This window comes from Triturus cristatus, chromosome 4_2, assembly GCF_964204655.1.
Source record: "Triturus cristatus chromosome 4_2, aTriCri1.1, whole genome shotgun sequence".
Lineage (NCBI taxonomy): Eukaryota > Metazoa > Chordata > Amphibia > Caudata > Salamandridae > Triturus > Triturus cristatus.
This window is the reverse complement of record NC_140586.1, coordinates 244,642,184-244,786,362: the sequence shown is the minus strand read 5'-3', so window position 1 is coordinate 244,786,362 and position 144,179 is coordinate 244,642,184. Positions and strand designations below refer to the sequence as shown.

General features: G+C 47.6%; 1 protein-coding gene across 2 annotated transcripts; it reads right to left on the bottom strand.

The window, feature by feature from the left end:
• Positions 1–30,890: 30,890 nt before the first annotated feature.
• On the bottom strand, positions 30,891–126,587 carry EIF3D (eukaryotic translation initiation factor 3 subunit D). Of its 2 annotated transcripts, none has more exons than XM_085601412.1 (16): positions 126,449–126,587; positions 102,719–102,852; positions 102,003–102,048; positions 101,613–101,749; positions 101,181–101,266; positions 99,612–99,684; positions 96,142–96,257; positions 93,216–93,348; positions 87,072–87,219; positions 59,623–59,753; positions 58,900–58,985; positions 48,650–48,779; positions 48,121–48,263; positions 47,508–47,700; positions 38,123–38,213; positions 30,891–31,010 (listed from the first exon to the last, which is right to left on the bottom strand). In XM_085601412.1, the coding sequence occupies exons 2-16, from the start codon at positions 102,842–102,844 to the stop codon at positions 30,997–30,999; spliced, it is 1,653 nt and encodes a 550-aa protein (XP_085457538.1). In that variant the 5' UTR covers positions 102,845–102,852; positions 126,449–126,587; the 3' UTR covers positions 30,891–30,996. The 2 variants fall into 2 exon arrangements, with proteins under 2 accessions (XP_085457538.1, XP_085457539.1); XM_085601413.1 differs by having other exon boundaries at positions 96,142–96,254.
• Between the last annotated feature and the right edge of the window lie 17,592 nt (positions 126,588–144,179).

The window sequence follows — 144,179 nt, the reverse complement described above, 5'->3', positions numbered from 1 at the left end:
TGTTTGGTTCATATCTATATTCGTTCCCAGATTGTTCTTCCTCGGAGAGGAACTTGTACTTCTTCCTCGGGCATTCTGCAGGACCCAGTAGACCAGAGTCTTTTCATGCGATTTTGTTGGATGTTGCTTTAATAGATGGCGAGTTTTTGCCATTAAAGGTTGGGGTAGCATGTCTTTGTTTGTTTGGTTAGTTTTATACCCCATGCTTCAAATTGTTGCATGTGGTTCAGTAGAAGTTGTGCTGTTTCTTCAGACTGGCATGTAGTGAGAGTATGTTCGGTGCGTTTAAAATCCTAGTTTGGAAGAAATTCCACTGATAAATAAACGTAGGATTTTATGTGCTTCACTTCTGGAATTTTGGCAGTCAGTTTTAATATATTCCCCATTAAGAACGTTGTGTCGACCTTGCGAGTCATATAGTGGGGTGGGGATGATTTGTAGCATGTCCTTTTTGCTCAGGGGAAAAATGTTATGGGTCGGATGAGGATACCAGGCATTTTTTTGACGGACTCAACTTCGTGTGTTTGTACTGCATCCCTTAAGCCTGGTTGGGGATGGTCATGTCCATTTTATGCATAATCTGTTAGCGTACTCTCTTCTGGAGTAGTGTAAGGGAGGTCCACTTTCTTACTCTCCTGCAGATCTTCTTTCTTGTTCGATACCTAGTGTAGGAAAGTGCCTCATTTTGCATGGTTACCCCCCCCCTAACATTTTGCCACATACCTGATGCCAACTTGACTGTGTGTGTGCAGGGATCCTGATAACCAGGCCCAGGCACCCGTGTTCTTTCCCTAAACTGTACCTTTGTACCCACAGTTGGCACACCTCTGGGCCACATGCACGTCCCATATAAAATTACCCCTGGTACCAAGGGCCTTGAGATCAGAGAGGGCATCTGAGGGCTGTAGCATGTTGTTAGACCTGGCACATTGGCGTGGGTCTCCCTTTCATTTTTCAGTGTTGCCTCATGTATTTTTGCTGGTGTTAGTTGCTCAGGGCACTGTGCCACTGCTGTCCAGTGCCACAGTGCAAGTGCTCCCTATTGTAAATTGATGTATGATTTGTGATTCCATGATTGGTTGGCTTGGTTTACTTGTTAGACCCTAGTACAGTGCACCATGAGAGCCCAGGGCTTGTAAATCCAAATACTGCTGGTGGGCTTGTAGCACTGGTTGTGCCACCCACAGAAGCAGCCTGTAAACATGTGTCTAAGGTCTGCCATAGCAGAGCCTGCGTGCAGTCTGTTACTGTCTTGCTGACTGGGCAAGTGCACCCACTTGCCAGTCCCTAAACCTTCCCTTCACATCAGACACCCCTATGGTAGGCCCAAGGGCAGTGTGCATTTTAAGGATAAGGTAGGACATGCCCTGGTGTGTGTGGCATGTTCTAATAGTGAATTACAGCCATTTTCGTTTTTCACTGTTGCAAGGCTACCTGTTTTCCATAGGCCAGATCGGGCAGTTTGGTTATTACATTTTATAATCTTAACTGACTCAGGGAACATGGTAGAAATTCGAATTTAGTATGCCTGAACTCAGAATGATAAAATACATCTTTTAGTGAAGTTGGTTTTAACATTCTGTGTTTGAAAATGCCACTTTTAGAAAGTAGGCATTTTCTTGTCTAACCATTCAAACCTGCCTCTGCTAGGCTGTGTATTCCTTTGTCTGGAGTTTGATTGACAGGGCTGGGGAATTCCAAGAGACAGGATGAGTCAAGCCCAGTGGTGAATAGAGAGATCTGCATCTAGATGGGTGGGAGGAGTTGCACCTGGGACCTGAATAGGGTTGTGCCTGCCTTCCACAATGCTGGCTCCACCTCCTGGGGAGCGGCTGATGTCTCTGCCCTGCACAGTGAATGAAGAGAAGGAATCCTGTCAACAAAGTGCTCCAGGGCTGTACTTGCCTTCCACAATGCTGGCTCCACCTCCTGTGTGGCGTCTAATGTTTCTGCCCTACCCTGTGAAAGGAAAGGAGAAGTCTGGTAAACAGAGTGCTCAGGAACTGGTTTGGACTGGGCAAAGGCCCCTCTGCCCTCAAAGGACAAAGGATTTGGGGGTTTTAGTATTGGGACCCTGATCCCAAGAATTTAGATCACTTTGGGAAAACAAGAAGAACCTCTGCCGAGGGAGGAACCAGAAGAAGCTGAGGAGGAAACTATCCCTGAACCTGGGGGATTGGCCTGCAGTGGTTGCCTTACTACCAAAGAGAGGAGAAAGAAACTTTGTGTGTACTTTTGCTCAACTTGTGACGGATCTCCAAGGGCTTGGAAGAGCTCGCCTCCTGCTGAAGTCTCAGGAACAACAGACTTCACCCCCCAGCTCCCTAGAGTTCTTTGGAAGTGCCTGCTGCTGTTGTTGGGCCTTCTGAGGGACTGCGTATCTCAAGGAGCTGAAAGCGCGACTCAAAAAAGGAGAAGCGTGCCGCCGTCAGAGCTGTTGTCGTCGCATCTCGTAAAGTGTGTCGCCGCTGGAGCATTGCATCGAGCGGAAGCGTCTGGCATCATCCAGGAAGTGTCTCGCAACGCCGAAGAAGCGTGTCGCCATCGTAGCTGACGCATTGCACTGCATCAAGAGAACAGTCTCGCATTGAGGAAGAAGAATGGCGCCATCATAGTTGTCGCATTGCACCGCATCAAGAAAAGCGCCTCGCATCCACGGAGAAGCGTGCCGCCGTCGGAGCTGTTGTCGTCCCATTGTGAAAAGGGGTGTCACCGCTGCAGCATCGCATCCAGCGGAAGCGTCTCGCAACGTCGGAGAAGAGTGCCGCTGCCAAGGCCGCTGTCGTCGCATCGCGTAAAGGGTGTCGCCGCTGCAGCTGAAGCATCAACTCGAGTCTTCTCGCAACATCGGAGAAGTGTGCCGCATCTGGAAGATCTTCACATCTTTATTTCTTTGCACCAAAAACGTCATCGCATCAACATCGTTGCAACACTTTCGTTGCCCGTCGTGTCGCATCTAAAAGGTACCTTGACTTAAAGTGTCGCATTTAAGAACTTAAGAGAACTAAGCAAAATTCTACCATCTAAAGCAGACGTCTTCAAACTGTGGGGTGCGTCCCCCTGGGGGGCGTCGATGGGTTCCCAGGGGGGTGCAAATGCCTCTACAAGTACATGTAAATAAAGATGGCCTGGGAGTGCAGTGATGTTTATATGCTGCATTTCCAGGCTATCTTAATTTACTCCGAGCTCCCAGGAGTGTGAACTGTGATCAGAGTGGCATGGATCAGTGAGTGTGCTGGCAGGGTCAAAGAGGTTGCTAAAAAAAAATGTAAAGCCAGAGCTAGCCTCCAAACTGTAGCAGTGTAGGCTATTTTTGTATCACTACTTGTTGGCACGCTCTGGAAAAGAATGCTAGCTTGCTGTGTTCTCTGTTTCCCTATTGACTGTAATGTAGTAGAAGTTAAAAGGGGTCTAAGATAAGGTGTCATGGAGGTGAAGTCTGTTCAGTGGGTGCTCCCCAAACCAGGTATTTAGCGCCCAATAGTCTTCATAGGCCCCCTTAATGTGGTGCAGCTTTTTAGAGAAGATTTGTCCTCTGCATGTTGTGAGAGGAGCACTCACCAGCAAGCTGCCTTGCCTGTGCACGTCATCAGGCGATGGTCTTGAAGACTCAGTGGGATGGCAGCACAGAGAGGTCAAGTCCCAAGGCCACTGCGAGGCCTTGTCTGCAGGTCCCGTCTCACTCCAGCCTGCACTGGAGGGCACGAGCAGGCCCACAGTCAGTGGTTGTATGTGAATAACACATTTTGTAAACTTCTGAAAAACTGTGTTTCTTTCAACAAATGTGTCTATGGTTATTTGGCGAGAGTCTGGAAGATTGTTATTCCATAAGAAGAATATTCTAGCCATTTTGCTTCGTTTGGAATCTCATTGCCCTAATTTGTAAGCGTTGTTTAGGCTCTTCAAAATAAAAGAAATATTATTTTCTGATTATTGGCAAGCATAATGAAACGTGTGCCAGAGGTTTTTCATTTGTGACAGAAAACATTTGACCCGTGGAATAATTGGAGTGTAATTAAACTAACCTGGAAAATGACTGACTTGAGTAAATTGAGCTGCATCCATCACACTAATTTGCTGGTGGATAACTATTATCACATATTTACCCCCTTTCTTCTTTCTTCAAACACCAAAGCTTCCATCTTCTTGCTGCTTGTATCACCAGTGTCTGTACCATGTCAAATTTTTTCTTTCTCTTTTTTATGTCCGAAATTGAGCAATATTATATTCAATGTTCTATAAAATTGAATCCTGCCTTTCCTAGGTGCTCTTCTTCAACTGTTAATAACACTAGACCTTTCACAGTGCTCCACATCTGAATGCAAGGTAAGCAAGTGTGAATTTTCCTTGGTTTAACACAATCACCAGTGTATTTCATTGGAACTGGCAGAGCTTGCGCACATTGGGTGCTGACCAGGGTAATTTCTGCTTGTTTCCTGCCGCGAGCAAGGTAGCAAGGGGGGGGGAGGGGGAAATCAGTGGGTTTAGAAATGTGTGAAATGCAAATTGATCCCTCCTGAAAGCAATGCTGGGTCTGATGGGGAAACATCCATTACAAAGTGGTCATTACAACGCACTACCTTTACAACGCAGCTGTTACAATGCGACTGCATTTACATCACATGCCATTACAATGCAGACATTTCAACGCATGTCACTACAACGCATGCCATTACAACGCATACCCTTACAACGCATTATAAGGCAAGTAATTATTTTTTTTTTAGTTGTAGGGTGGGTATGGGTTTTAGGGTAGATGGGAATAGTATTTTTTACCCCTACACTATCCAACACTTACCCTACTGTTGCACTCACTAGAGTGGGAATAGTAATTTTTACCCCTACCCTATCCAACCCCTACCCTATCCAACACTTACCCTACTGTTACCCTAAAAGTATTATGCGTTGTAATGGTATGCATTGTAATGGAATGCATTGTAAAGGTAGTTTCCAAAAATGTGTTGTAATGGCATGCGTTGTAAAATAATGCAATCTAATGGTTGTTGCGATGTAAAAACCGTGTTGTAAAAGCATGCGTTTTAATTGTTTTCGTTGTAACGAGATATATTCGGTCTGGTGGCTTGGTGTACTAGTGAGTTCGCAGTGGGGCCATGTGTTTGCCCTCATCCCCCTCCACCTCCCTTTTACTCATCCAAAGCCTCCTCCTACTGCGATGAGCTCCAAAACAAACAAGAAAATTAAAATTCTAAATCCTTCCCTCTTCATCCCTCCACTAGCCTTTTCAATCCAAATAACAGACTAACATGTCCACCACTAAAATTAATTTCATGTTTCACTATACTACTTCACCACTAATCCTTTATGGGTTCCAGATTAGCGTGCTACTGCCGAAAAAGCACTAAAACACCTCATGAGGGGTAGCAAGCGCTATATAAATGCAAACCTTTTTACCTCTTCTACCCCTTCACTATCCTTCTCAATCCAAATCACTAACTAACATATCCACCACTCAAATTACTTTCATATTTCACTATACTAATTCACTACTAACACTATATGGGTTCCAGAGTAGCATGCTACTCACCGAAAAAGCACTTCAACACCCCATCAGGGGTAGCAAGCGCTATATAAATGCAATTACAATATAATACAAAGTGTTTTGTATTTTCACAGTCATTTAAGTGAGTATAAAATAAACAGCTTAATTTACAAATAAATGCAAGTTAAATTAACTGGTGATAAATGCACTCTTTTAGGTTATAAAACCTCAGTTAGCAACTACCATCACTTCAGATGTGTGTATGTTAAAGCTGAGAGACACAGAACCCTAGTTGACACAGAAGAATAGTGACCTTTGTATTTATAGTCAGTGCCACTGGAATTATGCAATTGTGCGGAGTTGGCATTTTGCGCATAGTTATGGATTTGCCGCATTTGCCACATAATCCATCATCTGCTGCATAATTTTCAGATTTTAACAAAAAAAATAGTTTCTAGCTCAAACGGTTCAAAAGTTACTAAAAATGCAGCAACACATTACCTTACAGCAGAAGGCCCATTCTAAAGGTTGACATTTTTCTGTTGCTTATTGCTATATGTGAGTGTTAAAGTGGTACTTATGAGGGGAAATATATGCCAGGACAGTGTTAGCAAGTGTAAAAATGGCAAAATAGTGTAGTAATGCGATCACAAAATATGCAGCATAATTCGCCTTTGCTTGCAGCATAATTTAGTCAATCCTGCTGCATAATTTGGCCTTCTCCTGCCACATAATTCCAGTGGCCTTGATTATAGTGCTATGTCCCAACCTGTGGCAGAAAGCTTTGTAAATATGTAAGTCATTATTTTAAAATAGTATTTACATAGTCTAAACTAGGCTGCTGCAGCAAAATGATGCAGTGATTGAGATAAAACAAGTTCTTACAAAATATACTTTTTAGTAATAAGTAATCAAATTGTATCTAATGCAGATATTTTCGTAAGTGTCTCAACTATTCCACATCTCAGCTGATAACACCCCTACATTACATCTCAAAAAGAATAAATCTTTGCCACCATGAAGTTTTAAGCAGAGCCGCTGGAATAATTCAGCAGGAGAGGACCAGATTATGCCGCAGGTTTGACTAAATCATGCAACAAGAACAGGTAGATTATGCAGCACAATGCAGTACATTTTGTGGTTAGCATTACTTCATTATTTTGTCATTTTAATTCATGGTAACACAGTTAGGGGAAATATTTCACCTCATTAGTACCAATTTAAAGTAAGCAACTACAAGGTTACCAGTCAACCTTTGCAAATGGCCTCCCACTGCTCCGGGACACTCTGCCACGTTTTAAGTAACTTTTGTTCTGTCTGAGCTAGAATCAAGTTTTTTGTTGGAATCTGCAGATTATGGATTATGTAGCAAACTCATAATTATGTGGAAAACCCTGCTGCTGCAGAAACCCATAATTCCAGTGGCCCTGACTTTAAGGGACTTAATCAATTAACGGCTGGTAAGAAAGTTGGTTTCTTCATTAACTTTCTGCACTACCACCACACCTCACTTTCAGGCATAGGCTCCTCAAAGTCAGCATTAACCATTCAGGGGTAGTTTTTTGTGTGAAAGCTGAGTCCATGGGGTGATAGGTAGAAGGCCAGCAGGGTTTCATTCAGATGCAGAGCCCTAATCCTCTTGATCCCCTGGGGCCTCGCAGTAATGGTCTCGGAGACAGAGGAATGGATTTAGATTTATAGATATTGTCAAAGAGAAGGCCCAGAATAGGGAGCACTGTATGGGGACTCATTTTTAGGTCTCGCGAGCCAAAGACTCGAAAGAGACATTTTATATGTGGGAATTTCAAAGTGCTACCCACACTTTTGGCTGGCCTAAACCTTGAGTGCACGAGATCACATGCACGTGCACAGCTGCTCCTCTGCTCATTGCATTTCCCCCCTCCCTTCTCACCCAGCCCTTTGATGCTCTGCTGGAGTACTTTCACTTTCGCCGCGTTGACCCTTGCATTCCCCCCTCCCTTCTCACCCAGCCCTTTGATGCTCTGCTCGCATCTCCCTCCTCCCTGGGCGTGAAGGGAGACAGAGCCATCCTGCTTGATTAATGGCATTCTTATGTGTTCTCGTAAGCGCTCGCTTTAGGTCTTGCTCTATAACCTGTAACCCCACCCACTCTTTTCGCCCTCTCCATGTGTCCTGTTCTCCTCATGGGGGTCGCGCTCTTTGCTCTCCATGTACCTCCCTTGCACCCTCCTTTTGCCCCCTCTTTCCCCCTTTCTCCCTCTCCTTGCTTCCTTTTCACCTTCCGTACTTTTTCTCCGTTCTCCCACTTCACAAGCTCCTCCCGCTCTCACTCGCACGTACTGCTCCATCAGTGCCAGAAGCTTCCCAAAGGAGTGAGTCACGGCTGCCAGGTGGCCCCGGGCCATGCGTGGCACTTTCAATCCGAGCAGAACTCCCACCCCGCGTGCACACGCCTCGAGGCGCACTACAAACACTGTTCAGTTTTGCGTGTAGTCACAGTTCTACCACAGAAATGTACACATTCTATTGCTTACAGACTTCAAGCCCATTGCACTCTAGCCTGTGGGCCCCGTGAACTGTGGAGAATACAAAGTCGCATGTTCAGCACAAACTCCCCCATCCTCCCCCACCCTCCCAAAAAATGGAAAGGCACAAGTTTAAAACTTTAAAGGGCTCCGCTTATTATCGGAATGGCACCAACATCGTATTTCTGGCTATGGCTCCTCACACTGTCTCATTAAGCAAGCCCCCCCTCAGCCGCTGCCAAACCGATCCATTCATGTGAGTGTTTTACTACAACGCGCACACAGCGTACTTTCAGTTCAGTGCCGGTGCTCATTACAGCGCGCCATGGGTATACACAGGCACTGCCCAAGGTGGCTATTAACAAACGCTGTATAGGTTTCACGCTGCCAAACACATCCATTCATGTGAGTGTTTTAGTACAACGCGCACACAGCGCGCTTTCAGTTCTGTGCCGGTGCTCATTACAGCGCGCCATGGGTATACACAGGCACTGCCCAAGGTGGCTATTGACAAACGCTGTATAGGTTTCACGCTGCCAAACCGATCCATTCATGTGAGTGTTTTAGTACAACGCGCACACAGCACGCTTTCAGTTCTGTGCCGGTGCTGATTACAGCGCGCCATAGGTATACAGAGACACTGCCCAACATGGCTATTAACAAACGCTGTATAGGTTTGACGCTGCCAAACCGATCCATTCATGTGAGTGTTTTAGTACAACGCGCACACAGCGCGCTTTCAGATCTGTGCCGGTGCTCAGTACAGCGCGCCATGGGTATACACAAGCTCTGCCCAAGGTGGCTATTGACAAACGCTGTTTAGGTTTCACGCTGCAAAACCGATCCATTCATGTGAGTGTTTTACTACAACGCGCACACAGCGCACTTTCAGTTCTGTGCCGGTGCAAATTACAGCGCGCCATGGGTATACACAGACGTTGCCCAAGGTGGCTATTGATGAACACTGAATGGGTTTCAAGCCGCTACCCAAAAAACAGTAAATTGATATACAGAGCACGCGCACAGTTTTGCGTGTAGCCACAGTTCTAACACAGAAATGTACACATTCTATTGCTTACAGACTTACAGCCCATTGCACTCTAGCCTGTGGGCCCCGTGAACTGTGGAGAATACAAAGTCGGACTCGCATGTTCAGCACAAACTCCCCCATCCTCCCCCACCCTCCCAAAAAATGGAAAGGCACAAGTTTAAAACTTTAAAGGGCTCCGTTTATTATCGGAATGGCACCAACATCGTATTTCTGGCTATGGCTCCTCACACTGTCTCATTAAGCAAGCCCCCCCCTCAGCCGCTGCCAAACCGATACATTCATGTGAGTGTTTGAGTACAACGCGCACACAGCGCACTTTCAGTTCTGTGCCGGTGCTCATTAGAGCGCGCCATGGGTATACACAAGCACTGCCCAAGGTGGCTATTGACAAACGCTGTATAGGTTTCACGCTGCCAAACCGATCCATTTATGTAGTGTTTTAGTACAACGCGCACACAGCGCACTTTCAGTTCTGTGCCGGTGCTCATTATAGCGCGCCATGGGTATACACAGGCACTGCCCAAGGTGGCTATTAACAAACGCTGTATAGGTTTCACGCTGCCAAACACATCCATTCATGGGAGTGTTTTAGTACAACGCGCACACAGCGTGCTTTCAAATCTGTGCCGGTGCTCATTACAGCGCGCCATCGGTATACACAAGCACTGCCCAAGGTGGCTATTGACAAACGCTGTATAGGTTTCACGCTGCAAAACCGATCCATTCATGTGAGTGTTTTACTACAACGCGCACACAGCGCACTTTCAGTTCTGTGCCGGTGCAAATTACAGCGCGCCATGGGTATACACAGGCACTGCCCAGGTGGCTATTGACAAACGCTGTATAGGTTTCACGCTGCCAAACCGATCCATTCATGTGAGTGTTTTAGTACAACGACAACCACACACACTCAACCACACACACACTCAACCACACACACTAACAGAACAAAAAACCACACAGACACACACACACAACCAAACACACACACACAACCAAACACACACTCAACCACACACACAACTACACACACACACAACCACAAACAATTTTTGGGCTGACAGCATAAATACGCTGTCAACAAACCCGATGAACACTCTGGAAAATTTAGAAAGTCACCCCCAACTTTCAAACCATCTTGCTGTTGCAAAGTGTGTGCTGTACACATGGCAACACCGTGCCACAGCGCACTGTTGCAAGGAATGCTTTGATCCTCGGAGGCTAACAGACCTCACTCTCTGCATTAGTTAACCCCGTCTTGGCACTGCATGAAAACAGGGTACACACTGTCCACCATGAAGTGAGACATTGTCCTCGGGGCTGGAGATCCTATTTAGCAATCTGCTTTAAACATTGTGATTCATTTAGGCAATTAAACATAAAGGAGCACTGGGAACGCTGATAACATGGATTCCATTTTGAGTATTGACTACAACTTTTAAAAAGCATGCAGTACTGAAACAAGCATTTACACTGCAATAGGTCTCGCATTTAAAAACAGGCATTTGCAATGCACTAGATCTCGCATTGACACGAGTTTGAGATATTGGCATTGCACATAACAATGCATTTTTTTTGGGATTACTTTTTGAATACTTAAATAGAAAGGATTTGTTATTTACAATACCAATAGCTCCAACTCCAATAAATGCGAGACCTATTGCATTGCAAATGCTTGTTGTGTTTACACATGGCCAGAGACAGCTTCTTCAGGGAGATACCCCAAAGAAGGGGACAATATAAGTGTTTTTCTTTTTAAAGGGCCATTCATTTAGTGATGCTGGCACTGCTGCCAAGTGTGTAAGTGGCCACTGCTGGTTATCATTAAGGAAGCATATGAAGCAGGAATGGGGCCCAGGGTTTTCAGGGGCACACTGCATAACAATTATGACTGTGTACCTTTAATAAAAAAAAAAGGGCATGGCAGCTTATTTTCCTTTTTAGCATTAGGACCGAGGTGATGGTTCATCATGATGGGGAAGAAGTGAAAGATGCAGAGGAGATTGCCTGCTACTCAGGATTGCAGTTATGATTAGTGCAGCAGGTGTAGTTGCATTGGGTGTCCCAGAGTGTGAGGGGCTTATTACAGCCCAATTACGGGGATAAGTCTGTTTGGGATAATACATGATTTTGTTTGATGCATTTGCTCTTTTATAAATCTCATAGGTATTGCGGTTTATAAGCTATAGAAAAAGTACTCCTGAAATCATCTCATAAGCCCCGCCCCCTGCACGCAGCCATGTCCCTCCTGCTCCCCCAAACCTTGTCATAAATTTTGGCAGGGGGGCTCAACCTCAAAACATTTTGCTTAGGGGGGGGGGGGGCTCTGAGCAAAACAGTTTGAAGACCTCTGATCTAAAGTAACAGTATTGTGTGGTTTTGTCGTTTAATGGTCTTGTGGTAAATCTATATAAAGAATACTTATTTTTGGATATAAAACCTGTGTGGTGTCCATCTGTAGTGTTGTCACTTGGTTACTGTATGTGTTCACAAGTGCTTTAAACACACTGCCTCTGAGATAAGCCTGTCTGCTCGTGTCAAGCTACCAAGGGGGTGAGCAGGGGTTATTTCAGGAGTGTACCCCCTGACTAGAGGAGAGGGTCCCTATTTTTCACAAGTGCATACCTGTGCCAACTAGAGACACCCAAGTCTAACATTGGTGGTCAGCGGTGGGGATTCTGGACTTGCATTTGTGACTCATGTACAGTGATTGGTGAACACTACTTAGTGAGTGCAGACCATAACGCAACCAATACTTGTTGGTAGATTTCTTTTTGGGACTTTCTATTTTTTTAGTACTGCCAAGCTTAACCATGGTGGAGAAAGCAGCATCCATAGTCTCTGTTAATACTGAATTTTAGTGGGAAGAAGAGAAAATGGACAGCTACACTACAAGGCAGGTAACGTTCTTCTGCAAGCAATTTAATGTTTCTACTACTGGATGTAAAAATAAGGCAGAGTTCTACAAGGTGCTGAGGGCCTGGGTAGAAGCAAGGAATGCCACTGATGATGATAATGCAGAGGAGCAGCTGGAAGGGCCAGTAGGCCCAAGAGGAAGGAGAACCCCTTCCCCTGCCGGTAGCAGTGTTTCTGGTAAAAGTCTATCTCCAGAGGAGTTGGCAGATAGAAAAGAGTCTAGGATGCACAAATTGGAGCGGACCAAGCTCAAGTTAAGTGGGCAGTTAGAATTTGAAATGCAAAGTAGAAAGTTAGCCCTAGAAGAAAAGAAGCTACAGTTTGAACATGAAAGTTTTGAGGGAGTTGGAGTTGAAAGCCCAGAGCTTAGGGAGTACTCCCTCTGGTGGCAGCACACCGTCAATGCCTGTGGAATCTAGAGTATATATCCCTAAAGATGTAGTAAAGGAATTTTTTTTAAATGATGATATTGGGCAGTGGTTCAAGGCCTATGTGGTAGCCATGTCTTCCACCGGGTCCCTGAGAAGGATTGGGGAGCGGGGTTATGGGGGCGGTTCCTTAGTGAGGGGCGGGACATACTGCTAGACTTGCCTTCTGAGGTCTATAATTCCTATCCCCACATGAAAGATGCATTGATGTCTAGATATGGGTTGATCCCTGAGATGTACAGACAGAGGTTCGGGGGTTGCACAAAGATAGTAAACAGCACCTAGGTTGAATATGTCACTTTTTTCTGCAGAGCATTGGATGGTTGGGTGAAGGGTAGCAAAGTCAATGATTTTCAGGGACTGCTTGATTTGATTGCATGGGAGCACTTGTCAAGTAACTGTATTCCTGAGCTACGCCAGCACCTGATTGATAGTAGGCTGACTAATACTAGGAAGCTTGCTGAGGAGGCGGACCGCTGGGTCAGTACCAGGGTCCACAAGAGTCACGTGGGAGACTCAGCCAAGAGTGGTCCCCAGCAGAAGAGTGGGGGTGACAAGGGTAAACAGAGGGAGTTCCATAAGAGGCCCCAAAGTAATCACCAAGGGAAAGGTTCTCAGCCTCCCCCCCAGAAACCGTCAGGGGCCCAGACAGGTCCACCTGTTCAAAGAGGGCCCCCGAGATGCTACAAATGTGGAGAACGGGGTCATTGTGCCAATGATACCAAGTGTCGCCTGTTTGGAAAACCAGCACCCACTGGTGCAGTCCCCCAGCAGATGGCTAGTGTAGCCCTGGGTGAGAAGATGGGTGCCCAAGGTGGGTGGGTTCCTGCAGAGATGTCCCTTGTCTAATTAGGAGACTGTGAGGTGGTCCCCCAGGACCCAGCTGCCTGATAACACAAAAAAAATACAGGTATTGGGTGACCATCAATGGCCATAGAGTGGAGGCTCTGAGAGATACAGGAGCCAGTGTGACAGCTGTCAAGTGTCACCTGGTGTCTCAAGAGCAGGTTGTCCCTGGAGCATTCTACCCCGTTGTTGCCACTGACAACACAAGAGTCACTGCAAGGAGGCTCAGGTTCCCTTTGAGTGGGGGGGTGGGGGGGGGGATGGGGAGTGTTTCTGGTACTCTTCAGGTAGCTGTGAGGCCCACCATGCCTGTTGACTGTTGGTTAGGAAACGACTTGGAGAGCTCACCTTGGGCGAAGGTGGAGCAAAATGCACATTTAGAAATGTTGGGTTTGCCTGATTGGGTGTGTGAGACCACTTGGTCAATGGCAGCGAGTAAAGGTGCTCAAGAGGACCTGGAGCCTGAGAGGGAGGCCCAGGTACCTGCCGTCAAGAGTAGAGGCAGGGGGCGTGGGAAACCGCCCCCGAAGTTCCCACGGTCCAGGAGGGAGCAGACCCTGAGGGGGATGCCCTGGAGCCTACAGGGGAACAGGTAGCTGAACTGGGGCACCTGCCTGAGCTGACCCATTGGCAGCAAGGAGGAGGACCCTCCAGGGAGGAATCTGCAAGGAGCAGAATGAATGCCTTTCTCTTGTGGATCTGCGGCAACAGGCTGCAGACCAGGCAGCAGGTGATCAGTCTGATTGACATTGGATCTACTGGGAGAATGATCTCCTGTATACAGAGCCTAAGGTTGCTGAGTCTGGGTCAGCCCGTGTGCTGGTGGTGGTACCCCAGCGCTTCAGAGCCTTCCTACTGGGGCTGGCTCATGATGTTCCCTTGACAGGACATTTGGGGCAGGACAAGACCTTTGAAAGGCTGGTCACCCATTTTTATTGGCCCCAAATGCGCAGGAGTTCAGCCACTCACTGCAGGACAAGTCAGACTTGCCAGGCAAGTGGAAAGAGTGGGAGGAAGCACAAGGATCCTCTCCAGCCCTTTCCTGTAGTCAGCACCCCCTTTAAACGGGTGGGTATTGACATTGTGGGGCCAATTGACACCAAGACAGCCATGGGCAACAGGTTCATCCTGGTCTTAGTGGACCATGCCACCCGGTACCTGGAAGCCATACCTCGGAGGACAGTGACGGCCCCCGTGGTGGGACGAGCACTGATGGGAATTTTCTCCAGAGTGGGATTCCCTCGCGAGTTAGTGTCAGAACGGTGAACCAACTTCATATCCAAGTATATGAAGTCCCTGTAGCAGGAGTGTGGTGTAACCTATAAGTTCACCACTCCTTACCACACCCAAGGAAACTGGTTGGTTGAGAGATTCAACGGAACCCTTAAAGGCATGATAATGGGTCTTGAGGAAACTATGAGGCATAAGTGGGACGTCCTCTTACCATGCCTACTCTTTGCTTACCGTGAGGTGCCACAGAAATCTCTAGGGTTCAGTCCCTTTGAGCTTCTCTATGGACACCCAGTGAGAGGACCTCTAAATCTGGTCAAAGAAGGCTGGGAGCAATCTCCCAGGATGTATATAGCTACATGCTGGCCTTTAGGAACCAGACTAGGCGTTTCAGACAACTCGCTGAGGCGAATCTGGAAGCCAGCCAGGAGGAGATGAAGCTGTGGTACGACCAGAATGCCACTCTGGTTGAGCTTCAGCCTAGACAGAAGGTGTGGGTCATGGCCCTAGTGGAGCCCTGTGCGTTCCAGGATAAGTGTACCGGCCCCTTTGAGGTTGTGGAGCGCAAGAGTCCGGTTACCTACTTGGCGGACTTGCGGTCTCCCAGGAACCCCTTGAGGGTCCTGCATGTCAACCGCTTGAAGCCCCACTTGGAGCGGTCCCAAGTGGGCATGCTCTTGGCAACAGATGCTGGGATGGAGGAGACAGAGCCTCTTCCTGATCTCCTGACAGCCAGAGAGCAAGATGGGTCAGTGGATGGTGTCAACCTCTCTTCCACCCTGACCCCTGAGCAACAGAATGGCTGCCACCAGTTGCTGGGACAGTTTTCTGATCTGTTCTCCCTGGTGTCACTGATTGGTGCGTCCATGAGGTGGACACTGGGGATAGTACACCTGTGAGGCACAAGGCCTACAGAGTGACTGACAGGGTGAGAGCTTGCATCAAGGAGGAGGTCTCCAAGATGCTTGCGCTAGGGGTAATTGAGTCCTCTAGCAGTCCTTGGGCCAGCCCAGTGGTCTTGGTCCCAAAGGCTGCCGCGCCGGGAGACACACCCAAACTCCAGTTCTGTGTGGACTACCGAGGGCTCAATGCAGTCACCAGGACTGATGCACACCCCATCCCCAGAGCTGATGAGCTCATAGATCGGCTAGGGGCTGCACAGTACCTCAGCACGTTTGACTTAACGTCTGGGTACTGGCAGATCGCCTTGACCTATGGGGCAAAGGAGAGGTCAGCATTATCCACACCAGATGGGCACTACCAGTTCTGGGTGATGCCCTTTGGGATAAAGAATGCCCCTGTCACCTTTCAGAGGTTGGTCAACAGGTGTTGGCTGGACTGGACTCGTTCAGTGCCGCCTACCTGGATGACATCGCAGTGTTCAGTGCCAGTTGGGAAGAACACCTGCACCACCTCTGGGAAGTGTTGATGGAGGGCAGGCCTCATGATCAAGGCGAGTAAGTGCCAGATCGGGCAGGGTTCCGTTGTGCACTTGGGACACCAGGTAGGGAGCGGCCAGGTGGCGCCCCTGCAGCCCAAGATCGAAACCATCCTGGCTTGGGAGCCGCCCAAAACCCAGACAGAGGCGAGAGCCTTCTTAGGACTCTCAGGTTACTACAGGAGGTTTAGATATAAAACCTGTGTGGTGTCCAGCTGTAGTGTTGTCACTTGGTTACTGTATGTGTTCACAAGTGCCTTACACACTGCCTCTGAGATAAGCCTGTCTGCTCATGCCAAGCTACCAAGGGGGTGAGCAGGGGTTATTTTAGGAGTGTACCCCCTTACCCTGACTAGGGGAGAGGGTCCCTATTTGTCACAAGTGCATACCTGTACCAACTAGAGACCCCCTAAGTCTAACACATGTTTTATGCCACCATAAGAGACCCTTCACCTTAACACCCCCACCCTCCCATTACAGACTGGGTGTTTTGGTGCAGACCTACCTGAAGAGTCGACATGGCACACAGCCCTGTGTGCCATGCCCAGCAGCACGGCCTGTGGCATAGGTAAGTCACCCCTCTAGCAGGCCTTGGAGCCCAAAAGACAGGGTGCACCATACCACAGGTGGGGGCATAGCTGCATGAGCAATATGCCCCTACAGTTCCTGTGCCATTCACAGACATTGCAAGTGCAGTGCGGCCATTTTGAGTACATGGGCTGGGAGTTTGTCAACAAACTCCACAGCTCCAGGATGGCTTTACTGGAGCCTGGGAAGTTTGGAAGCAAACTTCCCAACACATTAAACCCACAATGATGCCAGTGTTAGATTTAATGGAAAATACACAGCAAGCATCTATGAGATGCCCCCTGAAAAGTGACCAACTCTAGTGTGGTTTCTGTAGGAAAGTAGGATCTGCTTCTTATGGTTATGGTTCTGGTTACCCCCGACTTTTTGCTTAATGTTACACTGTTTTTGACTAGTCTGGCTGGGATCCTGCTAATCATGACCCCAGTCTATCTAATTTCTCCCTAAAAGGTTATGACATGTACTTAGGTACACTCCAGTTTGGATACGGGGTACCCTTGTCACTCCCTAGTATATGGTACACATGTACCCAGGGCATAGGTAGCCCAGAGGCCTCCCATGGGGTGAAGCATCTATTATGCCACCCATGAGAGGCCATGCAAAATGGAACTACAGGCCTGCCATTGCAGCCTGTGGATCATGGTGCGTGCACCACTTACTTTAACTATAGGTTTACTATATCTATGGGTCACTACACTTAAAACACATCAGTCACCCCTCTAGCAGGCCTTGACAATCCTGAAGGCAGGGTGCTGGGTTTTATGTGAGAGCGTGCTCCTGCATGAGCAGAGCACCCCTGCAGCCATTCTCCTGGGTTGTCGGTGACGCAGCCAGACATCTAGGTAGAGGTGCATTATATGCTCGCGTAAAGTGCTCTCTCAAACGGCTGCAACAAAACATGTTGTGTTTTGTATCATACACCCTGGAATCATACCTCCACCCCGGTAACCGTTGTGGGAGGTATGATTCCACCCTTCTGAAGTGAGCTTTGTGGGGTCCCTGGTCTTCCCGGTACCAGCCTTCTCGACCCAGGCAGCACAAAACGGTTGCTGCCGACCCGAGACACATTTCTGCCCTCCTGCTGAGCCAAGTTCGAGCAGGGGAAGCAGCACAATAGGCATCCTGTCACAGGGAGGTGTGACCACCTCCAGACAGGATTTAGTGTATTGGGTGGGTGCAATTCTAAAGTGCCTGAAAGTCTACACAAGGGGCACATTTGGTGTACCTGTGCATAGTCCAGTTCAAACCAGTCCTGGGAGCCGGTGGCTCCTGCTCTGGCGCAAAAACTGGACAAAGGACATGGGAGTAACATCCCCACTGTCCTTACCCTCCCCTGGGAGAGTCCCCTGAATATGTCCAAACCTCTCCCCTGTGTACAAAGGGGCTTACCTGGCTGTAGGACCCTAGATTTGACGTGGACAAGATTCTGATAATAAAAAAACACTGACCTTTGACCGTCTGGACACTCTGGACTTTGACTGGGCCCGACTTGGTCTCCCTCTCCGTCCAAAGCATCGTCTGTGCCCGTGTACCATACAGGTTCCATGCAGGACCTGTGGAGCATCAAGGACAAGGAATATGCTACTTACCAGTGTGCATCTGTTCTTGGCATGTAGAGCTGCAGAGCCACACACTTAGGATAAGATCGCCATCTGGTGTTGGGCTCGGATGATTGCAGGTTGTTGTCTTCGGAAGAAGCCGTTTGGTCACGAGATAGGTGACTCCTCCTCTGGACAACAGTGCGCATGGGCATCCACTCCATCCTCAGATTGTTTTTCGCCATGATGAGAAAAGATGGAGTGTGTCAGAATAAAGAAAAGGATGTCCATGTGTAATGTCTAAGTAAGACAAAACTGGAACGGATACAGGTCCCGGGGAGGCGGGTGGGCGTGTGTGGCTCTGCAGCTCTACATGCCAAAAACAGATGCATACTGGTAAGTAGCATATTGAGCTGCAGATCACACACAGGATAGATTATACAGCAGTATCTCCCCTAGCGGTGGTCGCCTGTATCCGTTGCAGCAGTTTGGAATAAGGTTTTAAGGACAGCCTGACCCACAGAAGCTTGTTGCTTTGCTTGCACGTCAACACAGTAGTGTATAGTGAAGGTGTGTGGTGTAGACCATGTGGCTGCCTTACAAATAGCTTCTAAGGGAATGTTTCCTAAGAATGCCATGGAAGCCCCTATTTTGCGTGTGGAGTGCGCTCTAGGGGGAACTGTAAGAGTGCGTTTAGCCTTTTGGTAACAAATTTGGATACATTTAACTATCCACCTGGCTATCCCTGCTTTGGAAATGGGGTTGCCTTTATGTGGTGGGGAAAATGCCACAAACAATTGTTTGGTTTTGCGGAAGGATTTGGTTCTGTCAATGTAATAAAGAAGGGCTCTTTTAACGTCCAAGGTATGAAGAGCCCGTTCAGCTACAGTGTCTGGATTTGGGAAGAACACTGGTAGCTCAACTGATTGGTTAAGATGGAATGGAGAAATGACTTTTGGCAGGAACTTTGGATTTGTTCGAAGAACTACTTTGTTAAGATGTAACTGTAGGAATGGTTCTTGTATGGTTAATGCTTGTAATTCACTTACCCGTCTAAGGGATGTGATAGCAATAAGGAAAGCCACTTTCCATGTAAGAAATTGTAGCTCGCATTTATGTAGAGGCTCAAATGGAGGACCCATTAGCCTAGTGAGCACAATATTTAGATTCCACACTGGAGAGGGTGGTAGTCTTGGAGGAATGATTCTTTTAAGACCTTCCATGAAGGCTTTGATCGCGGGCACTTTAAATAGTGACAAGTGTTGGCGATTTTGCAAGTAGGCTGCTAATGCTGCTAGGTGGAGGCGTATGGAAGAATACGCTAGATTACATCTTTGCAAGTGTAGTAGGTAGCAAATGATGTTTTGGATGGATGCGTCTAGTGGGCGTATATCATTGTTAGCGCAGTAAATGGCAAATCTTTTCCATTTAGCCGCATAGCACGCTCTGGTAGTAGGCCTTCTAGCCTCTAATAATATTCATGCAGTCCGGTGGTAGGTTGAGGTAACCGAACTCTAGGACTTCAGGAGCCAGATCGCTAGGTTGAGTTGTTGGGGATCTGGGTGTCTGATTTCTCCATGGTTCTGGGTTAGCAAGGACGGGGAGAGGTTCAGCTTTTGATGGGGAACTGAGGAGAGTTCCAGTAGTGTTGTGAACTAGGGTTGACGTGCCCAAGTAGGAGCCACTAGTATCAGCTTGAGGGACTGTTGCCTGAGCTTGCATACTACGAATGGAATGAGCGGGAGAGGCAGAAAAGTGTACGCAAATCTGCCTGACCAGTTCATCCATATCGCATTGCCCTTTGACTGTGGATGGGGATACCTGGCGGCGAAGGTTGGGCATTTTGCGTTTTCGTGTGTGGCGAACAGGTCTATGCCTGGTTGACCCCACTTGTGGAAGAATGGTAGTAGGACTTGTGGGTGTAATTCCCATTCGTGGATTTGCTGTGTCTGTCGACTCAACAAATCGGCAATTTGGTTGTGAACCCCTGGAAGGTGTTCTGCAAGCAGGTAGATGTTCTGGGGAATTGCCCATCTCCAAATGCTCTGTGCTAGGTGTGAGAGCTGGAGAGAGTGTCCCCCCCCCTGTTTTTGTATGTAATACATGGCTGTCATGTTGTCCGTCCGGATTAGGACAGCCTTGTTCTTTAGATGGGGTTGGAATGACTTAAACGCCAGCAACACTGCTAGAAGTTCTAGGTAATTCATATGGAGCAGTTTTTGTTGTGTGGTCCATTTGCCCTGAGTGGTGTGCCCTAGGAGATGGGCTCCCCATCCTGTAAGAGATGCGTCAGTTGTCAGCACTATCTGTGGAAGAGGCTCTTGGAACGTTCTTCCTTTGGACAGGTTCATGGTTTTCCACCATGTTAGTGAGCGATGGGAGCGGCTGTCCACCAACACCAGATCGGAGAGTTGTTTGTGAGCCTGATTCCACTGACGTGCTAGACACTCTTGTAAGGGACGCATTTGAAGTCGTGCGTAAGGCACAATGAAGACGCATGAGGCCATCATGCCTAATAGTTGCATGAACACTCTGGCTGGAAGAGAGTGTTGGGGTTTGAATTTTAAGATGAGAGCTTGCAGGTTGGCTATCCTGGTTGGGCTGGGGTAAGCTATGGCTTTGGAGGTATTTATGGTAGCTCCCAGATATTGATGTATGTGGGAGGGATGTAGTTGAGATTTGGGATAATTGATGGTAAATCCCAGGTTGTGTAAGATTTGGATAGTTTGGTGAGTATGTAGAACGCATTTGCTGGATGAATTGGTTTTTATGAGCCAATTGTCGAGATAAGGAAAGACATGAATTTGTTGTCTCCTGAGATGTGCTGCTACTACTGCTAGGCATTTTGTAAAGACTCTGGGTGCAGTAGTCACTCCGAATGGGAGAACAGTAAACTGATCGTGCTGTCCGTCCACCACAAATCTTAGGTACTTCCTGTGCACAGGGTGCATGAGAATGTGAAAATAGGCGTCCTTGAGGTCTAGTGTGGCAAGGAAATCGCCTTGTTGTAGTAGTGGGAGCACTTGCTGAAGAGTGATCATATGGAAATGATCCGAGTGAATATACTGATTGAGTAGTCGGAGGTAGAGTATGGGTCTTAATGTCTCGTCCTTTTTGGGGATTAGGAAGTATAGAGAGTATACTCCTGTGCCCTGATGTTGGAGTGGAACTGGCTCTATTGCACGTTTTTGAAGTAAGGAAAGAACTTCTTGCTTGAGGAGTGTAAGATGTTCTTGTGACATTGGACGATGTCTGGGGGGTATGTTGGGTGGGGTATTTGTGAGTGGTAGGCAATAGCCAGATTGGATAATTTGTCTTACCCACTTGTCTGTAGTAATGGAGTTCCCGACATGTAGGAATTGTGTGAGTCTTCCCCCGACTGGAGTGGAATGGTCTGGGGGGAGTGGAGGGAAGTCATTGTTTAGTGGTGGAGGAGGTACTAGTGTTGGCATTACCTTGACCTCTTCCTTTAGTATTGTTTCCCCTATATCCTCCTCGAAAATATCCTCTATTGGAGGATGTTTGCGTAGAGGTTTTGAAATTGGAGGTGGTGTCTGTTCCAGTATTTTTGGAGGCTCCTCTATAGAAGGAGCGTCGAAAGGAACCACGTGTTTGTGGAGACTGCAATGCTCCCATTGACTTAGCAGTCTCTGTATCCTTCTTCATTTTTTCTAATGCAGTATCTACTGCTGGCCCAAATAACTGTTCTTGCTTGAATGGGTGATTTAATATTGTAGTTTGTACTTCTGGCTTAAAGCCTGAAATACGTAGCCATGCATGGCGTCTAAGAAGGACACTGGTGTTGATTGCCCTAGAGGCAGTGTCCGCAGCGTCTAGTGCACATTTAATTGATGCATTGGATATGAGCTTTCCTTCTTGGATGAGGTCATTGGCCTGGGACTTATACTGATCTGGTAAGTGTTGTAAAAGGCCTTCCAGTTGATCATAATGAGCCCTGTCATAGCGTGCCAGCAGGGCTTGTGTGTTGGCAATACGCCAATGGTTAGCGGCTTGTGTTGCGACCCTTTTACCTGAGGCCTCTAATAGCTTAGACTCTTTGTCTGTGGGCGGTGTGTCTCCAGTTGTTTGGGAGTTAGCCCGCTTTCTGGCATTGGAAACCACTAAAGAGTCTAGAGGGAGCCGTCCTTTAATGTAAGCAGGGTCTTCTGGGGCAGGTCTATACTTTTCAATTCTGGGGTTAAGTTCCCTGGTGCGTACGGGGTCTTTGAAGACCTCTGGTGCGTGCTTTATAACCCCTTTGATCATAGGTAAGATTTGATCTGTTTTTTGAGACTGTTCAAATGTGTCAAGTAAGAAATCTTCTTCAGGCGCATCTGAATGTAAGGTGACGCCATGATAAAGTGCTGCCCTGTGGATGAGTTGCCCAAACCCTAGGTGGTCATCAGGGGGTGAGGGCTTTGAAGGGTATGTAGAATTATCAGAAACATCAAGTGGTGTGTATGCCCAGTCGTCTAAGGGTACTGTGTCCGGATCTGTGAAAGGATCATTAGGATCATAAAGATCATCCGGATTACCCCCTCCCCCTAAGATATCATCATGAGGTGGTGTATGTGCAGGAGATGGTAGAGGTAAAGGAGGTGGAGAGAGGGGGGGTGGGGTAGGAGGTGGTACAGGAGAAGAAGGACAAATGGGTGAAGTGGCCAAGTCCTTTGTGTCCTTAGGAGCTGGAGAAGGTGTTGAATCCAGCTTTCTTTTTTTAAGTGACACAGCCGTGACATGTCCGGTTTTAGGATTAATATAAATCTTCCTTTGTGTGGGATCAGGGTGGAAAAGTTCATGATCCTCAGTAGTTGGCTTTGGTGTCGATTTTTTGGGTTCTGATCTATGCTTTGGGTGATTGGGAGTCTCTTTTCCAGCATGGCCCTTAGCTGGTTGTGCCGGTACCGATGAAGTTTTCGGTACTGGTAAATTTTTCGGTGCCGATGGTGTTTTCGGTGCCGATGATGGTTTCGGAGCCGATGATGGTTTCGGAGCCGATGATGGCTTCGGAGCCGATGATGGCTTCGGAGCCGATGATGGCTTCGGAGCCGAAGCGGGATCTTTAAGCTTGGGAGCTTTTGACGCCGGTTTGGCAATGGGCCTCGATGTTTGCTTCGGTGCCGAGAGGTCTTGCGTCTTCGGTGCCGAAGGTGGTGGGGGTATAGCAATATGTGGTTTACTCGGGCCCGAACCACTGGAAGGCTTGTATTTCTTCAGAGCCGGGCTGGAAGGCGGGGCTTCTGAAGATTGCTTTCGGTCTCGACTGGGGCCAGCTGGCGAAGTCTTGACCGGTGCCCTTTTTGGAGGGGTGAGGGTAGGGGTCAAGGTACTCACACGCTGCCCAGGAGTGATTGGGTCGTCTGAGTCCTCTGCTTCAGATATAATCTGGAGTCCCTCGGAATCTTCTTCCAGGACATCGGGGCCCTCGTCAAAGATGTCCTCTGGTTCCGGAGCTAGTCTGGCCATGATATGGCGTTGAGCTCTTCGATCCCGGATAGTTTTCTTGGATCTGAATGCGGCGCAGGCAGGACAGCTGGACTCGTCGTGTTCCGGCGAGAGCCACAGGTTGCAAACCTGGTGGTGGTCACTGTGCGGGAACTTTGCTCCACATTGGGGGCATTTTTTAAAAGGCGTCCTTTCCATGAGCCGTGTCCGGAACCGGTCCGATGAGTGGTCGATGTAGAGTAAAATGTAAATTTCGCTTCGAGAAGCTTGTTTTTAAAGTTTTCAGCCGGAGCGGAAAAGTTCATCCGAACCCAATGGCGGAAAAAAACAATCTGAGGATGGAGTGGATGCCCATGCGCACTGTTGTCCAGAGGAGGAGTCACCTATCTCGTGACCAAACGGCTTCTTCCAAAGACAACAACAACCTGCAATCATCCGAGCCCAACACCAGATTTCGATCTTATCCTAAGTGTGTGATCTGCAGCTTATATGCCTCGAACCTGAAGTTATCTCCCTTGGGGTGAAGGAATCCCTCCCCTGCATTTCCAGTCACTTTAACGCAACGGTCCGGTCAGCTGATCCTGAGCTCCGAAGGCCCCAGTAACACAGGGGGTGGGTTCCTACGTTCCTTGAGGTTGAGCTGCCCTCTCACCAAGTCGGAGGCCAGTATATCTCGTGGGGACTGCATAACCCGAACCACTGTGCACCCCGTACTTTTGCAAGTGCATATGCTTGTTGACGTCCCCCAACTAAGTGCATTGATCTATCGATAGCCTCAACCTCTGCACACATTTCATACAAAGGACTTTGGCCTCCTCGCACTCTGTGCCCTGCAAGCTGTTACTTTGTGAAACTGCTAGAGGTCCCCTTGCGACTCCTGTGGGTACATTTGAGGGACAACACTGGTGTTCTTGGGCTTCCCTGGTTGCTCCAGGCCTGCCCTGACTCCCCTTGTTGTGGTGAGTCCCCTGGTCCTTGCTGGGCCAGACCATACCCTTACTCGACCTTCTTCATGGGTTCCCGCCAGACACCGACCCCTCAATCCCCTCTGCTTTCAGGTACTCTTCAACATGAATCCACTTTTAGATTTCGACGGACACTTTTCTTCTATCCCGCAGTGGTATTTCCTTGAAGTCCTGCATTGAGATAGACGGCGGTCTCCGACACCACTTAAGCCCTATGCACCTGGCTTCCCTGGGATAGTTAAAACTGGTACTACGGTATCCACGGGTGGGGTGGCTCTCGTACCTCCTATGATCCAAAGGGTTTCTTCGTAATCCATGTGGAAGGGTCCCTAAACTTTAAAACTGCAACCGCGACTCTTCCTTTGAATCGTACGTAGCACGCGGTCGTGTTCGCATACTGCACCCGTCTAACGTTAGGTCCCTCCTTACTCACCTTGGGTGGTTCCATGGGGTCCCAGCGATTCTACAACCTCTAGACACGGTCTTGACTCGAGTCGTGGTTCGTATACCACTATTTTAGTATATGATTTATTCTGGAGCCCGCTGTGCATTAGTGCTACTAACGATTGTTGCTGTGCTACTGTATTGTTTGCTTTGTGTTTATCTGGGTGTAGCAGATACTGTGAGGTATTTAAGGTGTGTTAGAATAATAAATACATATTTTAATAACTACTGTGTGGTTCTCCTTTCATTCAACCAATACAATAAGGTTGCATTCTGGTAAAACAAGCTGCTTAACATTCCTTCAAGCCCAAGCCTGAAGGCTGCTCTCCACAGCTACCACTTGGATAGCTTTCTAGAGTTATCTTTGACCTCCTAAATCACCATAAGCGTTGTTTGGACTGGTGCAAGGTGTACACTTGAATTAGAGCACATCATATACGAGGCCAACTTCTCTCAGTTTCTGACTGGCTCCAAGCCAGCTGCTACCACCAGACGGTTTCTGGACCCCAGGGTAGCGAGCCCTCCGCTCTCTAGGTCTAGATATAAAGCGCATCCTGGGCAGAGAGGTCATGCCTCCTCCACCAGGATGGGGAGGGTCCTCAAAGAGGGAGCTTCAAAGGCCTGCCTCACCTGCTCCCAGCAAACTGGCTCCCACCTATTTGGGTGCGAGAACGGACAGGAAAACTTTGCTAGGAAGGGAGGTGTACCATCTGTGCCAACCACGCCACTCAGGTGGAGGCGAGGCAAAGCCCACATCTCAGTCTCTGCCATCTTGTAGATGAGGGGACCCCTCCAATCAGGAAGAGGCGTATGCCCCCCTCCCACTGGAGGGAGGCATTCCAGGGGGTGTAGACACACCAGGGAATGGACCCATTTGTCCCAACCTGCACACCCCTGTAACACCACCAAATCTAGTATTTAGGGACACCCCTGAACCTTGCCTCTTCAGATTCGACGTGACCAGGACAGAAGAGCCGTGCTGATAAAGTGGACAACAACTCCTTTGGCCCCAGCCCTATCAGCCGGTCTCCTGCTCTGAAACCCCTTCGAGCTGAACCCAAGGCGTGTCCTGCAGCCAGCAGCCTCAAAGAACCCCGGAGACCTGCCCTGCCTTTCCAAAGAATTCTGAACTCCCATGGACACCGGATGTGTCCAACACAAACCCAAGCACGGACTCAAGGTACAACTGGATTCGCGAGTTCTCATCACTCTGCACCGGACACCCAGAGTAAGAGTGGCCCAATACCCTAGCGAGGTCCCCCCCGGTGACCCTGACCTGTGATCCAGCATTGGATGGCCTCCACCACCCTTTCCCTCGACACCTGCAGCCTCATCCCGAAGGGTCCTCTTCCCCCCCCCCACCCCTTATGAGCGACTGGAACCAGTGAGAAGAACCTGAAACAAAAGGACACCCCTGCACCTGCTGCTACGGAGTCCTGAGGTGCGTGACTGACTGTGTCCAGCAACTCTTCATGATCATTCTCCAGTTGTTGGTTTCTCTTCGTCCCATTTTCTGGGTCCAGCCTGCTGTCCATTTCCACGACCAACATCCTCCATTGAAAAGCCTTAGGCTCTCGACACTGTCTGAGCAGCCGACCGCACCAGCGCCACTGGTGGTGTGGACATGGTGCCAACTTGGAACCCCTTTGTCCTGATCTTAACCCTAGGAGCTTGGCGCCTAAGACTGAGTGGCCTGCCCGTGAGCAGTCTCCAACCAAGGTGCCCCCTAGCCCTATTGGCTAACATTGGCACTCTGCACCCGGGTGTCCTAGTGCTGCTAGTGGTGCCCCTTGAATGCCAACTTGAACCTTGGTTCTACCCCCAAAAACTCCAATCCTAAAACAGTGTTGCCCACCTGTAAACTTGACACTTTGTTTTCTCCACAGGACTGAATGGTGGGGTTTCTCTGCAAATTCTTTTGAGTGTTGAACTGTCCTGTACTGCAACAGAGTAACTTAGGCCCTCACCAGAGTTAACCTGTTTAATCGATGTCCTGTGTTTAGACTGTTTTTCATGCCAAACTAGAAATGTAATCAAGAAGTAATCAAAGGGTAAATGCAAGCAATTTTGAACAGTTTACAAAGTTTTCTTAACTGTAAAAGTAATCTGAAAATTCCTACAGACCCAGTACTCACTATATTACTGAATGTATCATTGTATGAAGAGTTTAACTTAACGGCTACTAAGTAAATCTTGGTTCTAGAAATAAAGCAAAATAATAACTTTTTATACGAACAATTGTTCTGGATTTAGTCTTTGAGTGCGTGACATTCCTTGCCTGAGTGTGTACAGCAAGTAGTTAACACTACCCTCCTGATAAGCCCGACTGCTCAACCACTCTACCACAAAAGACATCTACTTTAGTCTCTGCTATACCTCTGAGGATCCACTGGACTCTTTACACACTATACCTTACTTTGGGATAGTTTATACAGAGCCAGTTTCACACACCTGGTCTCTCAGAGCGATCTCCTGTGCACCAATCATTGAAGGTTTTGTGGACATGGCATGTTGGATGGGACCAGCGTCCTTAGTGGTTCTTTATTGTGGACCCTTTGGTCTGGTTTGTATAGTTGACTTGGTTGTTGCTTAATGCCATATTGTCCCTATTTCAGGGCCTGTGCCCTGGACCATAGCCATCATTGTCCCAGATTTGTGGGTTATGCCGCATGGTTTCTTTTGTGTTTTGTATGACGTTTATGTTGATGTTGCGTTTTTAATATCTGTGTTCCACTGCTGATTTCCTTTATAATTTGTGTTCATATTTCTTTCACTGCCACTATAAGGTAGTCATTAATAATATTTGTTATCATGCTGTCCAGCGCTCTTATTTACAGATTGTGGTTTGGATTTATTTGGGCTTAACTTTTCAGATTCAGCTGCCTCTTCCACATCCCACTTAATTTGGCTTGCTTCTTCGTCTGTACTGACATTCGGAGCGTTGAGACACTAGATTCCGCAATATTGTCTTGTTTTTAATACAGGACATACTCTGGATTCTTGTTGACTGGTCATGGTTTTTTTTCTCTTGCTTTTGTCGCTTTTTTTTGCCTCCTCGATTGCCTCACTGTTTTTGTGTCGTTTATACTTATACCTACTGTTGGGGTCTCATCCTCATTCAGGGTTACTGTACCCAATTGCTTCTTTTTCAGAAGCTCCGTTTCTTTCCCTGTGGGTTCACAAAATTCCTTAGGTTTCCTTTCCCCTGTTCACAGGGTTCCTGAGATTTCTTTTCGTGGTTTTTGTTATATTCAATGTTTTCTTGTGGTTGACAACAATTGGTGTTGGGTTGTTGGCTAAATTGGCTTTTTTAATACTTATCTCCTCCAGGATTGTGGGAAGGGTACTTAACTTGTCGATAATCGGCCCACATAGGCATGTTGCTTGAAGTAGGAAGTGAATTGCTTATACTCTTACTATTAAATCACTGAGGTTTCCAAATTTGGTACTAATACCCGAGATGTACGTGGCGACTATATTCATTAAGTCTATTTGGATATCTAATTTGTCTGACTGCATTACCAGTGCCTTAGTTGAGGCTTGTAAAGTATGTAGTAACGAAATGTAGAGGCCAAGCAGACATCATAATTCTCCACCTGAATGCCCTTTTGCTTTTTCTGTACTGCACTTTGATTTTGGTTCTCTTACATCTGTGCCTAAATGCGGAATGTCCAAGGCAGTATCAAGTAATATTGGAGCGAATTTACTACTAATGGCACTATTGTTGTTTGGTTCCATGTCGTCCTTTATTACTGCTTAATACTCATTTGATAAGATATGATCGTATTTTTGTTTTCCAGATCCTTTAATTATACACTCCTAATTGATCATTTTTTCTTCCATAGCTTGTAGGAGTTCCCCATTGCCAGCAAGAGATAGATCTCAACCAGGAGTTCTCTATGCCATCCGATTGTACAGTAACATCTGCATTTAACCCCTGGGGAATCTTCTGGTATATGGTTATTCTTGGCGTGGAATGTGCGTTTTATATCCTGTGAAATTGAGATCTGGTTTTTAAATTTCTCAATCTCTGTGTTTGCCATTTTCCACTTCAAATAGGTTTTATGGGTGTATCTTTTCTCGCTTCAGCAGTAATTCTATCTACAATGGCTAGCGGGGATCATGCAGTGTGCAATTGTGCCTTTTTGGATGTTGATATATTGTCCCCTTTCTTTTTTAATAGGGTGTCTGATCCCTCTGTCTTCTCTGCCCCGTGGCTGGTTACTTTACCCTCTTGATCTTTTTATGTGACCTGTGTTATATCTGATGATAACTGTTTTGCTTGAAGATGTACTTTCTGTGGGGCCAGGGATGGCAAGAGTCCTGATACATTTCCTGGCGTTGAATAAATTACGGCCCCTGGATCTTTTGGGAAACTGAACTTTGAACATGTGTTCGGTTTCCTAAACATAGTTAATATTGGCGATATGAGAGGGCTCCTTTGGGTATCACTTGGCTTTATTGCATTTGTAATCTTATTCATTTTTATTTTTCTGCGTGCCTGCTGCCGATTAGAAATTCTGCCTAGGTGTCTTATTCTTCCCGATCTCATTCGTTGGTGGATCTCTTGGAATCTCTCCTATGATGTTTCTGGAGGTTTCTAGTTGGACCTTTGCTCCTTGTGCTTGGTCCTTTTGGTATTTACCTGCTGCAGGGGGTTTTCAGGCTGGAGCACAGCTCACCAGAGCGCTCACAAGCAACACCCAATCCTGGTTGAGTCTCTTCCGTATTTGCCCCGGTGTCCTGCCAGGGGCCGATACTGCTGCAGCGCTCCTCCTTTTTGTATATGTTGAGCCCCCGTTAAACCCCTCTTTGGTTAGTGGCCTTGGGGGTTTGTAATGCAGACTGGTTTGAAGAGGCGCGAGAGGTGCGGTGAGTAGGCCTCCTCTTCCGCAGACAAGTCGCACCAGCCTAATACCGGCCGCTTCTGCACCCGTGGGGAGCCAGCGACTCATGACACTGCCCTAGTAGTCACTTCTCTCCTCACACCACTGGGCGGCCACAGGTGTAATCCTGAGGTAATGGTGTTACCGCCACCGGGATTGGGGTAAACAGAGACCCTGTTTTGTCACAGGTTTTTGAAGGGGGGGGGGGGGGGGGGGGGGGTGGCAGGGAGCCAGGAGCTGGATGCGGCAGTCTGATAATTCTGGGACATCAGTACACTCAGTCAAGGAGTTTTAACACTGCATTCGCGTCAACTTTCTACACCACATCACTTCCACACCAGGAAGTTTGCACTGCTTTGTGTCACAAAGCCCTGCAACTCTGTGGAGTGGGGTTCCCAAAGTCTTCTGCCATACATCTTCCTTAAGATACAGAACTGTTAAATCTGTCTAGGATTCAGCTCTGGATATTTAGTATTTCTATGTGCTCCCCAAGAGCCTGTGGTTGTAGAACCTATTACGCTGCGAGAGGACGGAGCATAACAGTTTTAAAGAACAGATGTGCACTTTTGTCACTACAGAGAGTAGGGTACAGGGTTGCCAGCCAAGACTACAGAAACACGAGGTGCAAACTGTAAGCAAATCACGGAACTAAACCATGAAAAAGGCAACTGGTAAAAATCTACAGAGTAAGCAGACAACTAAAGCCTTCTGATGAACTAAAGAGCTGAAAAACAAGAATAAAAGGCGGCTAACCGTCGATGCAGACATTTGAGGATTTCCCTTCAGAGTGGCTACTCAAAGTATAGCTGAGCTGGGGCAGCGTCACATGTGCTTTACGCTGCAGCATATGGGACACTTTTTTACTTTTGTTTAGATACTGTGATATTGCGACTGTTCACACTGGATACACAAGTAAGGCCTAACTTCACTTCATCAATGTCCCTAAAAATGGGGGTAAACATTTTTAAGATAAGGTGGGAGTTGCGTTTTGCAGAGCAGGACTGAGGCTTTTCCTAAATGCATAGAGTAGACCATATACAACTATTACCCATACCTGAAGCTTAAACAGCAAGTTCCAACCAGACAAGGAAGAAATACAGATCAAACAGTCAGCTCAAATAATCTTTATTTTTGTGCTATTAAGAGTCATGGTTTTGGAGTTGTCGCCAGTAAAAATATAGTGGCTGCTTCTCCGTGTCGGTGGCATTGGACGCTCAGCTCTCCTCTTCTGAAAGAAAAATAGACAATGTTCCATAAAACAAAATGCGCAGAGAACAGCTACGGCGAGTTGGGTAGAACTTCGGTGACCCTGAAAGTTCTGGGAAGGGGGTAATGACAAGCTCCTGGAGTCTGTAAACTTAGCGGGAACCGACAGTGAGATATTCCAGTTTAAAGGGTTCACAGATTAAGAAACGCGTTACTTACCTGTAACAGCAGTTATCCAGTATTGGTGTCTTTCATAGATTCACATGCCTGAATCATTCCCCAACGTCGAGACGGGAGCCTCCGGTACATAAAAAAGTAATGTCCTATAGACATACATAGAGAAAAATAGGCCTAAGGGCCTCCCCTTAGCAGCCTATCCTAGTCCTTATGTAAAAAGGACCAAACTCTTAGAGTCAGCCAATCAGCTATCACCTCCCTCTAGAACCTTCCTGGCAGGAGCCTCAGTCCCTCAGATTTTCGTACGCACCAAGCTAGGTAGGCGTAATATAGTTAGAGAGAGACGCGAGTCCTTCCAGGGGAGGCGGGAGGGTTGCATGTGAATCTATGAAAGACACCAATACTGGATAACTGCGGTTACAGGTAAGTAACGCGTTTCTTATCCAGTATTAGGGGTGTCTTTCATAGATTCACATGCCTGAATCAGAGTAGTTAGCAATACATTATGCACATTTCTAATGTAGCATGCCATATAGATATTTGAGATAATACACATATTACCATATCAGTTTGAAACATTGGCATACGTCAAAACAGTAAATCAGTAAAGAATGTGCATACCAGGATGGCGGGATGTTGGAAGGCTCACCTCACTGGAATAGATGGCGAAGCACCGCCTGGCCCACTGCCGCATCCTTCATAAGTTCGGCATCTAGGCAGTAGTGTCTGGAGAAGGTGTGCGGTGACTTCCACGTCGCTGCTCTACAGATGTCCAAAATCGGCACTCCAGCGAACAGCGCTGCTGATGTGGACATCGTTCTGGTGGAGTGCGCTTCCACCCTGTCTCTCAAAGGCCGTCCGGCCCCGTCATGGCAGAATGCTATTGCTGAGGAGATCCACCTTGAGATGCTCTGTTTTGTTAGAGGCATACCCAACCTTGGCCTACTGTAGGCCACAAATAGCTGTGATGACTTCCTGAAGCTCTTTGTTTTGTCTATGTAAAACTTAAGACACCTTTTGAGATCCAGAGAGTGGAGTGTCCTTTCTGCTGCCGTGGTAGGGTTCGCAAAGAAGGAACGTAGAACCACCGGCTCGTTGAGGTGAAAGTCTGAAGGCACTTTCGGTATGAACTTGGGATTTGTCCTCAGCACCACCCTGTCCTGTTTGAACTGCATGAAGGGTTCTGAATGGAGAGAGCTTGCAGCTCGCTGACTCTCCTGGCAGATGTTAGAGCGAGCAACAGAGCCGTTTTCCATGAGATGTACTTGATGGAAGCTCGATGAATGGGCTCAAAAGGGTGCTTCATGAGTTGGTTAAGGACCAAGTTGAGGTGCCACGTCGGTGGGACCCGTCGAGGTCTTGGGAAGGACCTATATAGCCCCTTGAGGAACTGTTTGATAAGCCTACTGGACCAGAGAGACGGGCCTTTGTAAGTCCTGGTAAAATGTGAAATTGCCGCTAGATGCACCTTTATGGATGCATGCGCCAATCCCGACTGTGCCAAGTGTAGTAGATATGGCAATATCTGTTCAGGTGTGATATGGAGTGGTCTCAGGCCTTTCTCTAAACACCATACGCAGAAGCGCTTCCATTTGAGAGAGTAGGTTTTGTTGGTACTGTCCGCCCTCGCTTTTGCTAGCACGTCCCTGCAGTCCTGCGGGATGTTTAAATGGCAGAACTCTCTGTGCTCAGGAGCCAGGCCGATAACCTGAGCGATTGCAGGTTCGGGAATTGCACCTGCCCCTTGGACATCGTCAGCAGGTTCGGGTGCTGTTTTAGACGAATCGGTGTCCTGATGGAGGCGATGAAGGTCCGAGAACCAGTGCTGCCTCGGCCAGAACGGGGCAATTAGGATCAGGGTACAAGGCTCCGCCTTCTTCCTGAGGACCCTGGAAATCATCGGGACCGGCGGAATAGCGTACGCAAATACGCTGAACCAGCCTATGGAAAAGGCATTTCCGAGCGACCTTGGTTGGGGATGCCAGCTTGCGTAGCTTGGGCATTTGGCGTTCTCCCTGGTGGCGAACAGGTAGATTCCTGGGACTCCCCATTCTGAGAATACGTGTGTTAGCGAATTTGCGTCGAGTTCCCACTCGTGGGAGAGGGATTTTTGCCTGCTTAGGGCGTCTGCAATGGTGTTATCCTTGCCCGGGACATAGTCCGCTCTGAGAGTGATCCCATGGAGAACAAGCCAGTTCCAGATCTTTTGCGATTCGCGTGATAGAGGGAGCGAACGCGTTCCTCCCTGTTTGTTTAGATAGTGCATCGTCGTGGTGTCCGTTCTGACGAGCACCTGGGAGTTCTGGATGCGTGGTAAAAAGGCTTGCAGCGCTAGATACACAGCCCTCAACTCCAGAAGATTAATATGGAGATGTTGCTCCTGATCTGACCATTTGCCACTCACTCTGAGGTCCTGAAGGACAGCTCCCCAGCCCGCCAGAGATGCATCGGTGGTGATCACAAGTGGCGCTGCTGGAAGCAGGAACGGCAGTCCCATAGACAGATTCCTGTAATCTTTCCACCATTCGAGGCTTTTGGATATTCGCGGTGTTATCCTCACAATGTCTTCGAACGAACCCGTACTCTGAGTCCACTGGTTCGTGAGGGCTTCTTGCAATGGACGCATCCGAAGCCTGCAGTGAGGGATGAGGACTATACAAGAAGACATCATTCCCAGGAGTGATTTGAAGGTGCGAACTCTTAGGGACTTCCTTGATGCCACCGCCGTGGCCAGCGATATTATCTTGTTTTTTCTTTCTTCTGAAGGAAATGCCCTCGTGCATTCCGTATTCAAGGTCGCCCCGAGGAAGGTGATGCTTCTTGTTGGGGACATATAGGATTTCTGAAGATTGCGAGTCAATCCTAGATGTTGGAAAAGATTGGTACAGGCGTTGGAGGATTTGGTTGCGCCTGCAGCTGTGGGTGCCTTTACCAGCCAGTCGTCGAGGTAGGGGAAGACTTGGTGACCCATTTGACGCAGGAAAGCTGCCACAGGAGAAAGGCACTTGGTGAAAATCCGCGGAGCGGATTTGAGGCCAAACGGCAGGACCTTGAATTGGTAGTGCTGTCCTGCCACCTCGAAACGTAGAAACTTCCTGTGCCCCCTGAGTATCGGGATGTGATAGTAGGCATCCGGAAGATCCAAGGATGTCATGAAATCTCCTTTTTCTAGAATGCCTAGAATTTCTTGGAGAGTTACCATCCTGAACGACTGACTCTTCAGGAAAGAGTTGAGTGCCCTGAGATCTAGAATGGGCCTCCACTTCTTTTCTTTCTTGCGTATCAGAAAGAAGCGGGAATAGAATCCTTTCTCCCTCTGAGCCGATGGAACCCGCTCGATCGCTCCTTTCTTCAACATCTCCGATATTTCGCGGAGTAGCAGTCACAGATGTTTGTGTGGGAACCTGCGGGGAGGGGTTGCAGGTGGGATGGTGTTAAATTCTAGGGAATGGCCGAATCTTAGGAGTTGGAGTACCCAGCAATCTGTGGTGATGAGGCGCCAATTTTCCAGGAAATGGGTCAATTTTCCTCCAATTTGTAATGAGGGAGATGGTATCTGGACTGGCTGGAGTAACTGGTCACTGGCGTCCGCCGGTGCCCCTCTTTTGGTTCTTACCCCTGAAGTTAGATCTTCCATACGAAGACTGCCGACCTTGTTGCTGCTTCTGCTGGTACTGGGTCTTATTCTGGAAGGAATACGAAGACCTATTCTGGTAGGATCCTCTGTAGGAGGATTGGCCTCTAGATTTGTTGCCCCGAAAGGACTGATTCCTTGCCTGCAAGGTTCCAAGCGCTCTAGCCGTGTCAGTGTCCTTCTTGATAGCTTGGAGCGCCTCATCAATTTTATCCCCGAAAAGATGTTGTCCGTCGAAGGGCATGTCCAGTACCTTCGTCTGCACTTCCTGCCTGAATGATGTTGCCTTCAGCCATCCCTGCCGGCGTAGGACTGCAGCCCCAGCCAGTTGACGAAAGCCTGTCATGGCCACGTCTATGGCACAGTCAATGATCTCGGCCGCCGAGGTTTGGCCCTCCGAAAGTAGTGCCTTGACCTCCTCCTGAACTGCGCTTGGCAGCTCTGCTAAATATGGGGCTATATCCTCCCAAAGTTGGCGGTTATAACGCCCTAACAGGGCTATGGAGTTGGCCACCTTGATGGTCATTGCCGAAGTGGTCGAAAACCTTTTGCCAATTGTGTCCAATTTTCTGCCTTCCTTGTCCGGTGGGGCTGACAGAGGAGAGGAAGGATTACGAGAATTTTTCTGGGCCGCTTGGGTCACGACCGAATCCGGTTTCGGGTGTCCATTAAGGCAAGCTGGTGCCGTGGATGGAGCTTTGTACTTTTTATCCAGGCATGGAACAACCGCCGGTACGGAAGCCGGCGTCAGCATTAATTTCTTTCCCTGGTCCCAGAGAAAGTCAATGATAGGGATTGACTTCGTCGTCTTCTTCGTCTGCTCCTTAAAGTCATGCAAGAAGCACTCAGTCTCCGTCGATTCCATGACCATATGAAACCGCGTCGCTGCTCGTTCAACTATCTTATGAAAACCGCCAATATCCACTGGCGGTGAATCAGCTTGGCGCGGTTGTGGGGAAGGTGGGGAGGATGCCACATACTCCTCCTCCTCATCCTGGTCCGTGTGGTCTTCCTGGACCTCCCCCTCTTCCATCTCCTCAGGCTCCTCATCCGATGACTATCACCTGAGGTGGCGGTTTCACGTGGCAGACCTGAGTCGCTGGTCGTGATTGCTTTGGGGCTGTCGTTGGTGGAATTGTAGTAGGCACTGGGCCCCCTGTGTCCAGTGCTGGCGATTCCGGGAAACGTTGCTTGTAGTCCCGGATAAGGTATTTGAGGTCATTAACGATCAACAGGGGAAGGCATACCATCGGGGTGACCTCCGTGCGAACCTGTTCCTGGACGGGGCGTTCCTGCCCGCTCATCTCCTCCTGCTCAACGTCCGTGCTTTGACATTTGACGTACAGCTCAGAAGGGGAAGTAGCCTGATCAAAGAGCTCTTCTTCCGACTCCTCACTCTGAAGAATCTCCATAGGCAAATTGGTTTGCACCTTACTTGGAGACGTCGTTTCCGGTGTAATCTGTGGTCTGGTCAGTTTGCCAGATGCCGATACCTCTACAGGAACCGGCATGGTTTTCGCCGACGGCATCTCCGTCGACGATATTCTCCTCGTCGACGATGTCTTCGTCGACGATGCGCTCGTCGTCGACGCCTCCGCCGTCGACTCTTCCGTCGACGGTGGACTCCTCCTCATCGACGATGTCGTCGACGGGACAATCTTCGTCGTCGACGATGACTTAGACGCCGGTTTTAGCAGTATAATAGACGAAATAGGAGTACCTGCTGACGACGATGAAGGGGTGGTCGTCGTCGACGAGAAAACGGACGACGCTGTCGTTGTGGACACGGTCGTCGTCGCTGTGGAGACATGACCTGGCGCCCTTTTTTGCGCTGAGGAAGGTGTCGCAATTTTGCTGGCCGACAGGGTAGGCTTCTTAAAAGTCAGAGAGTCCTTGTCAGACACTGAAGATTTCGAAGATCTTGCCTCTGAAGACTTCTTGTGTGTCTTCATAGGAGGAGCGGCTGAGGGGCCAGGAGACGTCACTCTCGGCATCTTCAGGGAGACTTCAGAGGTTCCGGAAAAGCTCGCCTCTGAGAATACCACACTCTCCCTGTCCTTGAGCCTGTCCAGCCAGATAAGCAGACGACCCTCTCTGTCTCTCAAGGTCTTGTGAGGGAAAGACCTACATATTTTACAGTCCTTAGGGACGTGGTCCGGATAAAGGCAATACAGGCAGAGGTCATGCTTGTCGTCCACATGAAGCCTCTTCTTCCCACATGAAGAGCAAGCCCTGAAAAGGGCTTTCTTCTGGGATTCAGACATGCCAGGAGTTTTAGAAGAAATAAACACTCACTGCAGTAATAAGAGGCCTGAAGTGGTCTGCGTTCAATCCTTGAAGTAGAAAGCCACCAAAAAAGTGAACAATCTGGTTTGAAAGAAATCCTGAGGAGAACTCAGGCTGGAGACTCCCTAGCACAACGTGCGGTAGAAAATCTGAGGGACTGAGGCTCCTGCCAGGAAGGTTCTAGAGGGAGGTGATAGCTGATTGGCTGACTAAGAGTTTGGTCCTTTTTACATAAGGACTAGGATAGGCTGCTAAGGGGAGGCCCTTAGGCCTATTTTTCTCAATGTATGTCTATAGGACATTACTTTTTTATGTACCGGAGGCTCCCGTCTCGACGACGGGGAATGATTCAGGCATGTGAATCTATGAAAGACACCCCTAATACTGGATAACGCTGGGTTACCATATGCTTTCAAGTAATGCCAAACTTTCCACACAAATGAACTTTTCAATTCAAATGAACTACAATTCCCAGCATGCAACAGTGAGATGAATTAAAGTGTCCAATTGAAAAGCAACATCATTGTAGCAGTACTATGATAACCATAATTCAAGATACAAATTCAGGGCCCTGAACACTGGCTAAAAGCTACAGCACCTTATTTCTGTGCTGCTTCAGAACATGGACAATGGATCACAAAAGAATGGATATAAACTGGCGTAATATGGGGGGTTAGCTAATAGGTAGGTTCAAATCTGGCCAAGATGAGTGTCCACTGAGAGAGCAAGAGTGAGAAGGTTGGACAGCAAGAGGGTGAAGAGTAAGTGAGAGGGAGGGAGGGCAACAGAAAAAGGGCAAGGGCGGCCACTGCAATGTCTGGGAATTTGTGGTTGGGTTCCAAGTCTCCCCATTATTGGGAACAGGGAAGCTCACTTGTGCTCTATTGTATGTTGTATACAGGACCACCACTGTTTCAAACTATGGCCTAGGTGTGCTTAGCAGTGTACTTTTAAGGTGGGAAGGGATAGAGGGAACAAACTGCAGCTAGGAGTTGTCCACCGATACCCACCGATAAGGTCCTTTACTATCTACATACCTTCTGCTTCTTCCTCCTCCTCCTCATCATCATCATCTTCCTCATCTGAGCTGAAGGTGCCCTCTGGCAAGCTGTAGATTCTGATTACTTGCTGAAAAGAAGAAGCAAAGTTTTCCTGAGTAAAATAATTTCTTACACATGCATTTTTTTCTTTTATTTCCACATATTATGACATTTGAAGGCATTTCTACATTGTATTCTAAGAGACGTAGTCGCCACCTACTGTAGATTTTGGATCTAAAGAAAACACCAGAAACGTGGGTGGAGCAGCAAAACTGATCTCCCTCTTACTGGCTATCACAGTGGACACACATGAACAGAGCACTCCAGTGTTACTACTCAAACATCACTGCCAGGAGCACCATCCAACCTCTTGGACAATCACCCCCGAAGACCTAATCCACAACACACTTATAGAGCATCACTTGAACATTATAACGCAGCCAGTCAACAAAACCAGAGTCCAAAATCCAAACTTTCCAACGTCACTCCTTTCACTCAAGACTCAGACGCTGTGAGGCCTTTTACAAAATGAATTCAAGATCAGTGAGGTGGCCGAAGTTGGAGGGAAAAATAAATTTAATCATTTAAGGGACCGGTCTACAAGGGTGCCAATATGTTACACTTACCTGGTAATTCTGAGACTTTAGACAAGAACTGTGTGCCAGTTATTAATCCTCGTCAAAAAGCTAAAATCCTTATGAATCCAGAGGTTGTCCTCGTAAATTAAAAAAAAATAGAGGCTCTGGATGGAATTCTAGAGTCTGGGGAATGGACTATATGGAGGTTGGATGGTACCTGCATCTGAGGCCCAGTTGGTGGGGTGATGACACAGGATCTGATACTTGGGGAGGCGGCGATCTATGCACAGATATGAATTCAGCAGCCCACATGCCTCGAACAGAATAAATACTATAAATAGATTACATAAGCAAATAAACTCATGCCCGGTTTCACCAGCCCTAGAGGTTTATCGTGCGAAAGAGCACAGAGTGCGGTGCTTTATGGTGCGGACATCTGGGGCTATACAGATGTCTATCCTTTATCTATTGCTGAAAATAAATTAGTAAGAAAGCTAGTTTCTGTCCCAATGAGCACCCCTTTAACTCTACTATATTTTGATTTAGGACTGAAGAGAATTAATGACCTGGCAGCATCTAAAACCCTAATGTATTAGGTTTGTCTCTAGTCTACAACAGAGTTAAGTGATTACAGAGATGCGCTCAAATATTTGTTAAATATAATCGGCTCAAAATAAGTTCCCCCCTGGCTTAAATGTGTGTCAAATTGATTCAAGAGGCTGGATCTTAACGAGTTCTGGGAAGCGCCAAATGCTAGATATTGAGTCGACATGAACTTGAAAACTTGCTACAGGGCACATATACATGAACGTTACATAAGAAAATGATCATTGACTAATGTGTACCTTGATTTTAAATTGGTCCCGCTCTTAGAGACATTTTTAGACTCAATATCTCTGCCCTTAGCCAAAAGCCTGTATGTTCGTTAAGTTATTCTACCATTGAGATATTTTACCAACAAATGGAATAAGGATCTGGTCACAAGCCTTTGTCCAGCATGTGGTTTGGACCGCGAGTCACATTTAATATTTTTCTGTTTAGAATACCTTGGGTCTCGCTGTAAATTGATTCATCCAATATGTTGGTCCTTGGCTTGACAAGATATCTAGTAGCCCATAGAATCCTAAAAAGTTACATATCTCCGGTTATTGTCTTTGCTATCAGCAAATTCTTACAGGCTGTTTGGTACAGGTGCAGAACATTTTTGAAAGAAATAGTATGCTGATACATGTTCTGTGCCAAATATAAATGCAATCTTTGCACTACAAATTAATGTACAATTACAATGCTTGTAAGATTTCTTGCGGTTTTAAATCTTTGATTAATTGCTCATTTGAACTCAACCATAAGCTGTTTATGTATTGATTGATTACTCAAATGAATGAAATGTGTATTCATAAAAAATATAAAATGATTCGGGCATGTGCCATTTTTTGCTTATTTATAAAGATGTATATTATTGCATGCATACTTAGATGGTTCGTGGCAACCAAAATAAAGTATTTCTTCCTCTATAGCCAGCTCTTTTTTTTGTCAGAACCTCACCATTGTTCAGGTATTTTATCAGGTAACCTAAATCCTCCTGAGAGCGATAAACTTGAAGATGGCTCCTTGTGTTATCAGCTAATCACTAGAACCCCCATCAGAGGGTTTCTAATGAGGTCTAGTAGCGGTCTGATAAAAGTATTATTTACCCCTTGCATGCTCATGACGAGCTGGACTCATGGCATGTCATGGCACACAGTGCTCGTGTGCTCATGACGAGTCCAGCTCGTCATGAAACATCGCAATGGAAGAGCTTACCAAGGCCCCCCACCCCCCCCCCCGGTTTCCCTGAAATGACGATCGGCGCGGACGTCGCTTCAGTGAAGCCGAAACTGAAATGAGCCAAGATTAAAGGGGAAAATCTCCCCTTTCCAATGGTACCCCTCTCCAGTGGATCCCTGCTTGGGGATCGCCACAGGAGGGCGATCCCCAAGCAGGGATCCACCCACTAGACACCAGGGAGGGGGGAGTGGCCCCTTGGGCAAGGGCCTTTGCTCCCCCAATTTATTTTGGCATACTTTAGTCTTTTTGCAAAAAGCCCACTAGACACCAGGGAAATTAAAACAAGCATTTACAATGCAATGGTCTCGGCAATATTATAGGTAGAGCTATTGGTATTGCTCATTTTTTTTATTTTTTTTGTATCCCTAACTAAATGGCATTGTCATTTCTATTGGCATTAGCTTTTTTTTGCATATGTGATACCTATCGCATTAGCAGAGAGAGAGTGAGGTAGTGAGATAGAGAGTGAGGTATTTAAATAGAGAGTGAGGTAGTGAGAGAGAGTGAGGTAGTTAGAGAGTGAGGTAGTGAGATAGAGAGTGAGGTAGATAGTGAGGTAGTGAGATAGAGAGTGAGGTAGATAGAGAGTGAGGTAGTGAGAGAGTGAGGTAGTGAGAGAGTGAGGTAGTGAGAGAGTGAGGTAGTGAGATAGAGAGAGAGAGTGAGGTATTTAAATAGAGAGTGAGGTAGTGAGAGAGAGTGAGGTAGTGAGATAGAGAGTGAGGTAGTGAGAGAGTGAGGTAGTGAGAGAGTGAGGTAGTGAGAGAGTGAGGTAGTGAGAGAGTGAGGTAGTGAGAGAGTGATATATAAGCATAGAGTGATGTGATGTAGTGAGCTAGAGAGAGGTAGTGAAAGAGAGAGTGAAAGTGAGTTAGTGAGATAGAAAGAGTGAGGTAGTGAGATAGAGAGTGAAGTTGTGAGCTAGAGAGTGAGGTAGTGATGTTTTGAGAGAGAGAAGTTGTGGGGTAGTGAGATAGAGTGGAGTAGTGAGGTAGAGAGAGTTATGTAGTGAGAAAGAGTGAGGTAGTGAAACAGTGATGTAGTGAGGGAGAGGGATGTTGTGAGGTAGTGAGATGTAAGCAGAGTGGTGTTGTGATGTAGTGAGATAGAGAGAGGTAGTGAAAGAGACAGTGAAAGTGAGTTAGTGAGATGTTGCAGAGTTCTGATCCCGTGATGAGGAGCACACACGCTGCTGAACTTGGCTCCGGTGGGAGTATAACTTTTGCTTGTTTTCGTGTGAAGTGTTTGTGCAAGTTAAGTTTGCACATTCACGCTGGAGCAGTTTAGGGCAGCAGGCATGAACCTTGGATACTTTGTGTTTCTGACACTTTAAGCTTCACATTTCGAGCCAGGTGGAGAGGATTGGTATTTAAAGCAACAAGTAAGGAGTTATTAGAAAGAATTAACACAGTGAGTTCAAACTGCGGGACAGCCCTGCACATTTCGAAAAGCCTGGCACAGAAGTAAATAGATGACATACAGTAAGCACATTTCGAGCCAGGTGGAGAGGATTGTTCAAATTTAGAAGGACACCTAAAAATTCTAAAATGTACAGACCTGCAAGAGCTGGTATCCATTTGCAAGAGAGGAGAAAAGTCGAGCAATGGCCTACGATTGGATTTTCGCTAAAAACTGAAGTATCATAAACGAAAATAATAAAAAGTAAAAGAAATGTGGTCAGCAGAGAGGAGCTGGAATGGCATACGTCAGTATGATAGCTGAGCTCTTGAATACCATTGATTTAGGTTTTAGAGCAATACGAATCAAAAATACAAGCCTGATAAATGACACAACGATTCTGAAAGTTTAAATGTCCGCACTCCAATTAAACTGAAGGGCAATCTTGGAAAAGAAGATATCGGTGTAAGTTATTTTTAAAACTACATTGATTTACTCGCTCGAAACGGACACGCTGCCAACATAACATGGATGGCACACTGGGTTAAGTTCGCTGCTAAAACACTAGTTTCTTTGGGTCACAAGTTCCAGCCACATCAAGGACCACCCATCCGTCTTAGTTTGGTAAATAGGAGAACAAATGCATTGGGTAATAGCACTCCATTATTTACAGCGCTCAAACGGTAATAAAGCAGTATGGAGCGCTATATGAAAAACAAGTTCACATTAGATATAGCTTACACCACGCAGGAGCCAGCGTGGGAGTCTGTAACCAACACCATCTCTCCGGCGGGATCACTGCGAGTCCGGGGAAATGCCAGCTCCGGAGGCACAAGGGGGAAAGGCGTCCAAAGCACGGTGCGGATCCCTGCTCGTCGAACTGGAGCCTGCCCCGGCAGCGCCGCCACCAGCACAACAACACGGCGCCGGACGGATGGATCCTCACGGCCAGACGACAGCCAAAAAATGGCGGATGGAAGCTTCGAAATTTTCGGATTCGGGGGCGTGTTCCTGCTGTTCGAAAAAGGGCGTGGCTAAAAAGTGGAAAGAACAGCACGGAACACGCCCCCGAATCTGAAAAAGACGGAGCCTATTTGGAGGGACGGCTCTCTCTTCCAATGGCTGGCCTCCGTTTAGGAAGCCAGCCAATGGAGGAGAACCAAAAAGAGAGGCGGGCTAATAAGCCACTCTCAGAAACATAAGATCTCCGGACTTCCGGTTCTGCCTTCGGCAGACCAGATGGTCCCTCGACCTAAAAACCACACCGTGGATCCCGCCGCCACGCTCACTGACCCCGCCCCCATTGCACGCAGCATCACAGTTCCCATACTTTACCACTGCTCATAAGTAAGAATATTTTGCATATAATTTTCGTAAAACCAATAGATCTTGACTAATGACAGACTTTAAAACATAGCCCTGTCAAAGGCTTCAGATCTTCGCTCTCCGGCTCCCTGGGTGGGATTTTCTATCAACACATTTCTAAAGCACCCAGCTTTGGGTTCTTCCAACTTGCTCCGCCCCCTTTCAGTGACGTGAACCCTCAGCGAGGACACCCACGCCTCTATTACAGCAAGACCTTCCTTCTAGTGAGTCTGGTGACAGCTGTGCCCATGTCTCGGAAGAGGCAGAGATGGAATGTACTGAGGCCGGTGTGGGCATCGGGGGGCAGGACAAGGGAGACATGACGCGGGTTGTGCACTTCAAGCGCCGTCTTGGAGAAAGGGCCAAGTGCCACGCACACACTATCGCGCTCTCTCTTAAGCAGCACACACAGTCAAACAACACACAAGCAGACACACATCGACAGGCAGGGAGATGGACGACCACTCAAAGAGATGGGTGCAAGCAATCACGTATGCATCACACACCGGCAGGAATCTGTGCACGCACAACCTCACACACACAGACCACAAACTCACAGGCACAAACACGCACAGCTCAAAATACACAAATCCTCACCCACACAGGCGGTGCTTTAAATGGGAAAATAAGGGCGGCCCTCACCCAAACGAGGCACGGAGTTTGGAGTTAAGGTGCAAGCACTTCTCTTCCATGCCGGAGGTTGGGAAATTGAGTACCAACAAAACTGTAACAGCATCATCGGTTATTTACAGTGCTTAAGCAATGAAGCATGAATCTAAGCGCTAAAAATAAAGTTTATCCTGCCAGTGAGGATTAGGCCACAATTGTCTGATAGCACACGTTTTGTGACCTGCCATTTATTTTGTAATAGAATAAATGCATTGTTAATGCGGAATGCTTGTCGACATATTTCGTTAAAAGTGACTTCATCTATTTCCATTCTTTAAAAGTGCACATGATAATGTGTCAGTTTGGAAACTGCCTTTTGTGAAAGATTGGTGTCTGCCGACAGCAGGGTTTGAGGGGTGCGAGGAAGTGCTGGCAGCGTTTTGATAACGGTGAGAGCTGGCCACAGAAGCACACACAGTGCAGGCACACACACTCGCGCCCAACGCTAGTGACGTCAGATGAACACGCACGTCGTTTGAAAGGTAATGTAGGACAGAATACTTAAGGCTGCACAGACCCCCGTTCTCCTTGCTACAGGGCTCTCTCTCCGTGTGCCCAGGGTCACACACAGTCAAGCGCCGTCTTGGAGAAAGGGCCAAGTGCCACACACACACACGGACACGCACACACTATCGCGCTCTCTCTTAAGCAGCACACACAGTCAAACAACACACAAGCAGACACACATCGACAGGCAGGGAGATGGACGACCACTCAAAGAGATGGGTGCAAGCAATCTCGTATGTATCACACACCGGCAGGAATCTGTGCACGCACAACCTCACACTTTCACACACACAGACCACAAACTCACAGGCACAAACACGCACAGCTCTCCGTGTGCCCAGGGTCACACACACAGCTGAAGAGCCCTGAACTCCCCTGATCCGTTGGGGTCTGAGCGTTCTCATCCAGTTCAGGTCACACAGACTGTTCCTCACTCACGTCTTGTGAAACCCGCGAAGCGGGTCATGCGCCGACCTTGGCCGACAAGACACGGCACTTCACCTGCACCGCTTGGAAGGTAGGTCGGGGCGCCTTGTGCTGATCTTCGCAGGGCTAGATTAGACCCTGCTGTCGGCCACGGTGTGACGCGGGCCCTCTCCACCCCTGGCAGGCCGAGGCAGCCCTGGTGAACTTCAGAGGAGCGCTGCTGGATTCTCAGCAGTAACTACGCATTGGGGTACACAGAGGCTCTATGTGCCTAGAAACCCCTCGGGAGCAGAGAGGCGCCTGCGCTGGTAGTCATACGTACCTAACCCGATCCTACCAAGCCCACCGGGCTAGTTATTTTTACAAGCTGGCTGTACTTAAATGTGACGCTGCGCGAGCCCTGACACCGATAATCGCTTTGCTCTGGCGCGGCCAAACGACAGCAAAAAAATGGCGGATGGAAGCTCCGAAACTTTTTCGGATTCGAGGGCGTGTTCCTGCTGTTCTAAAAGGGTGTGGCTAAAAAGTGGAAAGAACAGCAAGGAACACGCCCCCGAATCTGAAAAAGACGGAGCCTATTTGGAGGGACGGCTCTCTCCTCCAATGGCTGGCCTCTGTTTAGGAAGCCAGCCAATGGAGGAGAGGCAAAAAAGAGAGGCGGGCTAAGGAGCCACTCTCTGATACATTAAATCTCCGACTTCCGGTTCTGCCTTCGGCAGACCGGATAGTCCTCGACCTAAAAAATAAAAATAAGGGTGGGGGCTGCCCAAAGTGGGCATGCCCATGCCCCCACCCCCTCCTGCAATCACTACAGTCTTTCTGTCCCCCTGGGGGGCAGATGGGGCATTGGCCCCTAATCTGCCCCTTCGGGGGGCGGAAAGCCCACTTGACGCCAGGGATTATTTCACGCAATTTTTTTTAGGGTGGTGGCTGACTGAAACAGGCACGCCAGTGCCCCCACCACCATTACAGCCTGCCACGCCCCTGGGGGGGAAGATGGGGCAGTAGCCCCCAACCTGTCCCCCCCACCACCATTACAGCCTTTCGGCCGCAGTAGCCCCCAATCTGCCCCACCCCCACCAGAGGGGCAGAAAGCCCACTATCAACCATGGATTTTATTGCGCAATTGTTTTTAGGGTGTGGGCTGCCCGAAACGGGCACGCCAGTGCCGCCCCCCCCCCCCCCCCCCCAACAAAAATGACAGTCTTTCTGCCCCCCGGGATGTAGATGGGAGCTGTAGCCCCCAATCTGGGCCCCCCAGTAGGCACAGAAAGCCCACTAGAAACCATGGATTTTTTTGTTTTATTGGGGTAGGGGCTGCCCAAAATGGGCATGACAATACCCCCACCCCACCCCCAGAGAAATTCCAGTCTCTGCCCTCCAGGAGGGCAGATGGTGGCTGTGGCCCCTGGTCTGCCACCCGGGGGGGGGGGGGGGGGGGGAAGGCAGAAAGCCCACCAGGCGCCAGCGAGTACACAGGCTTTTTTATGCGTGGGGGCTGCCCAAAATGGTCATACCAATGCCCCAACCCCACAAAAAAATAGCCACAGTCTTTCTGCCTCTCTGGGTGCCGGCAGTCGCTCTGCCGGCACCCTAGGGAAACCTAGCAAACCTATACAGTTTGGAAAACTAGACACCCAGGGGAATCCAGGATAGGGTGACTTGACTGGCTCTCACCAGGTTCTGTTACCCAGAATCCCTTGCAAACCTAAAAATGTGTCCCAAAAAAACATTTTCCTCACATTTCTGTGGTGGAAAGTTCTGGAATCTGTGTGGGTCCACAAAATTCCACCCACCCCAAAGTCTTCCGAGAAAAATGGTACCTCACGTGCGTGGGTAGGCGTAGTGCCCGCGACAGGCAAGGGCCCAAAACAAAATTACCTAGCACAACACAACCTGGTTTTGCAGGGGGGGTGGGGGGGGGGGGGGGAAAGAGTCTCATGACTTTTCGGCCCCGGGCTTGGCGGCCATCTAGGGAAACCTACCAAACCCACACATTTTTTTAAACAATTTTGACACCCGGGGGAGTCCAGGGAGGTATGGCTTGCGTGGATCCCCCAACGTTTCCTTACCCAGAATCCCCTGCAAACCTCAATTTTAGCTGATAAAAATCACTTTTTTCACAAATTTTTGTGTGGGAAAGTTGTGGCATCACCAGGCGGACACAAATTTCCTACCACCCAGCGTTCCCCCGGGTGTCCCGATAAAAACGGTGTCTCTCTCGTGTGGGAGGCCCAAGTATCCGTGACAGGCAAGGGCCCAAAACGTATTGAGGTGACATCATTTTGATGTCGCCTCACTACGTTTTGGGCCCTTGCCTCACACGTCTGCTCAGGGAGCCGAAATCCTGCTGTCTTGAGAGTATGTACCAAAGAAGATCTGTGAATTGACCTGAAAGGCCACACAGGGGCCGTCACAATCATTCAAGCACCATCTGCCCTCTACCTGGTAACGGAGAGGGCAAGAGCCTAAAGGTCTAGAATGGGGCCGTTTCACCAAGACTTCCAACTGATGGATCAAAAGAGTCTGCTTAAACGTATTGAGGATCTCACTGGATGAGGCACCACTGCTATCATGCGATAGAGCACCTACACATTCGTGCCATTAGTTACCTTGTTGGGGTCCTTCAGGATAAGGTATTTCCCCTCGTCCAGCTTCATGCAAACATCAATCACACAGCGCAGGATGCCCCAGGTGTTCTCCATGCACAGGTTAATTTGGCTGGCAAACTCATTGGGTTTAAACTGCTGTGTGCCCAGGACGACATGTCGTGAGGAATCCTTCGTGTGATAGCGGGAAACATAGCTAGAATAAAGAAGAGGCATGGGAAAGAGGGAGAGTATGTCAATAAAGGACCATGATAGAGAGGGGGGGGGGGGGGGGGGGGGGGAGGCCCCAGTGATTTCCAGAACCATGCATGAGTGACAGCTATGATGACCAGATCTTACAGACCTACACATCTAAAGAACAAGCTGATGCTTTGACCAGCACAACAAGTAAGAAAAGGTAGTAGCAGTGCCTGAAGAGCGTCACAGATGCTCCTAAACCCCCCCATTTTGTCTCCCTCCTCTGGATCACCCTAACCCACATAGGAACACGTTAGATAAGCCCTATCTGACCTCTGCCCTGGAAGCCCACAGCTTTAATACAGTTTCAGATACTCCATACCATCTCCAGAACATTACCATTTCTAGTACCAAGTACCTTTCTTCTCAAGAACCTTACCCCAATTTCAGGTACTCGGATCCTGCCAGGAGGGCACAGCAAGTCCAGCGAGCTAGTTTGTAGCTGTTGTTTTTCAGCTCAGTGGCGATCACGGCTCCCCTCTGGGAGTCCAGTTTCTGACGCCAATCAACCCCATTGCAGTGCTGAAAAAGTCACACAAAAGGCACCTTGTTAGAAACTTTGAGGCACAATTGGAACACACAAGTGCTGGTGAGGTGTTAGACCACAGTTAAGACAAAGTTAGGCCCTTAAGCCAGAAGGTCAAATTCAGAAAGGTGGGAGTTTAGGGAAAGGGCACAACTTGGGGAGCATGACACCAGAGTGTAATGATGGAGGTGTGAGGAAGTACAGATCAAGGTTTGTTTTTAGTGAGCAAAAGTTAAAACATATCCTAACTTCATAAAACGGGCAATGCAAATGGCAGCCATAGGTCTTATGACCAAGAGGAGGGCATAATGGGACTGAGTACAGAGACAGGCAGAAGGCTGTCTGATACCAACATCAGAGTGGCCTCTAAATAGACACCAACCCTGGAGTCCCACTCGTTCAGCGTCTTGATGTTGATAAATGACACTTCACCATTGGCTCCAGTCATCACACCGTCGTGCTCACAGCGAACGATCAGGTCTATGTCATCACCAAGCTTCCACCGTCGGTACCTGAAAGACAGGTGTCAGGCTATCATAATAATACCTATAAAAATAACTGCACAGGTACTATAAGATGGATTATAGCGACACAAAGTTACCAGGTATTGTGTGGATTGGTAGCAAACAGCCACCACAGTTAGGGCAAAGTAAAGGCTTTTACCAGCAACTGTGCTCCAGAGTACAACCTTAAGCAGTTTCAATATGCCCTGTTGCCAGGAAGAAGATATCCATATCCTACGAATCCCCTTCTAGACTCCTGACCTCATTAGGCAGTGAGAAGAACATTGTGTATCATTGCTGTCCTTGTCCAGTTCACCCACAGTTGGGTAAATGTCAGAAAAACTGCATTATGGGACCGTCTTTCAAAGGAGTAAGATGGGTGCACTCATAAACAATACCCACCCTAGACAGTACATAGAAGCAAGGAACCTCGTCTGAATTAATACAGCTTTTCATTCTGGCTGAGAGGGGACCAGGCAGAAAACATTCAGGGGAAGGAAGCAATCTTAGCATGGTCAGCTCAATGGCAAGGGAGCTTTTCTTTCATCCACAAGGGTAAGCCAATGACTAGAATTCCTAAAGAGTATTAACTTCTTTTCAGCAGCAAATAGGACCAGCTGAGGAATACACCACAGGGCAAAGAAGTGTTTAACCCCCTCAAGGCGCAGACGTCACTGGTGATCGTCAAATCAGGCTGTCCGCCCTGGTGTTCAGACACCCAGCCCATTTGCGACAACCCAAATGCCATGCTGGAGGACACAGACCCAGAGTTTCTCAACAGAGAAGGCAAGACCCCCAATCCAGTCTGCTTATTGACATACCACATTGCTTTCATATTGTCTGTCACGATGTGGACTGACTGAGCGGGAAGTAAAGGCCTTGAGCACAACCAAATCGCAATCAATTAAAGCAGGCTGATGTGCAATACTTGCTATTCTGGAGACTAAAGCTTCCTATCTACAGCTGCTCCTGATAAGCACCCTAGCCAAGAGTGGATGCATCAGTCCCCACGGCCATGTCTGGTGGAGGTTGTCCTTACATTCCCCGACACAGGTGCACCTCCACCAAGTTAGGCACGCCACTGTGGCCTGGGAAGCCAAAATTATGTCTAACAGGCTTACCCTGAGCTGGCATCACTGGAAAGGACCCCCCCCCCCCGAGGGCCAGCATGTATACATGACCAGGAAGCCAGTAGACTAAGCAGGTGTAGAACCATCAGGAATGGAATCAGAGACCACTCCTGAAACATCGTAATCAAAACTGAATTTCCTGGACCTTCGGAGGAGAGAATGATCAGAGAGAGTTTGAGTCCAGTACTACCCTTATGAACAGGAGGCAGTAATGGGCCCCCAAGAGAGATTTGGGCTTGTCAAAGGAAAATTCCAACTCAAACAGCAGGGATGATGTGTTCTGCAAGTGGTGCGACACAATCTATGACAACCCAACTGAGAGAAACGAGTCATCCAGGTACGAGACTACAGCAATTCCTCCTGAGATGAGCCACAACCCATGCCATCACCTCTGTGAAGACTTGAGGTGCTGATCTCAGTCCAAACAAAAGTACCACAAACTGGTAAGGAGCTGACTCACACAAAATGTAGGTACTGTAGGAAACTGGGTCTCTGTTGCAGTAACCCCCGCATTTTGACCCCCTTTTATCTACTAGATGCTGGGTTTGAACTCTGACAGTGAACTGAAGCCTGCTAACCAGAACTCCGTGCCAGTGCTCTTTCCTTAAAATAGGATGAAGACTAATTTGAACACAACTAGCAAAGGACTTTAGCACCCCTGAAAGTCCATAGTAAATGGTACCCCTGGTACCTAGGGCATGGGTACTAAAGAGGGTCCCTAAGGGCTGCAGCATATGTTATGCCACCCTAAGGGACCCACACACAAACTGCCATTGCAGGCAGCTAGATAGGGTGCAAACCATGAGTGAAAATATGACCGGGTACATTCCTGTGTGCCATGCGAAAGTCACTGCAATTAATATGAGTAAGTCACCCATACAGCAGGCTTTTGAGCCCTAAGGCAGGGTGAATTATATTTTATGTGAGGAAATCTCTGCATGAGCAGATCTACCCCGGTGTTGTCCGATTGATGATGTAAGTGAACAGGGAAGCCATCTTAAGGTATTTACTGTGCACTGGTCAAAACGAGTAACCCAGCTACATAATGGCTTCACGGATACATAGGTACCCCCACAAACCCTACTAGTCATCTAGTGAGCTGGCTGACTGATCTTGTCCAGCCTGCTACCACAGATGAGGTTCTGACCCTCTAGGAGGTGAGCGCTCCACTCTGAGTTCAGGAACAATGCCTGCTCTGGCAGGAGGTGTTTACACCTCCTCCAGTGGGGAAGGCTAGTAAATAAGCATATCAAGGCCGGAGGCTGCAAGCCTGGCTTCCCTGAGACCTTGAGGATGCCCCCCCCCCCTAATGCCCATTTGGCAGCAGGACAGATGGGTAATTAGTCAGGAGGCGTGTTACATTGTCAGGCTGGGCACACTTCTAGGGTAAGCAGGCTGAAGTGAACACAAAAGAAAGTACTCCACCATCTTGATTGTGGTGGAATTAGGAACTCTGGGACAGGGTGATGCCCACTCCCCACAGGAAGTGGTCATCCAGGGGGGGAAGTGACCCCAGAAGTAAGTAGCCAATTGGCTGCTAAGTCTCACTTCGTTAAACACCCCCTAAATTGAGTGTTTATGTGGCCCCCTGACACCAGAAAATCTATTGGACTACTAGAAACTAAGGAAGAAAGAAGGAGCAAAGAGAGCGAAAAATGAAGACCTGCACCAAAGACTGGCACACAACCCTGCCAGGGTGCTTTCACTTTGACCATCGCTGGGACCGACTTCACCAAGAGCTGGAAATCCTCCCCAAAAGCCTTGAAGGAGTACCTGGCCCCTCAACAACCAGAAGAGATCTTCCTTGGAGCAGAAAAGCTGATCTTCTACATCTGCAGGCACCAAAACAATCTGCCCGGTCCACTGTGTTGCTGGCTATTGGGCCCACCGAAGGAACAGCATGACAGGAGAAGGTCTTCATGCTCCATGAGATCAAATCTGTCTCCTTGCCAAATTTCGAGACACCAACACTTTGGCTATCGAAGCAGCTGCAGCAACCAAGGCTTGTTGGTGGTCCAATCCAGACTACAATAGCACAAAGACCGACTGATCTACCATTAAGGGACATCAATCCACAAAGGCAGCACAGAGAGTGGCCCTGCTTCCCCTCTACACTAGGTCACCAAGACACAGAGAGAGTCTCTGACTGCCGATCCTGATGCCTCAAAGCGCACCTGAGCCCCACAGCCAGAGTCCGAGTGAGGCGATAGTGTCAACAAGGTCCTGATACTATCAAAAGCTGAGCCCATCCTTGGGTTTGGCCAGACTGGTCCCCCAGTATCTGCCTGCAGCCTCCTTCTGCAGGAAACAGAGCACCATGAGAGTCTTCAGCAGTGCCACCCCGTGACAAACCCTCACTGCACGAGCCCCCCCCCCCCCCCCCCGTGGACCATGGGTGTCTGTGTGCCCAAGAACAGGGCTCCCCTTTGGGTTCAGCCAGACTGACCACCTCCTACCCCCCCCCAACATGCAGCTTCTTTTTAACAGGACTGTTCCCCACTGACTTAAGACTGGACACCCAATGCTGAAAAGCACCTATGCATCTGGACACCCCAGAGCTGACCAAGGTATCCCATTGGTGCTGCCTTGGACCTTGCCCCATACTTAGCTGAAGAACAGACCTGTAAGTCGCTGACAAGTGACCATATGCTGTATACGTTTCTTTCCCATAGTATAACAATACCACTTCAAAGCTACAATTACAAGTGTTTTTCTTTATACTGAATAAGAGATAACTTGCAAAGTACTTACCCGATTAAGATGTTCTTGGTGTCTAAATTCACATACAAATCGGTTTTATTTTTATAAAGTGGTGTTGCAGGTCTTTGAGTGTGTGTTTCATTTACTGATTTAGTGTGATCAATAAATGCTCAACATCCTCTAATAAGCCTAAACTGCTTGCCCACACTACCACAAAAGAGAACATTTAGGTTAGTTACTTGCTCCTCTGCAAACCAATATGGGTGTCCTGCACTCTCTGCAAAGTGTACCTCGTTTTAATGCACTATATAGAGAGCCAGCTTCCTACTGGAACGTCCTCTGCACCTGTAGGATCAGTATATGAAATATGCTTTCTGCAAGTCAAGGAACATCACATTGAATTTCTCTTTTCGAAGAACATATTCAGGAGCCTGAAGTCTAAGATCGGATGAAGACTGCTGCCCTTCTTGGGAACTAGGAAAATCATGGAAATAGCACCAATATTGGGCCATTATGCCCTTCCAGGCTGGGAAAAGCAAGGAAATCTGGCCTCACGCAGGGCACAAATGCGCATTCAAAGTAAAGATAAAGGGGACTTCCAAGTGGTGCAGGAAATGACAATGAGGAGGATGAGGCAAATTGCTGTGTGTGAGAAAGTGCCTCGCCTCTTTTGACATGGTTAATTCCCACTGTTTGCCTGAATTTGATGTGGTTTTAATTGTAGTGCACATGGTCCCCTGTGCCAGTGCTTTTTCCCTAAAACATACCCACAATTGGTACTTCTGGCCCCTTTAAGTCCCTAGTTAGTGGTACCCTGGGTACCTAGGGGCTGGGAGCTGAAGAGGCTTCCCCGAGACCCCCATCAATAGGACCATGCCACTGCCCTTGCAGATTGTATGCCCCTGTGAGGTGAAAGTCGACATGGCAACCTGCCTGGGTACCATGCCAGCAAGCACTACCTGAAGATATAGCTAAGTCACCCCCCCCCCTAGCAAGCCTTAGAGCCCCAAGGCAGGGTGCACTATACCACAGGTGAGGGCATATCTGCATGAGTATATAATGCCCCTACAATACTTAAGTCAATTCTTAAATATTTTAAGTGCCAGGGATGCCATGAGGAGTACATGGGCTGGGAACTAGACAACTCCAGTTCCTCAGCACCACAATGGCCTCACTGAAACCAGGAGTGTTTGGTACCAAACAAGTCCTTATAATAAATCCAGACTTATGCCAGTGTGAGATTTATTACACCATGTACTCAGAGGGCAACTCAGATGAGCCCACTGAAAACCTATTGACCCTGGTGTGGACACGGACTGGCCTTAGGGAGCCTGTCACACACAGACATGTTTCTGGACCCCCGGGTGGAGAGCCTCTGCGACCAGAAACAATGCACATTCTGGGCGGAGGTGTCATACCTTCTCCCCCAGGATGGGATAGTGCTCGAATGGAAGGTTTCAAAGATTTGTCACGTTTGTAATGGGACCTCCAACCACTGCTGCTAGCAGCAGATGGCAGCCCCTGGTTTACACCCCCACTTTGAGTGGAAAAAACTGCAGGAAAACCTAGAAGAATAGGTGTGCCCTCCTCTGCCAACTCCACCCCTGAGGTGGGGGAGGCGAAGCACATCCTTCAGTCCCTGCCATCTTTAAGATGGGGAGACCCCTCCAATCAGGGCGTGGTCTAAGCCCCCTCCCACAGGAGGATGGCAAAATTAATTATTTTTTTTCACCCCAGATAAGGTGCAGATTGGCCCTATCTGCTACTAAACTAAAAACACCCCTAAGTTTAGTATTTAGGTGGCTCCCCCTGACCTGAAATGACTTAAGACAACATCCCTGAAGCTGACCCTGCAGAGAAGCCTGAAGATGACAACTACCTAGACCCCAGCCCTACCGGCCTGTCTCCAGCTTTGAAGAGCCAGCAACCAAAAGGTGACTGGTCTTGCAGCTTAAGACTTCTGAAAAACCTGGGAGGACGGACTGCTGCCTTTGTAAAATACTCCAATCTCCCATGGACAGCAGACCTGTCCAGAAGGATCAAATTACAAGGACCCCAGATCCAGATGGATCCTTGTCTCCTACCCACTCTGCACCCGACACATACGGCCCCAGTGAGTGGTGCACCTGTCCAGTGAAGTCTCCCCAGATATCCGGACCTCGAATGCAGCACTGGCCGACCGCTCATGATCCCCCACGATGGCACCTGCAGTGTGAACCTTAAGGCCACCCGCCCCTCCTACTGCAACCAGCTGGGTAAGAATAAATCCTACATCTAAAAAAGGTACAGCTGCACCTGCAGTGCCCCCCAACATCCCAACTTACTTGTACTTTTGCTGGTTTTCTGTCTGCACCCTCCAGTTCAACAACTGCAGTCTGTTTCCAAAACGAAGAATATCCATAGGATTGCATTCGACGCCCAGCATAATTTTGGGGCTACTTTGTGCCCCCCACCCCTCTTTGTGGCGGTTCTAAACACAAGACTTGGTCCATGCAACCAATCTACTTACCTGCAAACAGTGTGGCTTCGAGCACCCCCAGTCTCCATTGAAGCACATTGGGCCAAACTCAGATTTTGACCTCTGCACCCAGCCGGCCCTGTGCCACTGGTGGTGCAGTTTAGGTACTCACCTGACCCATGCCGACCTTTGGTCCAGAAGACTAGACCTGTATAAGTGGTGTACTTACCTGTGTAACCGCATTACTGTTTGTCAATTTTTGTTTCATTAAAAACGTTCTTACCTTATTGCAAAGATCTTGGTCTTAAAATAAAGTACAAAGCAAGCTTATTTTTCTACCTTTGGTGTGGATCACTTTTTTTTTAGCCGTGTGTCCATTATTGGTCAATTTTGTGCAATAAAGGTGCTGCACTCCTCTGTTAGGCCTAAGGCTGCTCGCCCACACAACCACTAATAGAGCACTTTGGGTTTTTACATTGAGCCCTGTACACTTTTGGGGAATTTCTGGACTCTGTGCATGGTATAACCACCTAGTGTTATACCATATACAGAGCCAGCTTCCTACACTGACTATCAGACTCATGCTTTTCCTTGGCTACTGTTTTGCCTTGCCAAAGGATTCTACCATTGCTGCAGGATCTGTGATATCTGACACTGCTTGAATTGAAAACCCCTGGAGAAGCCTTGAAATTTTCATATCTGGATGTATTCCTTCGGAGGTTTTTTAAAGACCCAGTAATCTGGCTGTTGCAGTACCATCTTCGAAGTGTCCAGGTGCTACGTCTGCTAAATTCCCCAAAACACTGTCAACTATTGGCATGTCCACTAAAGTGACCTGGACATCACCCAAGAAGCTTATGGATAGGAGCCAAGGAAAAAAGGGAAGCCCACTGCTCACGTTACGCAATCTGCTGTATCAAGGCCAGCGTTTAGGATTAGCGCTCTGAGTTATATGGCATTTATTTTCTACATTTCTATCTGCATTTCTCCATATTTTTTTGTGCTAGTTTTATCTGAATTTATCCATATTTATTTGGGGTTTTGTGAAAAAAAATGAAAACTACTGCATTGCCACATTTATTTAACTGATAAATGTTGACTCCTAATGGAATGCCTGACAGTTTCAATGATATCAACACCTGCAGATGATAAATCAATACACTTACACATAAGCATGCACATTTTAGTATCAAATTTGTGTTTATCTACTGCTGTTTAAGCTTCTTTACTTAAAAGTATTTTACCCTTCGTACCGGTCAATCCGCATAGCCTAGCAGTGATAACTGACAACATTTAGACTCACTCAAAAAAGCAATCTAATTTCCGTTTCTATACACATTTAAAAATAAATACAGACATGAAAATAAATGTTTGTATGTCGCATCTGTAAAAATCAATATAAACGGAAAACAAGTAGCCTTATTTATTGTACTCCTCGAAGCACCATGTCCATGTTTGAGTACTTCTGAAAAGTCTTCTTTCAAATGGTCTAGCATACTAAGTTACTGCATCATGTAGCCAAAATACAGGCAGCACTAAAGAGATTGTAGGGCCAAACTTCCTGATTAATAACTTCTTTTGCCCATGGGCTCCAGATTGTTGGATTCCCTGTCCGGTAGGTGAGAGGGAAAGGATACAGGATTTTGTTTGCCACATGAGAAGGCCAGGAGAACTAAACTCTCCGGTAAAGGATGAAAGAAATGTAGGATCCCTTAGAGCTGGTTTGCTCCTCCGAACAACAGCTCTGCTAACAGTTACGACAGATAGGTTTGTTAGATGCCTCCCTACTGGGATCCATAAACTTCATTGAATCATTGAAGGGCAAGAGTAACTCTGCGGAAACTGTTGCAGTGTTCAACCTCTAAGAAAATTGGAGGAAGACTTAACAGATGGCAGTAGGAGCTCCAGATTGTCAGCCGCATCCTCTATGACAGCATTGAAGGATATGCAGAAGCAGGGCCTAGTGGGGAGGGGAGGTGAGGTCTATATATCTGGAGATGTGTCCAGTCCGCATGTTTTCTGTGAAGCTAGTAAAACTGCTGTGTCACAGGGGCTTACAGAGATGTATGATCAGTGCCGCTGGTACATCTTGCAACGGTGGTGGAGGAACTGGTATAGAGGCCAATCATGGAACGGACGGTGAGGGCCGTGGACACAGGATGACAGATCAGCACCAGGGTAAACACCAGATGAACAAAGGGAATACTTGGCACCAGGGTATGCACAACTAGTACCCCAAGCAGTACCCTACTCTGTACTATGGGGCTAACAGGTACATCAGAGGGAAACAAAGCATGTTGGAACATGTCCCATTTAAAGGAACATTGATCTGCGTCCGGAGCCAGTAACTGTGTGTACCCTGGCACCAATCAGCAGTTGGAAGCGGCACCGGCTAATGATCTGGAGGGATTTTCACAAATTATGACTGAGGAAGACAATTCCTGAGGAGGTGAGAAGTTACCTCTGGACTCTGAAAGTCTAAGAGTCCGAGCACTTTTTCCTCTTTTTAATGTCCTCTCTTTTCCCCCAAGAAGACTTCCAGGAGGGTGAAGATTGAGAATAGAAATAGGAGCGGACCTCGACTGAGAATATGACAAGCCCATCAATCATCCTTTGCAAAAGCCACAACCATACTTGGCTTCTCACTCTGATTACATTGGGCAACATGCTCGCGTACAAGGGAACCCAAGCACAACAGACAATCCGTGTGAGAATCTGTTAAGAAGACTTGTTTGTTACTGTTGCACCACAGCTTAATGCATGACCTCTTATGGGATGACAATGTCCTATACACTGCACTGATTTTGGAGGAGGAGAGCTTTAGATACACGCAATACGGTAAAGAAAAAAGTTATCTGATGTCTGTGTACTAGGGTGAGCTCCTTATAGCTCCAATTATATCACCAGGAGGCCATTTACGGCTCCCAGATGAAGCCAGGGCCCTCTTCCGGCACATAGGAGCTATAAAGAAAATTCTGGATCTAGGTCAATGGCTGGGGATATTCAACAGGAGAGGAGAGAAGTCTGCAGGCACATCTACCCATCAGTTAAATTTTTGCAGCAATGGCAGGTTAAACTACAATGGAATACCATATCATCCTACTTGCAAAATGAAATCATTATCTAGAAACTAGAGGTTTGTTGCAGCATAAACAAAGCAGCAGGTTTTCAGTTTGGACACAAAAAAAAAAAGAAAATCACTATAATCAGAGTGAACACCACCCATACGCAAACCATCCAAATTATGCCTCTTGAGGAACATCCTTTTCTAATATTTTGCTAAGTCATTCTGAGAAACAAGATTAAACTTTCAGCTCTCCTCTGCGAAAACCACCTGTTAGCACTGAAGTGTGTTATGACTTATGCCCAACAAATGGATGCAGGTGGCCTTCATTAGTGGAGAGCTAGCATTTGTGGAAACAGGTGGCTCTGGGGTATGGTTTGAATAAAATCAGACAGTCTTGGATACGAAGGAGGGGCCTGGGCCTAACCGGACGGCTCTGGAGAAAAATGGTGATTGTTCTTCTGAAAGAGCGTGAACTTTGCAGACTGCATATGATGGGACAATTGGCATCATTTCAACAGTGATCTGAGAGTGCTCAGAACATCCAACAGGCACCACTTTAAACATATTTCATAGGTGTTCAACCTTTTATGTATAAACAATCTAAATAATCAATATCATGCAAAATCATTACCTGCGTCTATGTGCTATATATCCAGGATCATTTCTTTTCCACATATTATATCAGAACCTAATTCAGAGTGATGCTTAGAGTACACCCTAAGCCCCACACATTATATGGTCATAGACCCTCCCCCACTAATAGCAAGCTTGTACCTGTAGGCAACAGACGCTACTTCATTCTGGTCCACATCATCCTCGATAAAGGGGTTCGGGTTGGGAAACTTGTACTTTTCTTTGCCCTGCCAGGGAATTAGGAACAGGTAAACCAGGTGTGCATTAGGCTCAGACCAGACCATGCCATGCTAGCCACTTACTCAAGATGCTCCAGTAAGATTATTGAAATAGGTGATCTGGTACCATCACAGCTCCCACTTCTCAATAACCCTCACTGCAGTACCATGAAAGAATGACGATCTGCCTTCCCTCACTAGGCAAACCCGCTGCAATCCTCATCCTCTTCCACTGGGCTACTGCGCTCCCACATGCTTGCTAGACTTTTTCACTGGAGTGCTCCTTTCACTGGATCCCCACCTGCTACACTCCTACTGCTGTATAAAGACCCACTTCTACAGCCATCTGCTACTTCTTTTATGGCCCCTTGCATAATTTCTCTCATCCCCCAATTAGGATCCCTCGTAAAGTTCCGCACCGGCAATCCTCCTCTCTCCTAGTTAGGACCTCTTGCTGCAGCACTTATTTCCCTCCCTCACTAGGATCCCCCTGTTGCAGTGTTGCTTCGTACCCATTATGACCCACCCCCCTCTACCCAACCCTCCTGCGGGTGCAGCACTTCTTCCTACATTAGGGCCCCTCCATGCCACACTCCGGTCCTTATCAGGCTCCCTCGCTACTTAGGCACCTCCCTTTGGCAATTACCATTCGAAGACACTGCTGAGAGAAGTTGTGGTTGATGTAGGTAGCCTCCATCGCAAGGTTTCTGGGTGAATTGAAGGAGTTGACTTCATCCTGGGGCGGCTCGTTGGCAGTTTCACTCACAGTGAGAAGGTCTTTGGGAAAAAAAGGGGTTGGGAGTGGGGGAGGAAGCATTAACATGATATCAGGTCAATCACGAAAATACTTCATCTCTCTACAGGTGACTTGCATCAATCTCCAAACATCGATACAACACTGCCTATTGGGCATTTTGCCTAAACCCAAACCGGGAATTATGCAAAACAAATTTGCTAAATTAGGCTAACACCTTGGGAAGCAGCAAATAGAGTTTTGTTGGCTGTCAAATATGGGGCCTACTATTCAAATGGACCAAAGATTTATTGGAATAGACACTTGTTGAAAAACTTCAATTAAAAGTGGTGAGAAGAGATTGACCGGGCAGAGTAGGACCCAAGGGAGTTGGCAAATATGTTGAGTCAAATATTAGTTAACCCTGCGTCAGATGAGGACTGATTTAATCTAAGGCCCGAAAGGGGGGGGGGGGGCTGAATACATTGTGCTGGTGATATAATCATGTGTACTGTTGCCTCACAGACCAGTGGTAAGAAGCATGCACATGCTTGGGGGGGGGGGGGGCGGGGGGGCACTGGGAGGCTGTGCAGACTCTTGCTTAATTGTATTGACTATGGATAGGTATCGCTGCCACAGACTGTCGCCTTCCCTAGTACAATGGCAGGTTAGTTTATTAATGATTTATGCTGTGGATATGTCTGCTTGACATAAAAATGTAAAAAAGAAAAAACACTATTGCGATTCAGTCAGGAAAACAGAAAATATACATAGAATGCATGGCAGAAATAATGCCAAGTGTAAAACCACAAGACAAATTAAGTGCCTGTATCCGAGGGTGGGGGGGAGGGGGGAGATCATTAAATAAGTATACATTGGAATAGACTTGCAGTACCTAATGTATCAAAAGTGCAATAGTGGGATCCCACGGTAATTAATACAAGCAGTGTTATGAATAAACATTAACAGTCATAGAGAAAGAAATTGCTAACCAATTCACATTGTTTTAATAGAACCAAACTACACCAATCCATGACCATACCCCTGTAGCACTCTTCCCCAGCAGGGGCCACCTTACCTCAGATCTCAGCCACGTGTGACAGTCTCCCTGAGCTCTGCTCAATTCTTAAGCTTAAACTTTTGAGCCCTGCCTTCTTCCAAAAGTCAAACATTTGACTTGTACAACTGAGGTACAGTTTTCCAGCTTTTACATCATCTCAGAGGGATCTAACAGGCTTTCCAGGCCCTGCAAGTCTTGTGGACATCCAAGACTTTTCTCTGAAGATCCCCATAAGAAATGCCTATATTGCTTACATCCACATCATAAGCCAAAGGATTGTATGCATTTCTGAACTTTTTCTGCTAAGACTCTAAAGGTCCGGGAAGCCAGACTACTCCTTTGGCTTCAAAAGAACAGGACTCATTCAGAATAAGGATCTGGTGAGGAGGGACAGAATCACACACCAACTGAGCAAAAAAGTAAAAATGAGGGCTCTACCTCAATGCAGGGACCCTAAAAGATCAAATAAAAATCACGGAGTAAAGTCTCTGGGTCAGTCAACCCTGCTAGTAAAAAAAAAAGATTACACTTTAAGTCCCTCTCACAAAGACTTAAGGGATGAAGTACTTTTTGGGAAAGCATACAGTCCCCCACAGCTGAATGAAAAATGCCAAGATACGGATGATGAGGACCTTAGTAGAGAAACCTACACTTATTTGGAAGGAAGTAATCCTTTGTTTGCCAACAGTCAGCGGCTCACCGCTACGACTCTTTTCAAGAGCACTACCCCTATGATGAATCTTACGATGAACAACAGGGTTCATGTGGCAACACCGTATCAGTGCCTATATATCTTTAGTCTCAGACTTGCGTCATATGCTCAAGGCAAACATCCCCATAGTTGATTATATTTGAGAGAAAGGCCTGAAACTGATGAAAAACTCCAGCGTCTGTCACAACAGTCATTCCTCAACTGGATAAAAAAATAAAAAGCTCCTGATACTTCAGCTACTTGACTAAAAGGTCATACTCGCTCTGAATCTGTAATCATGCAGGCTGCCCAGAGGTTCTCCAGAAACCCTTCCTCGTGTTCAGCACCACCAGATATAGAAGGAAGGTGACTGGATAACATCTGTAAGCGTTTTTAGGTCTCGCCTAGGCAGTGCACATGCGCTACTCTAGGTGAGGGCCTTTAGCTACCGGTCTTCACTTTTCAAGCACTCGCGCTTGTGGCGGCATCCACTTTGCGGGAGCGAGCAGCGGCGCGCTGTTTGTAATTAACGTGGGCTCGCTGTTTGTAATTAACGTGGCCGCGCCGCCACAAGCACGAGTGCTAGAAAGGTGAAAGCAGTGGTCTTCCCTCACCTCCCGTGAGATGTAGCCTAGTATCCAATTTGTTGACATTTAGATTACTAAATGTTGTAACACCAGCTTCCGCACGCGATCATGCGTGATAAATCAATTAATTGCAAGCGATCATCATGCGTCATTAATCAATTAATCTCCCCATGGTCCCCCTGTTTACTAAAAATAGGGCGCTATAAGAAGGGACCACCCCGTTAAATCTGTTTCGTGTTCTATCTACTTGCCGTTTTTTGTTTCTAATATTCGGCCTCTTTCTGCTCTCCCATGTGCCCCCTTCGAGATCCTCCTCCTCTTCCGCATTCTGCCAGCACCCTCCTACCCAATAGTCGTCCACCAGCACCATGTCGTCCACCACCACCATCACGCCGCCGTCCACCACCACCACCACCACGCCGCCGTCCACCACCACCACCACCACGCCGCCGTCCACCACCACCACGCCGCCGTCGTCCACCACCACCACGCCGCCGTCCACCACCACCACCACCACGCCGCCGTCCACCACCACGCCGCCGTCCACCACCACCACCACCACGCCGCCGTCCACCACCACCACCACGCCGTCCACCACCACCACGCCGCCGTCCACCACCACCACCACCACGCCGCCGTCCACCACCACCACCACCACCACGCCGCCGTCCACCACCACCACCACGCCGCCGTCCACCACCACCACCACCACCACGCCGCCGTCCACCACCACCACCACGCCGCCGTCCACCACCACCACGCCGTCCACCACCACCACGCCGTCCACCACCACCACGCCGTCCACCAACACCACCACCACCACCACGCCGCCGTCCACCACCACCACCACCACGCCGCCCACCACCACCACCACCACCACGCCGTCCACCACCACGCCGCCGTCCACCACCACCACCACGCCGTCCACCACCACCACCACGCCGCCGTCCACCTCCACCACCACCACCACCACCACGCCGTCCACCACCACCACCACCACCACGCCGTCCACCACCACCACCACCACCACGCCGCCGTCCACCACCACCACCACCACCACGCCGCCGTCCACCACCACCACCACCACCACGCCGCCGTCCACCACCACCACCACCACCACGCCGCCGTCCACCACCACCACCACCACCACCACGCCGCCGTCCACCACCACCACCACGCCGTCCACCACCACCACCACGCCGCCGTCCACCACCACCACCACGCCGTCCACCACCACCACCACGCCGCCGTCCACCACCACCACGCCGCCGTCCACCACCACCACCACGCCGCCGCCCGCCGTCCACCACCACGCCGCCGTCCACCACCACCACCACGCCGCCGTCCACCACCACCACCACGCCGCCGTCCACCACCAGCACCACGCCGCCGTCCACCACCACCACCACGCCGCCGTCCACCACCACCACCACCACGCCGTCCACCACCACCACGCCGCCGTCCACCACCACCACGCCGCCGTCCACCACCACCACCACGCCGCCGCCCGCCGTCCACCACCACGCCGCCGTCCACCACCACCACCACGCCGCCGTCCACCACCACCACCACGCCGCCGTCCACCACCAGCACCACGCCGCCGTCCACCACCACCACCACGCCGCCGTCCACCACCACCACCACGCCGCCGTCCACCACCAGCACCACGCCGCCGTCCACCACCACCACCACGCCGCCGTCCACCACCACCACCACGCCGCCGTCCACCACCAGCACCACGCCGCCGTCCACCACCACCACCACGCCGCCGTCCACCACCACCACCACGCCGTCCACCACCACCACCACGCCGCCGTCCACCACCACCACGCCGCCGTCCACCACCACCACCACGCCGCCGCCCGCCGTCCACCACCACGCCGCCGTCCACCACCACCACCACGCCGCCGTCCACCACCAGCACCACGCCGCCGTCCACCACCACCACCACGCCGCCGTCCACCACCACCACCACGCCGCCGTCCACCACCAGCACCACGCCGCCGTCCACCACCAGCACCACGCCGCCGTCCACCACCAGCACCACGCCGCCGTCCACCACCAGCACCACGCCGCCGTCCACCACCAGCACCGTACCCACGTCCTCCACCAGCACCCACGTCCTCCACCAGCACCCACGTCCTCCACCAGCACCCACGTCCTCCACCAGCACCCACGTCCTCCACCAGCACCCACGTCCTCCACCAGCACCCACGTCCTCCACCAGCACCCACGTCCTCCACCAGCACCCACGTCCTCCACCAGCACCCACGTCCTCCACCAGCACCCACGTCCTCCACCAGCACCCACGTCCTCCACCAGCACCCACGTCCTCCACCAGCACCCACGTCCTCCACCAGCACCCACGTCCTCCACCAGCACCCACGTCCTCCACCAGCACCCACGTCCTCCACCAGCACCCACGTCCTCCACCAGCACCCACGTCCTCCACCAGCACCCACGTCCTCCACCAGCACCCACGTCCTCCACCAGCACCCACGTCCTCCACCAGCACCCACGTCCTCCACCAGCACCCACGTCCTCCACCAGCATCCACGTCCTCCACCAGCATCCACGTCCTCCACCAGCATCCACGTCCTCCACCAGCATCCACGTCCTCCACCAGCATCCACGTCCTCCACCAGCATCCACGTCCTCCACCAGCATCCACGTCCTCCACCAGCATCCACGTCCTCCACCAGCATCCACGTCCTCCACCAGCATCCACGTCCTCCACCAGCATCCACGTCCTCCACCAGCATCCACGTCCTCCACCAGCATCCACGTCCTCCACCAGCATCCACGTCCTCCACCAGCATCCACGTCCTCCACCAGCATCCACGTCCTCCACCAGCATCCACGTCCTCCACCAGCATCCACGTCCTCCACCAGCATCCACGTCCTCCACCAGCATCCACGTCCTCCACCAGCATCCACGTCCTCCACCAGCATCCACGTCCTCCACCAGCATCCACGTCCTCCACCAGCATCCACGTCCTCCACCAGCATCCACGTCCTCCACCAGCATCCACGTCCTCCACCAGCATCCACGTCCTCCACCAGCATCCACGTCCTCCACCAGCATCCACGTCCTCCACCAGCATCCACGTCCTCCACCAGCATCCACGTCCTCCACCAGCATCCACGTCCTCCACCAGCATCCACGTCCTCCACCAGCATCCACGTCCTCCACCAGCATCCACGTCCTCCACCAGCATCCACGTCCTCCACCAGCATCCACGTCCTCCACCAGCATCCACGTCCTCCACCAGCATCCACGTCCTCCACCAGCATCCACGTCCTCCACCAGCATCCACGTCCTCCACCAGCATCCACGTCCTCCACCAGCATCACATTGTGAGAAAGTGCCATCTTTCTTGCATGGTTTGCCCCCACTTTTTGCTGAATGTACTTTGAGTGTGCCCTGGACTCCTGCCAATCAGGTGCCCAGGGCCTATGTTCCTTCCCTAAAACCTCAAACCCAAATTGGCAAACCCTGGCCACATGTCAGCCCCTGATAAATGGTACCCTATGTACCCAGGGCCTTGTGACCAGGGAAGGCCTCTAAGGGCTGCAGCACTTATTGTGCCACCCTTAGAGGCCCTGTACTCTAACACAAACACACTGCCCCTGGAGGCTGAGTGTCTGGGTACAAGACAAAAAGTCGACAGGGCACTCATCCCTGTGTGCCATGCCCACCACCTACATTGCCCTGGCATACATCAGCCACTCCTCTAGCTGGGTGCCCTATGCCAGTGGTGTGGGCACAGGAGCATGAGCTCTGTGCCCCTACAGTACCCAGGTCCAATCCTGGGCACCAAGTGCAGTGCTGTCATTTAAGAGTATATGGTGCTGAGAGCTCGTCAAACACGAACTCCACAGCACCATAATGTCAACACTGAAGACTGAGAAGTTTGGTATCAAAACTTCTCAGCACATTAAACCCGCACTGATGCCAGTGTGGGATTTAATGTACAAAGCACTACAGAGGGCATCTTGGAGATGCCCCCTGAAACCTAACCTACAATCCACGTCTGGTCTGAGGCGCTGCCTAGGCTGCCACACAGCAGACATGTTGCTGGACCCCTCCTGGGCCTGCAACAATGCACATCCTGGGCAAAGTGCTAGGTCTCCTCCCCAGGATGGGCAGGGGGAAGCTTCAAAGGCATGCCGCCTTTGTGAGCTTCTCCAGGCCACTTGCTGTACTCAGCAACTGGCCCCCACCGGTTCGGACCCCCACTCTGGCTGGAAGACTAGCCGGAAACCCCAAGTAAGGACAGGGGATGTGCCAGCCTCTGCCAACCCCACCCCTCAGGTGGGGGAGGCGAGGCACATCTCCAGGCTCTCGCCATCTTTTTTTTTTTTTTTTTTTTGTCCTCATTGCTACCATGGTTTCAGTGCCGTACCAGATTACCCTACAGTCAGCTGTCTCAGTTCAAAAGAACTGGCAGGGATAAATGACCAAGGAAGTAAGTAGAAAATATCCCTCAGCAATTGCAGTTTCAATCTTGGAAGGCGAAGAACCAGGCATTTCCCTTCTTGTAAACCACCTTGGTGTAAGTGGCAACCAAGTCAGCCCGGGCTAGGACCAGGTATGATACAAATGGCTAGAACACCATAATAGGGTAATCATCGGACCCGGGGAAAAAAAAAAAAAAAAAAAACCCCGGGTAATTCAGTGTACCCATGGCAACAAGTACCAAAAAGCTCTTTTGCTCTGATTACCAGCCCTAGCCAGGTCCATACGTGATGTATATATGACGGAGGCCTGCCATTCGCCGAAGGAAGGAGGGGACACGTCCTTCCATTTCTTGCAGATCTCCCTTCTTGCCAACAAAATCGTATAAAACACTAAGTTTTTGGCTGCACCTTGAGCTCCTTCCAAAATCCCGAAGATCACAAGAGGTAAGTCAATGTTTACTTTAACACCCACTGAAGTAGTTAGAAAGTTACTGATAGCTGCCCAGTATGACCCTAAACTGGGGCAGTCAAAAAACATATGGGTGTCTGGTGCCGCCAGAAACCCACATCTGGAACAAGCAATTGAGTTACCCTCGGAAAATTTAGATAGTCTAAGAGGAGAATAATATGCCCTATGCAGTGTTAGCAAGTGGTTCCTCCGTAACCAAGAAGGCTTAACTATGCTGCACAAAAGGCCGAATGAGTCTGTCCAAAGATTTTGTAAGTTTGGGCCAGAGATTGAAGGGCTCCAAAGTGAATCAGGCAGATCAAAGACTCCATCCGTTTCCTCCAACAGAAGATTATACCACTGTGAGGTCTCCTTTTTTCCCACGGGGTTGTTCATCAAGTTGTTTATGAGCAGGCTATATCCTCCAAGTGGAAACTTATTTCTTTCTAAGGCTTGAGATTTGTAGGCCTGGGTCCAACTATGTATTTGAAGGTATTTAAGTCTTGACAGATTAGGGCCGATCTTAGCCAGAAGATGTTCCCATGAAAGCAGCTCCCCGTCAAAAAAAAGGTCTCCCCAGACCTCTAAGCCTGCGTCTCTTATTGGAGCCGCTAGAATATCTTCAAGCCAAACAGGGTTTTCAGGGAGACCCCATAGCGGCGTCCTTTCACAAAAATAGCTTACTTTTATCGATCTTGTAACTTCGGCCCATAATTTTGCCAAGCCTTGTAGTACCTTCAGTTTAATCTTTTTGAAGTACTTGGGGTTGCCGAATTTAAATAGAAAGGCTGATTGACTAGCTTCTTCCCCTTCTAACATGGCTGAAAACATTAGACCCACCCCGTAGTCTGTAGGTATTTTTAACAACATGCGGGAATGAGTTAACTGGAAGGCCCAAGCATATAATTTCAAGTCCGGGGCTGCCAAGCCCCCTTTGTCCCTTCGCCTTCTAAGCTTTTTCCAAGAAATCCTTGCCTGTTTGTTGTTCCAGATAAAAGATGTTATGTCTGACTGCAATTTAACTAAACAAGAATAATCAAAGTGCAAGGGAATGGTACAAAACAAAAACGAAATTTTAGGAAGGATCGACATCTTGATTAAGTTGACCCTCCCAATTAAAGATAGTGGGATATGAGACCATAAGTGTAGTAACCTACGGCATTCTTTAGCTACCGATGTTAAATTAACTTGAGCTATTTTTTCTATGTCCTTCCCTATCTGTAAACCCAAATATCTCATCGAGGAGCCCGTTTGTAAGTCTATAGCTTGCCCTTCATGATTCCAAACAAGCATCTCGGTTTTAGTATCATTAATTTCGTAACCGGAGACTTGACCAAATGAACGAGCAATCCTTAAAATTATAGGGAGTGCAGAGCCAACATCTGAGGTAAGAATAAGCACGTCGTCGGCATATAGGGCTACTTTCCTCACCCACCCTTTATACGAGAATGGCTTAATAGAAGTCTCCTCCCTCAGTTGTTGCGCAAAGGGTTCGATATAAAAATCAAACAAAAGGGGGGAAAGTGGGCAGCCCTGCCGTGTCCCCCTAGTGATGGTAACAGGGTCAGACAGATCTCCATTGACCAAGAGGCGTGCTACAGGATTATGATATAACAAGCCAATTGCCCTACGTATCCCATCCCCCACGCCAAACTTAGCCAAGGCCCCCGACAGGTACACCCAGTTAACTCTATCGAAGGCCTTGGTCGCATCCAACGTGAGGGCGGCCAAAGGAAGGGTCCGAGCCGATGCTATATCTATGGCACCTATTAAATCATAGGTTAGCTCAAATAATTGTCGCCCCTTAACGAAACCCTTTTGGTCCGGATGGAGAACCAGAGGCGCAATCACAGCCAACCTAGATGCCAAGATTGTGGTAAAGATCTTGTAATCCACATTCAGGATTGAAATTGGCCTATAAGAACCACAAGCCGTCTTTGGTTTCCCTGGCTTCAGAATAAGAGTGATTGAGGCATTATCCCAGGAATCTGGCGGAAGCTGTCCTTCCAGTAGGATTTGATTAAAAAGAACGGTGAGGAATGGAACTAATTCTATTTCAAGGGCTCTATAGATTTCTGCCGGCAGACCGTCAGGTCCAGCCGCCTTCCCCTTCTTACTTCTTTTAATGGCAGATCTTACCTCATCCTCAGTGATGGCTTTATCTAAAGATTGAGATTGCTTGGCAGATAGTGAAGGTAAATTGATGTCCCTTAACCAACCCTCAACAGACTCTGGCGAGATCTGCTTATCCTCCTCATAGATTACTTGAAAGTAATCTCTGAAGGCTGCCCTGATGTCCTCATCTGAAGAGAAGATGATGTTATCTACCATTATTGCAGCGATGTTATTCCGCACCAGATCAGTTTTGGTTTTCCAGGCCAGTAATTTCCCGGCACCTTCAGTGTATTCAAAATGGGCCAACTTACTGGCTTCCCACCTTTGTTGAAGTCGAAGATTTAATAAAGAACTCAGACTACCCTTCAAAGTCACTAATTGGTTATGGAGAGTGGGCAGATCTAAACCGGAATCCATACAGTTGGAATCTATATCTTGTTGTATTTGAGATATCTGATCTTCAATAGAAGTGACTTCCTCTCTATGCAACTTCCTACGGTATGAAACTTTCCCAATGATAACTCCTCTCAAGAAAGCTTTAAACGAGTCCCAGATTATCCTAGACGTAGCTGAGCCACTATTGGAAATCAAAAAATTATGGGTTTCTGATTTAAGAAAAGTAATATCCTCTACTGATGAGAGAAGAGACCGGTCAAAAGACCATGAGGTGGAACTCTTTTTAATCAAACTGGCAATCTCCATTACTACCGCTGCATGGTCCGACAGATGTGATGGGAGGTAGCTAATACTCTTTACGGAATCCACCAGCCTCAGACTTATTAAGATGAAATCTATTCTGGACTGGTGGTGATATTTATAGTTCCTGAAAGAGACCCCTTGTTGTTGCCCCGACCTCGCTCTCCAGATATCAACATACCCATATTGCTTCATGGCGCTTTGGAGCAGGGCCCTCGTCTTAGAAAAAACAGAGGACCGATTATTGGGTGATTTGTCCAACAGAGGATCCAATACGATATTAAAATCGCCTGCCAAAATAATGGGTTCAGGGAAAGTAATCAAATGTGAGAATATAGATTCCAAAATGGAGGGATCGTCCTGATTCGGACCATAATATCCTAAGATTGTACTTTGTTTACCAGATATAACAACTGACACTATGGCCCATCTGCCACCTGGGTCAACTGCCTGTGATATCAGCCTAGCTTTAGCTCCTTTTTTAAATACAATTGAGACCCCTCTTGTATTAGATGTTTGGGTAGTCGAAACTGCAAAGTCTATCCAGTTGTTTTTCTTAATAAGGGTAAGCATTTCCGTGTGAGTTAGGTGTGTCTCCTGGAGCACCAAGACCTGCGCATCCAAATCCCGCAAATATTGCATGATTCTATTAGCTCTGGGCTTGGTGCGGAGGCCATTAACATTCCAGGAGATATATTTTACACTACCCATACTTAAAGGGAAAAAACTGTAAAAACAAAGCCAAGATTACCGTTTGTTGCATTGGTCCCTGAATCAATATGTGCCTACTTCCATCTTTAATAGAACTGCTTCGAGCTATGAGGACCATTTTATATTTTTGCCACCCCCCCCACCCCCCTCCTACCCCCGTGAAACATCTCCCAGCTACCCCACCCCCCTTGGAAAACCCTTGTGTTATCTAACCGGAAAGAACCGGTAGAAGCACCCCTTGACAAGGCTCCCGTCAAAGAGAACCCCCCTCCCTACCAGCGATGGAAAATAAGATATGAAAAATATACGTCGCTGATGTAAGCCCCCACCCATGAGGTAAAAGTAACCAAATCATAACTTTGGCCAATTTAGCTGCATGGAGATCGGAAGAAAAAAAAGAAATTTTTTGTGTTAAAAGAAAAAAAAAAAAAGATATGGTATAAAGTAAGGAGGCTAGACCTATACAGACCTATATGTTAAAGATGAACGTGGTCTATAAGGCTTATCAGGAGAGAGACACCAAGGTTATAACGATGCATATTTAGACTAATTATGCTCCTTGCCTAGAATCAACAAAAGCTCATCGGCTTCCTGAACCGACCTGATGTTATACATCCGATTATTATGCATAACTTTGATAGATGCCGGAAACATGAGCTGAGCTGTTGCTCCTACTTTCCTAAAAGCGTCCAGTCTCCTCCCAAACTCCCATTGCTTCTCCAATGTAATTCTAGAGAGGTCAGACCTAACTAAGAAAGTAAACCCACTCCCCACAAGAGATTTTTGCTTTAATGCCAAATTTAGAATCTGCTCCTTCAGCACATACGTATGGAAGTTGACCAGAATCTTACGGGGCTTCGATCTCTGGGGATTCCGCCGAAAGGGATCTCTGTGGACTCGTTGTATGTCCATGGCTAACTCCTCTACTGAGTGCTCTAAGCCCAGGGACTCCTTTAACAAAACAGAAATAAAATGCTTTATATCAGAGCCCTCAGAACCTTCCGGAATATTGAGAATCCGTATATTCCCCCGCCTGGCATTATTTTCTAATGACTCCAATCTCTCGTTTAGACTTTGCTCCTCTCTAGTAAGCTTTTTTATATCAACCTTAACTTGCTTCATATTAGTAGAGAATGCTGCAGAGGTCTCTTCCAAAGCTCCTGTTCTGACATTCAATCCCTCAATCTTATTGTCCAGAGCTTCACAGTGTTTCCTTATCTCTAACTGATTTGCAGAAGACTCAGAAAACCCCTTCCTAATCTCCATCGTGAGCGCAGAGAACATCCCCAACAACGAGGCGACAGAGATGGAAGATTCCGCCTCAAGGTTGGCAGTAATAACACCAGCAGAAGCATTCTGATGCAGAGCCTTGATGTTGACTTCATCCGGACACTCTCCACCAGCTGCCCCTTCCACCACAGAGGTCGCTACCACCTGTACATCGGAATTAGATCTTGCCGACCTTGTCAGGTTTAAAGAGGGACTCAAGGGAGGACACTGTTCGATGATAGACAAACCCCCTGATGCCTGAGCTCCCAACACCACCTCTTGACCTATCCCGGCTTCTTCTAGGCCTTTCTCTTGTGGGGTACATTGTAGCGGTGTAGCCGATCCCTCTTCTGTGGCTTCGTCCCTAGCTGGTATGCGGGAGGATAATGATGACCCATTTTCAGATGGAGAGGGGAGAGTGTCTGGGACAATCAAAACCCCTGCCATATTATGATCTTCCACAAGATTGAGAATCTGGGGGACCGCTTTAAAATAAGATCTAAGTGATGGAGTGATCTTGGATCCTAAAGATAGTACTACCTTAGGACCCTTTACTTTGGATTTAGATTTATATTTGCTCCCTCTAGCCTTGACTTCTGTATTTAGATATGAAGAAGATTTCCCTCTGACCAGAAACTGAGAATGCTGAACAGTACCTAGAGCTTGTGAAACTACCTCACTTGACTCTTGAATAACCTGCTCCCCATCAGCGGTAAATAAACAGTCAACAAACTCCCCACGAGAAACCTCAGGCCCAGGCGGCAGTTCGGCCAGCGTATTAACACTCTTTGAACTCTCACCACAGAGAAAGAAACTTTTCGCCAACCTTCCTCCCTCGGCTTCTCCCTGAGGAGGCGATATCACAGACTTCTGCAACCCACCTGACGCGTCTTTAGTGGCTACCGCTTTGGATCTAGCCCCATTGGCAGTACCTCGACGTGACTGGACCAGGCTCCGCACCTTTCTCCCACGCCTTAGCTCCAGCGCGGCTGACCACAGACGCAGCCTCGGCTTCCCCGGGGGCTCTTGCAGTGATGAAGAAAAAGAATTTTGGCCAGTAATTAGCTCCTGGGGGGCGTTCTTCAATGAGCACTGAAGCACTCTCGCCACAGTCGAAAAAATGACACACACGGAGCCAGTATGGGGAGAAAAAACTCGGCAAGCACCATCCAGAGAGGAGCCACGCAGGCGAAAGCTGAAGGCGGAACACAGGCAGGCAACGTAACGCGGGGCGTCTAATGGAAAAACACAGTATTGCATCTTCGGCGTTCGGCGTTCGTTAAAGGGACAACCGCCTGGTGAAAACAAACCTGATCCGAAATGCGTGTTTCTCGATTCAATGAAAATGTTGAAAGCCCCCGACAATCTCCATCACAGACCCTACAACTCGGTTTCGGTTATAACTTCATCGCATGACGAGGTGGGTTCAACTCCGACGGGAGCGTGCCTCAGGGCGCCGCCGCAGCCTAGTTAGCCGCCGCCATGTTTTCCCCAGGGGATGTGCCAGCCTCTGCCAACCCCACCCCTCAGGTGGGGGAGGCGAGGCACATCTCCAGGCTCTCGCCATCTTGAAGATGGTAAGCCCTGCCCAATCAGGACTAGGCTACTGCCCCCCTCCCACAGGAGAGTGGCAGGATAGGGGGTGTACCCACCCCAGGGCAGGGACCCAGTGGTCCCTGCCCTTTACCTACCTGTAACACCCCTAAATCTAGTATTTAAGGGCACCCTAAACCTTCCTTCCTCAGATTCCAGATTCCGAAAAAGCAAAGAAGAGCAAGAAGAAAGAAGACCTGCCGTGCAGCTGCTAAGAAGAGGAAGACACAAACTGCTTTGGCCCCAGCCCTACCGGCCTGTCGACCCTCAAACCTGCTTCTGCTAAATCCCGGCACCTCTTGTGGCCAGCAACCTCACCAACCCCGGAGGACCTGGCTACCTTGTGACTCTGAGCATCTGGGACTTCCATGAGCAGTGGCTCTGCTCAAAGCAAGTTCCAATCCCTGGCATCAGCCCGGAACCGCGAACCCTGCACACTCTGCATCCGCCAAGCCTGGCCTGTGCCGGAGTGAACAAAGACCCAGAGGACATCCCCCCCCGGCGACTGTGACCACGAATCCGGCACCCAAGGACTCACCTCGACGCTGCTGACGACGCCTGCAGCCTCAGAACCAGGTATCTCCCCCCCCAACCGCGATCAGAGGGAAAGATTTCCCGACATCAAAAGGCACCCCTGCACCTGGCGCCCTGCGGCCCCCTGGGTCCAACTCCTGGGTACATACCTATCCTCCAACTAACCAACTTAGCTCTCGAAGTGGTGGTGGTGGCACCTGAAGAATCTTCGTCCCCGAGCTTGCAGCCTTTGTTCATCCTGGAGCTTTCCCATTGAAATCCATTGTGCGCCCGAATGCTCAAAAGCACCCTGCACCCAGCCGCCCGAGTGGCCCTGGCAGTGTAACCTCTACTCCTACCTACTTCCCCCATTTGCCCTGAGCAAGTGACCAGGAGCCCAGCTCCCACAGCCGCGTGGCCTGCTAGTCAGCAGCCACCAACCAAGGGCCCCCTGCCTCCCATAGGTTAACATTGGGCCTAACTCACTCTGCACCCGGCTGCCCCTGTGCCGCTGAGGGTGTAACAACTGTACTTACCTGACCCTGGGAGACCCCCCCCCCCGCCCCAGTTTGGAAAGTAATCTATTGCAAATAACTTAAAACTCCCATTGAGCTCAATGTATTATTGTGTTTGAAACTGTGTTGCCTATTGCAACAACCTGTAACTACTACCTACAAAAGTCAATTGCATATTGCAAAAGTATTTAACCAAAGCATCTTATTCTGAGAAAGTATATTTGAATACCTATTGTTGGTTCTAAAATAAAACAACCATATATTTTTTATATAAACCATTGACCTAGAGCTCAGTTCTTGAGTGTGTGAGACCATTTGCTGACTGAGTGTGTACAACAAATGCTTTACACTGTCCTCTTATACTGCCTTACTGCTCGACCAAGCTACCACTTTAGAGAGTAAGGTTATATCTAACTTTAGTCTCTGCCAAACCTCTGGGGACTGTGGACTCTGTACACCCTGTACCTATTTGGGAACAGTATATACAGAGCCACTTTCTCACACACGTCCAACGTCACCACGTTGTCCACCACGTCGTCGTCCACCACCACCCCGTCGTCCACCACCACCCCGTCGTCCACCACCACCACCACATCCACCACCACATCCACCACCACCACGTCGTCGTCCACCACCACCACCCTGTCGTCCACCACCACCACCCTGTCGTCCACCACCACCACCCCGTCGTCCACCACCCCGTCGTCCACCACCACCACCCCGTCGTCCACCACCACCCCGTCGTCCACCACCACCCCGTCGTCCACATCCACCACGTCGTCCACATCCACCACCAGCACCACATCCACCACGTCCACCAGCACCACGTCTTCCACCACCCCGTCCACCACCATGTCGTCCACCACCACCACCACGTCCACCACCCCGTCGTCCACCACCCCGTCGTCCACCACCACCACATCCACCATGTATACGTCCACCATGTATAACACCACCACATCCACCATGTATACCACCACCACGTCAAGCACCACTGGGAGGCTGTGCAGACTCTTGCTTAATTGTATTGACTATGGATAGGTATCGCTGCCACAGACTGTCGCCTTCCCTAGTACAATGGCAGGTTAGTTTATTAATGATTTATGCTGTTGATATGTCTGCTTGACATAAAAATGTAAAAAAGAAAAAACACTATTGCGATTCAGTCAGGAAAACAGAAAATATACATAGAATGCATGGCAGAAATAATGCCAAGTGTAAAACCACAAGACAAATTAAGTGCCTGTATCTGAGGGTGGGGGGGGGGGGGGGGGGGGGAGGGGGGAGATCATTAAATAAGTATACATTGGAATAGACTTGCAGTACCTAATGTATCAAAAGTGCAATAGTGGGATCCCACGGTAATTACTACAAGCAGTGTTATGAATAAACATTAACAGTCATAGAGAAAGAAATTGCTAACCAATTCACATTGTTTTAATAGAACCAAACTACACCAATCCATGACCATACCCCTGTAGCACTCTTCCCCTGCAGGGGCCACCTTACCTCAGATCTCAGCCACGTGTGACAGTCTCCCTGAGCTTTGCTCAATTCTTAAGCTTAAACTTTTGAGCCCTGCCTTCTTCCAAAAGTCAAACATTTGACTTCTACAACTGAGGTACAGTTTTCCAGCTTTTACATCATCTCAGAGGGATCTAACAGGCTTTTCAGGCCCTGCAAGTCTTGTGGACATCCAAGACTTTTCTCTGAAGATCCCCATAAGAAATGCCTATATTGCTTACATCCACATCATAAGCCAAAGGATTGTATGCATTTCTGAACTTTTTCTGCTAAGACTCTAAAGGTCCGGGAAGCCAGACTACTCCTTTGGCTTCAAAAGAACAGGACTCATTCAGATTAAGGATCTGGTGATGAGGGACAGAATCACACACCAACTGAGCAAAAAAGTAAAAATGAGGGCTCTACCTCAATGCAGGGACCCTAAAAGATCAAATAAAAATCACGGAGTAAAGTCTCTGGGTCAGTCAAACCTGCTAGTAAAAAAAGATTACACTTTAAGTCCCTCTCACAAAGACTTGGGGGATGAAGTACTTTTTGGGAAATCATACCAGTCCCCCACAGCTGAATGTAAAATGCCAAGATACGGATGATGAGGACCTTAGTAGAGAAACCTACACTTATTTGGAAGGAAGTAATCCTTTGTTTGCCAACAGTCAGCGGCTCACCGCTACGACTCTTTTCAAGAGCACTACCCCTATGATGAATCTTACGATGAACAACAGGGTTCATGTGGCAACACCGTATCAGTGCCTATATATCTTTCGTCTCAGACTTGCGTCATATGCTCAAGGCAAACATCCCCATAGTTGATTATATTTGAGAGAAAGGCCTGAAACTGATGAAAAAACTCCAGCGTCTGTCACAACAGTCATTCCTCAACTGGATAAAAAAATATGAAGCTCCTGATACTTCAGCTACTTGACTAAAAGGTCATACTCGCTCTGAATCTGTAATCATGCAGGCTGCCCAGAGGTTCTCCAGAAACCCTTCCTCGTGTTCAGCACCACCAGATACAGATGTTATCCAGTCACCTTCCTTCTATAAGCGTTTTTAGGTCTCGCCTAGGCAGTGCACATGCGCTACTCTAGGTGAGGGCCTTTAGCTATCGGTCTTCACTTTTCAAGCACTCGCGCTTGTGGCGGCATCCACTTTGCGGGAGCGAGCAGCGGCGCGCTGTTTGTAATTAACGTGGGCGCGCGGTTTGTAATTAACGTGGCCGCGCCGCCACAAGCACGAGTGCTTGAAAGGTGAAAGCAGTGGTCTTCCCTCACCTCCCGTGAGATGTAGCCTAGTATCCAATTTGTTGACATTTAGATTACTAAATGTTGTAACACCAGCTTCCGCACGTGATCACGCGTGATAAATCAATTAATTGCAAGCGATCATCATGCGTCATTAATCAATTAATCTCCCCATGGTCCCCCTGTTAGTAAAAAATAGGGCGCTATAAGAAGGGACCACCCCGTTAAATCTGTTTCGTGTTCTATCTACTTGCCGTTTTTTGTTTCTAATATTCGGCCTCTTTCTGCTCTCCCATGTGCCCCCTTCGAGATCCTCCTCCTCTTCCGCATTCTGCCAGCACCCTCCTACCCAATAGTCGTCCACCACCAGCACAGTCGTCGTCCACCACCAGCACAGTCGTCGTCCACCACCAGCACAGTCGTCGTCCACCACCAGCACAGTCGTCGTCCACCACCAGCACAGTCGTCGTCCACCACCAGCACAGTCGTCGTCCACCACCAGCACAGTCGTCGTCCACCACCAGCACAGTCGTCGTCCACCACCAGCACAGTCGTCGTCCACCACCAGCACAGTCGTCGTCCACCACCAGCACAGTCGTCGTCCACCACCAGCACAGTCGTCGTCCACCACCAGCACAGTCGTCCATCACCACGCCGCCGTCCACCACTACCACGCCGTCCACCACCACTACCACGCCGTCCACCACCACCACCACGCCGTCCACCACCACCACCACGCCGTCCACCACCACCACCACGCCGTCCACCACCACCACCACGCCGTCCACCACCACCACCACGCCGTCCACCACCACCACCACGCCGTCCACCACCACCACCACGCCGTCCACCACCACCACCACGCCGTCCACCACCACCACCACGCCGTCCTCCACCACCACCACCACCACCACGCCGTCCTCCACCACCACCACCACCACCACGCCGTCCTCCACCACCACCACCACGCCATCCACCGCGTCGTCCACCACCGCGTCGTCCACCACCGCGTCGTCCACCACCACGTCGTCCACCACCACGTCATCCACCACCACGTCATCCACCACCACGTCATCCACCACCACGTCATCCACCACCACCCACGTCATCCACCACCACCCACGTCATCCACCACCACCCACGTCATCCACCAGCACCCACGTCCTCCACCAGCACCCACGTCCTCCACCAGCACCCACGTCCTCCACCAGCACCCACGTCCTCCACCAGCACCCACGTCCTCCACCAGCACCCACGTCCTCCACCAGCACCCACGTCCTCCACCAGCACCCACGTCCTCCACCAGCACCCACGTCCTCCACCAGCACCCACGTCCTCCACCAGCACCCACGTCCTCCACCAGCACCCACGTCCTCCACCAGCACCCACGTCCTCCACCAGCACCCACGTCCTCCACCAGCACCCACGTCCTCCACCAGCACCCACGTCCTCCACCAGCACCCACGTCCTCCACCAGCACCCACGTCCTCCACCAGCACCCACGTCCTCCACCAGCACCCACGTCCTCCACCAGCACCCACGTCCTCCACCAGCACCCACGTCCTCCACCAGCACCCACGTCCTCCACCAGCACCCACGTCCTCCACCAGCACCCACGTCCTCCACCAGCACCCACGTCCTCCACCAGCACCCACGTCCTCCACCAGCACCCACGTCCTCCACCAGCACCCACGTCCTCCACCAGCACCCACGTCCTCCACCAGCACCCACGTCCTCCACCAGCACCCACGTCCTCCACCAGCATCCACGTCCTCCACCAGCATCCACGTCCTCCACCAGCATCCACGTCCTCCACCAGCATCCACGTCCTCCACCAGCATCCACGTCCTCCACCAGCATCCACGTCCTCCACCAGCATCCACGTCCTCCACCAGCATCCACGTCCTCCACCAGCATCCACGTCCTCCACCAGCATCCACGTCCTCCACCAGCATCCACGTCCTCCACCAGCATCCACGTCCTCCACCAGCATCCACGTCCTCCACCAGCACCCACGTCCTCCACCAGCACCCACGTCCTCCACCAGCACCCACGTCCTCCACCAGCACCCACGTCCTCCACCAGCACCCACGTCCTCCACCAGCACCCACGTCCTCCACCAGCACCCACGTCCTCCACCAGCACCCACGTCCTCCACCAGCACCCACGTCCTCCACCAGCACCCACGTCCTCCACCAGCACCCACGTCCTCCACCAGCACCCACGTCCTCCACCAGCACCCACGTCCTCCACCAGCACCCACGTCCTCCACCAGCACCCACGTCCTCCACCAGCACCCACGTCCTCCACCAGCACCCACGTCCTCCACCAGCACCCACGTCCTCCACCAGCACCCACGTCCTCCACCAGCACCCACGTCCTCCACCAGCACCCACGTCCTCCACCAGCACCCACGTCCTCCACCAGCACCCACGTCCTCCACCAGCACCCACGTCCTCCACCAGCACCCACGTCCTCCACCAGCACCCACGTCCTCCACCAGCACCCACGTCCTCCACCAGCACCCACGTCCTCCACCAGCACCCACGTCCTCCACCAGCACCCACGTCCTCCACCAGCACCCACGTCCTCCACCAGCACCCACGTCCTCCACCAGCACCCACGTCCTCCACCAGCACCCACGTCCTCCACCAGCACCCACGTCCTCCACCAGCACCCACGTCCTCCACCAGCACCCACGTCCTCCACCAGCACCCACGTCCTCCACCAGCACCCACGTCCTCCACCAGCACCCACGTCCTCCACCAGCACCCACGTCCTCCACCAGCACCCACGTCCTCCACCAGCACCCACGTCCTCCACCAGCACCCACGTCCTCCACCAGCACCCACGTCCTCCACCAGCACCCACGTCCTCCACCAGCACCCACGTCCTCCACCAGCATCCACGTCCTCCACCAGCATCCACGTCCTCCACCAGCATCCACGTCCTCCACCAGCATCCACGTCCTCCACCAGCATCCACGTCCTCCACCAGCATCCACGTCCTCCACCAGCATCCACGTCCTCCACCAGCATCCACGTCCTCCACCAGCATCCACGTCCTCCACCAGCATCCACGTCCTCCACCAGCATCCACGTCCTCCACCAGCATCCACGTCCTCCACCAGCATCCACGTCCTCCACCAGCATCCACGTCCTCCACCAGCATCCACGTCCTCCACCAGCATCCACGTCCTCCACCAGCATCCACGTCCTCCACCAGCATCCACGTCCTCCACCAGCATCCACGTCCTCCACCAGCATCCACGTCCTCCACCAGCATCCACGTCCTCCACCAGCACCACATTGTGAGAAAGTGCCATCTTTCTTGCATGGTATGCCCCCACTTTTTGCTGAATGTACTTTGAGTGTGCCCTGGACTCCTGCCAATCAGGTGCCCAGGGCCTATGTTCCTTCCCTAAAACCTCAAACCCAAATTGGCAAACCCTGGCCACATGTCAGCCCCTGATAAATGGTACCCTATGTACCCAGGGCCTTGTGACCAGGGAAGGCCTCTAAGGGCTGCAGCACTTATTGTGCCACCCTTAGAGGCCCTGTACTCTAACACAAACACACTGCCCCTGGAGGCTGAGTGTCTGGGTACAAGACAAAAAGTCGACAGGGCACTCATCCCTGTGTGCCATGCCCACAACCTACATTGCCCTGGCATACATCAGCCACCCCTCTAGCTGGGTGCCCTATGCCAGTGGTGTGGGCACAGGAGCATGGGTTCTGTGCCCCTACAGTACCCAGGTCCAATCCTGGGCACTAAGTGCAGTGCTGTCATTTAAGAGTATATGGTGCTGAGAGCTTGTCAAACACGAACTCCACAGCACCATAATGTCAACACTGAAGACTGAGAAGTTTGGTATCAAAACCTCTCAGCACATTAAACCCGCACTGATGCCAGTGTGGGATTTAATGTACAAAGCACTACAGAGGGCATCTTGGAGATGCCCCCTGAAACCTAACCTACAGTCCACGTCTGGTCTGAGGCGCTGCCTAGGCTGCCACACAGCAGACATGTTGCTGGACCCCTCCTGGGCCTGCAACAATGCACATCCTGGGCAAAGTGCTAGGTCTCCTCCCCAGGATGGGCAGGGGGAAGCTTCAAAGGCATGCCGCTTTTCTGAGCTTCTCCAGGCCACTTGCTGTACTCAGCAACTGGCCCCCACCGGTTCTGACCCCCACTCTGGCTGGAAGACTAGCCGGAAACCCCAAGTAAGGACAGGGGATGTGCCAGCCTCTGCCAACCCCACCCCTCAGGTGGGGGAGGCGAGGCACATCTCCAGGCTCTCGCCATCTTGAAGATGGTAAGCCCTGCCCAATCAGGACTAGGCTACTGCCCCCCTCCCACAGGAGAGTGGCAGGATAGGGGGTGTACCCACCCCAGCGCAGGGACCCAGTGGTCCCTGCCCTTTACCTACCTGTAACACCCCTAAATCTAGTATTTAAGGGCACCCTAAACCTTCCTTCCTCAGATTCTAGATTCCGAAAAAGCAAAGAAGAGCAAGAAGAAAGAAGACCTGCCGTGCAGCTGCTAAGAAGAGGAAGACACCAACTGCTTTGGCCCCAGCCCTACCGGCCTGTCGACCCTCAAACCTGCTTCTGCTAAATCCCGGCACCTCTTGTGGCCAGCAACCTCACCAACCCCGGAGGACCTGGCTACCTTGTGACTCTGAGCATCTGGGACTTCCATGAGCAGTGGCTCTGCTCAAAGCAAGTTCCAATCCCTGGCATCAGCCCGGAACCGCGAACCCTGCACACTCTGCATCCGCCAAGCCTGGCCTGTGCCGGAGTGAACAAAGACCCAGAGGACATCCCCCCCCCCGGCGACTGTGACCACGAATCCGGCACCCAAGGACTCACCTCGACGCTGCTGACGACGCCCGCAGCCTCAGAACCAAGTATCTCCCCCCCCCCCCCCCCACCGCGATCAGAGGGAAAGATTTCCCGACATCAAAAGGCACCCCTGCACCTGGCGCCCTGCGGCCCCCTGGGTCCAACTCCTGGGTACCTACCTATCCTCCAACTACCCAACTTAGCTCTCGAAGTGGTGGTGGTGGCACCTGAAGAATCTTCGTCCCCGAGCTTGCAGCCTTTGTTCATCCTAGAGCTTTCCCATTGAAATCCATTGTGCGCCCGAAGGCTCAAAAGCACCCTGCACCCAGCCGCCCGAGTGGCCCTGGCAGTGTAACCTCTAAACCTACCTACTTCCCCCATTTGCCCTGAGCAAGTGACCAGGAGCCCAGCTCCCACAGCCGCGTGGCCTGCTAGTCAGCAGCCACCAACCAAGGGCCCCCTGCCTCCAATAGGTTAACATTGGGCCTAACTCTGCACCCGGCTGCCCCTGTGCCGCCAAGGGTGTAACAACTGTACTTACCTGACCCTGGGAGACCCCCCACGCCCCCCACCCCGCCCCAGTTTGAAAAGAAATGCTGAAAGTAATCTATTGCAAATAACTTAAAACTCCCATTGAGCTCAATGTATTATTGTGTTTGAAACTGTGTTGCCTATTGCAACAACCTGTAACTACTACCTACAAAAGTCAATTGCATATTGCAAAAGTATTTAACCAAAGCATCTTATTCTGAGAAAGTATATTTGAATACCTATTGTTGGTTCTAAAATAAAACAACCATATATTTTTTATATAAACCATTGACCTAGAGCTCAGTTCTTGAGTGTGTGAGACCATTTGCTGACTGAGTGTGTACAACAAATGCTTTACACTGTCCTCTTATACTGCCTTACTGCTCGACCAAGCTACCACTTTAGAGAGTAAGGTTATATCCAACTTTAGTCTCTGCCAAACCTCTGGGGACTGTGGACTCTGTACACCCTGTACCTATTTGGGAACAGTTTATACAGAGCCACTTTCTCACACACGTCCAACGTCACCACGTTGTCCACCACGTCGTCGTCCACCACCACCCCGTCGTCCACCACCACCACCCCGTCGTCCACCACCACCTCCACGTCGTCGTCCACCACTACCACCACGTCGCCGTCCACCACCACGTCGCCGTCCACCACCACCACCACGTCGCCGTCCACCACCACCACCACGTCGCCGTCCACCACCACGTCGCCGTCCACCACCACCACCACGTCGCCGTCCACCACCACCACCACGTCGCCGTCCACCACCACGTCGCCGTCCACCACCACCACCACGTCGTCGTCCACCACCACCCCGTCGTCCACCACCACCACCACCCCGTCGTCCACCACCACGTCGTCCACCACCACCTCGTCCACCACCACGTCGTCCACCACCACGTCGTCCACCACCACGTCGTCCACCACCACGTCGTCCACCACCACCACCACATCCACCACGTCGTCCACATCCACCACCACCACCACATCCACCACGTCCACCAGCACCACGTCCACCAGCACCACGTCCACCACCACCACGTCGTCCACCACCAGCACCACCTCCACCACGTCGTCCACATCCACCACGTCGTCGTCTTCCACCACCACGTCGTCGTCTTCCACCACCACGTCGTCGTCTTCCACCACCACCCCGTCGTCTTCCACCACCACCACCCCGTCGTCTTCCACCACCACCACCACCGTCGTCTTCCACCACCACCACCACCGTCGTCTTCCACCACCACCACCACCGTCGTCTTCCACCACCACCACCACCGTCGTCTTCCACCACCACCACCCCGTCGTCCACCACCACCACCCCGTCGTCCACCACCACCACCCCGTCGTCCACCACCACCCCCACCACCACCCCGTCGTCCACCACCACCACCCCGTCGTCCACCACCACCACCCCGTCGTCCACCACCACCACCCCGTCGTCCACCACCACCACCCCGTCGTCCACCACCACCACCCCGTCGTCCACCACCCCGTCGTCCACCACCCCGTCGTCCACCACCCCGTCGTCCACCACCACCACCCCGTCGTCCACCACCACCACCCCGTCGTCCACCACCCCGTCGTCCACCACCCCGTCGTCCACCACCACCCCGTCGTCCACCACCACCCCGTCGTCCACCACCACCCCGTCGTCCACCACCACCCCGTCGTCCACCACCACCCCGTCGTCCACCACCACCCCGTCGTCCACCACCACCCCGTCGTCCACCACCACCCCGTCGTCCACCACCACCCCGTCGTCCACCACCACCCCGTCGTCCACCACCACCACATCCACCATGTATACGTCCACCATGTATAACACCACCACATCCGCCATGTATACCACCACCACGTCAACCACCACCACGTCAACACCACCACGTCCTCCATGTATACGTCCACCATGTATACGTCCACCATGTATACCACCACCACATCCACCATGTATACCACCACCACGTCCACCACCACCACACGTCCACCACCACCACCACATCGTCCACCACCACCACATCGTCCACCACCCGTGACGGGTAAAGTGTCACTGGAGGGCAGGGGTAATAAGAGTGTCAACACCGGCTGTACATGGGACATTTAAGGATGCATTGGGTGCGAGAAGACCGGAATAGGGGCTAGAAGTATTACACCAGACCCAAGATACATTTTGAAGAGGTGCAATGTCACAGGGGCTCCTGTAAGAGCACTCGCAGCATCTCTACCTCACAGTGGCATACCTGCATGAGCCACTCACTCAAAACAAGCATTGGCATAGCCAATAGGTCTCGCCTTTGGGACCTTATAAGTGTTTAGCTATGTAACACTTGATGCACCAAGGACATTGTGCTGGATAACTAAACACTTATAAGGTCCCAAAGGCGAGACCTATTGGCTATGCCAATGCCGGTTTGGCAATGGCATCCACATCCATTAGAGTTTCAAGTGCATTGGGACGCTACGATGGACATATGTGGTAGAACTTAAAAGCATTCATTGAATTTTTGCCAGAAGACAAAAGAAAGAGGCTAAAGACATACTGCAGGAAGATGAAAGGGCTTCCTCTGAAATCATCGACACAGCTATGGATACATCCTCCACAGCATTTAAGCATATGGCAGGTGCGGCTGTGTTACCCTGGCAGCGATGGTAAAAAGCAACATCCCTCCACCTGGAAGTTCAGGCAAAAATCATGGATATGCTGTTCGATGGCGAAAATGTATTTGGAAATTATGTAGATGATGCTCTGCAAGCCATAAAACCAGATACCAACACTCCAAGTTCCATGGAGACGTGGCAGTAAAGACGTTTTCAGCCCTTTCGTGAAGGCAGAGGACAATTGTTTTCTCAGGAGCTTCCTACTAATCGTATAGTTATCTACCCTATTCTCAGCAGGGATATCGGCCTCAATACTCTGTTCAACAGCACAATACAGGGTGCCCTCAACTTTCATCTATTCAAGGCAGCCAACAAGCAGGCAGCCCCAGGGAGGAAAGGAGGGGGGTGGGGAGCCCAGAAAGCAGCAAAAACACATGAGCCAGCATCTCTCCAACTCTTATGATCATTGGAAGAGCATCTCTTCAGACAAATGGGCGTTAGACCAGGGCCACTGGAACTAAGCAATTGTGCAGCAATTTTCGCATAATTATATATTTGCCGCATTTGCCAAGTAATCCATCATCTGCTGCATAATGTGCAGATTTACAACAAAAAAAAGGGTGTTTCTAGTTCAAAGGGTTCAAAGGTTACTAAAAATGCAGCTGCAAGTATTGCAGTGCAGTGGAAGGGCTTTTGAAAATGTTGACTGGTGATGTTTCTGTAGCTTATTGCTAGATTTGGATGTTAAACTGGTGCTAATGAGGTCCACCCAATGCTAAGACAGTGTTAAGTGTAAAAAATTAGAAGATAATGAAGTAATACTATTAAAAAATGTGCTGCACTATGCCACATAATTAGCAGTTTCTTGCCGCATATTTTACTCAACCCTGCTGCATAATTCAGCCATATCCTGCCACCTAATTCGAGTGGCCGAGGTGTTAGACATAATACATCATGGTCACACCCTGGAATTTGTTCAAAAGCCCCCAATCATCCTCCTACTAAGAACGCATTAAAATCTCGCTCTGTTAAAGCAGTAAATATGTTTGCTACTTTCTAAGGAAGCAATAGGAAAGTCAGGAAAACGGAGGCACGTTATGGATCGAAGGCTACTGAACACGTACATAAACCACCTTTCAGAATGCTCCCTCTACTGGAGATTTTACTACTGATAAACATGAGGAATTTCAGGACGTCTCAACCTCTTAGAAGCATACTTCCGCATTCATGTGAAACATCGGCAGTTCCTAAGGTTTGAGGTGGCAGGGTGCCATTACCAACTGAAAGTCCTTCCCTTTGGGATATGGTCGGCTCCCAAGGTGTTCACAAAACGCATGGCTCCTAGGGCGGCGTTAAGAAAAAGCAGTCTCCAGGTATTCCCTTATCTGGATGACTGGTTGGTCAAGTATCCCATATACAGATTAGCACAAAAAAAAAAAAAACCTAACTTAACCTGTCTTCCGCTGTTTAAGTGTCGAAGTCTAAAAAGGAACAGAGAAAAGACTTCCCTAATACAATTCCAATCTTTGTTGTTTCTGGGAGCCATTCTGGATACTAACGTCTCCAAAGCTTACCCAACTACAGAGAGAATTCAGCGGATAATGGAAATAACAACTTCCCCGTCAAGAAAAGAGTCATTCAAGTCAATGTTGGGAGTGATGTCTTCTTGCATTCCATTGATCCCAAATTGCAGGCTGCATGAGACCATTGCAGGAACAATTGAACGCACAATGAATACCAATTCAGGGTATGTTCATAGACAGTCATCATCACCCCAACTATGAAATGAGCAATTTAATGGTGGGGGAAAAAAAGGAAAATATCTTTCAGGGTCTGTCATTCTCAACAGCGCATCTCCAACTTTGTAATGACAACAGACACTTCACACAGATCAAACAGTTAAAGTCTAATTCTGAGTTATAATGTTCACAGTACAAAGGCCTCGCATGAACTTACCGAAGTCAGAGTTGTCTCTCTTATCAAAAAAGACCTTGGAGCCAACTCTTTGCACAACGATGTCCCACGAGTTGACAGAGCGGGTGCAACACATCAGGGTGGCCAGGATGGCATCGGTAGCAAAAACGTTCCCCTGGGTCTTGGCCAACTTAAAGCAAGCAAAAAAGAACAAGCGATGAACAACAAACCAGCAAAACTCGAAAGAAAGTAGATCAAAGCACAAGCTTAAGCCCAAAGAGGTGGAAGGGCTGATGGGACTCATTTAATCAAGCAGCATTTATGTAGAACAGTGCATGAGCGCGTTGCCCATAGTAGTCTTACAGTAGAAAAACCAACCGGAGGTCTTTTTACCTGTGATGTTAGCGAGAGGGGTGCAGAGGGATGGGAAATCACTGCCAGGGTTTGGTTAACTCCTTTGTGCTACTCTTAGAAAAACACAGTATTCATCACATCAACTGTACGGAAGCTTAAAAACACACTTCAGCGGCACTGGTGATGACTGAATAACCCTAAAATGATGCACTTATTCCAACTTTCATCTACAGCACAGGTAATTGTGTATAGATCTAAACCTTTGAGGAATTGCTGCGTCGTGGGGAATGCAAGTCTAAATCAGTGGCTTGGAGACTCGCTTTGTTCTGGGCTTACCGCCGCTTGTTTCGGATTGTATTATCTTTAATTCCTAATAGTCATTACTTTGGTAAAGGGACATCCATAAGGCTATACTAATGTATCGAACACTGAAAATAAGATGGAGGTAGAAGTAAAAAAATAAAAATGCAAAGGGGACAGATTTTGGAAACTGGCAGAGAATGGTCATTAGTTTACACTGCTAAAACAATACTTTGAATTTTGATTCAGATTTATGGATGTCCCTCGCCTAAGAGATCAATTCAAATATACTGCACCTTACAGAGTATGTAAAATGTGCTCACGCCGACTGCTCAGGATGTAGAGATGTCAAGGCAACGTTTTACTATATTTTATGACAGTCACCAATTAGTGAAGAACACTGGGTAGCTGGGACTATTATCCTACCTGAAGTGACAAACAATTAAACTATGCAGAAACCTAAAAAGTGCCTATTGGGCTTGATGCCACACCTCACAAGAATAGAGAGTAGCAAATACCTAGTTCTTGTCCAGTTGGCAAAATCTGAGTCAGCAAGCGCACCTGCCATCACGGACTGGAGGAATGGGGCGCTGATTTGGGTGAACTTACTCAGTGTACTACGCATGTAAAAAAAAAAACAGGGAGGGGGTCACGGGAGCATCAACAGTACAGGCATGGGAAGCTTTGCTAACACTTTCAGAATAGAAGGAATAACCGACCCCCAACACGGACACGGCATGAGTGAAAGAAAGGATGCAGCTTTTGCACACCAAAAAGTAGTATATGACAGACGAAGCTTGATAAATAATGCGAAGGAAGAAAGGGACCACCAACCAAGCTGCTAATATGACACAGCAACCATACAACTGGTATCTGAACATTGAATTAATCATGTACTCACAAAAAGTTAGGAGATATGCTGGTTACAAATATGCAATACATTTATCATAGAAATAGACATGACGACTTAAAATGCAAAACTCAATGTGTTGTTTTGTTCGTGACCACTTTGTTAATCTGCTCCATTAGAATTTGAAAACAATAAAAAGTGTAAGAAATAAACATCTACCTTACTGCCTCTTCAGCAGGGCTCTCCAGACTATAGCCCGCTACAACTTTTTATCTGGTCCGAGGCGACTTGACATTTCCCCCTCAACCACCCGGTTGGAAGTGCCACCGGCCGATTAGATGTGTCTGCTGCTGAAACTAAAAGTGCTCAGGCCAATCTTATGGCCCACAGCTCCGCCCTCTAGCAGGAGGATATATATTATCGCTCTGTGCCTCTTTTTCTGGCAAGACCAACCTAACTCTCTAAACCCCATCTCTGACAGAGCATGGCCAAGATGGCGGTGCGTAACAGTTCGAGATCGGAGCTCCGCCGGGTGAGGCCCTCTATAAAGCTGGCTTCCCAGGGCTGCTGAAGACCTGCCGGGAGCCGCCATATAGACAGGCTCACAACCACGCGTGTGAGCGGTTAGAACTGACGGACAAGAACAAGGAGCTGTGCTACCGCCTGGAAGATTTGAAAAACAGATCAATACGCACCAACATTCCTATAAAGGAGGTCCCTCTTCAAGCAGATGTGAGGATTGGAGGACTTTGTGGTGTGGCTCTACAGGCACGTGGCACCAGCGCTAGGAGATAATCACATCCCTCTTAACCGCACGCTCAGTGCCAGGTGCCAGTTCATGGGGCCAGGGCGGCGACAGGACATCCTTACAGGTCTCCACTCCAACAAGTAGAAAGAGGATTATGGTGGCGACTTGAGACCAGTCTGTTATATCCTTCCCTTAGGGGATGCAAGTTGGAATTTATCAGGATGTCTCTCTACTTACCCTCCAAACACTAAAAGCTTTACCAACAGCCGCAACCTTTCTGAGGGAGAAAGGTGTTTGCTATAAGTTGGGGCACCTCTTACGTCATATGGAACCAGGAGACCCACGTGGGCCGCACACTGGGGGAGGCGCAATCTATGCTGGGCCCTACTTATCCTACGACAGCGAGCCCGGTAACGCGGAAGATAAACTGGCGGTGCACGTCAGGAGGCAGGTCGAGACGTCCGCGCCGGAATGGTAAAGACCTACCGACAAAACCTTCGGGTTGCAGGGAGAGCAATAAAAAGAACGAGCTAGATGCAACCGGCCATTTTTCATGATAGGTAAGCGTGATGTTTTTAGGTCTCGCCTGAGCCAGCGCGCAGGCATTGCAAGGCTTCTAGTAAGGGCTTTTCAACTCGCACCACTCACTCGTGCGCTTTTTTTTCATCACACCTATTGGCCTTTGCGTGTGTCTTTCTAAGAAAGACAGCACGCAATAGGCCAAAGGCGTGTACATGTCCCGTCTTCTCTCTGCCGTGGCCTAGAGAGCTCGGGAGCGAGCAGCAGCGCCATCCGTTTCCAATTATCTTAATTGGAAACAGATGGCGGTCGCGCTGGTGCAAGTTCCTGCATGAGAGCCTCCAGTTCATCATAGTGCGCTCTATCGTACCTCGCCAGCAGCGCCTGCGTGTTGGCGATGCGCCACATATTGGCAGCTTGCGAGGCAGTGCGTTTGCCTGACGCATCTAAAAGCTTGGACTCCTTTATCAGGTGGTGGAGCCTAACCAGATGTGAGAGTTAGAGCGCTTCCTAGCTGTGGAAACCACTAACGAGTCTAGGGGCGCAGGTCCTTTAATATAGACAGGATCCGTGGGGGCTGCCTTGTACTTCTTTTCTATTCTGGGGTTTAAGACCCTAGCTCTGACGGGGTCTTTGAAAACCTCTGTGGCATGCTTGGTCACCCCTTTAAGCATGGGTAATATAGCGGTGGATTTATCTGCTATGTCAAATGTGTCAAGTAGGAGGTCTTCCTCAACTGGATCACTGTGTAACTCCACCCCATGATAATGTGCTGCCCGTTGTAAGAGGGGGTGGAACCCCAGGGAGTCCTCTGGTGGAGACGGCCTGGATGGATAGAGATCATCCTGAGGCACATCTGGGACATCGGGATTGTGATAATCCTCCCATGGGTCAGGTGTTCCCGGAGGAGTGGGGTCCTGCGGGGCATCTGTGGGATCATAGAATGGATCTCCGTGGTCATCAGGGTCTGGAGACGGGGTTGGAGACCGATGAGGCAAGGGTGGAGAAGGTGGGGGCGGAGAAGGTGGAGGAGGAGGAGGTGGAGGTGGTGGGGAGGGTACTCTGAACGGGGATGTGGCAGAGTCCTTCCGTTTTGGTGGTGGAGGAGGAGTTGGCTTGTCCAAAAGTCTTTTCTTGGAAGACAAAATTAAATGTCCAGTCCTTGGATCCTTTGTTAAAGTCTTTTGAAGAGGATCCGGTGTGAAAAGCTCCTCTGGCACAGATTCCTCCATCGGTGCCGATGTTTTCGGAACCGAAGGCTTCGTCGGTTTATCCGCGCCGTGCTTCCTCGGGGTATCCGATTTTTTGGTCGGCGCCGAGGCGGGCTTTGACACGGAAGCGTCGGTGCCGAGGGATTTGTGTTTGGTCGGCACCGAGAGACCAGGTTTCGACACCGATGGCTTAGGAACAGAGCTTGTTTTCTTCGGTGCCGAAGAATGTTTTTCGGCGCCGCTAGGAGGCTGGCTCGAGCCCGAGCCGCCAGGAGACTTTTGATGCTTTTTCACCGGGCCCGAAGGTGGGGTGTTGGCAGCAGTATGCTTGGTTTTCCCTAGGCCCGGAGGCGAAGGGGTAACCGGAGTCTCTTTCGGTATGGGCGCGGGAGTGGGAGGGGGGTAGAGTACTCATGACCCTCTGCGCCGGTGTGATCTCCTCCACGTCGGAGTCGTCGGCCTCGGAAGCGCCGACGACGTCGTCCTCCAGCTCGGTGTGCTGCTGTCCCGCAGCTCCGGTGTCTTCTCCGAAGATGTCAGGTGGAGCCGAGGTCGATGAGTGCGCCATGGTGCGTCGAGCTCGTCGATCCCGAATAGTCTTTTTCGAACGAAAAGACTTGCAGGCGGGGCAGTCTCGGGCCTCGTGTTCGGGAGAGAGGCAGAGGTTGCACACCTGATGGAGGTCGGTGTGGGGAAATTTAGACCCACATTTTGGGCACTTCTTGAAGAGGGTGAATGAGGTCCTAGGTTGTGACACAGAGTGAATCAACTAAAACAGCCTGGTTTTCATCATGTAGATATTTGGAGGGAGAGATGAAAAAGAAGGGAACGGAGTGCTATTAGGATGGCAGGAGAGGAGGTAAACGGGGTAGCAGGAGGTTCCGAGGATGTTAAGCATATTTCTGGTACCAGGTGAGATCTTCACTAACCTTTTCTCTGTTCACTTTTTGGTTCCAGCTCCATGAAACTCCTCTGAGTATGTGTGCGCTTTGTAAGCACTAAATGAACTGATGCAGAGGAGAGACTGGGCTGAGGTCGAGGAAAAGGAAGGAAAAAGCAAGGGAGCAGACAGCAGAAAGTAGGGGAAGGCAAGTAATGTGTAGGAAAGAGGAGTTAGAAGATGGAGAAGAAGGCAGGAGGAGAGGCCATCAGGAGTAGAAAGACAGAGGGAGGAGGGCGCAAGGAGAGGCGCTGTGCCGTTATCGATTATGGGATTGTTTTTCCCAGAGAGCTAAAGTGCCACGTGGCGCTATACTTTGATGAAAGCACTAGCCATTGACTATGAATAAACCGTCTCGTATTACATGGAAATTAACCCAAACGATTCTAAAAACAACTAAGAAAGGAAACAGAAAGCCATTCGTTTGCTGGCAAAGAATACAAATGGAAAACCAATGAACAACAAGTATGTTCGGTTACAAAAATGAAAAGGCGTAAAAGTTATTTTTTGATTTTAAACCAAGTTGGGGTGCGGCGATGGAAGAGACGGGGAAGCAAAGGCAGCATGAAGAGTTCTGGGAGCACAAAGGCAACACAGGGAGGGAGGCATAAACAACACAGGAGTGGAGTGAGGGAGTTACAGGGAAGCATTACAGGGAGCGCGAATAACCCCAAGGTCACTACATCCCGTACCGTGGCATGACATACATTCTAGTTAGGCCATCAATACTGGTTGAAATGTGGACCATCAGAATGCATACAGAGAGGTAAAGCATTTTTAAAGTATTTTGCGTGTAGAAACAGAACCCAGTGTGAAATGTTATAAACAAGATGGCCTTCAGGGAACAAGTCCTATAATAACAACAAGCATTGGCCGCGCGGCTCACTGAGATCAAAGCGTCCAAAAGGGGAGAAAGTAGGGGTAAGTGCAAGCTGAGGGGACAAGAAGGGCTGGGCGAGCAGGGAGGGGGAGAAGGGAGTGCGAGCAGCAGCTGTGCACGTGCACGCCATCGTGCAATCAAGCTTCAGGCCTGCAAAATCATGTGGGTAGCACTTTGAAAACCCGTATACTAAATGTCTCTCCGAGCAGCGAATGCTCGCTGGCTCAGCGAGATCTAAAAACAGTTGCAACAAGCTGGGAGGAAGAGGGAAAGGGAGAGGGAAATGAAAGTTAGGGTCCACAGAAAAGAATGAGAAGGGGAACCAGGTTCTAGAAAAAAGAACGAAGGCACTTAAGTATGGCAGATTTGGAAGAGCGCTCTTACCTTGCGGATAACAGGGTCGTCAGTTGTCGTCACAGTGTGGAAGATTCTCTTGATGCTCTTCAATGACTTCTCATTCCTGGTGGTGATTCTGTCAAATGCTTTATCATAATGTTCCAGGGCACCACAGCACTCACTGAGAGAAAGAGAAGTGAGGATCAACAGTGGAGACCATCAGTCAAGGGTCACCCCAGTTCTTGCTCCAGGCGGGGTCCCAACACTCTTCTCTTATGGCTATATGTTGAATGACATCTTTGGTTCTCTTTTTGTGTTTGTGTGCCAGCAGGTCCAGCACTTGAGTCTTTTCTAGGACTTGTACACATTTACAAGTGACAATATCACTACAGAGACTCAGTGCTGAGGGAGCATTCAGATGGCTAGATGGGGCCTGGTTCCTGCTGCCATGCTAAAAGGTGGGTGGGTAGAATCATGCAGTCAGCTGCAAGGTGAAGATCTTTGTGACAGAAGATGATGTATATTTTCCACACTCTCAAGCAGAAGCTCATACCCTAAACCCACTCTCTAATAGTTGCTTCCAAACAATCCCATTTTATTCAGGCATGTCCTGCCTCATGGCTGTACAGCAAACCTGGCTGATAGAGGTCCAACTATTTGCAGTCTTTGCACCCGGGTCCTCATCGTGCTCTAGCCTTTTATACTAGAATTCTGTTTCTATATGCCAGAGGTCCTGTGCAGATAATACCCTGCTCTGCAGTTTCTCTGCAGTACTTGAAAGAATGAAGATTTCAGTACAAGAATAAGCCATGTCCGATGTATCCCCCTGAAATTGTTTTTATCTTTTGTTGTGTTTTTGCTCTACTTTCCAGGAGGCCTTAGACTGTTCAGTGTTTCTGTCAGGATACTCATTTTTGGGACTGTTGACATTAAACAAGCATTGGCAAAACCAACAGGTCTATATATGCACAGACAAGTAGTTGTCCTTGCACAACTGCTAAGGTCCCGGAACTCTGCCCCTAAAAGCAATTATATACATCATGAATTTAACTTTTATTCATGTAAAGTGCGCCAATACCTTCAGGTTGGGTTCGCACTATAAAAAAAACTAAATATATATATATATCCCCAATTGTAGCAGACAAGACACTAATCAGACCCTCCAGGATATTGCAGCATGCCTTCAGAAAAACTCTGCAGCACAGTATTGCGTTTGTTGCGGCATTTTATTTTTGGCCACATGAGTTATTCATATTTATGAGTTGTGATTTAGGTTTAAACCAATGTTCTCCCATCTAAATACATGCAAAGTGCACATTAATGACACCTTCAGTGAGAGCTGGCTTTTTGGTCAAAAACACTGTTGAAATTGTAAAGTGTCTCCAGTCACATGAGGGCTAAAGCGGTTGTGAGAAGAAGAGGACTGTGCAAGCTCCTGCTGAGAACTATACCATGTTAAAATGCATGCCTTTACCACCCATGACTTCACCACGAATATGCCTTTACAACGCAAGGTAAGTATGTTTAAGGTAAGCTAAATATGTGTAATTTTTTTTTTTTTTTTGGGAGGGACCCCGAAACCCTCACCTTTAAAAAAAATTATTATAACTTAACATTTTTTAGTAATTGGGGGGGAAGCCAACAAGCAGAACACCACAGAGCAGAAGCCCAGGATGACCTCAGCAAGCTGAGCAGTGCTGGGACTGTGGGAGGTGGCAGCGCTGGTGGAAGTGGTGGCTGCAGCCCCTGTGGTGCGCAGCCATGGGACAAACAGGAGCCAGACAGCAGCACAGGATTTTTGAAAACAGTGCGTCGGTATTAAAAAAAAAAATGTAGAAAACACACCCGCGCTCCTAACGTGACATGGTGCCAGTCAACCATTTAAAAAAAAAAAAAATTTAAAACTAGTCCTAAAACAATGGATGAAAATTGCTGCTGCGTATGTTTAGTAGTTGGCGGGTGCTTCGGGGAGGTCTAAACAACGTAAGAGGTATGATGAATGCATGCCCTTGACAAATGGGGGGGGGGACGAATAAAAGAGCAACAATGGTACCAGCAAATGGGAAGCCTATGGGCAGGCTGTAAGCCCAAGCCCACAATGTAGATACAGCATGTCTCTTTACAACACATGTGCGTCGTCTAGAGCAGAGATCTAAAGAAGAAAGGATCTCCATGTCGTGTTTGCTTACTTTTCTCACTCGTGTGGCCAGGCAGTGTTTTCATAATACAATGAAGTCAGAAAAATAACCACCACACACTTGGGAGACCACTTCTTTCGTTTTTTGAAGCAGGATTCTTAAAATTACAGGCATCACGGGAGTCAGATATTGCGGGGGGGGAAAGTGATTCGTAAAATTGAGAACATTTATGGGGTCCGACTAATTAAGAGAAATATATTTGTACTTAATCCATGGGCCACACAAACAATGGAAGTGATGCAGGAACTTTAGTCTGGGACGCACTGCCAAATTAGAAGACAGTTAGGAAGAGTAATAATGATGCCGACTAATGGTAACTAATGGGCGGGCCAAGCGACCTAAAAAAAGGTAATCTTTTCACTGAGAACCCATTGGTATGCAAGTGACCCAGATTCAGCCAGTTGTACTTAAGACACCCAATATATTCTATCCCCCTGGGGGACACTGTTTAGACAAGACCAAAGAGCAGATTTACACCCTAAAAAGAAGATATAAAGCTCTTTGTAACTCCACTTATGGTGTAACATACAACAATGGCTATCCTTCACAGCACATAAAGGGGCCTCAATTGTGGTTGAAATCTTAATTGCCTTACGATAGGGTGGAAGAGTTTTGAAATTGCAATAAAAGGTAATAGAAAGGCCATAGGTTAACACATGAGGAGTGAAAAATTTCTCTTTCATGTCGTGAGTCACTGCTAAGAGAGCAGTTGAGAAGGTCTGGGGACCTTCCACCCACCTACCCTCCTCACCGCAGTGACGGCAGTTTAAACTTACATGTCCTGCGGCTCTGCAACCTCAACGTATCTCATTTTCATCAGCCGAGGAAAGTCCATTTCCTCCTTCACCTCCCAGTCACTGCGCACCTCCACGGAGGAGTCTCGGGGCTTCTGCTGGGATGAAGACAAGTGAAGGATGAGACATCGCAAGCAACAAAACACACAGCATGAAAGAGGAGGTAAATAAGAGGAACATCTCAATAGAAGGAGGAGGGTGTGCCCAAACCATGAGGAATAACACAACAGCCAATAGGAACAAAAAGGAAAAACCTTGTTGAGAAGATGCGATGTATGGAGACAAAACAGAGGCAACATATTTACCAAGAAAACAAGTAAACGAATGCGGCGAATTTACCATTATATATGGAAATTTTAATATCCATCGGACATTCAGAATATGATGCACGCTCCCAAATATTTTGTTGTGTAAAATTCCAAACAGGATCATTTTATTCCACACAGATTTTCACAGTGGTTTCGGTGATGAAGCATTTGTTAAATGAACTTCGGGGGAGGGAAAAGGTGAGAGCAAAGCCTTTTACGAGACTAAGTAGTCACACTTTTTTTTACACTGATTGCTGAACCTAGAGTAAAGTGAACTTATCAGTCACCTTCCAATATTAAGACTTGAATTTCGCATCCATACACACCATTGCATCACCATCACTTCCACAACCGCTACAAAACACTACTTGGATAGCAGTGGCTCATTGTTCTGCCACATTTTCTAAATATACAGCTCTTTTGGGGATTGAGGAAACCAGGATTACTTATGTGCCAAAACCAAAGATATCTACTCTGAATCCAGTACCGCCATATTTATTTTGGCTTCATGACCCTCATCAAGGCAAAACTCAAAAAATGGGGGATGTCCTCCACAAAACTTTAATGTGAACTGATAATCCCACTGCTTAAATAGTTTCAAAACAGAACCAGAAGCTCTTCAACTACACACCAACCTCTAGGCTTCCTTGATAGGTAAAGATTCTATACAGGATGATTAACACACAACTCGGTCCATTGGAACTGACCAGCCTCCCTAGCCACTCAGTTCAGGCCATGACCATGAAGAAAGATGGAGACCACTGTAATGATCATCAGGGATTAACATCATCAGGCAGTACCTACTCATTGCACTTTACGAGAATCTGCACCAATTCATCTCAGCGGCATTCAACTACAAAGTAATCCTAGACTAGCTCTGACCAGCTTGAGGATTTAGTAGCAGTTTCAGTGGATCTTGCACAACAGCAACAACACAGCAGAAATAAATTAAATCTGTTCACCTGACCGTTGTCACCAGTGCATTAAAGAAAATGTCAGTATGGTCTCCCCTGAAATCTACAATATGTGCTATCCAGCATCTCTGACATTCCAGATCAAGCAGTCTTTGGACCATCCACTGGCTTGTTCTCAGTCATTTCAGTGAGTGACACCCCAAATGCAATCTTATCACTGATTTCCTAGATAAACACTTTCAAAAATGCCTTCTACCACTTCAGTCCAACATGAATTCAGTTTTTGCTGCTACTGCCTCAGCAGATCACTAGGGTTATAGCAATGATCCTCCATGACTGATTACGACAATAGATTCTATGGAGACCCATGTACTATGATGGTGGTCAGGGTTCTTCAGGGTACAAAATTACATAGGAATCATGAAACATGCGGACTAAATCTCACCTGAACAAACGGCACACCATTGGCTTCCAACCAAAGGTTTCAAGTTTAAAATATTACAGATGAATGCCCACTGAGCTTTCTAACCTGAAGATATCATACCAGCCAACATGTTTAAGACTGGAAGCCTAATACTGACTTTATACCTAACCAGTGTGTTATACAAGCTTTGGGGACAAAACAAAAAGTGCACAAAGCTTTTTACTCAAACTTTCTCATGGTACCCCTTCACCTGGAATTAGAATTTGAGGCTCAGAAAAGCCATCCACTCCAAAACAGTCTCAGAATGAACATGAGACCTTTAAACATCCTCTTGCAGACTCTCAAACATTTATTTTTCCAACTTCTGCAAAGCAAGTTACAGCAGTTCAGAGACAAAATATTAGCAACAAAATGTGTAGCATTCCAGTATTTCACCTATTCTACAAATTAGCTGCTCTCCTTTCTTTCATTTTCTTTATCTCCCACTGTGAAGGAGCCAAACTCTGAGAACAGGGCCTAAGCAGTTAATGAGAATGACTGTCACCTCCTCCCCACTAGAAGAGGAGGGGTACGCCTGTCCTAACTGGAGACCCAAATCAAAAACACTGTTAACACAGGAATTCACCTGCCTATTGCGTAAGTGACAAGGGAGTGGAATGAAGAAAAAATATGGTTCATGTATGATAGCAGAAAGGGATTGAGGGGGGACACGACTTATTTTAGGCACCTCCTTTCTGTCACTTCAGACATTACATGGTGTTTTTTCCTAAACCAAAAGATTATCTCGGAGCATATACATAAATAAAGCCTTAGGATCCTCATAATCATGAGGGAATCTTTAATGCGGCACTCAGAAGTGTACTTTGTGCACCTTCGCAGGACATAAAAACAGGTCTGTTGATTCAATGCCTGATAGTTTATCTGTTTTGCCCTACTCAAAATGGAGAGCTTAGCCGGTTTCAACGAATTCTGTAACTAAGGCAAACACGTGCTCCTCTATTTGTCTCCATTGTTTTGACATAGGTTGTAAAATCTGTGCTTTTCATATTGTATTCACCAAAACGTCAAGCATAAATCAGTTGTTTACACTTATTTCAGCTCTGCACGATTTGTTATTGAGGATTTATATGCCCCGATTCTAAATAGGATTACTGCATTTTTCAACAAAATCAGTTTTACCCGTTGACAGATCTATTACACAATAAATAATGTGCCACTGATTTAAAAGCTTACATACAAAACTAAGAAGAAAGAAAGACCAGGATAAGTAAATTCTAAAAATAAAAAGATAAAACTGCTCAGTATTGTATAATTACCAATGGATTAGAAGATAAAGGATGCCCACATGGTCTTCCACAAAAACATTCTCATAGTACGAAACTGGTTTTAGGCAAAGGGAAGCACAGTAAGTCGGACACCTATTTTATCCGAACCTCAGAAATCCAAACCATGAACAACTGTATAAATAATTGCTAGATGTGATCTATGCAAAACTCAGGCACATTTCTTTGGCTCAAACTGTGAAACAGTTGGTAAGCGGAAAGAACTTGTGGCTGTGAAATATCTGGGTTGACGGGGATTAAATCCTAAGAGGAAGACTATTCCTTATAACGATCACTTACAGAGATTTTCTGTTCTGAAGCCTTGAACATGTACTCTTAATTGATACAGAGGGGAAGCTTTGGATGCTTACTTTAGTCCTAATTTCTCCGACAGGAAGTGGCGCTTGTAGCAAAAAAGATCATAATTTCTTTCTCAGCGGAACAGCACACAGGAAGAATCAGATTGAGCATAGCATGACATTACCTGGGACCTCTGATCCCACTTCTGACGTACGCCAAACTGCTTCTGGAACTTTTTCTGGAGTCGCAAACGATCCCTGAAATTAGGAAGAACAGCAGTCACAATAGTTTCTGCATGGGAGGATGGAAAGGTGGCAAGATATCAAAGGGGGTAGGTAAGGCTACAGCAAGGTTTTAGGATTGGATCTTTCTCAAACACATACTGAAAATCCCAAATTCTTAGAAAGGAGTGAAAAGCTTGTAAAAACAGAGTAAAAGGGCTGCCTGAGATTCTTCAAGCTTGCTGCCACTTTAAAGTACACTTTCTTATGTAACGGGATCGCGAAAAGCTTACTGAGTTTTCCTGTCTTGTTTTTTCCCCATAAGGAAAAGGTGTAGGGAGTACACGTCATTTAGGAACACCTTAGGAGTGATGCAATTTATGGTCAAATGATGTGTGCACAGAAAACTACCGGCCCCTTATTCCATCCTTATTACTCTTCACCTCTTTTAGTAAAGTCAGCTAATTTTACTCATGGGATCAGCCCCTGCTATTTTAACAGTGCATTATAGAATAAGGTGGACTGCCCAGAAGCATGCAAAACCCAGAGACCACGCTGCAAAGGCTTAAACACCACAGAATGAATACAAACCTAAAGGTGACAGACATAAGCGCCTGTGCACATAAAAGGAAATGGTGAGAAAATGGCTACTTCCATTATTCACTCATAATATCAAGCATCACTAAATCACCACAAACGTGCATAGTGAATCTACAATTCCACGCCCTCACATCAGCACATGGGAAAAGAGATCCTTTATTTTATAACCAACCTATCCAAGACATTTAATTCAACAAAGATGATGTTGTCAATGTCCTATGTGCTAGTGCAGGCAGAAATTAATGACTCAAACTGCATAGAGTCATGCTCTGTATCCTCTAGCTAACCGGACAGGATATGAAAGCCTTAAGCCACTTTAACGAGATCTAACCTCTGTTGAAATAAATCCCCCTGGACTTCTTTTAAAGCACTGGCCATCCTGTGTAACATACAAAATCTAGGGCAGAAACTTTTTTTTATTTTGGATGGGCCAGAAACAGCTTTAAGTTTTTAACCCACAAAACAGAATTATCAAAACCTTTACCAATACTTAAGATTTGCTGCATTCCTCAGGAGTTCCTAGATTTAACAAAGTTCATGAACATGGATATCCCACCCACTTTAGTCACTGAACTCTATTAACACTGAACAGCAGAATATGGAAAAAATACATCAGCTTTTGTTGGTCACAAAACAAATGCACATAGAATCAAGGTGATCTGTGAAGTGAAAAAATGATGCCAACGCAGGACAGACAATACAAGATGTAGAAGATGACAAAGAAGGTAAATGAAAGGTTTCCACATATAACAAGATCGCAAGTAAAACTGCTGCACAGGGCTGTCGTCTTTGTGGCATCAAAGTGAAAGCCACAAAAATAGAGGAAAAGCGTTTTAACATAACAGGGTGCCGCACTATAAAGACGACACACAACATTTAGTGGGCAAGTTTAGATGATCACGCAGAAAGAAGGGAATGATAGGGATACAGACCTTTCCTTCTGCTTGGCACTTTTAGGCAACGTCTGCATGTTGAACTGTAGCTGATTTCTACGGTCCTTGTCCCTCCGAAGGTTTCTCTGATAATTGAAAAGAATCATACAAGATGAGGACACTGACACACAGCCTAACTCTGCTGAGAGTGTAGGTTCTTAGATTCAGCACCAGGGACTCCCCAATCAATATACTTCTAGATCCTGGTCTGTAAATCCACAAAGCAGAATCCCAATTACCGTGAAAGCACCCAAATCCATCAATGAGAAAGCATAGTGGATCCCAGTACACCCTTGCTCAGAACTCCAACCTTCATACAGTGTGAACACAAAAGGCACCTGGAAAACCCCAGCTCTGCCTTTGGGTGGTCCATCTATGCTAACAGCACCTATAAGCAGCAGATCTAACCCGAGGTGCCCAAGACCCAATCACCTGTGCGAAGCGCATACGGTTCCTCTGGTAGGCAGTCTTCTGCATCTTGGTGGTGTCTACCAGCTGGAAGCTGCCCTCGTCCTCCTCGTGGAAGTATGCATACTGACTGCCACCACCAAACTGAGAAGAGTATTTATCTGTACAGAGAGAACAGCTCAATGTGAGGGGGAGATGACCAAATCTTTAAGAAACAGTATTTTTGATAACAGGGTTCTCCCACGAAAAAAGCCAAGGAATGGAGATAAAAAAGTTGAGGCATAAGGAGTGTGTCTGGAAGTATGGGTGCCAGGGACTCAGTTTGAAGTGCACATGGAAGCAAGGTGAGAATGGTTAAGGGTTAAGAGTGGGAGAGGCATATGGGTAGATAGACTCCAGTGCTAGAGCGCTTACTGGTGTATCGTTTGTCCTGGTATGTGGCTCCCGTCCAGTCAGCGACCTTAGAAAGGCAGAGGGGAAAAAACACATATTAGAAAAGGGAAAGCACAAATACAAGCCAACTTACTGTCATCGAGAAATCCGCTCTATCCTCAAACTCCCATGCCTGTCCAAGAAAGCTGAGCAGTGTGGCATTGGCATCTCTTACAGGTCATAAAAAAATATACAGATTCAAATTCCACAATGAAAAGCAGACAAAAGTGAGTTTTGCAGCAGGTTTGGAATAATGCATGATCTGGAGTGCAGTCTTCAGTTACGAGACAGGAACTACAAAACGCCACTGCTTCCATCAAAACACAGTCACCAAGAAATGGTGGGTCATGACCATACACTTTTAAGGACCTATAGGTGTAGCTTGTAGTTTTTCGATACTCTGCATACTCTTGTGACACAAATACACCCTTCTGTAGCAATCTGTACAATTCATCACAGCCATTGCCAATATACAGAAAAACACAAGCAAGTGTAAGCTGCACAATCAGACAGTGATATGTCTGAACTGAACAACGTGTCACAGCATTCAAGCTGCTGCATTAAAGTGTCAGAGCCAGCAGCTGATCAGTGACTCCAAGGCTAGAAGACACAAACTGTGCTTAAAACAGCTTGATATGGAAGGGCTGTTGGCTAAATGCCCCCACAATATCTTTAACTCAATAGGGGAAAATTCGTACCTTGCCAAGTCGATCTCCTTTGCTGAAGGGTTGATATGGCATGTCCTTAAACTGATCGGGCACAGCACAGGGACCCCATCCAGACAGATTGTCCTGGATTACCGGGGCAACAAATTTAGCCATCATGGTGAAGCCTGAGGTAAAGAATGAGAAGAGCATGAATACCACAATGTATCACAGATAGTTAAACAGGCAGGGAACAGCACACCTTTCAAGACCTGGAATGTTAGCATTATGGGCTACATAAAGAAAAACACAAAAAGTGTTCAAATAGACGAGAGAAAACAAAACATGCCACCATCTCATCTCGGCACGCTACACTGAGGCATCTTTGAAAAAATTCAATGTTTTGGTACACCAAGCCTAGATTAAGGACATTCAAGACACAACGTTTTCTACTGTGTTGACAGAGGAGAGTTTCAAGTTCTACCAAATATATTTTTACGGGCACTGAATAATGCTGCATTATAAAATTCAGAATCATCTAGTCATTCTATTGTTTGAAATGAATTTTGAAAATTTTTACAGCTGAAAGAAATAGGTGCCAGAAAGATGTCCAATAAACTCCTGCAGTCAAATTCTTAAACACAAGGGCCTTGTAACAGATGCCTCCAAAATATCATAATTACAGAACACTGCACACACGAGCTTTCTTTCACCAGGGATCACACATACCACAGAGACAAAAGTAGCAGGTGCAAACATCTGTCAATTAATAGTTTGACTACAAGCAGGCCTGTATCAAACTTTGTCTTTCTCCAGTCGATAAATAATACCAAGCTGTGATACTGTTACACCTATTGTTTACGCTTCAATAAACAATGTATTAATTCTGAAGCACAATCTCACCTCCAAGCACTAGGCTCTGTTCAGACATTATCTATTTATGAAGTTTTAGGTAGCGCAAACAAGACCATTTCTTGGTTCAGAGAGCTGTACAATGGGAAAATAACAGAAAATCCAACAAAGAACACATAGAATGTCAGGGGTGATATCTCGAACATTTCGGATAACTGGGTGTTATAATGCAGAGAATATATATATATATATATATATATATATATATATATATATATATATATATATATATATATAAATTCACTGAAAAAACCATAGGTTTCACACATGTTATAGTTAGCTGGACATTTTACTGATAAAAAGCCAATGAAATTCCCCCGTTATAGTTACTGTAGGCAAGTATAACTCACGCGACCGCAATCCTCTGCTGATGCTAATACTGTATTTAGACACTTATTTGCCCATGTCTTCTTCCATTAAATTTTAGCTATACATATATTACAAATATTTTTTTTTCATAAAGACACATATGTCATCAGCAGAGGATTACGGTCGCTTGAGTTATAGTTGCCTACAGTAACTATAACGGGGGAATTTCATTGGTTTTTTATCAGTAAAATGTCCAGCTAACTATAACATGTGTGAAACCTATGGTTTTTTCAGTGAATTTGCAAGGTTTTTTAAATGCTAATTCCTAACTATAACGTGTGTGAAACCTATGGTTTTTTCAGTTAATTTGTACGGTTTTTTAAATGCTAAGTTACTTTACGCCATTTGTGGCGTGCGCGCCCACTTAACGCAGTTCATTCAGTGCGCGCACGGTGAGCACGCGGTGCGCATCGCGCACCGACGTTACGCTACATGGGCCATGAACGCACGATGCGCTTCGCGCACCGTGCGCACATGGAGGACATATGATGAGCATCGTTGTGACAGGTAAAATATATGTTTGATTTCAGACAAATAAGCCATGTACAAAAGGTGGTCTGCGGGCACATTTTGCACACGGGGTGGGGAGAATGTGGATATTTTTTTTTTTTTTTTATAATTCTTACCGTACGCGTACGGTAAGCGTAATCGGCGAAATTTTCGAAAAAATTAAATTTGCCTTTTTTCACTTGGGGGATCTTTGGGGACTCCCTCAACATGGCTAGGTGCTTGGGAGCTGTCTAAACAGCCCCTTTACATGTTTTTGGACTTTGTTTTTCAACCCCCTGTCAGAGTGCGAGAGAGAAAATGGCGGACGCCGCTTCCTGGTTTCGACCGATTCGAATGTTTACTAAGATCTAAGGGCCAATCAGAATCGCGCACGTCACCGTACGCGTACGGTAAGCGCACGGTAAGCGCACCGTAAGCTGCCACAGATATATATATTGATTTAAAGGCTATTTTCTCAGGATCTACTGAACAGATTTACACCAAACCTACAAAAGGCACTTCCTTGACCTGAGGACTACCTCTCTGCCAAATTTCAAGTAATTCTGTTCAGCCGTTCGGGCTGTAGCGGTGTCTAAAGGTCCTATGGAAAAATGCATGGGAAAAACGCGTTTTGGGAACCCCCTTTTATCTCAGCCCCCGCTTGACGAATCCCCCCCGAGACTTTCAGGGTAGGAGCGGAGCGTAGCGCCCCACCTATTTTGAAAAATTCGCGAGGATTCGTCAACCGGCGCCAAAGTTATTCAAAATAGAATGTTGCGGATTTCCTATGGAAACGTGGTCCTAACTATAACTATCTACTGGCGACCGCCAGTAGAGAGATTATATATATATATATATATATATATATATATATATACATACACACACACACACACACACACACACACACACATCCACAAACGCACACTTGAGGCCCCTGTTTTTAAAAGCTTAGGGGGAAATGGGTCGCGTTGGGCACTGGCCCTTTATCAGTTATGGCCCCTTTTTAGGTCTCGCCTAGGCAGCGCTGCTCTACGAGGGCCTTTAGCCATCGGTCTTCACTTTTTTAACACTGCACTCGTGCTTGTGGCGGCATCCACCTTGCGGGAGCGAGCAGCGTCGCGCTACAAGCACGAGTGCAGTGCTTGAAAAGTGAAGACTGCTCTCCTAAGCGCGCGCGCGCCTCTCCTCGCCCACACATCCCGGCCACTCACTCGCTCCACCCTCAGTCTCCTTTTTTTGCTCGCGCTTGTTAAAGATCAGTCTTGCTATCCATCTGGTCTGCACCAAATCTGCCTGCTCCCTCGCGCTCACTGCTGCCTCGGCGGCGTTTCCTGTCACCCAGATACAGTGTCACTGTAGCCCGCACCGGCACCCCCAGTTAGCGTTTTCAAACCAAATTGGAGAGTTTCCCCAGACTTGCCTCGACGCGCAGAAAGCTTTGCTAACAATATGTGGTAAGCAGCAGCCAGCCAGATGCAGCCTCGGGAATAACTGCACTCTTGTCCCGCCCTCCTTGAATGAAGATTGGCAAAGATTCAAAATTGATCTCTCGAATTTCCTTCGGAACAGTGCCAAGATTTATCACATTCTAGCAGTTTCATGAATGTTGAGGTGGACGTATCATGAGATGTATTGCATTACACCGTTTAGCGAATGCGTAAATCGCACCGGTGCAGCCCCTGGCTCTTTGTGCGGCACCTGCCTGGTTTGTTGCAACCATGTCTAACAAGGGTGAGGAGGAGAGCTGTTTATAGTGTGACCTGCGAGGCTGAAAATCCTTTTGGCCCAGTCATTTCCTCCACTTACTACCAAGGAACATCAGCTCAAGTTTCTTCTTTCCCATCCCCTACACCGCTTTCGGTACTTACAGCACAGAACCTAGGGTATTTCTACAAGAGAAGTACCCAAGTTCTTAGTTGCACCTTTTAGGGGTTCTTGCTCCCACTGGACAGATGTCGGTTGTTTCTCAGGAAAGCACGTTTTTGAAAGATGTGTGTAGCATTTACAAAACCTAGAAGTCCGGTGTTTTTATGAGAATGTCCGATTGCAACAACTCCTGCCTTCTGGTAGAGAACAGGGGCAACCCCCCTTATTCTTTGCTTTAGAAATGTGAGTACCTTGGAACTCAAATGCACAGTATTAGCTGCAATGTCCTTAGTTAATGCTTGCATTATTTCCATTGGCCCTGTTGTGCACTTGGGAGAAGGTCTTGCTGGGATGCAAACTTCAGCAGCGGCCATCTAAATGTAACTGCCTATTGATAAGTAGAACATATGATCTCCATTGCATGAATCTGAGTGATTCCCTGGAATTCACTTAATGGGGATACCAAGATTTTGACACTACATTGAATGTTTATTTATAGCCTTTCCACTTAATCTTCTAAACAAACTATTAAAAGATACACTAATCTGAAAGAAACCGTTTACATACTGCATGTATGTGACCTGAAGAAGGGGATATGGAGAAGCAGCAGTGTGGAGGAAACAGTGCTGATGCTCTTCTTTTTGCAGTATGCTGGAAAAAGAGACATGTTTTATGTGACATGTTGAAATTCCTACTAGATATGATATGCATATTGCCAACTGCCATGCCTATGAGGAAATGCACCAACACTAGAATGTGTGACATGGTTCCATACACTGTATACATTGCTTAATTTGGAAAAGAATAAGTGCTGGGGCTCATTTGTAGGTCAAGCCTTGGCGGTGCACGTGCTGCTCTGCGGGGCTGTATTCAGGTATGGACTTAATTTCCTCCCACTCTCCTCCCATATGTTTAATTGGCTTGTGTCATTGTCCTTTGTAAACTGTGGCTTTTCATTGGTCAATAGACTTAGTAGTCCCTTCTTAGTACCGTCTTGTCTCATTTTGTAACCTCCCATGAGGACACCCCCTGTTACATGTGTTGTTAGTCGGTAGCCTGTAATTACATTTGTTAAATGGCTTTCACCCGCCTGCTGTTGCAGGCGAGCATGTTCTGCTTGCAAAGCTTTTTCGTTTCATAACACGGCACGCCACGCTGTTACAGTGACAGCTGTGCCTTTGGTTTATTGGCACTGAACGTGGCATGTTTTTTTTTCTATTGCTACACTTTTTTTTTTTACAGTCTGCCCATGCTGTGCTTTCACGTTAATGGCGGCCACGTACCTTTGTTTAGACGAGTCGTGTCTGAAGAAAGGTGTGCGGCCGCAATTGATGTGAAACCGCGGCACATTTGTTTGCCAACTTGCCAAACAAATGCTTTTTTCTGTAAAAGCGCCCTATACCGCGCTTTAACTTTAATGGTAGCCACAACCCCTTTCTTTAGACCAGCCGCGCCTAAAGAAAGGAGTGCAGCCACCATTAAAGTAAAAGCATGGCATGGGGTGCTTTTAAAATAAAAAATAAAAGCATTTGTAATGCAATAGGTCTCCACTTCGAGAGATTAAGCTATTGGCATTGTAAATGACAATGCCTTTAATTTATCTGTTCTAAAAACAACACATAATGAATGAATGAATGAATGAGTATTTATTGCTGGTTACTTAAAACCATAACATAAAACTTTAACATAAAACAGAAAATATCAGCTCATAAAAGAAGACAATAGTTAAAAGTCCATGGGAATCAGGCAGACTTGTAGTTGACTGAGGCTCCAAGTAGTGGAGTCGTCAGCAGGGTTAGAGTCTGTTGGATGAATTTGCCAAACGAGGCCATATCTTTTACTGTGTTCAATGTGTACAATTTATGAATCGCCTCCTTGGCTGTGCGGGTACCCAGTTGTAATAAAATTGGCCGTAGATAGAAACTGCGGGCTGTGCGCAAGGCGGGGCAGCAAAATAGGAGGTGAGCCAGTGATTCATGTTTGTACTCGCAGAGCCGGCAGCCCTTGCTCGTCAATGTTCTCAGTTTAGTGTTATATATTTCTTGAAGTGGCAGAGGGTGTAGTCTGGATGCTAAGATCCTGAGTAAAGCTGCTCTGCCCACGGCCTGCGTAAGGTGAGGTTTAGAGTTGAACCCTTTTTGTGGCAAGGTTTGACTTTCGTGCAGGCCTTTTTTATCCAATAGATCCAGATCTAAGGCGCGAGAGTGAATACGAACTTGTTTTTTGAGTGTGCACTTGATGGCGGAGTACTTAATGATCTTGGGGTTCCAGGACTCCAGGGCGAGTTTAAGCTGGTCTGCTCCGGCTGCGGTTGACCATGGGTTCCCAGGTACACAGAAAATGTGTTTTAAAACCGCCTTCATAGATTTCTCTTGGGCCGCTGTTGTGAGAAAATAGTATTTACACAGAAAGGCCAGCTCTTCCAATAGTTGGTGGTTCAAAGAGAATTCTAAGCGCCCTAATGTGTTGCGGGTGCACGCAGGTAGATGGAACAGCCTTTTGTGGGCACTGCAATGTATTTTTTCCAGTTCTTTCGATAGTTTTCCGGGGAATGCTAGTTGAGCGTAAGTTAGGGCGGGCATTAGTTTTGCTCGTAAAACTCTCCGGATGGCCGTCGTGGTTGGGCTGTACAAGGTGGCTTGTAGTTTGCAGAGAGCATAAGTAATGCATTTCCCTTTCGTTTGGATTTTGTGCAATTGAGCAGACGGCCGCCCTGATTCTGTGAGCCAGACGCCCAAGTAGTTATATTTTTGTGCACTTTCTAGTGTCAACTGGCCGAGGCTCCATCTAGCTAATTTCTTTTTTGGGTAATGGCCAAAGATGACAACTTTGGATTTAGTTTGGTTGGCCACCAGCTTGTGGGCCACGTTATAGGTTGCCAAAGCCGACAGGGCTTTTTGTAGACCTATTTTGGTGTGGTCTAGGAGTACCAAGTCGTCAGCGTATTGAATAAGCTGTATCTTTGTGTCCCCGATCCTTGGCGTAGCCAGTGCTGCTCCTGTCAAGGCTTGGCCCATGTCAGCGGTATACAGGTTGAACAAGAGCGGAGCAAGCACGCACCCTTGTTTTAGACCCCGATCTGTATTTATTTTCTCTGTTGCTGCGGTGTTGGAAAGTTTAATTCTGACCCAAGTTTTATAGTATAATGATTGTATTGCTTTCAGCAACCCGGGATTGATGTTCCAAAAAGTTTCAGCTTCTTCCAAAGGATTGATCGGTCTACACCATCAAACGCAGCTGAATAATCAATGAAGCAGGCGAAGAGAGGGAGACTTTTAAGGTTAACTGCTTGGTGGACCAGATAAGAGAGGGCTATTATATTATCAATCGTCGATGCTCCTGATCTGAAACCGGTTTGAAAGAATGGTAAAAGGCCTTCGGAACTTGCCCAGTGGGTTAACTCTGCTAAGATGGAACTGGCGTAGGCCTTGCCCTCTATGTCCAGGAGAGCAATCATGCGATAGTTGTTCGGGTTGGATTTGGGGCCTTTTTTATGAATCGGATGAAGGAGTGACCCTCTCCAGGAGTCTGGCACATCCCCCAGGAGGCGGCATTCTGCATAGAGGAGCGTCAGAGTCTCGGACCAGGATTCTATATTTGCCCTGAACAGGGATCCGGGCAGGCCGTTAGGACCCGGAGCTCCGTTGTGTCTGATTTTTTTTAGAATTCTGGTAACTAAAGCAGTCTCAAGGTCGACTTTAAATTTGGCGGAGGAGTCTGAATCGCCAGTCCCAGCGTGGTCGTGATTTGGGTAGGGACTATGTTGGTCGTCTTGATATAATGTCTCTACGTGTCTGATCCAGGAACCTGCTTCAAGTGAGTTTTCTCTATGGTTATGACCTTGGGCAAGGGTGTTTAAATAGGTCCAGAACTCTTGGGTTTTACAGGGTCTTAACAATTCAAAAATCCTCAGCCATTGGGCATCTGAGTGATCACGCTTTGCCGCCCACACCGTTTTTGAGTGATTTTTTGCGGCTGTTTTTAATCGCATTTTATCTTGATCATAGCCGGTTTTTCTGTATGTTCTGCGTAAGGCATTTAGTGATCGGGCGTTTTCTTTGATAGCCATATTGGTTCCTAGTTTATGGGGTGCATACGATCGTGCACGGCCTGCTGGATTGTCGCGAAGCACAAGGGCTAGGTCCGGAGCTAATCTGTCCCATTCTTTTATAACGCCCCCACGGTTGGGACTTAATGGCCAGCCTTCCCATGCTTGTTTCCAGGCCTCGAACTTGGTTGCCGGCACGGGCCCCCATTTGATTCGTCTCGGAAGATGGTACAGTTCATCACCAGTGGAAGCCCCGAGGCAGTTCGTCCTAGGGCGGGATTCCATTGTAAGGTTCAGGGTAATTGTTAGGGCGGCGTGGTCGCTTTCATTGCGTGGGTGAACTGTATAATTTGACACTAGAGGTTGAAGATGTTCACTTAAAATGATATAGTCAATCGTTGTTTGATTGTTGAAGGTGGGGGCTACGGCTGCCATTGGATGAGTTTTTAAGTAGACCACGTGAGCGGTAGCCAAGTTATAAGATTTAATGAAAGCGTTGAAGACGTTTGCTGCCCCAGGGAGATGACTTTGGGTGGCCCCTATGTTGTGAGTATTAAAATCCCCAAGGATGATGGAGTCCAGTAAGGGGTAATGCAAAAGTAAGGCTTCTAACTGGCTTGTCAGCAGTGACCTGGAGTCAATGGCCCCCTGCCCATGGGGGTTGTACTAAACACTGATTAAGAGGATGGAGAGGGGACCGTTGGTCGTATGGAGCCCTTTCAGAATGCCAGCCAAGAATAAATGGGAAGTAAGAGGTGTTTCAATGAATTCGATGCGTAGCGAGTGCTTGATATAAATCGTGATCCCTCCCGAGGGTCTTCCGAATATATTGGCTTTTATAGCTGGTTTGCAAAATTCGGCGTACCCCCTTAGGGATATGGGTTTAACTGCCCAAGTTTCTTGGGTGCAGATTATATCGGCTCCTTCAAGGAAATCCACTGCTGCTTGATTTGGTACTAATTTGGTTATCCCTGCGACATTCCAAGACATGATGTTTAAACTGCTGGTGGTTGATGGTCGTGTGGGATGTTTTTTGGGAGGGCGTCTATTAGGTGCTGGGGTTTAAAGTGTGCGGCAACCAGGACCAATCTTGGCTGATGATTCCCGTTACACAGCATATGCGTTTGCCCTGACCCAAGTTGGTTGTGATTTTAATTGGGGTTTCATTGGCGGGGTTGGAGGTCGTCCCCCCTTTGGATCCAAGAAGGACGTAGGCTACTTGCGGAACTGGTTTCCGTGCAGCATTCATGCACTCCAGCCGTCCAATGTTCCCCTCTGAAGGGACCAGACGAGTCTCCGAGCTGCAGGTTTTCAGTATCGATGGATATTTTTCTAGCGGGTGAGTCTTTATTTTTATGCCCCAACTATCCAGTAGCGTATGATGGTTTTTCATAATCTCTGCCGGAGTTGGGCTGGTGAAGGTTAGCTCAGTGGTTTCGTTGGTCTCGTCGGGGTGGAAAAGATACGCTCTCAATGTCGGTTGTTTTTGTCTTTTCCAAGCCGGGGATGTTTGTGCAGAGTTTTAAAAGATTACTGCGATTGAGGGTATCCCATTTGCCTTGTGAGGCGTACTCTGGATATAACAGAATTTTTCGTTCTTGTTGTTTTATATGAGGCTGGGTCAGGGTCCCAGTTGCCAGTGTTGGGATAGTGGCTGGTATAAAGGAAGTAGATGGGCAGGCTGCCATGCCCTCAGTAGATCGTCCCCAGTGGGGCGTAACTGTTGTTATTGTCCCGGCGACGAGCCCTGGTGTTAACCTAGTTGGAACTGAGCTTATATCCATGGTGATAGCTTGATCGATTTTAGTTAGCGATAGTTGTGGTTGTCTGTTCTTGCTTAAGATTAGTTGATTTCTATGTGGAGGGTTCTTCTGCTCTGCTAAACAATCTCTAGAGGAACCCTGGATTGCTTCATTCGCCTGAACAGTGTGTGGTGCTGACAAGATCTGTTGAGGACCCGGACCCAAAGGGACAGCCCAGCAAGGGGCAGAAGAAGCCGCTGGGGCCAGAATAGGGTCGGGGGTGGTCGTGCCAAGAGCGTCGTGACATGCTGAATTTGTTGCTATTGTAGTGGTTGCGGTTTGCAACATAGCCCCCTGGTACTCGTTGGAATGTTCGTGCGACTCTGAGGAGGCGGGCAATAGCCATTGTCGGATTGAGCCATTTGATGCGGACTTGTATTTGCTCTGTTTGTTGAGTTTTTTAAATCTTTTTTTATTTTTTCGAGATAGGTGTCGAGTAGCTGGGCTTGCCAATTTTTCAGTTGTGTAATCATCTTTGGTTTTATCTCGAGGGAGATTTGGGAGACAGGAGGTCTCGACCGGTTTTGCACTAGGCTCCAAGACGGGTCTGTTGTCTACTTCGGCTGGATTAGCTGGGTCAGAATTACCTGGGTGGGCATCTGTGATGTTAGATGGCCCGTCTATTTTTTGGTGAGCAAGTTCGTTGTTCCGAGTTCTTCGGGCTTCATCTTTGAGGTCAACAATTAGCGTGCTCATTATGACTGGGAGTTTTACTAGCTTGAGCAGTATGGGGCTGCAGCCACAGCTCACTGGTTTGATCGAATAAGAAGAGTTTGTCTGTGCTCTGTGTATTAAGGCATTCAAGTTGTCCAGTTTAGTGTCTATCCCGGAAATTTGGCCTGCTACTGCCTGTAGTATGGTTATTTGGAGGTCTAGTTTGTCGGCGTGCATTATGGCTGCATTTGCCATAGAAATTGTAGCCTCATTGATTGTTGATAGGTGATTAACAATTGTAGATAACTGCTCCTCTTTACATGTGTCACTACTCCCAAGACGAGGGGGCTGATAGCCGTTAGCTTGAGCTGGGCTGCCGGAAAAGTAGTGACCTGAGGGTGTATAAAAACAGAAGTTGAGCTAGTGATTGCTCTCATAACAGCGTCGGGCTCGTTGCCCCCGTCTGTAATCTGACTCGGAGTTGAGGCTGCCAACTGGTGTGTGAGGGGGCAGCTTGGACTTGTATCGTTGCCTGTTTCGAGACTCATTTTAGTGAACTCCGTTAAAGCTGGCCCTTGGAGAATAGTTATTTTGGGGGACAGAGGAGTGGTCGGCCGACTAGATGGAACCAGGCACAGAGATGTTTGAGACTGTAGCTTTAACAGTGTTGCTGGGAGCTTCCATCAGGGGCGAGTCCGCTCTAAAGTAATTAGCTGAGTGCGCTGATGGAGCCGTGGGATAGATGAAGTCTCTTATATCTCTGTTTCATGTGGGCGCAGGTATGGTCTTTTGGGGCCTTGGACTGAGCCCGCTGGCTAAATGATTATCTGAAGTAGAGGCCCTTACTTGGCATGGTTTTATCGGAGTCGCCAAGCCAAATATGGAGGCACCGTCTTGAGAAGCTTCCCCGTGACCTGAACCTCGGTCAGAGTTCATTCTGCTGGTGGGGTAGATTAACTTTCTTTTTTGCCTCCTTGCAGATTTATGGGGGCGGAGCTTCTCGGTGTGCTGTACTAAGGTCGAATTTCGAGTCCTCATGTTAAGTGGTTAGGTTTTGAATGTTCAATGGCCGGGGGGGAGGCTGGTGTAGTGAAGTCTGTGGCTGTCAAGGCTTCTTTAGCTCTTAGCCTCTTTTCCTTTCTTCCACCCACTCTCCCGTGCTCCCTTAAATAACTAGGTGGCCAGGCGAGATGTCGCGCATCGGTAGGCTTACCTCGAACGTGCGAGACGGCCACCGTTTCCAGGGGTGATGATCGCAGTGGTCGGGATGTTAATGGTCGGGCTGTTGATTGTACAGGAAAAACCTCCTCGGATCCTCCTGCCAGTCAGAAGAAGCAACCTGCAAATGTCAGAGGGGGGGAGCTGTCTGCCCTCGAGCCCTACCCAATCCTCCTGGTCTTTACTTTAGTCACTGCTCACGACTAAAGGGCGATGGCGTGGGGTGCAGCAGACGAGACACTCCTGTGCCGGTGTTGTGCTTCACGCTGAACCTCCCTGCACTCCTGAGCCCACAGCCCCACCTGCGACCAGCTTCGATTTTAGCTTTCAGTTTTTAGCGGTTCCAATCACCAGTCTCGGTCCCAATCTGAATCTTTCCGCCAACACACTGCGGTGGCTGCCGCTACGAGCGCGGTGGCGGCTCAAATCACGGGCACCATGAAACCGGGACCAGAAGATACACTCTGGGATAAATCAGGATCGGGCTCTCCTGGATTATGGGCGTTACGGCGGTCGCAATGCTGGCAAGAGTTAAGTTTCGAGAAGTCCTCCTCTTCTGAATGCCACTTGCTCCCTTGTTCACTCACGAATGGGAATTGTTGAGAATATCGGCATAAACGCATAGATACGAGCGGCAGGCTCCTCCGCTGCTGCTGCTTCGACAAGACTGATTGTATAAGTAATGGGCATTATCATTTACAATGCCAATAGCTCAAACTCTCGTAAATGTGAGACCTACTGCATTGTTCAATGTGTATAGGGTTTGCATTCTGACACAGGTATTAGAATGAAGTCAGTACCAAGAGTGAGAATGAAATCTCTTGGGTCTCAACCCAGTGCAGTAGCAATGACAACAGTGTTGACGTAGGCTTAACATACAATCTCGCTTTGTGTTTCAAATTATGAATTATGCAATATTGAGCAGCACGTGTCACTAAGTTCTATGGTATTCTGTCACTTTAATTGTTTAAGATGCACGGTCACTTTGAAGTTGTTAAGGCCCAGGAACATGTATATAAATAACTAAGATAGGAACCACAATAGGTTTGACAAAGGCAGCTGCTGAAACGCGTTACCAGTTGTTTAGCCAATAAATCGTCCTTGAGCGATCCATAGCGTGCTGGAGTCTGTCTTTATTGAATGGCAAGCGTGTGGAGCTGATATAGGTCATGAGAAGATCAGAAACAATAACAATTGATAAGGTAAGAGAGATAAACAATCGAATGGCAAAACATCGTAAGCAATAAAGAGAAAAGTTGCCAGGAGCGACTAGAATCAAGTCAGATTGGTTAAGAGAGGCAATAACTCAGTAGGGAAGAAAGCTATTCAATAATAACAGTTTTGTTTCTTTTTTGAAGTGGGTTATAGTAGGGTTGATCCTGGTCTACAGAGGGTGAGAGTTCCACATTTTTGGGGCAATTCCAGAGGCTTGCTTGTAGGTTTTTCTGTTGTTGAATTTTTGGGGCTTCAGCAATAGGGGGGGGGGGGGGGGGGGGGGGAGGGAGGGGCGTTGTGCTACGAGAAGATATATTCGCACCGGATAGTGCCAGTTTCTGAGCAAGGTAGAATGGAGTGTTGTGGTGAAAAGCTTTGCGTGTTGCGCAAGCAATTTTGAAATGAATCCTTGCCTCTTAGGATAGGCCAGTCCAATGAATGGAGGATAAGAGTGATATGATCACTTTTTTCGACCCTAGCAGCAGCATTCAAGCTAGCCTTCAGAGGGGCGAGTTTTATTTTCAGTAGGCCCATGAGGGTAGCACTCCCATAGTCTAGTTTGGAGATCACAAGTCCATGAACCACTGTTTTGAGAGCTGCGTGGGAAGGCAAGGTTTTAGTTTCCTTAGTGTGTGAAGTTGGTGATTCCTCTGGTGGAGACCCGGATGTGGTTCTGCATGGAGAGGTTATTGTTCAGGGTTATTTGTAGGGATTTTTCTGATTCTCGATTATATGAGGGATACAGTTCAAGGCTGCAAAAAGTGGGAGCCACTCTTTGCTGTTAGAAGTGGTATGGGGGAGAGATTTAGAGGAATTCAGTTACAAGTGTGTTAAGTATGAGGTAATTACGAGTAAGCAGGGTTGTATTTTTGTCACAGAGTTATTTAGGGTGTTGAAGTCTCCGGATGAGGCATTGTCATATAAGGTGGAGTATCATGATTATACATAAGGTAGGAGAAGTTACAAAATGTGAGGATTTCGGTCAGAGGTTCCATGTACAGGTTGAACAAGGTGGGGGAAAGAGTGGAGGCTTGGGGTATGCCAATTGTGACTGCCGTCTGCTCAGATAGGGCGTGGTTGATCAGGACTCTGATCTGTTGTGTAGGAAGGAGAACCATTTTAACACCTTACCGGGGAGCCCTATCCTGAAATCTAACAGATTCACGAGAATCTCATGTTTGACTGTCAAAAGCAGCTGATTGATCAAGAAGGATTAGTAAGCAAGATGTGTTTTGATAGAAAAAACGTAGAGCGTTGTTGCCAATGTGGACCAGTGCAGTTTCAGTGCTGTGACCCGGTCTGAAGCCAGATTGGCATTGGTCAAGGAAATGGAATTGCTTAATGCGACAGCCAAATTGCTGATTAACACAGTTTTCCAACATATGGGCTAACGTTGGGATGCTGGAGATTGGGCAGCAGCTGTTAGGATCAAACTGGTTGGAGTTGTGTTTTTTTTTTTTTAAGATGGGGTAACCTGGACACTTAAGACAGTCCAATATGGAGCCTTGTGTAAGAGAGGCGTTGATAATCCTGGTCCATAAGGGGGGCAGGAGGTGTATAGTCTTATTGAGGAAAGAGGGCCTTTGAAGTGGTTAGAGTATTTTAGGGATGTCAGTAGTTTGAAGTTGTCACTTTCAAAGTTCTGAAAGATGGACCATGAGGTATTGGTTAGGTTTGAGGAGATGGCTTCCGTGACATCTTTCCTGAGAGATGGGTGAGCGATGTGGTGGGGCTTCAATCAGTAGGAGTTTCACAGCGTTCTGGAGATCAATGTCGATTAACTTGTTTTTTTTGGAAAAAGGAGGCAGATGTTAAACAATTTGGTAGAGTCTTAATGTCTGAGAAAAGGGTGTTGCGTTTCCCATTTATTCTGTTTTTTTACACTTTTATAGAGTTTTTTTGGGGGGGGGGGGGGGGGGGGGGGATTCACATCCATAGCTCGCTGTTGTAAAAAATGATGCTTCTGAACTTCTAATACACCTATTGTAAGCACTGTCTTTGCTGCAGAAGTTTAAGGTTCATCGGAGAGTGGGGCCAGTCAGTTTGGATAGTGTTCTCCTTATATAGCATCCTCAGAAATACATGGAGACAAATAAATATATAAGAATCAATCAGACTTTAGGCAGCTTGGAATATTGCTGGACATGAGTACCAGCCATTAATTTAAAGGACAAACTCCATTTTTTGTAGCCTAGCCATTAAAAACAGATACACAATTTTGCTCAAGCAACAGTAGATACAATGTGTAATAAGGAAGTAACGAAAATAAAGATAGAATTGGAATAAAGATCTAGGCTGCTTTTTTTCTCTAAAGAATACGCTTGAAAAAGGTGGATTGAGTAAGGGATAGAAGGGACACAATGTTTTTTCAATGTTTATTAATGTAAACGCTAGTCTACAAAAAGGAAAAAAAAGAGGAAGAGCTACCCTTAACATCTATTCTTCATATGATTACCAACCATTATGATTGTTTAACAACGGTATATCGTTTTGTGAAAGATTGTGAATTCCACCCACTCCTGACTTTTAAAATGTGAATGGTTAAATATACTAGTGATGCAAAGGCCTAGTTACACCCCTGCTCTTGAAAATTACGATAAGTCTGTATTTTGCCAATCCTGGTGAGATCACTACATAGCTGATCTCAAATACTTATAATCATAATCACACCTGTCGAAATTATACAAAATAATTTTTTATCACTCTTTTCATTTGATTTTTCTATGGCACAGTACAGGATACAAAACATTGCATCCATCAACAATGCCATGCGGGATTCAACGTACAGCGTTACAGTAACACATTACAGGAGAGATCTTCAGACTGGAAAGATGCCGAGACCCCCTTGTCAAACTTTTAGGCGTACGGACCCCCTTCTCACAAAAAGTTCTAGAACCTGGTACACTTCATCATCGACTATTGACAACCATAAATGCCCCCAATTACCACAGCAAATAATTTTTACGGTGGGGAAATATTAAACAGTGTTTAGCAAACCAAACGTCAATGAGCATGGGGGGGTAGCTATAAACAAAGTGCCTAATTTATGAGGAATTGTCGTAGGGCAGGGCCGCTAGTCTTCTTTACGAGCTGCCCTATGCCAATGTGAAAGGGCAGGAATACACCACTTTTATGAAATACAGTGCATTCCTGTCCTTTTCCCTGCGTTGGTTCACAAATTGCTGCCTAGCACGTGGAAACCCGACGCAAAGCCCCTGGAACACCTCTTGACGCAGAGTAAGGAAACGCAGTGACTTGCGTTGCTGTACGTCTTACTCCATATCCAAGAGGCCATGCAAAGCCATGCAGGGTGACTTTGCACCGCCTCATAGGTATGGTTGAGATGCTTGCGCCACTGGAGTGTCAAAAAAGAGTGCTCTGGAGATGCAAGCCTCAGTTTCCTTTCTACCTCGCTAAGCTAACAGCAGCCCTCTTTATCCCTGGTGTCATATAGACAATGCTGCGTGGAAGGGATCATGGCTCTGGCTTTTTGATGTGCCAACGCCTGGTATTCCCCGCAGACTATTTATCTAACAGGATTGATTAAATTATGTTGGAAGAATAGCCAGAAGCACTGTCTTGCTATTTTGTCATTTTAACTAATGTGTACAGAAGAATCATAACTATCAAAAATACAAGGATTTCTTAAGAAAGAAGAGTACACAAATCCAGCAGATAGCAAAGATAATATTGTTACCAAGACATTGGACCAAGACATTCTTCCAAGTGTTTGCTGAAAAACAGGGGGGCTCCCCAGTAACAGCTTTACAGTTGCATGCGTAATTCTTTTCTGACTTGGAGCCAACAATTCAGAATCAGCAACTCATCCTCATTTTCACAACCCCTAAGGGTGGCTACAGAGGAGGCAGTGGCCACTGAGCATCTGTGGTGGTTGAGGTCGTTTCCCACTGGTGCCCTGTGGTCTGTCCTACCCTGGCTCTGCAAACTTGGCCAAGTAGGGCCTTTGAGAGCAGTCCCAGGCTCCTCAGAGAGGTTGTGTGGGGTCAAGAGCTCAGAACTCAGTCAGTCAACCAACAGACAATTATGTGTAGCAGCCCATTGCTGGTCTGTGTAAAAGAAAATACTTGATTACGGGAGCAAAACATAATAAAACACAATTCAATGGGACTCAGATGCAAGATTGTAAATGCAATTATGAGGCCTAGTAAAACAAGCCACCCACTATGGGGCCTATGCACGGTTCTAAGAGTTGGTATACTGTTTCTAGCACTTTGAACATGGTCAAAAGCACAGATCAAGCAGAGGTGCAGTTCGCTAGGCAATAGTTACAGCTCCTGATGCAGAAAGCAATCTGCACGAGTAACTAGAATGTGACTGTGTTACCCTGCTCACAGCTGGCGCTATCAGCTGCACTGTCTGATCAAAGGCTTATTAACTGTAGACCACATTAAGAATATCGGCAGAGTCTTCGCTATTGCTTTAATTTCTCTCTGTACCTGCCACGCTTAATTACTCAACACTAACTGCGACTCCCAAGTATCTGTGAAGGACACTCAGCTACTTACTTTATAGGATGAGTTGTTAACTTACTGGATTAAGGACAACAAAAGGCGCCTAGACATATCTAAACTAAGATCCTTTCAATTGGCAATCACACCCAGGCACTCTCACCTGCATTTAAGTGCAGGATTTGTGAGTGCACTACTCTCCAGTACAGAAATCAAACAAAAAACATAAGGTTAGTTTAGCAGAGCTTTACTTTGCAAATCGGATCACAGCCAAATACCCCTTTCCAGCTCAAGTTGATAAGAAAGAAAGAATCATTCTCTCTGGCAGAGGAACCACTTTATTAAAACTCACTGTGACTTTAACCTTTCCTGACTGGATTACTACAATATCAAAGTCAGGGCACCACTGGAATAACAGGCTCAAGAGGTTACAGATTCAAGCAGCTAAACTGTGCGATTTAAAGAAACCAACCACACCACCAGCATATTAAATGTGATCCACTCGTTTTGGAGAAGAAAATTCAAAAAGCTGTGGTCTGTGCAGACACTCATCATTGGTGATAGAGGACCCTACTTATCGTGAGCTGATAAGTTTACTTTTTTTTTTTCACCTCCATGCTCCAAATGTTATAGCAGCGAAGAAACCCAAATAGCACAATCAATAGCATCAGACGTGTCAAATACCCTTAGAGACAAATAACATCACAGAAAGTGTAGCCTCACAAAAGGTGATATATATATATAGCTGTATATGTGTGTATGTCATATTTATATAGCACAAACTAAGCCAAAAGACAGTGAACACTGTAGAGGGGGCAAGGTAAAGATGCAGTCAACATGTGATTTTAGTGTAGCTGGTTTCTGAACTATTAGTGCAGCATTATGTAGTGATCTTTAAAAGATATGCATTGACAACTCTTTCCTAAATTAAGGCAGGGTTTGGGCATCTCGGATGGCTACAGAGATGTAGTTCAAGATTGACGCATAGATGCATTAGGTCGGTAACATTTTTTGCTTTTCTTCATACCCAGTCTGATGGTGTCCTGGCTTCGGCATGCTGAGAGGCACCAGAGATGGTGAACTTATCAGTCAGTTAGGAAGGTATATATATATATATATATATATATATACATACACCACAGCACTCCCCCAAGGGAAGAAGAGGTCGCACTCCAACCAGCTTTCAAACTTCGTTTTATTCCTTCAAAGTCGCAGAACCAACAATTTACCAACGCGTTTCGTTATACCAGATAACTTGTTCACGGTTGTTGTTTGCTCAATGCATTCAAAAAAATGTTCATTTAAATAAAGTGAATTGAAGGAAGTTCGATGACATCATTTCCCGACATCTTTCACCGTTCACCCTGTGACTTATGGGTCATGTAGTCATTACTACATCAGTCAGTTATTTGCAAATTGCCCATGTTCTCGGTAACGTGTTTTCACGTTTAACTGTTTTATTTACCAACATCTTTGTCCGAGTCTTGCAATCTTTTGCTCCAGTGGGATGTATTTAAAATCTTTTGCCTTTAGCCATTTGTGTGTATTTCAGCCCTCCAGTGGGCATACTCCTTATGTTTATCATGCAATATTGTTATGACTCATTCAAAACTATGATTACAATCTTGAATTCATTTTCTTGTCAGCCCTTCTGGTGGGCAGATTTAAAGGCAGTGCATTGTAGTCCGTTTGAGTCACGATTGCAGTCTGGACATGATTCTGTATGTACTCAAGAACATTCTATTATTCAAAGATGTATATACAGTGCTTCTGACTGAATGGGGTGAACATACTTTGAATTCTTCACTGGGCTTAATCAAAATATTAGTTAAACATATTGAAATTGCATTGGAAAAAATTAAAGAACAACTACAAGCAATTGAAAAGGATTTAGAATCCGTTAAATTGAATCCAGAATTATCAAAATTTAAAGAGGATTTGGAAAAGCAAATAGACAAACATGAGGATATTGTAAGACAACGCAAACACAGTAAATTCATAAGAGATGCGGAGGACTATGCAGAAGGCAGAATCTTCACCATCGCACGGAAATACGACCCATTCAAACAAATACCTACCAGCAAGTATTCAACCACCTCTAGCAGCTTCTCATCTCTGGCGTCAACCGGTCAAAGTGAAGGGGAGAACGAAGCAACCCCTGAGGGAGCAAGGAATGTTTTTTTAGGCGACATGCGCCTTGTCTTACAACAACGCCAGTGGGAGCAAAATCAAACATCACAACGCCAGACACGAGGAAGAGGCAGAGGGAAACGTTGGCAGCAAAGAAAACGCGACGGACAAAACGAAGGGGACGAAGAAGCAAGTTCCTCAACAGAAAGGAGTGGGATAAGAACGAGGAGCATGAGGCAGAGGAAGGATCTATAGTAGATGAACTTCAAATCATAAATTTAACTGAAAAAGAATTGTCGTTGGAGGAAATATCATTATTGAAACGTGGGATCAACTATTGCCCCACACAAAGAATGGATTTGGCGCAAACACGTATTGATTTATACCTCTATGTTCGGAAAATTAAACTTGCTAAACATTTCCTGGAAAATCAACATAAACCAAAGCTGGCTAGAATATTGGAGAAACCAACATTAACACTTCTGGCCAAAGAAGCGGATGACTTTTTAACTTTATTAAATCTAAATGCAGAAGAAGGAAAAGAAGTCACCCTTAACACGGCATGTCCACAATTAGGTGCCGGAGTGAGCGAAAAAAGACCACGTTCAAAATTTTATCCACAACTAACCCCAGGCAACAAAGTTGATCTTTTTCATGAGGCGGTCATCCATGACCTATACAGATTAAAACACAAAAAATGTCATGATAACCTCAGGAAAACAGAAAGAGAGGCCCTTTCTAAATTATCCAAAACAGATGATTTCGAAATCAAATTGGCGGACAAAGGGGGCAATATTGTGTTATGGGACAAAAACATGTACACAGAAGAAGCCCACTCACAATTAAATAATACGGAATATTATGAAAAATTGTAAAACAACCCCACATCAACAATAAAAAAAGATCTGGATAAAAAATTAGCAACATGGGTGGCTAATAACATGATTGATGATGATGAACGGAAATATCTGACAGTGGATTTCCCGATACTGGCAACTATATATTTTCTCCTGAAAATTCATAAAGATTCCAAAAAACCACCGGGCAGACCTATTCTGTCAGCTAAGGGCTCGCTCATGGAACCAGTGGCAAACTTTATTGACTATTTCTTAATGCCATATGTAGCCAAATTGAAATCCTACATAAAGGACACTTCAGATTGTCTCAGGATCCTGAAAGACTTATCTTGGCAAAACTCCTATTGTCTTATCACAATGGATGTGGTGTCGCTATACACCACAATTGATAATACGCAAGGTTTAAAAGCTTGTGAATATTTTCTACAAGAAAGGAATATCCACTACAAAGAACATAATGAGATGTTGCTCGACATGATGAAACTCTGCTTAACAAATAACATCTTCTCCTTTGGGGAAAGTATATACCGCCAAAAGAACGGAGCGGCGATGGGGTTTTCTTTCAGCCCCAGTTATGCATGTCTGGTAATGGGTTGATGGGAACAAGGGGTGGCATGGAATCAGAAAAATCTTCAATACACAAATCACATTGTAAGTTGGATCCGCTTCATAGACTATCTCCTTATTATATGGAATGGACAGGAGGAATTATTTGAAGAGTACTTCACAATTTTGAACAACAGTACACCCAACCTCAGATTTACATACAACCTGAGTAAAGATCGAGTCGACTTCCTGGATGCGGAAATTTACATACAAAACAATGGTTTAGAAACCACGTTACACCGCAAAAATACAGCGACCAATGCAACTTTGGAAGCAACCAGTTTTCACCAACCTTCATTAATATCCAGCATTCCATACGGAGAATTCCTGCGCCTGCGAAGAATTTGCAGTGAAGAGCAAGAATGGCAAAAACACAGTGCAACCACGAGGAAAAGATTCATACAGAGAAAATATGCTAGGAATACAGTCAACACATGTTGGAGCAGAGCTAATCTCAAAACCAGAGCGGAATGTCTATTGCCAAAGGACAAAAGAGATGCCACTGCAGAAGAACCTATAAGATGCATTATGGATTATAGCCAAGAATCCAAAGACATTGCAAATATTTTGAAGAAAAACTGGAAAATTCTACAACTAGATGGAACAATTGGTGATAAAATGGGGAGTCACCCGGTGATTACTTTCAGAAGAGCAAAGAATCTAAAAGACCGCTTAGTACATAGCTTCTACAAGACAAAGAAATTGAAAGAATCATGGCTACATACAACTGGCTTTGTAAAGTGTCACAATTGCAAAGTTTGTGAGATCGCCAAACCTACAATGGAAGTCACAATGGCTAACAAAAAAACGTGGCAAATCAAAAATTTGATAACGTGCAAAAGTCAATACACAGTGTATGTCATAGAATGTCCTTGCCCACTCAAATATGTGGGCTCAACCATCTGTGAGCTCAAGAAGCGAATTTTGGAACATGTACGAGCTACTAAAAATAAAGATAAAAACAATGCAGTAGCAAGGCACATGGAAATCTATCATAATGCCAATTGGAAACTCTTGAAATTTTATGGCATCGAATCAGTGCCTTCAAATGTGCGTGGTGGAAATAGGGAGAAAATCCTACGCCAGAAAGAATCCAGGCATATTTTGAACTTGAGATCCATGATGCCATTCGGGTTAAATCAGTCAGAAGAACTGTATATACATCTTTGAATAATAGAATGTTCTTGAGTACATACAGAATCATGTCCAGACTGCAATCGTGACTCAAACGGACTACAATGCACTGCCTTTAAATCTGCCCACCAGAAGGGCTGACAAGAAAATGAATTCAAGATTGTAATCATAGTTTTGAATGAGTCATAACAATATTGCATGATAAACATAAGGAGTATGCCCACTGGAGGGCTGAAATACACACAAATGGCTAAATGCAAAAGATTTTAAATACATCCCACTGGAGCAAAAGATTGCAAGACTCGGACAAAGATGTTGGTAAATAAAACAGTTAAACGTGAAAACACGTTACCGAGAACATGGGCAATTTGCAAATAACTGACTGATGTAGTAATGACTACATGACCCATAAGTCACAGGGTGAACGGTGAAAGATGTCGGGAAATGATGTCATCGAACTTCCTTCAATTCACTTTATTTAAATGAACATTTTTTTGAATGCATTGAGCAAACAACAACCGTGAACAAGTTATCTGGTATAACGAAACGCGTTGGTAAATTGTTGGTTCTGCGACTTTGAAGGAATAAAACGAAGTTTGAAAGCTGGTTGGAGTGCGACCTCTTCTTCCCTTGGGGGAGTGCTGTGGTGGATATTGGCGGTTTGGCTCAACCGCGAGGCAACGCACCCGTCGAGCAGCGCCTGAAGTCGGGTACACCTGAGCCAATTTTGGATTTATATATATATATATATATATATATATATATATATATATATATGATGCAGCTGGTTTTAGAGCTGGTTCATTGTGGCACGGGCCTACAAGATGGTGTGATGTGGTCATATTTCTTCAAGTCCTTGATGGGGTGTGCTGCTGCATGTGTGGAGTCTGCAAGGATACGGGGTCGGGCATTACCACCATCCAAATACATGCATATCAAAGATAGCTGTAGCTTAAAAAGGGCTTAAAATGCTGCTCTACAACGGCGATACCTTAAACACCAAAGTGTTAATGTTCTATTACCGTTATCGCTACAGTAAAATGTTTATTATTGGGTGCTGCCATTACCAAAAGGATGAGGCAAGTGAATCTGCCAGTAATATCAGACTGTATAATGGGTGCTCTTGGTACGATATCTGCCTTCATGGGATCAGGTGTGTTGCCTTTTCCTTAACATCAGGAAGCCCTGCTTAATAAGAACTATAGAAACATTACGATGAGACTCAATAGATGCCTCCAGAAACATTAGGATGTTGTTCAATGTGGGTTTTCAGAAATATAAAGGCTAAGTATGCTTTCCGGAAAACATCGGGGTGCTGTCAAAATCATCAGACGGTTGCGGCTGCCTGATAAGGGATCCCAGAACCATTTCGGGGCTGCAGTATTATGGTGTTTCTGCTCAGTGAGTAGGGTTATCAAGCCAATGTTGCGCGATGCGTGCTACCACTGACTGTGGATGCTACAAGTACAACTACACCAAGATGGGGAATTAGATCTATCACTTTACAAAGTGCAGCTGCCGTCTCGGTAATGTCCCTACCATTAGCAGCTGGCAATGAGTGATGCACTTCTGTGGTGTTGTGACTAAAACAGACAGCCTTCTAACGTCAGTGTATTGCTCAATGGCTGTTAGTAATAGGTTCTAGGAGCATTTTATTATCACCCTGTAAGAAGCACTACAAATCAGCAGCCTGGTGTAACAATATTGCTGGCAACTAGTGATACATTTATCCAATTAAGACGAAATAGAATTTTTTTTTTAAATCCTGACTGTACCAAGATGTTAAATAGAGTCCAGGACTGAAACAATATACCAGTAGACTAAAACTCATTTTAGCCCCAGTCACTGCTTCAAAGAATTCACCTCAACCAGTCTCTGCTGCCCAGAGACTAGCAAAACACTATCTAACCCGCTCTCTGTCGCGGTGTTGTTCCTCATGAAAACCACTGCCACCACATTCCCCTGAGCAGCCCCAGCCCTCTAGTCCACCACCCTGTCCCGGGCACCCTCACCGGCTCCGATGTCCTCGGATTCCCGAAGCACCCAGTGATATCGTTGCCGGCAGCAGAGTTAGGAAGGAACGCGGGCCGGGTGCGTAGTGGTGACGTAACCAATGAGCGCCACCGGCTTAAACTGCTTCCGCCACACTCTTCCGGAAACGATGCTTGATTTGACACGCTAGACAGGAAACCACCTCAGTACTGTGGAAACCGCTTTTTGACCTGCTACGCCGGAAATTATCTTGCAGCCGGGTTTTTCAAATGCGAAACGTGGAAGTAGTCAAACGCCTCGCAGTTTTGACAAGTATTAAAGCTGGCTGCTGCCTTTGGTGGGTGACAAAACCCAGAAAACAAGGACCATGGTTTGTGTATGGAAAGTGGCTGCATTCAAATACTTTAGCTCAAAAGTGTAGGAAGATGCGCTAGCATGCCTTCTCGAATTAAGGGAATAAGTATACTAGTGTAGGGTGGTATGTACAAACGAGGTCGAATAGGCATTTGTATTAGCTTATAGGTCTGGCCTTAATACGCAAAATGATGTAGACTACTGTATATATAGGGTGAATAACTCCCCAATACAATTTCCCAGGACGCGTTGCGCATGCAGAGACACTTTACACTTGTATATACCTGAAGACGTCTGTTGAGAAATGAGGGTGACTGAGTTTACGTCTACCTTTTTCCCATCATATAAAAATATTGGGACATCGTAGAAAACGGACTAAAACATGGAGCGAGTGCTGTAAAATGACACCTTGCATGACTGAAATAGGCAGCAGGAATCGCGGTAAGTGGAAAGCAGGTTTATTCAATTCATGAATACACTCCACCCGTAGCAAGAGCGTCCTCTCACTCAGATGTCCGAATGGCAACTGGCAAGATACCATCCGAACGCCCGTAGAGAAGAACGCCATGCCCGAGCTACATTTGAAAGAATACCAACACCTAACAATACATAACAGCTAGAGGCATCGCGCGCCTAACACTCTACCACGGTGCGCGATACCGAATACTACATACTACATCACCTTCCCCCTTTTACAAAAAACAAAGAAGATACAGCGTGCCTACAGTAAAAATATCATTTTCATCATTTTTTTTTTCTCTGACATCACATGTCAACTCATACCTAAATTAACATTCTTTCCTTATTACCTAACAAAATCCTTAAGCCTTCTGGGGATCCTAGAAGTGCGTCCACTAGAAGTGTGGAAACTGCTCATGCCTCCATAAGACTGTGCTGAAGTTTTATTCACACTAGAACGCAAACCCTCCTCAACGGGTCCAGTACCCAGGTCATGAGAACTTGAAACCTCATCAGACAGAGCGCGTGTACTTGAAACCCCATGGGACTCGTTCAGTTTCAACCAATGCCCCCAGTGAAGTTCATCACCCATATTTTCCTGTCTTTCCAACAAAATATTGGCTTGAATGTCAGAAACCTTAACGAGCTGTCTCTTGTTCCACCACCCTTTACTTCCAACAAAAGCGGCTCCCTTACTTACTTTGCACACCCTTTCTGGTTTTAAAAACTTTGATTCCCCTTTTTTCACTCTAGTTGGTTTCCTAATTAGGACCCAATCCCCCACAACCACATCTTTTAATGTTGGGTGGCACCTCTTATCAAAAGTTTCCTTCATTAGTAACTGCTTAGAGCAAACCCTCTTGGCAACATCCTTAATATCTATCTTCTTTTCATTAGACCTCTCTTTTAACCAAGACGGGAATAGAGATGTGTGGGCTTCCCTACCTCTTAACAACGAAAAAGGCGATACCCCAGTTGTACAGTGAGGGGAGGTATTATAGCTCCACAATTTCTCCTCTAGAAATGCATTCACATCCAAGCCTGCCGCCAGAGCAGTTTGAACGCCTTCCTTTTCAATTTTATTCCCCCTTTCGACCAATCTGTTGGAAGTTGGGGAATACAATGCTACCTTGAGGTGTTTTACATCCAGCTGTCTCAAAAATGTACACATCTTTTCCGACACAAAATGTGTGCCATTGTCCGTGACAATAACCTTTGGAGCACCCTCGATCGAAAAGATGTTCCTTAAAAACGTTACAGTTGACTCTGTATCAGGAGACTCAATGAAACTATAATACATCCATTTGGAAAAATAATCCACTGCCAATAAAATGAATTTTTTATCCTGATTAAGTACAGAGTATGGTCCAGAAAAATCCAGGCCAATTTTTTCCCAAGGGGAACCCGGGAATTCGGTAGGATGGAGCGGGGTTTTCAAAGTTCGCCAATGCTTATCTGATAATAAGCACTCAGGGCAATTATCGATAGTGGACTTCACCTGTGCATCTATCGCGGGCCACCAATAATGCTGCTTAATCTTCATCGTAGTTTTAGTGGACCCTAGATGACCTGAATGAGCATTACTTATAATTACAGGGCGCAAATCGACCGGGGGAACAAACTTGTCCCCCCGCAGAACAACCCCATTTTCGACTGACAACTCACTCGCTACTTGGGCGAAAGTTCTAAGATCTCCGACTAAACCCCTAGGCTCAGGCCATGAACCAGATGAATACTCAACTACCTTCCTTAGTACTGCATCCCTGTCACATGCGTCTCTCCACGCACTCTCTGACAATCGCATCACACACCTGAATCGCATCCACCTTCGCGACGCATTCCACATCATCCATTATAGCATCATCTTCATCATTCTTCTCCATTAGTAGTCTTGACAAGCAGTCCGCTCTAAAAATTTTCCCACCTGGGATGTGTTTAACAGAAAAATTTAATTCTTGGACTTTGGAGACCAAACGCATCAGCCTAGCCGACATGCTGGACGAATTAATATTGTTAAAAATGTACACTAAAGGCTTATGGTCTGTTACCAATTCGAACTTCCTGCCCCAAATATACATTTTGAACTTATGTATGGCCCATGCACACGCTAGTGCTTCCCTCTCTATCGTGCTGTATAGTCTCTCACATTGTTTCAAAGACCGGGAAGCAAAGGCCACAGTCTGTTCACGTCCGTTTACTCTTTGGCTCAGCACTGCTCCTAACCCAGACATGCTAGCATCTACAGTTATAAGAGACATACAATCGTCCCTAAATGTAAACAAGGCTTGAGCAGATACAATCAGCTTTTTAACGTTCTTGAACGCTGACTCCAGATCATCATTCCATTTAAAACTTCGTCCTTTTTTAAGCAATTCGCGCATAGGCTCTACGGACTGAGCATAATTAGGTACAAACCTAGCGTAGTATTCCGCCAACCCCAGGAACGAACGCAAAGCGTCCTTGTCACTTGGAGCTTTTGCCTCCTCAATTGCCCTAATCACTGAGAACTTGGGTTTAATTCCACTCTCGGACACCATGTGCCCTGAATATTCAAATTCTTGTACCGCGAACTTGCACTTGTCCGCTCTCACGGTCATTTCTCTGGACTCGAGAACGGTCAGAACCTGCCTTAAAACTTTATCGTGCTCCTCACGAGACTTAGCATAGATCAAGATGTCGTCCAGGTATGCCTGGACCCCCACAATCCCTTCGAACAGAGTATCCATTAACTTTTGGAACACACTCCCTGCTGATGCTAACCCAAACGGAAGACGAAGGAATTTATACGCCCCAAATGGTGTCACAAAGGTAGTTAGCTCCTGTGATTCCTTTGACAATGGAACTTGGTGGTACGCTGACCTAAGGTCAATCAAAGAAAACCACTTTGCTCCTCCTAGATTTGCGAGCAACTCGTGGATTCTGGGCAGCGGGTGGCAATCCACCACTATATTTTTGTTAAGAGTGCGCAAGTCGGCGCAAAGCCTAATTTTGCCAGATTTTTTCGTGCGACCTCGATGGGTGCAACCCACTGAGAAGAATCCGTCGGGATTATGATCTTTTGCTCGCACAAACTTTTCAACATGAATTTAAGGTCCTCACGAACGCTCATGGTAACCGAACTAACCTTATGATAAACAGGGTGTGAACCCCGAATCAGCTTAATGTGGTGTTCCACCCCTTTAACTTTCCCTACAGTTTCTCTAAAAACAAGTTTAAACTCCCTGAGCAAGTCTTGTAATTCACTGTTGTTACCTGTTTCTATCGTCTCGATGTCGCAAACGGGTATCTTCCCTAGTTTAATCTCATCGCCCGGAACTAAGTACAACCCCATCCGAGCTAGATCCTTCCACCCGATTAAATTCTTGCCCTTCTCCGCGACATAAATTTTAGTCATGGTCTCTCTACCCAGACATTGTACCATGCCCGTAAAATACCCCAGCATATTTATATCCTTTTCCCCGAAAGCTTTGGGATGTACATCTGACGTGAGCAAATCTTTGTCCTTCCAAAATTCATAAAAAGTTGTGTCCCTTAAAGTGGTTATCGGTGACCCTGAATCCGCCATAACCTGTAAATAAACATTATCAATTACAGCCAAACATAAAGGGCCCTTGATACAATACGTTCCGCACTCCAAAGTTACAATAACTTTGTTCAAAGAACTTGTACATTCATCAACTTCCGTTTGTAAATATCGGATATTAATTGGTTTCTTAGCATTTCTGCAAACCCCCTGGAAATGGCCTATTTTCTTGCAAATCACACAGCGTTTCGAAACCGCTGGACATCCCGGAAAATTACCAGTGTGGCTTCTAGATCCACACCTATAACAAAATAAATTTTGTTTCTTCTGTACAAATTTTGATCCCTTGGACTTAACATTGACTGACGCTAAAGTATTTTCTTGATCTGGCTCGGTCGAGTCAATACCATTGATACCAGATTTGGCGTCAGTTTGCATAACCTTACTTGTAATCGTTGAACGCTCAATGCTAAGAGCTAACTCAATAACCTCAGACAAAGGAGGGTTTTTACAACTCAAAATCCTTTCCCTGATTTTACGTGATACACAATTAAAAACAAATTGGTCTCTTATATAGTTGTCGGATAATGGACCAAAACCGCAGGTGGTAGCCAACACCCTGAGAGCGGAAACGTACTCCTCCACTTTTTCCTCTTCCTTTTGTTTACGCGTGTAAAAATTGTGTCGTTCCAGCATAATATTAGGCTCTTCTTCAAATTGTTTTTTAAGACTAGCAACAGCTTCCACATATACATTCCAACGGTTATCCCCGGACTGTGCGGCTGGTGGTGGAATGGGGACAATACTATCAAAAATTCTTTGTGCCGCTTGACCCAGGCAACCAAAAAGTATAGCAAATTTGCGTGCAGGAGAATAACCGTCGGCATCTATAGCTACAAGATGGTTCTCGAAAAGTCTAAACCATTCCATCCAAATAATAGGTGGGCTACCAGGTTTGCTTAGGAAGGGTGGCGGTTGAGTAAGGTTGAGATTATTCTGTTGGTTGTTTGCAGACATTTTTCTTCTCTTTTTAAAATAAAAAATATATATATATATATAGAAATTTATTCACCAAATGTCTCTCAAATAATTCTCAAATGAATCAAAAACAAAATAATTCTTATTCAGTTCCCCTTGACCAAACTCGCCGTGAGTATAGCTGTAGAAATGTTACTGCAAGGAATTAAATCAGATATGATGCTGGTACAATCTCGTGAAAGTCTATAATATAAACCAACTGTGAAGAAGCACCCAAACTGAATATGCAGTGCTTTTAAATAAATGTTGTAAGTTATGACGTGTGTATCGTCGCAGAATGAATTCAACACACACGAAATGGGGAATTAAATGACGTGTGTATCGTCGAAGTATGCAGAAATATTTGTAATCCAATAATTAGACCCTTCAAAATGACGTGCGTGTCGTCGAATTATTATTAACAACACGCTGGTACTTCGTAATGCTCCCTTGTGATGAATTAACTCCTCAAAATATGACGTGCGTGCCGTCGAAATGAGACACGCAGGCAAGCAGTGACCGGTTCAACCTTTATACCGGTAGAGTTGCGAGCATTTGACCCCAATCCAAGATGGCGTCACGTTAATTACGTGTTGACGTCACATGGGGAATGAGTAGTTCGGCAGTCAGTCATGCGCTTGCGTGGAGGCTCAATACACTCACCCTCAGCAATGCGCGAGGAACGCCCACACAATTTACCTCCGGATGCTTCTCCCTCTCCAGAGACGATCGTCGAAGGCTGGACGTGATGGCAGCGATATCGACAGGTCTCGAAAACTTCGCATGTGAAGCCCCCTGAAGATCGCCAAAATCTGCGTGGTTCGACGGGTGGAGCAAATCCCGGTCGTCGCCAGATGAAATAGGCAGCAGGAATCGCAGTAAGTGGAAAGCAGGTTTATTCAATTCATGAATACACTCCACCCGTAGCAAGAGCGTCCTCTCACTCAGACGTCCGAACGGCAACTGGCATCCATCCATACCATCCGAACGCCCGTAGAGAAGAACGCCATGCCCTGAGCTACATTTGAAAGAATACCAACACCTAACAATACATAACACCTAGAGGCATCGCGCGCCTAACACTCTACCACGGCGCGCGATACCGAATACTACATACTACAATGACCCTTAACAGGTGGGCAGCTCCCTGAAAGGGACAAACATCACCACAATATTTAGTACAGTGGTTACATTTTAGCCATGGAACTAGGAGACTTAATATCTAATCCTAAATGTACAACTTTTCCAAAATATGCTGGAAATTAGCACCGTTTCATAAATCATGGCAACCATAATACAGTAATATTTCCCCGGAAGGGTAGTTCCTTGACCTTGCCATCAGAATCATTGCCACCCCTATTAGTGTACTAGTTGGAATCAGTGGCATTGGAAAGGTGGGTGTGGGCCGCCCCGAATGTCATCACTAAGGGAAGGGGGCGTATGACAAAATGGCAAAAATATGTGTTTTTAAAATAGTTTTTTGTGGGGGGCTCAACACTTTTTTTAGAAAAAATATTATTTAAAACGAGTTTAATAACTTCGCCTGACAATTAACCTCAATAAGTCAACATAGTACGTATTGAAACTTTTTAGTTCAGTCAACAAATGCAATGAAACAGGGCTGAACTCGACGCTTGGTAGTGGAGAGCGTATGGATAAGGAAGGGGAGGGGATGTTTCTTTTTGTCGAAGTCTGTCTCTTCAGTTTGTACTCGAGCAAGACGTAAACAACCGGTGACTCATCATCACTCAACCCACAACCAATCCTAACGCTGCTGTGCCGGTGAGTCACCCCACGTCATTCTGTTGAGTTAGTTGTGCATTATTACTGAAGCTGATAAGTGCCGTGCTGAATTTGTTCTTGTTACATTTTTTAGTTCATTGATTCATTGTGATAATCCTTTTCTGTGAGAAGTTGGCCTGGTATATGCTGTTCACTAGTTAAAGTGGACACCTTGCACCAGTATAATTCGACTCTTATGGTAGTAGGCTTAAGACAACCTTTAAAGAAAGCTATCCTAGTGGTAGCTCTGGAGAGCAGCCTTCAGGCTAAGTCTTTAGAGGAATGTAAAGCAGCTTGTTTTACCTTATAATCTCTTGAATTACTAAATGAAAGGACACCACACAGGTATATATATCATATATATATGTATTTATTACTAACAACTCTCTGCAAATCTCTTTATGAGATTAGAAGTCAGGAACATATGCACAAATCAACATTTCACAATAAGTTAAGCACAAATATGGCTGGGGCCCTAGGGGCGTACCAGACCATATACTAAAAAAGAGACTTAAGAATAACGACTTGCAAGGGGACAAGGCCTAGGGCCTTCAGAAGCGCTGGGGCCTCACAAACCCACCCAAGGCTGGTAAGTAAAGGACCCACGGGAGACGCATGCAGTGTGAGAACACAGCCACAAATCCCTATTGACTTCAATGGATCAAGTCGCGATTGGAAATTAAGAGTTTAAGGATACTTCGGGAGAGTCTACAAGCAAGTCACTTACAGGGTAAGTAGTTCTAGAGCCAACACCCACAGGAGCACCGTAGTGCTGGAGTTACCTCACCCAGGGAAGCCGGGTGCATAGGTGTCTTCTGGTGTCGGGTCGCGGCATCGTTTTCAATGGGAGCCAAAGAAGACTTGCTGCTTGTGAAGACAGGAGAAGTGTCCGGTGGAATCCAAGGCTAGATTCAGAAGAAGGAAGACCTGAAAGCAGAGGGGACAGTGTTCAAAGTCACTTTACAGTGACCCGGGGCAAGGAAGATGGATGCCCACAGTCGTCGGGTGATTTCAGGTGATCCACAGGTGTCTTGACTCTTCAGTACGAGGTCCAGGAGGCATCGACAACGACCAGGAGCTGGATTCGGCGTTTCCCACGAAGTCTGCAGCTTACTGCGGTGTCGGTGACCAGATTGGAGCCAACAAGCCTTGGTAACAGCAAGTCTCGTGGAAAGGATAAAAAGTCAGCGGTGCAGACCAGCAAGGTCTGAGGGACTCACCCAGCGAGGGTAAGTCAGGGCAGGCCTGGAGCAACTAGGGGAGCCCTTTGGAACTGTGAAACAGTCTTCAGGGGACCCACAAGCCAACCAGCAAGGAATCGCGAAGACGCCTCAGGAGGATTCACTCAACAGGGGCCCACGGTCACTCGGTAAGGGGTAGGCCTCTGATCTTCGGAGGGAATCCTGCTGGAGGCTTGGACCACACGTGGTCCAATGCACAGGTTCGTAGAACGTCGTGAAGGGGTTGCACTCGAAAATGGTGCACGGTACCCAGGTATTGCGGTTCCTCGTCACTCGTGGGGTCCACTTGCCTCAGCGTCGCTGGGGACTCACGATGGCCTTGGAGAAGTCAGGAAATCCTCTTCTTGGGCTGCAGGAACTTCGGACTCCGGCGGTAGCGGGAAAGTTTGTGACCAGTGATTGCAAGATTGGGTGCCTGCCAAACAGGGGAGTCACTCCTTGACTCCAAGGGAGATTCTTCCGTCTTCCAGAGGTAGTGGAACGTCGAAGGTCCAGGATTCTTCTTCAGAGTGTCGTCCAGGGATATCTAGTGTGCAATGACAAGGGTTCCCTAACTTATACTGAAAGGAAGGGAGGGACTACCTCTATGACCCAACCTATGGGAGGGTCAGGGAAGTGGGTGGCTACACCCACTTCCCTTTGTCCAGTTAAGTGCCAGAGCAGGGGCAGGTAGCCCCTGAGCCGGTTTGAACTGGTGTATGCACGGAGGAGCCTACTGCTCCACCAGTGCAGGACTTCAAAGCACTCTAGGAGTGCACCCACCCAGCCCCAATACACTAAACCCTGTCTGGGAGGTAGTCACACCTCCCTGTGACAGGATGCCTATTGTTAGGCCTCCTCCACTGCGAGTTTCGGTCATCAGCAGGAGGGCAGCCCAGTGTCTGTGACTGATGGCATCCATATTGTGATGCCACGGCTCTTCAGGATTCTACCGCGTTTCCACAGTAGGTACATGTCTGTCCCTCTAGAAGGGTGGGATCATACTCCCACACCAGTTACTGGTGTGGGGGTGTGATTCCAAAGCATTTGACACCAAACACGACATGTTTTGATGCAGCCATTCCAAAGTTAGCATTTACCGCAAGGTTATAATGCACTTAAGAGTATATGGTTTGACCGCATTCACAAACAGCCCCAGAGAATGGACTCTGAGAGCTGCAGAGGGGCCCTGCTCAGGCAGAGGCACCTCATATGGAAACCAAGCACCATGCCCTCAGGATTGATAGGGCCTGCCTTAGTGGTGACTGATAGGCTTAAATGTGTGTGCAGGAGAGATATAGTGAACCTATATCTCAGTGAGGAGTGCTAACACCACCTCACCCAGGCTGCAGCAGCAGGCCTGTGGTGTCAGATTTAGTCTGCTTCCCAGGGGTGGCATAATACATGCTTCAGCCCCTGGTAGGCCTGTGAAGTACCTATGCCCTTGGTACCTAAGGTACCATATACTAGGGACTCATAAGGCACCACAGTATCCAATCACTAGTGCACCTAATTTGCACTCCATGTTGTTTAGAGAGAACAGAGAGGCTGGGGCCCTGATTATCAGGGTCCCAGCCAGACTATAGCCAGAAAACAGTGTAAACATCAGAAAAAAAAGTGGGGGCAACATAAGAGGCAGATCCTACTCTCCTACATCTTCCCTATGATATTGAGTTTGGTAAGTAATGTTAACGTTATGATGCATGCAATTTGTTTGTATTTGTACGTTAAGCCGTGGGTGACAAGAAATTTTCCGCACCTGATACCACCTGACCTTGCTACGCCACTGGTTAGAAATCCATGGAATCAGGAGGAATGGTTTTTAATAAAAATTTCCGCAATTGGAAAAAAAAGTGTACTCCTGGGCAATCACTCGTTGAATGTATTCATTTCCTCATGTTGTACTAAGGTAGGAAGCCATTATAATTATTTTAAAAGCTTCTATTAGGATTGTGGTTAAAAAAAATGGACTGGATATACCCCGGGGCAGGGTCTAGCCATGACCCAGTTTCATAGCTTTTTCACCAAAGTGTAATATGGTAGTAAAATAATAGCCTTTCAAGTAAGCAGTATGCCATTATAATCTCTGGTCTCCTACTTTACCAAAATGTTTGATTTTAGACAAATCATACTCTCCCTTTGCCTCTGTGCCCCAATCTGACAATATGTAAATACTTTGAATCAGGCTTAGTGAAAGAACTAGACACCACCGGCATGTTCTCGGCTAGGCCTCTAGGAGGTGTTTACTTCACACATTCAGGACTGTTTAGAAGCAATTGTCCACTTTACCTATTAGCATCTCGAAAAATAAAATTGATCCTGAAGCAGAGTTGTGCAGGGCCTTTCTTTTGCTGCAGCCTGTCACACAGTAAACACATGCTTGCTGCAGACAGGAACCTCTTTACTGCTCATGTAAGTCTGAAAAAAGAGAAAGCGACACCCTGCAAGGGACTTCATCGTGTCACACCGGGTAACTCATATCCTCCTGATGAGCTTTTTGTGGTACTAGTCCTGAAAGCAGCAAAAATGGGACACTTGGAATCCCACACCACCTCACTGGGGGCAACAGGACAAACCACCCTAGTACAGGAAAAACCCATAGAAAACAGGACAGTTGGCAACCCTAGAATTTATGCATGCCTGTGTTAGCATATCAGAGACAGATCTACTGGCTTTGCCAAGGATTGTTTATCAGTGAATATAGAGTGCTTCAGCAGGCTGTAGTATGATGAAACGCCAAACGAAGTGTAGGTAATGAAGGTAAGCTTTATTATTCACAGGTGCACACAGGACAACAACTGGCCAAACATTAAAACCTTAAGACTTCTATAATCTGAAGTGGAGTGCTCACCTCCGGAACAGCCATAGCGTGAGCATTCCAAACAGCGGTAACAACAAGAGTAGACCACTACATTTTCCTCCCCCTTATAAATGAATAAAAGGAAAACATGGAGAAGAAAAGAGAAGAGCAACTAAAAAGAAGAAAAAAAAAGAAAGAAATAAGAGATGAGAGAAGAAAACAAGAAGGAAACATTTACGAAATCTACTAGGAACAGAACGTTGTCTCCCACTCCTGCGCAAACACACAGGTGAATGAACATTATAGGACAGACCATCAGCAACATCTGAAAGCCCGCAATGTAAGTTTTTGTTGCTAACATGCCCAGACAATTTGATGACTCTGGACACATTCCACCAATGTTTGTTGTTCACCCTGACAGCATTTCCACAAACTATCCACAACCATTGGATCAGAGAATTTCAAATCTCCCTTCTTGCTGTGCACAGGGATCTTCACACGCACAGTGTCACCAACAACCAACGTGTGAGGAACAGATCTTTTCCTAGCATCAAAATATGATTTTAAACGTAATTGAGCTCGAGAAACATTATTCCTTGCAAAGTCATTCACACTAATCACAGAATCCTTTTTCACCCACTTCGACATCCACCCAGGACACACCTTGGAACACGGCTTTCTTCCACGTAAAAGTTCAAAAGGGGACACATTGGTAGACAAGTGAGGTGTGGTGCAGTAAAACCACAACATAGATCGAACAGCATTCTGAACATTGCACTTACCAACTAACGCCCATTGCACGCGGATGTTCAAAACTCTATTCATGCGTTTCATAAGACCATTCGATTGTGGATGATAGAGTGAGCTCTTGGAATTAGTTATCCCCCCCCCTGTTGCAAAACAATTTCACATTCTTGTCTGACAAACTGTACCCCATTGTTGGACACAATGGTGGAAGGGAAACCTTCATGCAGAAAAACATCTTTTAGAAAATCAATAACATTTTTAGAGTTAGTGTAGGAAAGTGGCTCTGTATATTCTGTTCCCAAATAGGTACAGTGTGTACAGAGTCCACAGCCCCCAGAGGTTTGGCAGAGGCTAAAGTTAGATTTAACCTTACTCTCTACAGTGGTAGGTTGGTCGAGCAGTAAGGCAGTATCAGAGGACAGTGTAAAGCATTTGTTGTACACACTCAGTCAGCAAATGGTCTCACACACTAAAGAACTGAACTCTAGGCCAATGGTTTGTATATAAAAATATATGGTTGTTTTATTTTAGAACCAACGATAGGTATCAAAATATACTTTCTCAGAATAAGATGCTTTAGTTAAATACTTTGCAATAGGCAATTGACTTTTGAATGCAATAGTCACAGTTTGTTGCAATTGGCAACACAATTTCAAACACAATAATACATTGAGCTCAATGGGAATTTTAAGTTGTATGCAATTGATTACTTTCAGGATTACTTTTCTAACTCCAGGACTGGATCCTAGATTCAGTTCTGGGACAGTTCTTGGAAACAAGGGAGTAAATACGTTTTAGTTACTGTTGTGATTTTTAAGCAATATTTTGCTATTTTAAAAGTTGACACTTAGAAACTTTTTATAATAAAATTACCAATGTTATCCTATGGGAGGAAACTCACTTAGCAGGTAAGTGGGGTTATGGTTACTTTTTCGGGTTCAGTGTTGGATCCTGGATCCAGCACTAGTATACCACCTGTAAGCAGTTGATAGAATGCGTTTAGGTTATACAGGCGATTTTTAACGAATATTTGTAAGTTTGCAAAATCGACACCTAGAAGACATTTCACAGAAAAACAGTCAATGGTTTCCTATGGGAGAAAGTTCAAGTTACCGGTAAAGTATGTTCTCGTTACTTTTGTAATCCAGTGCTGGGCTCCTAGGCTCAGTACTGGGACATCTATCTAAAACAGGTAAGTAATTACGTTTTCACAGTTGGTACGATTTTTAAAGAATATTTGTAGTTTGCAAAAATCGACAAGAAATTTCACAGAAAAACAGTCAATGGTTTCCTATGGAAGAAAATTGAGTTAGCGGTAAGTATGGTTTGTAATTACTTTTCAGGGTCAGTGCTGGGCACCAAGATCCAGCACTGGTATCTCTCCTAATAGTAGGTGAGTATTTCCGTTTTCGTTATTCGGTTGATTTTAGGTGAATATTTTAAAGTTTAGAAACTCCACACTTAGAAGAAATTTCAAGTGACACCAGTCAATGTTACCCTATGGAAGAAAAGTGAGTTATCGGCTTTTGGGTAAGTACTCGACTTGCAGGCAGAGTTAAGGTTCTGGGCACAGACTCAGGGGTCTCCCAGGGTCAGGTAAGTACAGTTGTTACACCCTCAGCGGCACAGGGGCAGCCGAGTGAGTTAGGCCCAATGTTATCCTATGAAAGGCAGGGGGCCCTTGGTTGGTGGCTGCTGACTAGCAGGCCACGCGGCTGTGGGAGCTGAGCTCCTGGTCACTTGCTCAGGGCAAATGGGTCAGTAGGTAGGAGTAGAAGTTGCACTGCCAGGGTCACTCGGGCGGCTGGGTGCAGGGTGCTTTTGAGCCTTCGGGCGCTCAATGGATTGTAATGGAGAAGATCAAGAACGAACAAAGGCTGCAAGCTCGGGGACGCAGATTCTTCAGGTGCGACCACCACTTCTAGAGGTAAGTTGGGTAGTTGGAGGATAGGTAGGTACCCAGGAATTGGGCACAGGGGGCCGCAGGCTGGCGTGTGCAGGGGTGCCTTTTGGTGTCGGGAAATCTTACCCTCTGTTGATCGTGGTTAGGGAGTCCCTAGTTCTGAGGCTGCAGGCGTCTTCAGGAGCGTCGAGGTGGGTCCTTGGGTGCCGGATTCGGGGTCACAGTCGCCGGAGGGATGTCCTTGTGGTCTTTGTCCACTCCAGCACAGGCCAGGTTTGGCGGGTGCAGTGTGTGCAGGGTTCGCGGTTCCTGGCTGATGCCAGGGGTCAGTTACTTGCTTTGAGCAGTGCCACTGCTCGTGGGAGTCCCAGATGCTCAGAGTCACAAGGTAGCCAGGTCCTCCGGGGTTTGTGAGGTTGCTGGGCACAGGAGATGCCGGGTTTTAGCAGGAGCAGGTTTGAGGGTCGACAGGCCGGTAGGCTGGGGCCAATGCAGTTGGTGTCTTCCTCTTGTTAGCAGCTGCATGGCAGGTCTTCTTTCTTCTTGATCTTCTTTGCTGTTTCGGAATCTGGAATCTAAGGAAGGAAGGTTCAGGGTGCCCCTAAATACTAAATTTAGGGGCGTTACAGGTAGGTAAAGGGCAGGGACCACTGGGTCCCTGCCCTGGGGTGGGTACACCCCCTATCCTGCCACTCTCCTGTGGGAGGGGGGCAGTGGCCTAGTCCTGATTGGGCAGGGCTCCCCATCTTCAAGATGGTGAGAGACCGGAGATGTGCTTCACCTCGCCATCCCCACCTGAGGGGTGGGGTTGGCAGAGGTTGGCACACCCCTGTCCTTCCTTGGGGTTTCCGGCCAGTCTTCCCACCAGAGTGGGGGTTTAAAACCTGTAGGGGCCCGTTGCTGAGTACAGTTAGTGGCCTGGAGAAGCTCACAAAGGCGGCATGCCTTTGAAGCTTCCCCTGCCCATCCTGGGGGAGGAGACCTGGCACCTCGCGCAGGATGTGCATTGTTGCAGGCGCAGGAGAGCGGATGGCTCTCTACCCAGGGGTCCAGCAACATGTCTGCTGTGTGGCAGCCTAGGCAGCCCTTCAGACCAGACGTGGATTGTAGGTTAGGTTCAGGGGGCATCTCTAAGATGCCCTCTGTCGTGCATTGTACATTAAATCCTGCACTTGCAGATGCCTCATGTCTTAGCATACTCCAGGGTCCTAGGAGGAGCGGAGCCGAGGAGCTCGTGGAGGACCGCAACCCGTCAGCGGGAGATGTAACTGGCGTCCCCAGGGAGCCCCTCGGGAGGCGCACAGCCGGGGATGCTCCGGAGCTAGAGGGGGAGCCCTACGGGGGCACTGGGACTATTGCTTCCTCGAAGCTGCGACGCGGCCGGGCTTCTGACCCCAAAACGGCGCCCACCGAGTAAATGCCGGGGAACAACTGATCGGACACCCAGGCACAGTGAATAAGTAAGGAGGGGGTGGCCTGATCCTCCTAATACAACGCTGGTACCAGGACAGTTGGGGGAAAAGGATTGACGGCAACGGGCACAGCGAGGTTGCGACGAGGCTGGGCGCCTGACCCCAAAATGGCGCCCGCAGGGCAACGTCCGGAGGAAAACTGATCGGATGCCCAGGAACTGCAGATGGAGAAGGAGAGGGCAGCTAGACCCCAAACGTACAGTGCTGGTACAGGTATTGTGAAGAGCCGGCTGTGAATAATCTCTTCCAAGAGGCCCTGTTAAGAGGAGGAGGAGGGGGCATGAAGGGCACAAAAATGGCGGCCCCCAGTGCATGTTGAGGCAACGAACCAGACTCGACCCGCAAATGAAGAGCAGAAGGAATTGAAAGCATTCTGCAGGAGCGGAGGATAGGAACCCTTCTGGCAGCGCTGAGGGGCCTGAAGACCCGGAGGGAACATAGAGCGGTAATATAGGGGAGGAGTGGCCCAGACGTCCACAGGCAGATCTACACTGCCCCCTTGAGTCACCCTGCTTGCAATGATCCCCTGGTGTCGTCACAGCAGACACCTGGCTATCCCATGAGAGGGGGCCCCCTGGGGAAGCGGACGAACCATGGGTGACAGGGTGTGGAGAGGAAGCAGAGTCTACCACTCGGACGCTCTAACCCATGTCCGCAGTCCGAGAGCCTGACCATAAGTGTTATGAATATTTTCGCGCTCACTGAAAAATGCCTGGACCTAAGTTGGCGGCTGGCATTTAACCCCCGCAACAGCGACCTTAACCTTCCAAGTTATGTGCTAATAGACATTCAGCCCAGCTTGATGCCTCAACAAGAGGTGGGCAATCTAGATTACTTCACCATGTTAACTCCGCCACTTCATGACCCTCATATGAAAATGCCTAGACCTAAAACAAGTCAAGTCAAGTCAAAGGCTTTATTTCGATAAAAACATATCATAAAAGCTTCACAGTTAAAGAATTTGATTTCGTTTAACCTTAAAAACCAATTTTTACAATAAAAGAAAGAAGCACATCATAAATAGGTATTAAGAACAGATTAAACAATTTCTTTAAGCCTTTTGCTTCTAATGGACCATGCCCATGATAAAAATTTTGAAAGGGCACAAGCATACAAAGGGCGAGAGTCTGACATTAAAATGCGTAGCGCCTCAGTGTGATGCCTGGTTCCTAACAAACGACACAATTGCTTAAGCCATCTTCTTCTTGGGTGTACATACTCCAGGCATTCAAATAAAAAATGCGCCACAGACTCTTGTCTAGCTATGCAAAAAGGGCAAAATTCTATGGTCTGGGCTGGGGGTTTCCACCGAGATGTAAAAGCATGAAGTGGAAGAGTCCCGGACCTAAATTTAAAGTAGAGGGTCCTATCAAAAGGTCTCTCTATGATATCAAGATATAATTCCCGGATCGGCAAGTCCTTGAATTTCAGAAAGTCCTCCGTGAGTCTGCCCAATGTGCAGTTAGTGTTCCGTTGGGTCGCAATCCAGTTCCAGTATAAAGACTTAAGTGTTGCTTTCGGAGGGGAAGACCTATTTTCCCATGCTGTACTTAGCCCCAGATTGCACAGGAGGGCTTTCATGTCTCTTAACCATTTTATCCTATGCCACCCGGGAAGTGACATACCTTCGGAGAGGCCTTTAGCATATTTAGCTAGCACCGGGACTCGCCACAACTGTGCCCATAACAGTAGGGGGCGAAATTTCGCCAGATCACCAATTGGACGACAACCTAAATCAAGCATTAATGGAGTCGTAGGGGTACCTTGGGGAAGTGACATAATGGCCCTACAGAACTTCCTCTCAGAACTTGACACCTCACTAGTATTGCATGAGCCCCACAGCTCAGCCCCATAAAGAGCGGAGCTTACTCCTCTTGCTGCATAGATTTCGATAACAGGGGCTATAGGTCTGATTGCACAGGAGCGCTGCTCCTTCACAAGAGCCCCTGTTACCCTCTTGTGGGTTAGCAGCATCTTGCATAGATGAGGAGCCCACTGCATATTATGCGATAAGCGGATCCCTAGGTAATCGAACGCATCCACCCTCCCCAAAGGTACGGCATTCAACCTCGGAGGGCGCACAGATTTTTTAGGGGGGTTCATCACAAGATATTTCGTTTTATCAGTGTTGATTACCAGGCCCGTTCTACACAAAAAAGCTGGAAGTTGTTTAGTAATTTTTGGAGGCCCATTGGGGATTTGGAGAGTAAGAGTGTATCATCTGCGAAGAGGAGGGTAGGGATACGTTCCCCCGCCAGGGATGGTTCGTCTGAAGGATCTTTCAGCAGATGCTCGACCACACCGTTGACGTATAAAGAAAAGAGGGTGGGAGCTAGAACACATCTCTGGCGAACCCCTCTCTCTACCGGGATTCTGCTAGTTTTCTCTCCGTCCCTGCCCCATCTAATCTGGGCAAAGGTGTTTTCATGCATCCTTACAATTAGCAATAGTATGTAGTGGGGTACCCCCATGTC

Excerpts from the sequence above, each read along its gene's own strand:
- EIF3D (XM_085601412.1), bottom strand. The coding sequence starts at position 102,844 with ATGATGGCTAAATTTGTTGCCCCGGTAATCCAGGACAATCTGTCTGGA. Across the intron at positions 101,267-101,612 it reads ACCGTATGCGCTTCGCACAG|AGAAACCTTCGGAGGGACAA; the intron begins GTGATTGGGTCT and ends TTCAATTATCAG. Across the intron at positions 38,214-47,507 it reads TCCTGAAGGACCCCAACAAG|CAAGTAATCAGAATCTACAG; the intron begins GTAACTAATGGC and ends TCTTCTTTTCAG.